Here is a 125,719-nt window from a genome sequence, read left to right on the forward strand (position 1 = left end):
CTAAAACAAACCACCACCAAACGTAGGAAAAAGAGTTAAGTCTTGTGGTTACCAGAGGCAGGAGATGGAGGGAAGAGGAATTGGAGGAAGGTCATCGAAAAGCACGAAGTTACAATTAGGAGATAATAAGCACTAGCGATGTAACGTACAATATGATGACTGTAGCTACTAGCACTGCTGTGAGGTAGGAGAGTTGTTAAGAAAGTTATTCCTAAGAGTTCCTATCACAAGGAGAAATTTTTCCCCCTTTCTCCTTTTCTCTTCTTTTTCTTTTTATTGTATCTGTGTGAGAAAATGGATGTTATCCTAAACCTGTGGTAATCATCTCACAATATGTATAAATCAAGCCATTACACTGTATACCTGAAACTTATATAATGATGTATGTAAATTGTTTCTCAATAAAACTGGGAGAAAAAAACCCTCCATTCCAGCAATGCGCATGGACTGCATCTCTTAAGGTGCTAACAGTTTGGACACAGAACATTTAATTGTTTTTCTTCCTTTGATATTAATGATTACATATGTTTCTTGACCCACTATCTGCTTAGCCCACGATACTAGTGTATTTCTTGCTCTCTGCCGAAAGATAGTCCTATTCCCCTCCAGCTTCTCTCAGTGTCATTGTAAAATTAGCAGAGATCATTGTTTTCTCCAGCAGGCACCTGCCTCATGTTAACCAACTTCTTGACTACTCCCTCCCTAGCGTCTTCTCCTCTCTTCTCCGACCTTCCACCAATGCCTCATGATGTCAAAGCATCACAGTGGTGCCTGGGTGACTCAGTGGGTTAAGTGTTTGATTTGATTTTGGTTCAGGCCACCATCTCATGTTTCCTGAGATCAAGCCCCAGGCTGGGCTCTGCACTGCTCGGAATTTTCTCTCTCTCTCTCAGGCTCTCTGCCCCCCACCCCGATAAATGAACTTTTAAAAAAAGCATCACAAAGCCAATTGTATTAACCACGTCTTTTATTGTCTGTATTCTGATGCTTTGATATCTGTTTCACCTTGAAGTGATTGTCCCTTCCAAAGGTTAGCCAATTTTTAGAGATGAACAACTTACCCCTTAAGCATACCTTTCAAATGCAAATCAGCCCCACCCCGCCCCACCTCCTTTATCAGGCTTTCACCTTCTCCACAATTATCTGCCTACCCTAATCACTTCAGAACCAGGAGCCAGACAACTAGGGAGATAGCAGATAGTCCCTGTGTCCTTGGGCCTGTTGAAATTATTCAGTCCAGCCAATCCTAAACCTGCTTACCCTATTTCACCCATTTCTTCTCACAGAAACCACCACAAAGGGTTTAACCAGTTTTCTCCTCCCTCTCTGCCTCCTGAGCAACCTCATGGCTTCTCTGTGTGGCCCCCTTTGGTGTGGCATGCCATAATTACATGTGATTGTAATAAGCTTCCTTTTAAATATCCGTTTTCTCCCGATCTGTTAGCCTTACCCAACCTGAATAATAATAAAGCCTGGATTTTAAAACAATCCCATGTTTACCTTCACCTTTGTCCTTACTACATGGGATGTCTGGAAAGGGAACGGATTTTACTCGATAGCCCCAGCTAAGACAGGGATTGTATCTGGAGCCAAATTTCGAGTACATGGCAGGCATGTAACATTTCATTATTGAATTCAATTCAATTTTATTTACCATTGTTCCATCCTCTTAATTATCTAGAATTGTTTTCCCCCCTCTGACATCCATTTTGTAAAATTTTGAGTATAGTTGATGCACAATGTTACACTAGTTTCATGTGTGCAACATAGTGATTTAACAGCTTTATCCATTATGTTATATTCACCACTAAGGTAGCTACCATCTGTCTACATAGGTTGCTATTGCAATACCATTGACTATATTCTCTATGTTGTAACTTTTATTCCTATGACTTCTTCATTTCATAACTGGAAGCCTGTATCTCCCACTCTCCTTCACCCATTTTGCCCAACCCCCTATGCTCTCCCCTCTGGCAGCCATCTGTTCTCTGTCTATAGATCTAATTTTGGTTTTCGTTTGTTTTTTTTTAATTTGTTTTTTTGGTTTTTTAAAGAGTCTACTTACGAGCGAAATCATGGAATTTGTCTTTCTCAGTATTTCTTTTTTCTTTTTAAAAATTCCAGTGTAATTAACATACAGTGTTAGTTTTAGGTGTACAATATAGTGATTCATCAATTCTATACATTGCTCAGTGCTCATCAGTATGATTGGATTGGATTTCACTTAGCATAATACCCTCTAGGTCCATCCATATTGTCTCAAATATCACTATCTCAGCCTTTTTAAAGGCTGTGTATGTGTATGTGTGTATAGCTCACATCTTCCTTATCCATTTGTCTGACACCCATTTTTAATCTACAAAGGGCCAGAACTCCCTCCCTTTGCCATTCTAAGCCTGGACTTACCATGAGGCAGTGTGTGGGAAAAGGAGCACAGGAGTGGAATTAATTGGTTGAATTTTCAATCTTGGTTCTGCTGCAAGCTTGCTATTTTGCTTAGCTGGATTATTTTATAAAACTTCTAGGACTTAGTTACTCATCTATAAAATAAGTCCTGTGGCCTAAGTATTCTCTGACACAGTGCTGCAATAGAACTTCCATGATAACAGAAATGTTCTGTGTCTGCACTGTCCAGCATGGCAGCCATTAGCCCCCTGTGGCCGCTGAGACCTTGAAATGTGGTTGCTGTGACTGTTGGGAGCTCATCTCCAAGGCCCCTTCAGCTTTAAAATAGCACATTCTTTAAGTTTCTGCACATTTTTTTCTGCTAGTCTGGTTTTCAAAGTCTAATGTATGAAAATAGAAAACTCAAAGGTCTTTTTGATTTTTGTTTGTTTGGACAAATTGTCAACATGTTTATGACATAATTAATGATAAAGGAAAGTTTTTAGATAATTATTTTGGAGAACTGAGGAAAAGCCAGAAGGATGCCCTAGCTGCAGAGATTAGGGAGGTGAGTTATGAGTCCTGGGAAGACCTGGGCAGTGCTGTGAGCAGGTAAGACTTGCCTGTAACCCCAGCTCCTCCAGTGTGCATACAGGCAGCCCCTATTATGCCTCTACTGCCTGGGGTTGGGAATGAGGGTGTCCATGCAGCTGGAGCCTGCTGTATCTGTCCAACTAGTGGGTAACGCCAATTTGGAACGCACACACAGACCTACTGCCACCTGTGGACCTGTGTCCTCAGTGTTTGTAAAGGGGGCCAATTTGTGCACAGAAACTCTACCATAGGAGTGGTACTCAAAAGGTTCTCAAATGTCTCCCAGGGGAATTTGGCAATGGCTGGAGACAGTTTTGGTTGTCACAAATTGGGAATATGGGGTGCTATTGGTATCTAGTAGGTAGAGGCCAGGGATCATTCTAAACATCTTACAATGCACAGAAGCTCCCACTCCCAGCCCCAACAACAAAGAATTATCCAGCTGTTCCAAATCTCAACAGTGCTGGGATTGAAAAACCCTAATTTATAGCAATGTTCTATCATTGTATACTCCTGGATTTCTGAATTTTCAGTTAGGTTGATCAACCCAAATACTTAGTCTTAAGTGAAGGAGATATTTTTTCACCTTGTTCTTTATTAACTTTGGCTTTCTTTTTCTTTTGGTGTATATATGCATATATTTGTATATATTTATATATAATTTGTAATTCTAAGTTGGCTGTAAAAATGTAATTTTATGTTTATAAATATAGTTAAGTAATACTTTCCAGATGATTTTATCAATTATTTATTATTTGTGTTAAAAAATTTTACACATTAATTAACCATGAAAAGTCTTGAAAGATGGTATTGTTTTCAGTGGATAGTGATGGAAACCAAGATGAAATAAGGAGTAAATCTTTCCTCAAGGCTATAAGAAGGATCACGTCTCAAACATTCAAATATTTCTATTCCTTGGAACTTTGTATACAACATAACTTACCAAATAATTACTTTTTTACTTTAAATAACTAAAATTTTTATTTACTTTGTTTTTAAAAACTAAGTTTTATTGAAGTATACTTTACATATATTAAAATTTTAAGTGTGATGTGTAAGATTTAATAGATGGAGGCAGAGATGAGAGGAAAGAAAGAGACCAAGTTATGGAGCCAAGAAGGCCTTTATTGGGATCAGCAATTCCCGGACGAGGTTCTGTGACTCCGGGAGTGGGGAGTCAGGAAAGTCGCATCTGGTATGGGAGGGGCAAGGTATTTTATGGGTGAAAGACTTTTGGTCCAGTCCTGGGAGGGCAGACCACCAAATAAGGGCACTTTAGGGACATGGCGGGATGGGATAAGTTGCCTCTTCTGTCAGGGTGATGGGAAGCTGGGGCTTCGTGATTGGCTGTTTTCAAACTGGCGCGGGATATTCCAGGTCTGCAGGTGGGGGTGGGGGACCATCGGTGCACATGCTTTTCTCCAACCTACAGCAAAATGACTGTTCGGTCACCATCTTAAGGTAACTCTTACATGATGAGTTATGACTCCTATTATTTCTAAGCTTATTATTTATAGAAGAATTTGTTAAATGAGCAATGTAAATAGATTTAAGATTTATTGCACAGATTGACTATATAGTATCGTAGTAAATGGGAAGGTTAACAGTTGTTTTTTTAATTTTAATTTTTTTTTTTGAGAGACAGAGAGAGACAGTGCGAACAGGGGAGGGTCAGAGAGAGAGAGAGACACAGAATCTGAAACAGGCTCCAGGCTCTGAGCTAGCCACCAGCACAGAGCCCAACACGGGGCTCAAACCCACTAACTGTGAGATCATGACCTGAGGCGAAGCTGAATGCTTAACCGACTGAGCCACCCGGGCACTCCAACAATTGTTTTGATACATCAACAAAGTCTCACTAAATCACACTGGGAAAACGTCCAGTGTGACTGAACAGAAACAGTTTTGAATTTTAGAATATTTGTTACAAAAAGTGTTTTATTACTCCTTAGGCATCTGGCATCCTGCTATAAAATCACAGTGTGACCTCAAGCAATTCACTTCACATCTTTGAATCTCGATTTCTTCATCAGGAGAGATAAGGGGATTAGATTAAAAGAGCTCTTGGGTCCCTTCTGTGTCAAAAGTTCTATGACTTTCTGTTTATGTCTTCAGAACACTAACTGTGCTCACTTCCTGCTGGGAATGCTCCTCCCCCCTTCCATCATCCCAGGCCCTCCTGGTTCCCCTCCTCCTCCTCCTGCTCTCTCTTGATCTCCTTTCCAGCCTCTTCTGTGCTGGAACTCCTCAGGCTTCATCTTTGGGGAATTACCCACTTTTTGTGGCTGTTGCAGCCACCGGCCTGCTCATAACTTCCAAGTCATTATGTCTCTCCCCCAGCTCCCCTGCTCCTGGCCTCCTGGGAATAAATCAATTAGCGACTGGGTGGTCACAGGCACGTCCAACTTAGGTGTCCAGCGGGACTCCTCTCTTTCTCTCCCAACCCCACAAGCTGCTGCATTCCCTATTTCCCTCATTTAAGTGAAAAGCCCCAGCCTTTAAATCTCAAAATCACTCTGAGGTGTTAGTTTCCCATTATGTAGACTCCGTACACTGGAGAAGAAAACACTGACGCTTAGAGAGGTAAGGAGAATACCCACGACTGCTCAGGCATTTCTGACTTGGAAACCGGAGCTCTCACCCACGACCCTGCACTGCTCGTCAGTCCAAACCAGGAACCTGGGGGTCGTCCCCAATCCCGCCCTCACCACTCAGGCCCAGGCCAGCACTGGCACCTGGACTCGGATGGCTGTCAGGGCAGCTCTCAAACCTCTGCTCTGGCTGAGTCCATTCACCCTCCCTCACACCCGGATATGGCCATCCCCACCTGTCTCCAGTCTAACTGCCTTCAAATAACATGTTACGTTTAGAAAAAGCAGAGATCATGTCACTCTCTTGTTTAAAATCCCTTGGAGGCAACGTGCAGCGTTCGCACAAGAGCAATCCTTGCGCTTACAGCAGGCTTCTATCCGCTTCCCTAGCACTGCAGTCCATCTTCATTATTTACAGAATCTGTGTTTGCCAGTTTGCCTGCTCTCTATGATGTATTTGTAATTCGAAAATCAATACTTTTGGCACATTTGCCGTTATTCCCAGACATGCAGAGAGTGGCAAAAACTTCGAGTTGTCTGATATGCATGCTGCCAGATGAGGGTGAACAGGGTGACACTCTGCCATCTGTTTTAGTTCTCACGCTGTGAAGCAAATGTCTTTTCCATAGTCCATTCAGTATCATGTTTTTCACATTTTTGTCCATTTTGTTGGTGACTCCCTATTTATTTTATTTTATTTTTATAATAGTTTGTTGTCAGATTGGTTTCCATATAACACCTAGTGCTCTTCCCCACAAGTGCCCCCCTCAATGACCATCACCACCTTCCCCTGTCCCCCTGCCCCTCAGCCCTCAGTTCATTTTCAGTATTCAATAGTCTCTCATGATTTGTGTCCCTCTCTCTCCCCAACTCTCTTTCCCCCTTACCCTCCCTATGGTCCTCTGTTAGGTTTCTCCTGTTAGACCTATGAGTGCAAACATATGGTATCTGTCCTTCTCCGCCTGGCTTATTTCGCTTAGCATGACACCCTTGAGGTTTACCCACGTTGCTACAAATGGCCAGATTTCATTCTTTCTCATTGCCATGTAGTACTCCATTGTATATATATACCACATCTTCTTGATCCACTCATCAGGTGATGGACATTTAGGCTCTTTCCATGATTAGGCTATTGTTGACATTGCTGCTATGAACATTGGGGTACATGTGCTCCTATGCATCAGCATTTCTGTATCCCTTGGGTAGATCCCAGCAGTGGTATTGCTGGGTCATAGGGGAGTTCCACTGATAGTTTTTTGAGGAACCTCCATACTGTTTTCCAGAGCGACTGCACTAGTTTACATTCCCACCAATAGTGTAGGAGGGTGCCCATTTCTCCACACCCTCGCCAGCATCTATAGTCTCTTGATTTATTCATTTTAGTTACTCTGACCAGTGTGAGGTGGTATCTCAGTGAGGTTTTGATTTGTATTTCCTTGATGATGAGTAACGCTGAGCATCGTTTTGTGTGTCTGTTGGTCATCTGGATGTCCTCTTTGGAGAAGTGTCTGTTCACGTCTTCTGCCCATTTCTTCACTGGATTATTCGTTTTATGGGTATGGAGTTTGGTGAGTTCCTTGTAGAGTTTGGATACTAGCCCTTTATCTGATATGCCATTTGCCACTATCTTTTCCCATTCTGTCGGTTGCCTATTAGTTTTTTTTTTATTGTTTCCTTTGCAGTGCAGAAGCTTTTTATCTTGATGAGGTCCCAATAGTTCATTTTTGCTCTTGATTCCCTTGCTTTTGGGGATGTGTCAAGTAGAAAATTGCTGCGATTGAGGTCAAGGAGGCTATTTCCTGCTTTTTCCTCAAGGGTTTTGATGGTTTCCTGTCTCACATTCAGTTCCTTTATCCATTTTGAGTGTATTTTTGTGAATGGTGTAAGAAAGCAGTCTAATTTTATTCTTCTACATGTTGCTGTCCAGCTCTCCCAACACCACCTGTTGAAGAGGCTGTCTTTTTTCCATTGGATACTCTTCCTTGTTTTGTCAAAGATTAATTGGCCATACACTTGTGGGTCCAGTTCTGGGCTCTCTATTCTATTCCATTGGTCCATGAGTCTGTTTTTGTGACAACACCATAGTCTCTTGATGATGACAGCTTTGCAGTAGAGTCTTAAATCTGGGATTCTGATGCCTCCGGTTTGGTTTTCTTCTTCAATATAACTTTGGCTAAACGGGGTTTTTTGTGGTTCCATACGAATTTTAAAGCAGGTTGTTCCAGCTTTGTGAAGAATGCTGGTGCAACTTTGATGGGGATTGCACTGAATGTGTAGATTGCTTTGGGTAATAATGACATTTTAACAATGTTTATTCTTCTGATCCATGAGCACAGAATGTTTTACCATTTCTTTGTGTCTTCTTCAATTTCCTTCATAAGTCTTCTATAATTTTCAGCATACAGGTCTTTTACATATTTGGTTAGGTTTATTCCTAGGTATTTTATGATTTTTTGTGCAATTGTGAATGGGATCCGTTTCTTGATTTCTCTTTCTGGTGTATAAGAACGAAACTGATTTCTGTACATTGATTTTGTACTCTGAAACTTTACTGAATTCATTGATCAGTTCTAGAAGGCTTCTGGTGAAGTCGATCAGGTTTTCCATGTAGAGTATCATGTCATCTGCAAAAAGTGAAAGTTTGACTTCTTTTTTGCCAATTCTGATGCCTTTTATTTCCTTTTGTTGTCTGATTGCTGATGCTAGGGCTTCCAGCACTATGTTAAACACCAGTGGTGAGAGTGGACATCCCTGCCGTGTCCCTGATTTCAGGGGGAAAGCTCTCAGTTTTTCCCCCATTGTGGATAACATTAGCTGTGGGCTTTTCATAAATGGCTTTTATGATGTTTAAGTAAGTTCCTTCTATCCTGACTTTCTCGAGGGTTTTTATTAAGAAGGAATGTTGTACTTTGTCAAATGCTTTTTCTGCATCTGTCGACAGGATCATAGGGGTTTTTCTTTTATTTCATTACTGTGATGTATCACATTGATGGATTTGCAAACATTGAACCAGCCCTGTAACCCAGGTATGAATCCTACTTGATCCTAATGGAGAATTCTTTTTAAATGCTGTTGAATTCAATTTGCTAGTATCTTGTTGAGTATTTTTGCATCTGTATTCATTAAGGAGATTGGCCTGTAGTTCTCTTTTTTTGTTGGGTCTTTGTCTGACTTAGGAATCAAAGTGATATGTGCTTTGTAGAATGAGTCTGGAAATCTTCCTTCCATTTCTATTTTTTGGAATAACTTGAGAAGGATAAGTGTTAACTCTGCTTTAAACGTCTGGTAGAATTCCCCTCTGGAATTCATCTGGCCCTGGGCTTTTATTGTTGGGAAATTTTTGATAACTGATTCGATTTCTTCACTGGTTATGGGTCTGTTCAGATTTTCTATCTCTTTCCGTTTGAATTTTGGTAGTGCATGTGCATTTAGGAATTTTCCATTTCTTCTAATTGTCCAGTTTGTTGGCATATGATTTTTCATAGTAATCTCTGATGATTGCTTGAATTTCTGAGGGATCTGTTGTAATAGATCCATTTTCCTTCATGATTTTGTCTATTTGAGTCTTCTCTCTTTTCTTTCTGAGGAGCCTAGCTAGAGGTTTATCAATTTTGTTTATGTTTTCAAAAAAACCAACTCTTGGTTTCATTGTTCTGTTCAATTGTTTTTGTGGATTCTATCTTGTTTAATTCTGCCTTGATCTTTATTATTTCTCTTTTACTGGGTTTGGGGTGCTCTTGCTGCTCCCTTTCTAGTTTCCTTAGGTGCTCTGTTAGGTTTTGAGTTTGTTTTTTCTAGTTTGTTGAAATAGGCCTGGATTGCAATAAACTGTCCTCTTAGGACTGCCGTTGCTGTGTCCCAGAGAGTTTGGATTGTTGTATTTTCATTTTCATTTGTTTCCATATATTATAAAATTTCCTCTCTAATTGCCTGGTTCACCCAATCATTCTTCACCAGGATAGTTTTTAACCTCCACATTTTTGGAGGTTTTCCAGACTTCTTCCTGTGGTTGATTTCAAGTTTCATAGCATTGTGATCTGAAAGTGTGCATGGTCTGATCTCAATTATTTTGTGTTTATTGAGGGCTGTTTTATGACCCCGTATGTGATCAGTCTTGGAGAATGTTCCATGTGCCCTCAAGAAAAAAGTGAATTCCCTAGCTTCAGGATGTAGAGTTCTAAATATATCTATTAATTCCATCTGTTCCAGTGTGCCATTCTGGTCCATTATTTTTTTAGTGATTTTTTTGTCTGGTTGACCTATCCATTGTTGTAAGTGGAGTATTAAAGTCCCCTGCAATTAGCACATTCTTATCCATAAGATTGCTTCTGTTTGTGATTAGTTGTTTTATGTATTTGAATGCTCCCGAATTTGGCGCATGAATGTTTATAATTGTCAGCTCTTCCTGATGGAGAGACACTGTAATTATTATATAATGTCCTTCTTCATCTTTTGTTACTGCCTTTATTTTAAAGTCCAGTTTGTCTGATATAAGTATGGCTATTCCGGCTTTCTTTTGGCCTCTAGTCACATGGTAGATATTTCTTCATCCCCTTACTTTCAATCTAAAGTTGTCTTCAGCTCTAAGGTGAGTCTCTTGTAGACAGCAAATAGATGGATTTTGGTTTTTTATCCATTCTGCTACCCTGTGTCATTTGACTGGAGCATTCAGTCCATATACATTCAGTGTTATTAATAAAAAATATGGGTTTAGATTCATTGTGTTCTCCGTAGGGTTCATGTTTGTATTGATGTCTCTGGTGTCTTATATTCCTTCTTACCTTCATAGAGTCCCTCTTTGGATTTCTTGTAAGGCTGGTTTGGTGGTGATGAATTCTCTCAATTTTTTTTTTTTTTTTAATTTGGTAAAACCTTTTATCTCTCCTATTTTGAATGACAGGCTTGCTGGATAATCAATTCTTGGTTGCATATTATTCTTGCTCATCACATTGAAGATTTCCTGCCATTCCTTTCTGACCTGCCAAGTTTAGTAGATAGGTCTATAACCACTCTGATAGGTTTCCCTTTGTATGTTAGAGCCCTTTTATCCCTAGCTGCTTTCAGAATTCTCTCTTTATCTTTATATTTTGCCAGTTTCACTATGATGTTGATTCAAATTACGTCTTAAGGGGATTTTTTTGTGCCTCTTGAATTTGAATGTCTATTTATTTCCCCAGATTTGGGGAATTCTCAGTTATAATTTCATCTAGTACCCCTTCAGGACCTCTCTCTCTCTTTCTTCCTCTTCAGGAATTCTTATGATAGGGTAGTTGTTCCGTTTGATTGTATCACTCAGGTCTGGAATTCTCCTCTTCTGCTCCTGGATCAATTTCTCTTTTTTTTTTTTCCAGCTTCCTCTTTTGCTATAACTGTGTCTTCTATTTCACCTATTCTTCTCTCTGCCTCTTCAATCCATGAGGTGGCCACCTCCAATTTGTTATTCACCTCATTTATAGCCTTTTTAAACTTGTCACAGCTATTTTGAAAGTCCCTAGTCATTGTATCAGTAGCTTCTCTGATGCTTTTTTCAAGACCAGAGATTAATTTTATGACAGTTTTTTAAAATTCTTATTCAGTTATCTTGTTTAGGTCTGTTTTGAGCAGTTCTGTGGCTGTGACTTCTTCCTAGAGTTTCTTTAGTGGAGAGTGCTTCCATTTTGTCATTTTGGCTAGTTTTCTGTCTCTGGTCAGTTTTAAAAGCTCATTGTATATGGTGCACCTGTTAGTACTGCTCTGTTAAAGGAGGCCTATTGACTGTCTAGGGCCTGTCGTTTCAGGAAATGTTTTTTTAATGGTGTCTCTCAGTTTCTCTTGTTGTGCCTTTGATTATTTTTGTTCCCTATTCAGCGATATTTGGGACTTTCCACTATGTGTGCTTTGGGTTGTCTCTTGAGGTAGCCCTGAAAAGGAAAACACACAGAGAACACAAGTACATAAATGCACTGACAGAACAAGTAAAGAAGCAAACCAAAAGGGGAAAGAAAAAAAGGAACAGGAAAGAAAAGAGAGGGGAAAGAAAAGCAGGTGGGGAGTTGGGGGGACAGTGACAGCCAGAGATAAAGGACAGTCTGAGAGCATAAATCCTGTGGAGGGGGAGCTAAGGATTAGATAAAGGAAAAACTACCTGGATGGTAAGAGTTTATCTAAGCACAGCAGTGCCTAAATATTGGTCTTTCCCAGATTCCAGGGGGGAAGGGGGGAAAAGAAGGAAATAGGAAAATAGAAAAGAGAAAGCAGGGGGAAAATTAAAAAGTAAAAGTATTAAGAAAAAATAAAAAAAACAATTAAAAATAATAAGCAAAAGCAAAGCAGCTCTCCAGCGTGGATGGGCGTGGCTTGGTGTAGGTAGGTCGGGACTCAGGGGCTGCTCTTTGAGGCTCTGCCTTAGTGGATGTGGGGAGAAGAATGGCGGCGCCCCAAGCCCCCCTCAGACCGTGAGTTGCCAGACACTCTTGAGTCCCACCTCCATGTGCCTTGGGTGGGTCTAATTGTTTCTGTTTTTTATATTCCGCCAGGTTTCTAAGTCCTTGCGCAAGCACTTGATGTTGCCACCACAGTTAAAATCTCTGGCAGGCAGGTGGCTTTTGGGCAGGATTGAGTAGGGGGATTGTGAAGCCAGTTTTTTTCCTTCTGGCTCCACCTGAAATTGGTGAGCTGCCGGTCCCAAGGGAGAACAAGCCTGCTAAGGGGGATGGATTTCTTTCTCTGCACCCAGCGGTTCTCAGTCCTGGGCAAGGTCTCCCCTCTCCAGAGATTATGCTATGAGTGATTCAGTCTCTATTTCTCTTCCCCTGGTCTCTCCACCGCCCTGCACTGCAGTCCTGCGTGGCTCTCTGCAGATCTGTGCACCTCTGGATACAAAGGCATCTGGCGCATGCACAGCTCTCCATGGATCTGTGTGCCTGTGGACCCACAGCTCTCTGCGGGCCCAGCGCCAAGCCTCTCGGTGCTTTGTCTGCTGGCTCCCCTTTGGGCTGGTGTTCCCTCCCCCAAAGTCTCTGGTCCCAGTTTGCACTCACTCAGGCATCCATGAGGCTGCTTTCAATAAGGGGTCTGTGCGCACACCTCTGTTCTTGGAGATCAAAAAGCTGTGGCTTTTAATTCTTCTCAGTTTGATAACTGCGGGCAGAGGTAATGGGGCTCCTTACTTCTCTGCCATCTTGCCCCTCCTCTGAATCCTGACTCCCTGTTTAGAATAACCCCAAGCACAGTACTGAAGTGCTCTCATGCCTTATGGAGAAAGTACATGTGTCAGACTTGCTTTGGTGGAGCATGAGCTCCAGTACTGTCAGCCATGTTAATGTTCAATGTTAAGTTAACATACATCACATAAGGTGTCTTAAACAGAAATACACATAAAACAAGGTGATGTTTTTGATTGGTTAATAATAATGTGAGCACAGGCTCACTGGAACTTAACCTTGTATCTCCCCTAGTTCAGCATTTTGCTGATTAAGTGTTCATGGCAACTGTAAGAACATAACTACTGCATAGGAGAATCAATTATACTTCTCCTCAGTCTGTGGCTTGTCTGCTCATTTTTCTAACATTGTCTTTTGAAGAACAGAAGCTTTCAATTTTGACACAGTCCACTTAAATTTTTAAAAAAGTTTACGCTTTGTAAATCAATGGGTTGAATGTAATTCTTGTCAAAATACCAACAGCATTCTTCACAGAACTAGAAGAAACAATCCTAAAATTTGCATAGAACCACAAAAGACCCTGAATAGCCAAAGCGACTTTGAGAAAGAAAAGCATAGCTGGAGGCATCACAATTCCGGACTTCAAGTTATATTACAAGGCTGTTGTAATCGAAACGGTATGGTACTGGCACAAAAACAGACACATAGGTCAATAAAACAGAACAGAAAACCTAGAAATAACCCCCAAGTTATATGATCAATTAATCTTCCACAAAGTAGGAAAGAATATCCAATGGGAAAGATAGTCTTTTTAACAAATCGTGTTTGGAAAACTGGACAGCAACATGCAAAAGAATGAAACTGGACCACTATCTTATGTCACCCATAAAAATAAACTCAAAATAGATTAAGGAACTAAATGTGAGACTTGAAACCATAAAAATCCTAGAAGAGAGTATAGACAGTAACAACATTTTTAAAGATATGTCTTCTGAAGCAAGGGAAATAAAAGCAAAAATAAATGATTGGGACTACATCAAAACACAAAACTCCTGCACAGTAAAGGAAACAATCAACAAAGCTAAAAGGCAGCCTACTGAATGGGAGATGATTTTTGCAAGTGACATTCCCAATAAAAATTAGTATCCAAAATATGTAAACAACTTATAAAACTTAACGTCCAAAAAACAAATAACCAAATTAAAAATGAATAGATATTTCTCCAAAGAAGACATGCAGATGGCTAACAGACACATGAAAAGATGCTCAATATCACTGATCATCTGGGTAAGGCAAATCAAAATCACAATGAGATACCACCTTACACCTGTCAGGATGGCTAACATCAACAACATAAGAAACAACAGGTGTTGGTGAGGTTGTGGAGAAAGGGAAACCCCCTTGCACTGTTGGTGGGAATGCAAACAGGTGCAGCCATATGGAAAACAGTATGGAGGTTCCTCAAGAAGTTGAAAATAGAACTAGCCTGCAATCCAGTAATCACACTGTTTACCCCCAAAATACAAAATTCAAAGGGGTACATGCAGCCCTATGTTTATTGCAGCATTATATACAATAGCCAAATTATGGAAGTAGCCCAAGTGTTCATCAATAGATGAATAAAGAATAGGTGTCACATGTATATATGGAATACTCCTCGGTCATAAAAAAGAAATAAAATCGTGTCATTTGCAATAACATGGATGGAGGTAGAAAGTATAATGGGGCCCTGGGTGGCTCACTTGGTTAAGTGACTTCAGTTCAGGTCGTGATCTCATGACTTTGAGCCCCGCTTCAGGCTCTGTGCTGACAGGTCAGAGCCTGGAGCCTGCTTCAGATTCTGTGTCTCCCTCTCTCTCTGTGCCTCCCTCGCTCACTCTTGTCTCTCTGTCTCTCAAAAATAAATGAACATTTAAAAAAGAAAGTATAACGATAAGTAAAATAAGTCAGTCAGAGAAAGATAAATACCACATGATTTCACTCATATTGGAATTAAAAAATAAAATGAAGGAGCAAAGGAAAAAAGAAAGAAACCAAGAAATAGACTTTAACTATACAGAACAAACTGATGGTTACCAGAAGGGAGGGAGGGTATGGGGAAATAGATGATGGGGATTAAGGAGTGTACCTGTCATAATGAGAGCTGGGTAATGTACGGAACTGTTCAATCACTATATTGTGCATCTGAAACTAGTATAACACTAACTATACTGGAATTAAAATTAAAAACTGAATAAAATAGTAATAAAAATATACTTAAAAATTTTATGGCTTGGGCTTTTTGTATGCTATCAAAGAAATCTTTCCCTAATTCAATGTGACAAAGTTTTCTTCTAGATTCTCTTACAGACATTTTATAATTTTAGCTGTTACCTTTAGGTCTATTACCCATTTTGAGTTAATTTTTGTATATAGCATGAAGTAAGAGTCAATGTTTCTTTTTCTTTCTTTTTATTCTATTTTGGGGGGGGTACCATTTGTTGAAAAGCTTACCCTTACCTTATTGAATCACTTTGACAAAGTACTTTTGTTGAAAACAAATTGAATACATTGTGTGAGTCTATTTGTGGACTCTATTCTGTTTCATTGATCTATATTGCTATCCTTATGCCAATACCACATTGTTTTGTAGTCTTGAAATCAGATACTCTAAGTTCCTAACTTGCCCTTTTTCAAAATTGCTTTAGCTATTCTAGGTCCTTTGCATTTCCATATGAATTTTAGAATCAGCTTAGAAATTTCTATTTAAAAACCTGCTGGGATTTTGATTGGGATTTGACTGAATCTGTAGGTCACTTTGGAAGGAATTAAAATCTTAAGATTACATTGCAATTTAAACAGTATTTTTCTTTCATAATAGAGATTTTTATTAGTTTTTCAACATGAGTACTAGGTATTATGAACAATTATAATAAAATTACTGAAAATTGAAAATCTAAAAACCCTTGTCATTGCCCTTCTTTCTGAACAGTTATTCCAGTATTTTCATGGCCTAAATTTGAAGACAAATTGTCTTTATGAAGAAGACAACAAGTACCAAACCCTTCCTGACAATGATAATCTGTTAGGTCTTAGGTTCTACTAATTTATAACTTAACACCATACACATGATATGCTCTAAATGCCAATCTTTCACAGCACATTAACAAAATTAGGGAAAACTGGATTATCATGACCCAAGATGTATAGACATCACAGAATTCTGTCAGAGGTAGCAAAAATCAGGCCACAAATTTACAAACAACTTGGGAATAGAAGTTAAGGAATTTCGCACTTGAAGACATATTAAATCCATGGTTGTGACTCCAAATTGCCATTTCCTTCATCTTGTGTCATAGAATATAAAAACTCCCCTCTTACCAGCCTATGGAATGTTAATATCCAAGCAGTCAAAACCTCCTCTCTTTCAATATCCCACTATTTTTTGATCAGAAAAATAAATATCCAGTGCTTGATTTCACCTCTTAAAAAAAAAATAGACATTTCCATTTACTTATATATATTTTTAAAAATGATGAAGATTCCTTCTTTTTAAAAAATATGTTACTTATGTTCTAAAACTGGTATTTACAGAATAGCTGTTAGGCTATGTCTCTGTACTGTTTGAGAAGAAAGATTTGGGACCACTGATAAGACTTGGTTGTAAGCTGTTAATCAGATTTGGCTTCCTTCTCTCTTTCATTGGAGACTGGCCTCTCCTTGTTACTCATTTTCCAGTTTTTTATAGATAAGCCTTCTTCAGTTTTTTCGTTGGCCAGTTTGCTTTTTTGTTCACATTACCTTTTGTTTGCATTTATTTATTTATTTATCCTGAAGATTTCTCGGGTTTTGGTGGCCATTTGTGGCTTAATTTCCAGTTCTGTAGGAACAAGTTTGGCTGACAACCTTGTCTGTCTCTGCTTGGGCTCATCCTTTATTGCACCTGCTAGACTGACTATCCCTTGGGCATCTTGGGATGATTTCACCAGGGAGAGGGCTGCTTGGCTGCAGAGTAGGAGAGACTTTCCCGAGTGGAGCTGCCCCGCTACGGTGTCATCGCACCCACAGTGCTGGGACCTGATGCTGTTGTTTTTAAGTTTGGACTCCTAATCATTCAGTGCTCCGTATAGAAATGCAGTGGGGGTTTTTTTCCCCACAATATTTTATTGTCAAATTGTTTTCCATATAACACCCAGTGCTCTTCCCCATAAGTGCCCTCCACCATGAGTCAGGCAGAGCACAGTGAATGTGTAGGCAATCTAAATTCTCTTTATAATACCATAATGGTGGATACATGTCATCATGCATTTGTCTAAACCTATAGAAAGTACACCATGAGTGAATTTTAATGTCATCTGTGGACTTTGAGTGATGTTGTACCAATGTGGGTTCACTCATTGTAACAAATGTCCCACTCTGGTGGGGGGTATTGATGATGGGGGAGACTGTGCTTATGTGGGGATAGGGAGTATATGCAAACTGTATATGTATCTTCCTGTCAAGTTTGCTGTGAACCTAAAACTGCTCTAAAAAAATATAGTCTGCTTTTAAAAACCCACCTGCATCCTTGCCAACACTTTTTATATTGTGTTGTTGATTTTAGCCATTCTGACGAGAGTGAGGTGATATCTCATTGAGGTTTTGATTTATATTTCCCTGATAATCAGTTGAGCATATTTTCATGTGTCTGCTGACCATTTGGATATCTTCTTTGGAAAAATGTATATTCATGTCTTCTGTCCCTTTTTAAATTGGATTATTCCTTTTTTGGGGTGTTGAGTTTTATATGTTCTTTATATATTTGGATACTAACCCTTTATCAGATACGTCCTTCAATGTACAGGAGCTTTTTTATTTTGATAAAGTCCCAATAGTTTACTTTTACTTTTGTTTCCCTTGCCTCAGGAGACATATCTAGAAAAATGTTGTTGGGCTGGCATCAGAGAAATTACTGCTTGTGCTCTCTTCAATGATTTTTGTGGTTTCAGGTCTCATATTTAGGACTAAATCCATTTTGAATTTATTTTGTGTATGGTGTAAGAAAGTGGTCTAGTTTTATTCTTCCTCATGTTGCTGTCCAGTTTTGCCAACATCATTTCCTGAAGAGACAGTTTTTTTTTCCATTGCATATTCTTTCCTGCTTTGTCTAAGATTAACTGACCATACAATTATGGATACATTTCTGGTTTTCTATTCTGTTACATTGATCTATGTGTCTATTTTTGTGCCACTACCATACTGTTTGTATCCCTACAGCTTTGTAATATAACTTGAAGTCTGAAATTGGAATGCCTTCAGCTTTGCTTCTCTTTTACAAGGTTGTTTTGGCTACTCAAGGTCTTCTGTGATTCCATACAAACTTTAGGATTATTTGTTCTAGCTCTGTGAACAATGCTGGTGGTATTTTGACAGAGATTGCATTAACTCTGTAGATTTCTTTGAGTAGTATAGACATTTAAACAATATTTGTTCTTCCAATCTATAAGCATGGAATGTCTTTCCATTTCTTTTTGTTATCTTCAGTTCCTTTCATCAGTGTTTTGTAATTTTCAGAGTACAGGTCTTTTACCTCTTTGGTTAGATTTGTTCCTAGGTACCACTGTTTCTTGTGAAATTATAAATGGGATTGATTCCTTAATTTATGTCTGCTGCTTCATTATTGGTGTATTGAAGTGAACAGATTTCTGTATGTTGATTTTGCATCCTATGATCTTACTGAAATCATTTATCAGTTCTAGCAGGGTTTTTTTGTGGAATTTTTCAGGTTTCCTATATGTAGTATCTTCTCATCTGCTAATCATGAAAGTTTTATTTCTTTCTTGCTGATTTGGATACCTTTTATATCTTCTTGTTGTCTGATTGCTGTGGTTAGGACTTTCAGTACTATGGTAAATAACACTGGTGAGAATGGACATAATTCTTTGTATTTTTGTGGTGTTGGTTGTTATTTCTCCTCTCGTGATTTTATTTATTTATGTCCTTTCTCCTTTATTTTTAATAAGTCTAGCTAAAAGTTTGCCAACTTTATTAATTAAAAAAAACACTCTTGCAACCCAGGAATAAATCTCATGGTGAATTATATGGTTTCATTGATATGCTTTATTGTTTTTTAATTTCTATCTCATTTATTTCTGCTCTAATCTTTATTATTTCCTTACTTCTTCTGACTTTAAGCTTTATTGTTGTTCTTTTACTAGTTCCTTTAAGTGTAAGGTTAGGTTGTTTATTTGAGGTTTTTATTGCTTCTTGAGGTAGGCCTGTATTGTTATAAAATTCCCTCTGAAGACTGCTTTTACTGCATCCCAAAGATTTTGGATTGCTGTGTTTTCATTTTTACTTGTTCACATTTATTTTTTTCTTTCCTCTTTTATTTCCTGGTTAACCTATTTATTGTTTAGTAGCATGTTGCTTAACTTCCAGGTATTTTTGGTCTTTTCAAATTTTGCCTGTGGGTGACTTTTAATTTCATAGCATGTGGTCAGAAAAGATGTATGGTATGGCTTCAATCTTTTCATGTTTGTTGAGTCCTGTTTTATGACCTAATATGTGATCTATTCTAAAAAATGTTCCATGTGCTCTTGAAAAGAATGTGTATTCTGCTATTTTAGGATGGAATGCTCTGAAAATATCTGTTAAGTACATCTGACTCAGTGTGTCATTTTAAGCCATTGTTTACTTTTTGATTTTCTGTTTAGATGATTTGTCCCTTGATGTGAGTGAGGTAATAAAGTCCCCTACTCTTATTGTAAAATTATCAATTAGTTTCTTTCTGTTTGTTATTGGTTGTTTTATATATTTGAGTGATTTGATGTCAGGTGCATAAATACTTAAAATTGTTATGACATTTTGTGGGCGTGTTCCCTTTATTATGATACAGTGCCCTTCTTTGTTTCTTGTTACAGTCTTTGTTTTAAAGTCTGGTTTGTTCTATGTAAGTATTGCTACTGTGGCTTTCTTTTGAACTTCATTTGGATGATAAATGTTTCTCCACCCTCTCCCTTTCAATCTGCAGGCCTCTAGGCCTAAAATGAGTCTCTTATAGGAGGCATATAGATGGTCTCCTTTTTTTCATCCATTCCAACACCATATATGTTTTTTTTAATGGAGTGTTTAGTCCATTTACATTCAAAGTAATTATTGATAGATATATATTTAGTGCCATTTTATTACTTGTTTTGTCATTGTTTCTGGATATTTTCTCTGATTCTTTCTTTTCTTTGACACTTAGCTCTCTCCTTTGCACTCAAAGTGTGCTTTCTAACATTTCTTACAGGGCTGCTTTAGTGGTCACGAATTCCCTTAGTTTTTGTTTGACTGGGAAACTCTTAATCTCTCCTTTTATTCTGAATGGTAGCCTTGCTGGATAGAGTATTCTTGGCTGCAGATTTTTGCCATTCAGCACGTTGAATACATCATGCCGCTCTCCCTGCTGCCTTGCCAAGGTTCCGTGGGAAGACCTGCAGCCAGTCTTCTGAGTCTTCCTTTGTAATTTAGGACTTCCTTTGTTTTGCTACTTTTAAGATTATTTTCTCTATCAGTATATTTTGCAAATTTAATTACAATATGTCTTGGTGTTGGCCTGCTTTTGTTGATTTTAATGGGAGTTTTCTATGCCTTCTGGATTTGGATATCTATGTCCTTCCCCAGATTAGAGAAGTTTTCTGCTATTTCTTTTTTTTTAATTTTTTAAATTTTTTAAATTTATTTTTTGAGAGACAGAGAGAGACAGCACGAGCAGGGGAGGGGCAGAGAGAGAGAGAGGTACAGAATCTGAAGCAGGCTCCAGGCTCTGAGCTAGCTGTCAGCACAGAGCCTGACGTGGGGCTCGAACCCACAAACCGTGAGATCATGACCTGAGCTGAAGCCGGACGCTCAACTGACTGAGCCGCCCAGGCGCCCCTCTGCTATTTCTTAAAATAAATTTTCTAACTTCTTTTTCTCTCTCTTCTTCTGTGACTCCTATAATATGAATGAAATAGCTCATGGAGTCACTGTGTTCCCCAAGACTCTTCTCGTGTTGCATAATTCTTTCTCTTTTTTGTTCATCGTAATTTCTTTCTATTATTTTGTCATGTAGATCACCAATTTGTTCCTCCACGTCTTCCAGCTTTGTGTCGTTGTGTTAAGCCTGTTTTCAATCTCATTTATTGCCCTCTTCCTCTTTGATTAATTCTTCAACTTTTTTATCTCTGTGATAAGGATCTTACTGATGTCTTCTATTATTTTCTCAAGCCCAGTGAGTATCCTTATGATTATTACTTTAAATTCTCCATCAGTCCTGTTACTTATATTTGGTTTGCTTATATCTGGCTATGGCCTATCCTGTCCTTTCACTTGGGATAAATTCCTCCATCTTTGCATTTTGTCTAAGTCTCTCTCTTCCTTCTTCTTTCTGCATGCTAGAAATGCTGATTATGTTTTCTGCTCCTGAATGCAATGGCCTTCTAGAGAAGACGTCCTGTAGTGCCCAGGCCCTGGAGCTTCAGGGAGTATCTTGTGTGCTAGGCTGTTGTTTTCTGGCTACTCTGTCCTTCAGGCCAGTCATCAGCAGAGGCTCTCCTTGCCTGCAGTGGGCAGTATTTGGTCCCTAGCTTAAATGTAGGAATTTTAACCAGGTGTACTCTGGTCTGCTTGTGAAATGAGACCTGATACTACCTCCACAACTCTTTGGCTGGGAGATGTGGTGTAGGCAGGGGGTTGTGTTGGTTTTCTGGGGGAAAGGCCCACCATACTGGGACTGAGGCAAGCTTGACAAAGAAGGGCAGTCCTGCCAGAGCACAGGGATGTGGGGCTTACTGTAAGCAAGTTAGGCAGCCAGTGTTGGTGCTGCGCTCCTTACCACAGGTGGCTCTGCTTTTATGCCAAGGGGTAGGGAGAAAAATGGTTCCAACCACTCCTTTGTTCCTAGAAAGGCGTGTCTGTGAATGTTGCCTCAGGGATATGTTTTGAGAAGAGCTAAGAACCCCTGTGTGCCCCAGGCATTCTTCAGATCACTGTTTCCAAGCAGTTTGCCCCTGCCTCTCCAGGAGCAGCACGGTGCCTCCTGGGATCTATCCCAGCCAAGACTGCTGACCTTTAAAACTTTAGGCTTGGGGTGCCTGGGTGGCTCACAAAGTTAAGCAGCAGACTTCAGCTCAGGTCATGATCTCACGGTTTCTGGATTTGAGCCCCGCGTCAGGCTCTGTGCTGACAACTCAGAACCTGGAGCCTGTTTCTGATTCTGTGTCTCCCTTTCTCTCTCCCTTTCCCCAACTCATGCTCTGTCTCTCTCTGTCTCAAAAATAAATATTAAAAAAATTAAGAAAAAAACTTTAGGCTTTAAGACCTGCTTTTGCAAGAACTCATGCAATTCAGCCCCTCTTGTTTTCCAAGCCGATGGGTTTGGGGAAATCTTCTCTGTGTGCATTCCCCTGTATGCTCCTCTCTTTCTTGCCTTTCTCCCTGACCATGGCTTCTTCCCCTCTGCAGCATTCATGATCCATTTCTCCCCTAAACCATGTCTCAATACTTCCCACCTTTTTTTTTTTAACATTTATTTATTATTGAAAGACAGAGCATGAGCATAAGAGGGGCAGAGAGAGAGGGAGCACAGAATCTGAAGCAGACTCCAGGTTCTGAGCTGTCAGCACACAGCCCAAAGCAGGGCTTGAACTCACAAACCACAAGATCATAACCTGAGCCAAAGTTAGACACTTAACCAACTGAGCCACCCAGGTGCCCCCATACTTCCCACCTTCTTCAGTGTGGCATCTTCTTTCCCTTTAGTTGTGGAGTTTGTCCTGTCAGTCATTAGGTTTGTAATTTGATTGTAATTGCATTGGATCTACAGATCATGTTGAGAAGAACTGATATCTTGACAATTTTGAGTCTTTATATTCTTGAATATGGAATATCTCTGCATTTATTTAGTTCTTCTTTGATTTAATTCATCAGAATTTTATAGTTTTCATACAGATTTGAAGAGGTACATGTACCCATCTGTTTATAGCAGCATTATCAACAATAGCCAAAATATGGAGAGACTCCAAATATTCATCGACTGATGAATGGATAAAGATGTGTATATATGTGTGTGTGTGTGTGTGTGTGTGTGTGTGTATGATGGAATATTCATCAGCCATTAAAAAATGAGGAAATCTTGTCATTTGCACCATGGTTGGAGCTAGAGTATATTACGCTAAGGGAAATTAGTCAGTCAGAGAAAGACAAATACTACATGATTTTATTCATATGTGGAATCTAAGAAACAAAACATAATAATAAACTTTGAGAGACTCTTAAGATAGAGAACAAACTGAGGGTTGGTGGTGGGGGGAAGTGCTATATGGGTAATGGGTATTCAAGAAGGCACTTGTTATTATGAACACTGAGTATTGTATGTAATTGATGAATAATTGAATTCTATGCCTGAAACCAATATTGCACTGTATGTAAACTAACTATAAATTAAACAAAAATTTGAAAAAAAAGAGTTTTTTAGTTTTCTTCATATAGGTCTTATACATATTTTGTTGGATTTATAACTAAGCCTTTCAGTTTGGAAGGTGCTAATGTAAATGGCTTGCAATTTTAATTTCAAACACCACTTGCTCATTAGTAGTATATAGAAAAGCAAATGACTCTTGTATATATCAATGTTGTATCCTGAAGCCTTCCTATAATTGCTAAGTTCCAGCAGGGCTTTTTAGTCATTTCTCATAGATGATCTTCTACATAGATGATCATGTCATCTATGAAGAAAGATAGCTTTATGTCTTTCCTTCCCAACTGATGTATCTTTTCTTTCCTTATTGCATTAGCAAGGACTTCCAGTGCAATGTTGAAAAGGAGTGGTGAGAGGGGACATGCTTGCCTTGTACTGGATCTTAGTGGAAAAGCTTCAAGTTTCTTACCATTATGTATGATGTTACCTGAAGATTTTTTATAGTCTTTTTAAAGTTGAGAAAGTTTCCCTCTACTCCTACTTTACTGAGAAGGTTTTTTTTATTGCAAAAAATATTGGGTTTTATTAAAGGCTTTTTTTCTGAATCTCTTGATATGATCATGCGATTTTTTTTTCATTTTATTTGTGTGATAAATTATATTAATTGATTTTTGAGTGTTGAACCAGCCTTGCATACTTGAATAAATTCCATTTGGTCATGGTGTATATGTGAGATTCTATTTGCTAATATTTTGTTGGGGATTGTTGCATATATGTTCATGAGAGATATTGGTCTATAGGTTTCCTTTCCTCTAATGTCAGTTTGTTTTTGGTATTAGTGTACTGCTGAAATCATAAAATGAGTTAGGAAATATTCCCTCTGCTTGTAGCCTCTGAAAGAGATTGTGGAGAATTTATATCATTTATTCCTTAAATGTTTTGTAGAATTCACCAGTGAATTCATCTGGGTTTGTTGCTTTCTATGTGGGAATGCTGTTGATTCAATTTCTTTAATGGATATAGGCCTGCCCAGTTAGACTACTTCTCTTTGTGTGAAGTTTATCAGATTGTGTCTTTCAAGGAATTGGTCCCTTTTTTTAAATTATCAAATTTGTGGGCATAAAGTTGCTTATAGTATTTTCTTTATAATTTCCATGGGATCTATAATGATGCTCCTCTTTCTTTCTGATATTAGTAGTTTGTGTCCCCTTTTTATTTTTATTTATTTATTAGATAGTTATCCCTGCTAAAAGCTTATCAGTTTTATCAATCTTCTCAAAGAACCAGCTTTTGGTTTTGTTGAGTTTTCTCTATTTACAGTAGCCAAATTATGGAAGTAGTCCAAGGGTCCATCAACAGATGAATGGATAAAGAAGATGTATTATATATATGCAATAGCATATTATTCATCCATAAAAAAGAATGAAATCTTGCCATTTGCAATGACATGGATGGAGCTAGAGAGTAAAACACTAAGTGAAATAAGTCAGAGAAAGACAAATACCATATGATTTCACTCATGTGTTAATTTAAGAAATAAAACAAGTGAGCAAAGAAAAAGAGAGGGAGAATGGAGACAAGCCAAGAAACAGACTCTTACCTATAGAGAATAAACTGATGGTTACCAAAGGGGAGGTAGGTGGAGGGATGAGTTAAATAGACGATGGAGATCAAGGAGGGCACTTGTTGTGATGAGCACAAGGTGTTGTATGTAGGTGCTGAATCACTATATTGTATACCTGAAACTAATGGAACCTGTATGTTAACTGTACTGGAATTAAAATAAAGTTGAGGGGCGCCTGGGTGGCTCAGTCGGTTAAGCCTCCGGCTTCAGCTCAGGTCAGATCTCACGTTCGTGGGTTCGAGCCCCGCGTCAGGCTCTGTGCTGACTGCTAGCTCAGAGTCTGGAGCCTGTTTCAGATGCTGTGTCTCCCTCTCTCTCTGACCCTCCCCCTCTCATGCTCTGTCTCTCTCTGTATCAAAAATAAATAAAACATTAAAAAAAATAAAGTTGAAAAAAGAAAAAGAGAAAATTTCATTGATTTCTGGTCTAAGTCTTAATTTTTTCTTTTCTTCTGTTAATTTTGGATTTTATTTTCTCTCCTTTTTCTAGTTTCCTAAGCTAGAAACCTGTATTGTTGATTTTAGATCTTTCTTCTTTTCTAAAATATGCATTCAGTGCTATAAATTTTGCTCTAACTGCTGTTTTCACTGCATCCTACAAATTTTGATAATTTATGTTTTCACTTTGATTTAGTTCAAAATATTTTAAAATTTATCTTGAGATCTCTCCTTTGACCCATGTGGTATTTAGAAGTATGTTGCTTAACTTCCACATTTTTGAGGGTATTCCAGCTACCTTTCTGCTTTTGATTTCTAGTTTAGTTCCTGTGGTTGAGGAGCAGACATTGATGATTTCTAATCTTTTAAAAGTACTAAGGTGTGTTTTATGGCTCAGAATGTGGTCTGTCTTGGTGAATGTTCTATGTGAACTTAAGAAAAGTATGTGTTCTACTGTAGTTGGATGAAGTAGTTTGTAAATGTCAATGTATCTAGTTGACTGATGGTGTTGTAGAGTTCCACAAGGCCCTTTCTGATCTCCTGTCAGCTGCATCTGTCCATTTCTGAGAGACAGGGGTTAGAGTTTCCAACTACCATATTGGATTCACCGATTTCTCCTTGAGGTTCTACCAGTTTTTGCCTCACATAGTCTGTTAGGCATATACACAGTATTAATTATTATGCTTTTCTGGAAAATTGCACTCCTCATCACTATGTACTGCTTTTCTTTATTCCTGATAACTTTCCCTACTTTGAAGTCTGTTTTGTCTGGACTTAGGATAGCTCCTCCTGCTTGCTTTTGATTAGTGTTAGCATGGGATAGTTTTCTCTATTCATTTACTTTGAATTTACATACATCTTTATATTTAAAATAGGTTTCTTGCAGACAAAGTATAGTTGGATCATGTTTTTTTTGATCCACATTGGCAATCCCTGTATTTTGTTTGTTTGTTTGTTTGTTTACTTGGCAATCTCTTTTAACCGGTGCATTTAGATCATTGACATGGGCCTGTGATTTTGATGAAGACTTGGCAGGTCTCAGTAGCAAACAGTCCTTTTTGGATATATTTTCATGGTAAGTAAGATAATACAAATAATCCACTTAGTACAGTGTCTAGGACATAAGAAGTGCTCAATAAACATAAATAATCCACTTAGTACAGTGTCTAGGACATAAGAAGTGCTCAATAAACATTAGGCATCATTGTTAGGATTATGATTTTTACTTGTCAGCCTCAAAATTTACCCCTTGGATGTTCTTTGTGGGGCCTTAGTGTGACTGAAGAAATTGCTGTTTATTACCCCATCTTGTTCTATTCATATATTGCCACTTCCAACACTCTGTTTCAAATTACATCAAAGTAAGCATTCATTTAGCTGACAACCTATCACAGGGCATCTTTCCATGTAAAATGAACCAATTTATAGTCATTGCTGACAGCTGGTTTTTGAAGGAAAGGCCATTTTCCTTAGTTGATTGTGAAGAACAGTGATTAATTCAGCTCATCAGACTGCAGCAGCAAATACTAAAAAGGGCCTCATTGTGGGAAGCCCCCCACCCTCGGTCTCTTGAAACCTACATTTCCAAATTTATCAGAATTTCCTGAGTCTAGACTGGTCTTTGGAGGTCACTTAATCTACCCTCCCACCTCCTACACTATTTTTAAGGACTTCTAAATAAAACTAGAGCCTGTTTTTCCTTGGCAATGGACCATTAGGAGAGGCGAGTTTGGCAGTATCCATATTTTAGGATTCTGTGGACTTAAGAAAGGGGGCCCTGCCTCAAAAAGTGACTTGCCAGTTTCTGAAAGGGGACAAAGTCTGATGCTACAAGTATAAGAAGTGTTTAAGAAGAAATCTTATATGGTGAGGTTGCCCCCCCCCCCTTAGCATCCAGTAGGAGAGGAGGTACATGGTAAGATGGAGAGGAAACAGAAATTTGATCTATGATACCCAAAGGACTTTGGCTATAAGACTTATTGCTGTAGCAGGAAATATTGTAAGTTCCTTCTCCCAATGGTGTTCTATGAGGAGAAAATGTGAAGACCATATTCAAAATTACCTCCAGGACCTCACTGTAGATGCACCTCCTGGTGGAGACAGGACTCTCTCTCTCTCTCTCTCTTTTCTTTCCCTTCAGGAGAATTGTGTGGGTAAAAAAGACCAGGAGAATGTCAGAGAAAGCAAAAAGAGAGAGCAAGAGTAGCAAGAGAAGGGACTTGCAAACCCAAATCCTCGTGGAATGGATGTCAACTAGATGGGAGAAAAGAAATGGTGAACTGTGTTCTGGACCCTGTGACTGGCTGACCCTGGGGGCCTTTCTTTATAGCAGCAGGCAGACCTGCTCCCCGGACCAGACCTTGACATTGCTCACTAGACCTTCCCGCTGCAGATTCAACTTAGACTAAAGCCTCTGAACCAATCTGCAGAGCAGAGACCACCAGCAAGGGAGAGGTGGGTTATCTGAGGGGAACTTCACACCCTCCTTACGGGGCCCTCCATTCAGCCGTTGGTGATGAAAGTCCAGCTCCTGTTATACATGGACTCAGGCACCGGCTCCAGTGTTGAGAAAGTGCTTGCCTTCAAGCATATGTTGTCCTGGCCAGCAGGGAAAGCGAGAAAGTAGACAACTGAGTTCCTTCATTTTGGTCCAGGTAAGAATTTAGGAAGTGAGCTTGCTTCCAATCATTTACTTGCTTATAATGTCATTCATCGAAAGCGGGAAGAGCTGTACCATCTTGGGGAGACATATTCATGGATTAAACATGGATGTTCCAAACAGGTGCCATTTTTGCAAACCTGGTCAAAAAGTCAAATTTTATAGGTCTTGGCTCCCTGTGGTGGGAGAGCGAGATTTAGAGTATATCTATTCTCCTTCAGGAAGCGACAGCTTTGACGTGTTGTGTGCTGCACATCTGCACATCCGTGAGCATTGCAGAGGCTCAGATTTCCAGAACAGTTGGCAAGCACTTTGCTCCATATTTCCCAGAGAACACACACTGCTGTGAAAGGAAGAAATAGTTGGTTTTCCTCTAACCACCGCGTTGTGAGGCAAGAGGCCATCTCCAAGCAGCAGTCATCCTCACTGGAAACAGTAGGACCCTTCCTCAGGGCGAATGAGAAATTGACAAAGGCCCCTGCTGCACCTCACGGGGCCCCCCTGCCCCTGGTTGTTCTGGGGCTTCATTGCCTGAAAGGACCACGTGCTCCACACAAAAGATGGCATCACCAGAGCAGGGACGTTTTGGGCACTCAGGATTTGAGCCTATGAGCACAGACCCAGCTGGGCAGGGTCAAAGGGGACCACATCCTGCAACAGGGAGAGCAAAGCAACATTTTCCTATTACTGTTCGACCCAATGTGCTGGGAATGAGCAGTTTCACATCTTTTTATTGGTTTGTCAAGATACTACAAAATTTTTTTAAGTTTATTTATTTATTTTGAAAAAGACAGAGACAGCACAAGTGGGGAAGGGGCAGAGGGAGAGAGAGAAAACCCCAAGCAGGCTCCACACTGCCAGTGCAGAGCCCAAGTGGGGCTCCACCTCATGAACTGCGAGTTCGTAGCTGAAACCAAGAGTTGAAAGCTTAACTGACTGAACCACCCCAGTGCTCCTGTCAAGATTTTTAAAAATGCTAACGAGACTGGAAGCAATTTTCCAAAATTTTTGGATGAGGTAGACGTCAGTAACTCATTGTCATGTTGTTATTTACAGGACAGTTTGCTGCCTTGAGGGTAGTGGTGCTCAACGTGTAGCTCAAGGTGACTCGGGAGCCAGGCCCAATACTGCCTATAAAGCACCATCCTGAGGTTTATCCAGTGAGTGTGGGGGAGTTGAGCCTTGAATCGTTTGCTTGATAGTTTTTTTTTTTCTTTCCCTGGAAACAGGAAAAAGAATTTCTCCCTACGCCCCAGGCACTCGTGCAGGAAGTCCCTTTCCTTTCCTTGTGCAGAAAACAAAGATGCATACATGCTCTTGGAGCACTGCGAACACAGCTCTGCTTTGAGCAGCAGCTGAGGCCCCAGATCACCTTCCCCTCCCCTGGGCCCGGTCCACTGTAAATCATCACATCTTGGGGTCATTTCTTTTTTACACAGGCTGCTTTGTAAGTGGAAAACAAACTCCACAAAACCCTATGCTAGCTCTCGGCAGGAACCAGCTGGGTCAGTGTGCGTTTGCACGCAAAGCTGTCCGCAGCCCGCACTGACCCAGAAAGCCAGGGACCTGGCGATTCATAAAGACTCTTCCCGGTAAGGTCGTCAGTACCAGCACTGTAAGGCTTCAGTTCGTTCCCCCAACAGCCTGCAATGTCTTCCACCGGCTGGGAGACAGCACAGGGCCAGACATGGAGACCTTCCAGGGTAAGTCACAGCACTGCTGTCCCCTTCACCTTGTGGAGGCTGGGTGGGCTCCCTACAATGCCTTCTTCGGCCGCTGGTCCTGCCTAGGACCCGACTGATTGCCCAGCTGGCCAACCAGCGGAAGGTCCCCAGCTGCCGGGGAGGGCGGAGGCCTGGAGCACCTGCGCCCCATCGTCACCGATCACCGCATTTGTGAGCTGTTGCAACACCTTCTCTTCTTGCTTCTGAGGAGAGCTCAGAGGCCAGGAGAGAAGCCACCGGTCGTTTTTGGAAGGGGCCAGCCTCTTTTTCAGGTTTCCCCGTCGAGTTTTAGCTACAACAGCATCTTAGAAGTGTGTTAAGAACTGTCCTCCTACCTGCGGTTTGCCAGGAAAGCAAGGAAGCCGAGGTGGGAATCCCAATGGGTGTCCACCCCAGAGTCAGACCCCCCCAGCACCTCCTATTTTGTTTCTTTCTTTGTTTGTTTATTTAAACATTTGTTTTGAGAGAGAAAGAAGCAATGAGTGGAGGAGGGGCAGAGAGGGAGAGAAAGAATCCCAAGCAGGCTCTGTGCTCTCAGTGCAGAACCCTCGTGGGGCTCTGTTTCATGAACGGAGAGATCATTCAATGTGTGACTGAACCACACCGACTGCATTATTTAAACTGCCTCCTCTTTTTTATTTTCCCTATTCCCTTCCTCCCTTTTTGGGGCTTTTCCTCTTAGCTGTAATCTCCAAACATCTCACTTTTCAGGGTAATTTTGATTTTCTTTTGTTTTTAAGTAAACCTTTTAAAACTAACCATAACATTTATACAGAACACCGCAGGGCCCTGAGGGTTAGCTCGAAGAATGTCCACAAAATGAACAGATGAGTATAGTGAGCCCTCAGGTTAGGAAACAGTATCAGTAGCACCTCAGAAGCCCCCTTGGCGCCCCTCCCAGTCTCTGCACCCCACCAGCCTAACCCCTACATGACCTCTGTTACTGGAAACTGATTTTGCTTAGTTTTCAGTTTTACTTAAAGGGATTTGTGCAACAGTATCTCTGGGGTTTCATCCATGTTGTTGAGCGTGGAATTGCTGAAGAGTACTCAAATTTGTGCTTTTCTCTGGAAGAACACTCACAGAATAACAAGCGGAAGAATAACTAACAAGTGCAAAGGAGCTCTGAACGCAGACGGAGATCTTAGGGACTTGAGAGCCGAGCTGATCTTGAGGCGCCCGGCCCCTGCTCTGTCTGCTCTGAGATGCGGTCCCAGGACAGCCCCAACCTCTGCTCTCTTTTAATCCGTGATATGATGATTTATATTATGACAAATTAAATATTACTAGCTTGCTAAGTGAGTTTACATGTCAAGTTGTGTGTACCTCATTGGAAGACGGCTCACCTGATATCTGGAGTCAGCGTCACATGGATCGATCAATCAATCCTAATTCCAAGAGATGCGGGATCAGAACCAGTCAACCAATGAATTCATCAACAGGCATTTGTAAGAGCCTCTTGTACTTTCCTTCACTCACCTCTGTCCACAGGTGGATAGTTTTATTTTATTTATTTATTTGAAAAAAATTTTTAAACATTTATTATTTATTTTTGAGTGACAGAGAGAGACAGATCATGAGCAGGGGAGGGGCAGAGAGAGAGGGACACACAGAATTGGAAGCAGGCTCCAGGCTCTGAGCTGCCAGCACAGAGCTCGACGCAGGGCTCAAAACCACAAACTATGAGATTATGACCTGAGCCAAAGTCGACGCTTAACCGACTGAGCCACCCACGTGCCCCATCCTTCAGTTTTTAAATATGCAAATGAGATCACTGCATCATAAAGACAAGGTGTAAACAATCATTTTATATAGCATTGTTTTCTATACAACTAAGAAATTAAAAAACACCCAAGATAGACTACTGGAGAACTCCACACAAAATTGAGACACCAAAGTCCTACTCTGTGTAAAAGTAAAGAGAAATAACTCTGCCATGCAGAAAGGTCAGTGAGAAAGGTACCCTGCCTCCATCTGGGTACATGCGGGAGAGAGAAAAATACAACTTCCATGAGGATTTGAACCACAAACTGGGATTCTGATCAGTTAGTGGACTGAATTTGCACTAGCAAACATAGAATTCATTTTAAAGTAGCATCTGTTTAGTAATGCCCCAGGTTCTGACAGGAGCAAACATGGGTGTTCTCTGGAAGAAATGAGACCTCCATTGTGGTGACTGCAGTGGTAAGATGCCCTCCATTGTTCAGATGCCTCAAGTTTCAGCGATTTCTTAGAATGTGAATCCATGACATATGGTAATAGCAGTACTTCCTGATTTGTGGTAGAGATCAAAGTGGAAACAGACAGACATAATGAGTATGGTACATAATAAGTTCAGTAAACTGTAGTCACTACTGAACAAAGTTTTCAGTCTTTCTGTATTCCTGTATCCAGGTCTGTAACATGGAGGTCACCATTGACTCTGGCCGGGAAGCAGAGAGTAAAAGTAGCAGCGAAGGACCCCTGGGTGGCTCAGTCGGTGGAGTGTCTGACTCTTGATTTTGACTCAGGTCATGACCCCACAATTATGGGATTGAGCTCTGTGTTGCATCAGGCTCTGCTCTGGGTATGGAGCCTGCTTAATACACTCTCTCTCTCTCTCTCTCTCTCTCTCTCTCTCTTCCTCTGACTCTCTACCTCCCTCTGCCCCTCTCCTCCACTCATGCTCTCTTGCTCTCTCTAAAATAAAGGGGAAAAAAGTAGCAGCAGAGAGGTCTGAAATGGCCAGGGAAGGCTTCGTGGACAAGAAGGGTCTTGAGACTGGTTGTGGAAAGTTGAACAAGGAAAGGGAAGAGAATATTCCAGGCTGGGAGACAGTAGCAGCAGAGGTTTGAAGGTGGATATGAATGTGACCTACAAAGGAGAAGGAAGGAGCTAAGCTGCAGGAGAGGAGTCCAATGGGGTACAGGTATGAGAAGGAATGCACTAGGGATCCTGAGCTGGGCTGCCATCTGGTAAGTGCGCCTGGAGGACCTGTGTGGACAGGGTGTCTAGGAGACTACTGCAATGATCCACCCGAGTGGACAAAGGCAGCCCCTTGGCCAACAAGGGGACTGTGGGATGGGGAGGAGAGAGGGTGCCTAAGAATGACAGGAGAATGAATGGGCAAGATTTCAGTCTACTGATTTGATAGATGCAAGAGATGAACAAGAGGGAGGAATTAACAATGAAGAGCCTTCTCCTTCTCCCAGCATGAAGCCTGAGCACAAGACTGAGGAAGGGTCCTGTGGATCAAACTGAAACCCCTGGGGAGTGTCTCGGATCTGTTTTTCCTGTCTCCTGGCCTACCTGAGTCCCTTTCTGCCCATGGTCCTTCTCTCTACCTCCCCCAGTCTCCGAATGAACTAATTTATAACCTTCTTCATTTTCTCAACTTCCCAAAGTCAGCTTGAACCTCACTCACTCAGATCATACTTTGGTTGAGTCTCTGATAAAAATGACACAAGAGCCCCCAGCAGAAGACTGATTCCCTTCATTCTTCCTTTCTAGGATCACTGCTGAGTTCAGCCTCTCCAATGCTTCTCTCCATTCTGGGATGGCTGGTACCAGTGGGAATTGGCAGGGACACCCCCCACCCAGACAAAAACAGCTGAGAGCACAGGTGCAGCAGCAAAGTAACCACCACCACAAAGAACAGAACATGTTTTGAATGCTCCTAGAAGCTCCCAAACTCATCCTCAGTATCCATACAAATAGTCAACCCTGAGACAAATGATCCAATGGAAAGTAACATGAAGCTAAATGAAAGAAAGCTGACAGTCACTAATAATAATGAAAAGATGCAACCTCATCATAATTGAAAAAATAAATGTCTGATGTTACCAAGTGTTGGAAAGAATAAGGCAGACGGAGCTTGTAAAAACGGGAGTGCACGTTATACAAAACTTTGGGGACAAGTCTGTCACTTTCTAGTAAAGGCAAAGATGGATTTGCTAGAGGATCCAGTAATTCATCTACAAGCAAGGAGTCACAGCAAGCCCTCTGCTCCAAATGTTTGCAGCGGCAACAGTGACAACAAGCTGACCCCTCTCAGCAGCGGAATGAGTCAGCTGGACTCTTCAGTCGATACAGCTATGGAGATGAGGGAGTAGGTCTGGGTCAGCTTCAACAGTGACATGTGGAAAGGAAAAATAAAGAGCCAAAGGATACTGTAGGTTATCATTTGTGTACATTGCAAAAACATGCAGCAGATGTTTATGGATAACATATAATATGCAGGTTATCATTTATGTACATTGCAAAAAAAGCAGCAGATGTTTATGGATACATATAATATGCAGTAAAAAGTACAAAGTCAGACCTCCCACCACCGCACGCAGCCTTCAGCACAATGTGGTCTCAGCATGTGGGTGTGTGGGGGCTGCTCTGATCCAAGGTGGGAGCTCCTGCTACATCCATCATGATTTATTTATTCATTTAAGAAGAGAGATCTGCAATTATATAGCAAAATGTTCACATATTTTAAAAACTTCAGTGGGCAGTATATGGATGTCTATAATGTCACTTTCTGTGTTTGAAAGGTTTCCAAAATTTGAAAAACATGAAACAATGAAGAGTTGCTAAGAAATATATCAAAGTGTCCCTAGAAAGAAATTGCGCTGCTTACAGCTACTCGTGCCAGCATGAGAGGAGTTGTGGGATTCTTTTCCCTCTTTGGTTTTCCAAGTTTTGTGGCTGTAGCATTTTTATAATAAAAGACTACAGAGGGTTTTTTCTATTTCTTTAAAAAGTAATAATCTGGCAAAGAAAAATGAGTGGCCAACTACGGCACAGTTCTTGAGGCTTGCATCCGTCTCTTAGCAAATAGGGGCCCCTTTGTAGGTACGATTAATACAGTCCACCGGGGAGGGCTAGCGGGTTCTCTAGCAGAGGGCACATGGCACACAAAGAGCACAGTGTTGCTAATTCTGACACCAGTATTTCCGCAGGACTGAATTGATGGAATCTTTCTGAATGTGGTGTTTATGGCACCAAATGAGAAAGATCTCGTTCATCGGCTAGACCCTCCCCCGGAAAGGCGCAGGCAGATTTGTATTCAGGTTCTCAAGGTCCAGTTTAACACCAGCGTCTTCACGTGGTAACCACGATTAGTTCTGCTGAGGTGGATGCGGGGCCTGCAGAGAAGGCCCGTCAAGCCACAGCTGCGCAGACGGGCCCATCTAGCTTCTGGGGGTCACTAACCCATTTGAGATGCATTTTTCTTTTCTTTCTTTGTTCATGTTTTATTTATTTTTTGAGAAGGGGAGCACGAGCAGGGGAGAGGACAGAGCATCCCAAGAGGTACAGCAGTGCTGACAGGGTGCAGTGCGCCTGATGTGGGGCTCCAACTCACGGACAGCAAGATCATGACCTGATCAGTCAGATGCTCAAGCAACTGAGTCACCCATTCGAGATGTAAACAAAGTTCCTCAAACCCTATTTCACAAATGCTGGGCCAACCAGCATCCTTCCCATATTGGCAGGGAAGCGTCAGGGGGTGTTTTAAGATTCCCCCAGTCACAGCCACCTCCTGGAATCATCTCCCCAAATTACTGGTCACCTCACTGTGCTGTCCCTCCTGATCTTGCAGTGTCCCCGCCAGGGGATACGTCTCCTCTCAGGGTTTGAGGACACGGGCTGCACTACTGCGCCACAAAACCTCCCCCAAATGACCAGACAGCGTCTCTGATAATATGTCATCAAGTGAGCATATGTCATGACTAATCATTAAAATGCTTGTTATTACAAGTCCTTCGGCTCTCTTGGCCACCAGTAACTTCTCACTGGCTCTTCTTTCTGGCAGAACTGTGCATACCTCTTTGTTTCTTTACTCCTCTCTATGTTTTTAGAACTGTTTTCCTGGTCTAGGGTCTCCTGGTCTTTCACTCTTGGGCTACCCTGAAGAAATTTGTTAAATGGAACACTTTTGTTCGTGTCCTCTCAATGTTATCCTTCTTGGCTTGCCCCAAGCGCTATTTTTTTTCTCTTGACAAAATGATACCCCAAAGGGTATTATCCAAAAAAAAAATTCTCCATGCTAAGTGCAATTCTGCGACAGAAGTTAAACCCCACCCCACGGGGCTGCCGCTGACTTCATCCCTTGATAATACCATTTGGGAACCACAGAATACCCCAAACCATACTGCGCTAAGTGTGAAATAAGTGATCAAAGCAGTAAATTTTGTAGGCATTGGTGCAGCATGGGGGAGGAAACAAAAGCACTATAGGATCTAGTAAGAGATTATTAAAATTAAAATTACAAATTAAAATGATGGAAACAGCAGCTGAATTTTCAATAACAACACTCTGACACTGGGGTTTTGTATCCTCAGGCTGACTTTACAGGCTGGGGGCAGTTTCCCCTGGTCTGGACGAAGGAGGGAGGCCAGAGGAATCAGCTGCTTCTTGAGGGGCCGGATGGCTGGGTCCCAACTCCACTCCAGTCTGACTGCCAGGGATGGAGCGTTGCTGTTTCCTGCCCGAAGATGGGAGTAAAGTACATTCTAGCAGGTAAAACCCAGGAGTCCTAGTCCAGCTGAACAGGGAGCTGATATCTGAAGGTGGAGCTGTAACAAGAGCCACCCGTGCCAGAAATGGCCCCCTATAAAAAAAAAAAAGTTGAAAACCCATAACTGAAAGAAGCAGAGGCCTCTGTCAGTGCTGATGCGGCCTCCAGTGTGTATTTTGGAAGTGAACCAGCCGTGAGCAAGCATCGCCCAGCACAGTGCTCTGCCCGCAGCAATTACTTACTCTGTTCAGTGGGAAAAGGATAACTAAACTCGGGAATCTAAGGAATCAATGGTGATATAATTGATTACAGCTCTGAGCTCAAGATTTCCTTGGGCTTCACCCACGGCTGAGACCACACTTGTCTCCCACGCAAACCTGGGGGCATCACGTGGGCTGCCTCCCAGGCTCCCTGCTGCCTCCCACAGCCTTGACCTGAGCTGAGACCGTTCCCAGGGAGTCAGGATGATGGGGGCCGCAGCTTTGGCTGAAGCCCAGCAAAGTCCTTCAGCCTGTAGAAAAAAAGGGACACTGAGGGTGGAAGGATGGAGCCTCCCTGTTCTGGTTTTCTCTCCTGCCTTTGTCTTATTATGACAAGGAACTAGTCTTTCTTTCTTTCTTTTTAATGTTTATTTATTTTTGAAAGAGAGACAGAGGCAGACAGACAGAACGTGAGTGAGGGAGGGGCAGGGAGAGGGAGACACAGAATCCGAAGCAGGTTCCAGGTTCTTAACCAAGAGATCATGACCTGAGCTGAAGCCCGATGCTTAGGTGACTCAGTCACCAGAACTGAGCCCCAGAGCGAGTTTCTCTCAGTCTCCCTTCCTCTCAAAGGCTCTGGACAACCGTGGGGTGGCCATAGCCAGGGCCTGGTGGGGGACTATGGACCACTTCTGGGAATGCAGGGCTTCTAGTCTTTGAAATACTCTCTTGACATTAGTTAAAGTACCCTGACCCTTGGAAGGGGAGTCCTAAGAAAGGAAACAAATGAGGGTGGGGGAGAAAGTATGAGCAAGTCCTCAGATTTTGGTCCTACCAATGATCCCAAGACCCAGTCCAGAGGTGGATCCCTGCACAAGTCTTCCCTCCAAAGTGGCAGCCTTGGGGGTCTGACGCTTCCCATTTGGGTTAAATGCCACTCCAAGCACTAATTACCCAGTATAGAGAAGTGCAGTGAGTGCTTAAGGAGAGAAAAGTTATTCAGGACGCAGAATTTCTATTTAATTTTACTGTTGAGGACTCTCAATGGTGTGTTTCCACGCCTGCTTTTCTCCTGTGGCTGCAACTTTAGCTCTTATTCATACATCCTCTTTCCTATAAAAACAAGGTGATGCCGATGTGGGTCTTGAAAGAATTAATCATTTGGCATTGGACACACCATTTTACAGCAAAGACTCCATGCCCAGCGGGCCTGATGCTGGTACAATTGTAATTGGGAAAAGTGCCTCTCACTGTTCACTGACACTTTCTCGTGAGTTGTCTGCATCCATTTCATGTCTGCTGAACCCTGAAGGAGACCCAGAGAGCAAGAGAAGAACTACTGATGCACACCATGGGAATAAGATGTGTATTCCAACATCCTAGCTGAACTAATAATTTGCTAGTCAGTCAGCAATGAAATTTAACCTAAAACAAGCCTGCTATCAGAATTAACTGATGGGAAGTATGACAAGGATGATGGCCCATTTGATCTTGAGCTTCTCGTGACCTGCTTATGAGGGTAAGGGTGTGTGTCATCCCTAAGTTGCAGAAATGCCCCCAGAGTGGTATTGCTTAAAACCACTAGCTAACATTATGTGAGTGAATATCACCACTTAACATGTACGCATACATGTGGTCTCTTGCCTACAAACTGGATGCTAAGACACTTGTGATCAAACATCACTTCTGACACATCTTTCATCCTTTGCAGAGTGTTGAATCAAAATTTGCTTATCTTGTGGATGCTTACTACATCTACTCCTTCAGGGGCCATTGAATCACTGACTCAGGACTGAGAAACAGAAATCAAACTAGTCTTACCGTCATCCCTGGTACAAGTTTGCACTAAATAATAAAATGTTTGCTGAGTGGAATATATACACTAATTATCCTAGAGTTAAATCATTTTAGGAGATAAACTTTATTGTGGAAAGCTTCATAAAATTTTCATGAATATTGAGAAGAAAAGCAGTATAGTATAAGAGACCCTCATGTGTCCAACAGCCCGCTTAATGATTATCAACTCATGTGCAATACTTTTTCATTTAGACACTTCCTTTGAAATATTTTGAAACAAATTTCAGATGTCACATTATTTTGTCTATAAATATTTCAGTATGGTTCTCTAAAATAGTAAAACTCTTTAAAGTTTATTTTTTAAGTTTATTTTTATTTTTATTTTTTGAAAGAGAGAGCACACAAGTGGGAGAGGGGCAGACACAGAGAAGGAGACATAGAATCTGAAGCCGGCTCCAGGCTCTGAGCTGTCTGTGCAGAGCCTGTCACAGGCTTGAACGCACAAGCCATGAGATCATGACCTGAGCCGAAGTCAGACACTTAACCAACTGAGCCATCCAGCCCCCACTAAAATAGTAAAACTCTTAAAAAAAAACCCATAATATCAATATCATACCTTAAAAAAATAATAATCAATATCATCAAACACACATTGATTTTTAAATTCTGCTGTCTTATACATTTTTTTAAATACTTCGTTCAAATCAGGATCCAAAGAAGTTCAAATCATTTCAATTAGTTGATGTTCCTTTTACATCTCTTCTAATATGTAATTGCTCCTTTTCTTTCCTGGCCCTTTTGGAATATATGTATTGAAGAAATCAAATTATTTGTCCAGTAGGACCTGGATTTTGCTAATTGCATACATGTGGTGTCTTCTAGCATGTCTCTCTGTCCTCTGGCTTTCTGATAGTTACATCTTGGGTTCTTTTGGTTTGGGTTTTGGTGTTTTGGTCAAGAATACTTCACAGATGGTGTTGTGCACCTCAACTAAGAACCACAGAACGCCTGGTCATTCAGGCCTATCTTATGTCATTAAGAATTGCAAGATGGTGATTCTTCTAATTTTAAAACCATGTTTTCCTTCATTTTGTTTGCTGGAATGCTTCTACAAAAGAAACTTCCTCATGAACGACTTGATTCCCTTAGGTGTAGTTCATATAGGAAAGGCCAGATAAATGCTTCATGCTTTCCTCTTACTGGTTTTCAAAATATTTTTTTTCAAAAAATTTTTAAATGTGTTTTTTATTTTTGATACAGAGAGAGACAGAGCATGAGAGGGGGAGGGGCAGAGAGAGAAGGAGACACAGAACCGGAAGCAGGCGCCAGGCTCTGAGCTAACTGTCATGGCTCGAACCCATGAATGTGAGATCATGACCTGAGCTGAAGTTGGAGGCTTAACCAACTGAGCCACCCAGGCACCCCTGGTTTTCAAAATATTAAGTTGGTTTCCTAGCATCTTCCAACCAGTACATGGGTGTAGTTGTTGTTGCTGTTTCTGAAGGTCAGAAAGAACAGAGATTTGAACATAGAGATGTGTTACAGTTCATTATTGTTTTTGTTCTCACTGATACCCACATGGTCACATCATCAGCAGCCTCAGAGATAGAGCATTAGTGATGCCTTCCATTTGTAGAGCAATGGAAGTTATGTGTGGTTGTGTAGACATTATCCATATTTGGGGGATGTAGCTGTGGTTCATTAATTCTCACTACTGTATAATGTTTTATTATATGAATATATCATGATGTATGTAACCAACTAACATTTGAATGGTTTCTACTTCTTTGCTTCTATACATAATGCTTCTGTGAACATCTTTTCTCCTAAAGCACATGGTCAGGAGCCTCCCAAGCTGGGCTACGTAGGCTTTTCTCATCTCAACACGTGCAGGATGTCTGTGTCACACCTTTGCGTCAACTGAGGTGATACGAGGGTGCCTATAGGAGCTTGGTGAAAAACATTAATTACAGTTTTCATGTATTTTCTGATTACGATGCATAATTCTCTCTCCTTATTCTGAAATTTTCCTTTTTCTTTTTCTTCTTTCCCTGTCTTCACCACCACCACTTCGGATCACAGGTGGGGCGTGAGGTACGAAGCATTCTAAGCCAGTGTGTCTTAAAATGTGGACTGGGAGCCTCAAGGAACACTACACTACGCAGTCTCTGGCTAATGGGAAAGGGACAGAGGTGGACCTCATTCATGCCAGCCTCAAGCTAAGTGGCATCGGTTTCGAGGATGAACAGACTCCACGGGGCGCGAGCGGAGAACAGCGGAGACGAGCAGTCACTGCACGACACGTACTTCGATAGCAGTTGCTGCGGCAGCTTATTCGCGTGGGGAGTACATATCGGCTTCAGTAAAACAAAGCCAGTTGGGGGCGCCTGGGTGGCTCAGTCGGTTAAGTGTCAGGTCATGATCTCACTCTCCGTGAGTTGGAGCCCCATGTAGGGCTCTGGGATGACATCTTGGACCCTGGAACCTGCTTTGGATTCTGTGTCTCCCACTCTCTCTGCCCCTCCCCCACCCACACTCTGTCACTCTCTCTCAAAAAAATAAACATTAAAAAAGTCATTTGCCTGTCACCTTAAATTAATTTTCATCATTAACTTCATTGATTTTGTATGTTTGTACTGAATATACAAATTCATTTTAGTTTCATAGCTATAAGACTATACAAAGAACATTATAATAAAAATATCAAAGTCCATATCCAATTAGAATCCTCTTTTTTTTAATTTAGAAATTGATCATTACTCAAGTTGGAGAGAAAGTGACCATAGTAGTCTACCCAAAAGCCATTAGCTCTCTCTGCTTCCTAACAGAAACTTAAGCTTGCTTAGGTATTTCCCCGCTCCCATGCAGCCAGGCTGGCACCTTCATCACCCCAAGGTCCTGATGGGTCTGAGACAATCAGAGCGACCTCATGTACCTTGGCCAGTGACCAGATTCAACAAGAACATGCAATGAGTAAATATGTCCAGTAAGACCTGTGAGGTAATTTGGTGGGGGGCTTTCAAGAATGATTTTTTCACTCTCAACAAGAGATAAGAGAAAGAGAAAATTTCTTTCCTCTTTCTGGGAAAAAGTCGTGACCAGAAGTGTCACTTGAGAGTGTTGCTGGCATCTTGTGAGCACAGGGGCAGGGGCATGGTCAGCCCCAGGACCACCGCACTGCGGCGGAAGGGCAGAAAGATGGAAATGGCCCAAGTCTTGGTGACCTGCTTCCACTTTTGTCTCCTGGCTTCTTGTGTGTGTGTGTTTTTTTATGTTAATTTATTTATTTTGGGGGGGGGATAGAGAGCAAGCTGCAGGGGGTGCAAAAATAGAGGAAGAAAGAGAATACTAGGTGGGCTCTGCACTCTCAGTGAAGAGCCTGATGTGGGGCTTGAACCCATGAACCGTGGGGTCATGACCTGAGCTGAAACCAAGAGTCAGATGCTTAACCACCTGAGCCACCCAGGCGCCCCTCCTGACTTCTTGTTTAAAGAGTCCTTTGCTTGAGAGTGCTTCCTATTACCTGCACCAGGACAGGGACCCCTGGGATCACAGGAGCAGGGGCGCATGGGCCTTGGCACTGCTTGCTGTGGTCAGTGGCTTTGCTGGCCCTCCATCCTCCCCAGGCTGTAAGCATGGGCAGGCCTGTTATCAAAGCACCGGGCATAGTCCTGGAAACCAGTGGGTGCTCAATAAATAGCTGCGTGATGAGGGAGTGAGGAGTGGTCACAGGAGAAGGGATCTAACTGTGGGCCACCCAGGATGCAGACACATGAGCTGCCACCATGCGCTCTCCAGCAGCCCAGCAGACGCTGAGCTGTCTTGCGCTGTGCCGGTCGGAAGGGGCCACATCGAGACGTAAGTTACTAACCACTGGAAACCAGCTGAGGAGAGGCCCAGCGCTGAATGGCAAGTAGTTGGCACAATGGAGGGCAAATTAGAACGATTAATAAGAATGCAATCAGGAACTCTGCAGGAATAATGGGGAATAATAGATCATAAATGAAGTATGGGATTGGCTCTTTGGGTGTATTTCCAGCCCAGCAGGCGGCATGCTATATTCACGCTTCACATCAATAATAGTCGGAGAAAATAGATGTGATTTCACAAAACAATGGACCTAACTAAGCAGGCATATTTAGTTCTCTGCGAAGAGGAAGGAGGAAGCCACAGCTGACTAAAATAATTTGACACACTCCATTTCCAGCTGAAGATTGTAGAATGAGGCAGAAACAAATTTTTATCATTTTCATGTTAACTTGGTAAGATCGGCTTTTATTCCCTCAGTTGGGCGAGAACTGTAATAGAAGGTATTGCTGGAGGTGTGCAGTTAGACGTTGTAAGAACGGCCTAATCAGGTTCATAAGGTGATTATAATTTTCTTTTTAGATACAATGTGCAGAGAGGATGTGTGAGAGTCATATTTATAGGCCTACAGCCTTTGCAACTACACCGAAAACTTTAGTAGGGTCCAGAGAGAAAAATAATCAAACACAGAGTCTTGGCCTTCATGTGGGCTACGGAACAAAGTGTGCCAAGAAGAAAAATCGAGCACTTCCTCTTCAAAATAACTAAGTTTTTAATTTAAAAATAAGAGACGTAAGCAAGTTTGTACAAGAAACATTTCGAGCTGTGCAGACAAGAGTTTGGCCGGATACCTGGATGGCGACATGCCCTGGAGCCTGTCAGAGATCGTTTGTCCCATGCCCTGGAAGGAGGCAGGGTCCCCCAGGGCTGAGTGAGTGTAACCGGCTGAGGATGTGAGGAAGGACACTGCAGGTTCTACCGTTAGTTAGCGCTCGGGGCCCTGGAATCTTGATGTTCAAAAATTGTACCCAGAGAATGTGCTCATTTGAGAGTTGCCTGGGGTTGGAAAAAATTACTTGACTCTGGTTAACCGAAAGAATGGTGGTTAAGAGTCCCGGGCCTGGGGGTGCCTGGGTGGTTCAGCCAGTTAAGCATCTCAGTTTCTGCTCAGGTCATGATACCAGAGTTTCATGAGTTCAAGCCCCGTGTGAGGCTCTGTGCTGACCCCATGGAGCCTGCTTGGGATGCTCTCTCCTTCTCTCTCTGTCTCTCTCTCTGCCCATAAACTTAAAAAAAAGTAAAAAAAAAGAGCTCTCAGGTCTGGAGCTGCGAGCCTGAGACTAAACTGCCCTCGACCAATGACCCGCTGTGTGACTTTAGACCAGTCACTAAGCTCTCTATGCTTTGGTATCCCCTGGCCATGAGCTCATCCAAGAGCAGAGTTTAGAAGGCAGGTTCTGGAAGGTACCGCAGATCTCAGCAGGCCCAGAATCCAATCTGCCTCGGCCTTGCCTCGCACTTCTGGACACAGCTGTGGGGGGAAGGAGCCACAGGGGCTTGTGTGCTAAGAAGCGGTTCTCCCCAGGCCAGTCTATACTAAAGCTTAGGTGCCTGCCCCGTTGGTAAAAAGCACTTTCTCTCAGCAAGCTGTTTCTTTCTTTCTTTCTTTCTTTCTTTCTTTTTTGCTTATGTTTTTTCCTTTAGTTGCCTAGTAAACATTTCTACTGGAAAATTCCAACCTTGCCTTGGATGAACTAAGAGGAAAAGCAACATGTCCACACCCAGGGCAGCCTAGCCAGGGAGGGCAGAAGTCCCCGGAGGACGGGCTTTCTCGACGTGGTCAATGCTGCAGTTCCAGCCGGAAGTCTGAGGGGTCTGGAGAGGGGCATCGAGTGAGGGGGACACTGGGGCACTGACAGCAGCCACGGTCTCTTTTCTTCTTTCACCAGATCTTTTGTTTTTTGTGCACAATCATAGCACTTATCGCATAAATGTGTTTGCCCGACTCCTTGAAATATAGGGTCTTAAAGCCAAAAGTTATCCCTATTCATCTGAGTATCGCCAGGGCCTATGTTGTATTTAGTATACAACACGTGCATGAAACAAAATGGTGTGACCTTGAAGTGGGGGAGGGGTTGCATGAGCAAAAAGACTGTCACTCTCCTCCTCCCGACTTGGAACCCCACAAACTGAGGAGAAAGGCATCTGAGGGAACACAGAGGCATCGCGGAGCAACCTTCTTGGAGAGTGGTTAGGCCCACAGCATCTGGTAGACCTCAGCAGGGGCACTGGAGTTGTTAGCTTTTAAATCATTGTCATTTTGAAAAAGTTGAAAGGATGTTGGCAAATACACGTCCCCAATATCTCTGAGGCAGAAGATGGTGAAGATTGGGTGAGTTTGGCGTGTGGTTCCATTGGGAAGAGACGGTAGGGGTGGGCATCAGACCAGGAGTGCCTGCGGGTTTCTCCACAAGATGGCGCTCATCTCTTTTCTTAGTTCCTACCAATGAGAAACGTGTCATTTTTAAATTGCTGCAGAACAATTAGGATGACAGCTAATGCTTCCTATATTTGGCTTCATACACCATCTTATCACCTGCTCTATCACTTTTTCGTCATTTGCGTGTTTTATTTCCAGGTAACCTGGTCCACAGGTAGCCACATGTGATTCTGAAGTCTGGTGTGCCTTCGGAGGGCACAAGGCTGTTCCACCACATGCAGAGCCTGGACCCTCAGGTGGCGTAAGCACAGGTGTTTGTGGGTGATGACAAGGGTGACTGGTTAGAGTCACTAGCTTTATTGGATACTGTGGCCTCAGCTGGTGGGACCACTCCCATTACCCTTCGGTGCTGCCAGGATGACCCCTCACACTGACCTGGCCACTGGAAACATGCCTGTTTCTTCCGCTCAAGAGTGTCAATTTACAAGAGAAAGATCCTTTCTCTTCATCTAAAAATGCAACGTCATGCATTTTTAAAAACGCAGACTGAGGGGAGCCTGGATGGTTCAGTTGGTTGAGCGTCGGGTTCAGCTCAGGTCAATATCTCATGGTTCAGGGTTTGCACCCTGCGTTGGGCTCTGTGCTGACAGCTGAGGGCCTGGAGCTACTTCAGATTCTGTGTGTGTGTCTCTCTCTGCCCCTGCCCCGCCTGTGCGCGCGCACACACACTCTCTCGAAAATGAATAAACATTAAAAAAATTTTTTTTTAATGCAGGCTGAACAACGCAACATAAACAATGAAGAGAATCTTTTTACTATCTCTTAGACTGTTACGCCATCCCTTTGGGGATAAGGGGTACACTTAGAATTGTTTTATTATCAGAGATAGTATACTTGGTCAAGCTTCTTCCTTTCACACAATTTTCAACTTTCCCCCCTTCTTTTGCCAAGAGAACGCTGTCCAGGCATTTCATAGAACAATGGGACAAATTTCAACGATGCTACGCTGACCTTGGCAGAGCTCTAGCAACCTTGGGTGAAGCCCGGTTCTCACCAGTCTTGAGAAGATTTGCACCGTCCTTCCTCCGTCCTGCCGCGGGGCTCGCTCTGCGGTGCGGAGGTGGACGTCAGGCTGGAGAGAGCAACCTTACTCCGTGTGAATGCGCAGGGAGAGTAATTCCCAATCTGAAAACATTCAAAACAGTGAACACGTGGGCAATTTTTCCAAATGTCACCGACTAATGATAACAGTCTGTCATGTTTCTGCGCTGTCTTACAGTAAATGTGCCCTTACACCTCAGTTAATCCCCTAGCGACCCCAGGAAGCCGCCAGCAGATGGATTGCCATGCCCACTGCGGGCCGGAGGAAACGAAGATTCAGGAGTGCCAAGTGATCTGGGCACGGCCACAACCCAGGGAATCTCAGAACTGGAATAAAAACCTACACTGCCTTCAGGCCCCCTCTGCCCTTTACATTCCCTGTTATCTAGGTGTCAGGAATGGTTCTAGATTTTAGGAGCACAGCAGCAGACACGATGGACAAAAATCTCTGGTTTTGTGTACATTCTAGCGGGGGAACCTGAGTAAAGAGATGAGTGATAGCAGTAGATGTTCTATAAAATGTGATCAGGGCTTTGGAGACAAAGAAAGCAGGGAGTGGGGAAGGCAGGGCTGGAGGGGGGGTATGATTCTAAGCAGGGGGCTCAGGGGGCGCCTCAGTGGCGCAGGCAGTTAAGTGTCTGACTCTTGGGTTTAACTCAGGTCACGATCCCACAGTTAGTGACTTCGAGTCCCACATTGGGCTCTGTGCTGACAGCTCGGAGCCTGGAGCCTGCTTTGGATTCTGTCTCTGTCTCTGTCTTTCTCTCTCTCTCTGCCCCTCCTTCCATTCACGCTCTCTCTCAAAAATAAAATGAATATTAAAAAAATAAAAATAAACATGAAACTCAGGTGATGTGTGAACAGGGGCCTGAAAGTGGAAGGGAGTGGGTCACGCAAAACTCTTGTGTGCTTGTCATTAGTAGCTGAAATGACTTTTTTTTTCAGTGGAAGAAAATGTGATCCTTGCCAAATGCTCCATAAGAAATACTCTTATAATATTGGTGAATATTTTAAATGTTTAACACAACGGCAGTAACACAATGGCATTTGTACATGTTATTCAATCTGAAAATCTTTTTTTTAATAATGAATCTAGTAACATTTAATAACTTTTTAAAAGGGACCTTTGGCTAATCCTTGGTTCTATTAACAAAAACCAAATAACATCTAAAACAGCATTTGTGTTCACTTTATTTCCTTAATTTTCTTTTTTTTTTAAGTTTTAATGTTTTATTTATTTTTGATACAGAGAGCATGAGAGGGGTAGGGGCAGAGAGAGAAGGAGACACAGAACTGGAAGCAGGCTCCAGGCTCTGAGCTAGCTGTCAGCACAGAGCCTGACTCAGGGCTCGAACCCACAAACGTGAGATCTGACCCAAGCCGAAGTCGGAGGCTTAACCGACTGAGCCATCCAGGAGCCCCTATTTCTTTAATTTTCTAATTGACAAACAAATCTTTCCAAACACTTAAGTAATTATTCTTAGATAAACAAAATCTGGACACAGGATGAGTTTTACATTCTCTTAAAATGTCAACTTAAAATCATAATCTAAGTCAACTAGATTTTGTTTTATTTTTTTTAAGTTGGGCTATTTTATTAGATTTTCAAGTTAGTTAACATACAGTGTAGTCTTGGCTTCAGGAGTAGAACCCAGTGATTCATCTCTTACGTATGACACCACGTGCTCATCCTGAAAAATGCCCTTTTTAATGCCTATCACCCATTCAGCCCATCCCCCCCACAAACCTCCCCTCCAGCAACCCTCAGTTTGTTCTCTGTATTTAAGAGTCTCTTACAGTTTGCCTCCCTTTCTGTTTTTATATTATTTTTCCTTCCCTTCCCCTATGTTCATCTGTTGTTTCTCAAATTCTACATATGAGTGAAATCATGTGGTATCTGTCTTTCTCTGACTGACTTTGACTTTGACCGCACATTTAAAATCAGAATTACAAGTCTGACCTGGCACTCCAGCATGCAGGATGTTCTTAAACTTAACATATAAGAAAAATACCAAATATCCACGGATGATTTCTTAACTTCAATAAATCAAAAATAAGTTTGATTTACCTTTCTCTCGTTTACACTTATTTCTGTATCTTTTCAGTATAATAAGTCACATGTCCCCTAAGGAAACAATTATGTCATTCCCAATAAACTTGGATTGAATTCTAGGGGACTCCTTCCAGCTGGCTGAGGTTTATCCATGTGCAGGGATATTAGGTAGGAAGTGTGAGCTGGAGGTCAAGATGTCCAGGATGTTTTGTCTAATGCCAACCTGAGCCTGGATCCACACTTGCTAAGTCAGTGCCTTGCCGATGGCTGGTACGCAGTCTGGTCCCTCCGCTCAGTGACATGTTACCAGGTTTCTGTGCCACCTGACTGGATTTCACACTACTATTTCTGGCTTAATTCTATTTTATTTCATTTATTCTTTTATACAGTTTATTTATTTATTTTGGGAGAGAATATGAGTGAGGGAGGGGCAGAGGGAGAGACAGAGAGAGAGACAGAGACAGAGAGACAGAGAATCCCAAGCAGAGCTTGGGAGCTGTTAGTGCAGAACCTGACACAAGACTCGGTCTCACAAATCGTGAGATCACGACCTGAGCCAAAACCAAGAGTCTGACACTTAATCGACAGAGCTACCCAGGTGCTCCTGGCTTAATTTTATTTTATATTTTCATATTCTACAAATTTGCTGCTGCTATAACATGGCTATTTAAATGATGTTGGATCAGATTCCCCGTCTTCTGCAAGGCTTTGTCTGGTCCAGATTACAGTGTTGAAATCAGGCTCGTGGAGAGACCGGCTTGCCTGGAAGACAAAGGAGGAAGTGAATCAGAACGACCTGGAGAGATGTGGAGTGGAAGGTTTGGAGACTCTTTGGAAAAGCGGGGGGAGGGGGAGGACATAGCTAAGCGGAGCCTTCAGCTCAGAGACAAATCTGTCTGCCACGTTCAGGACCAGTGATGCAGAGAGCTCAGGGTCAAGGGCTGCCGACAGGGTTCTTCAATCAAGTGTGAAGAGAGAAGCCAGTTGAGGGTAGGAGAGGGTGAGCCTCCCTGAGACCAAGCTCCTTGGCACTTCTGAGAGAAGGAGAGAGGTCAAAGCTGGGAGCCTCAGAAATACACAGTGAGAGGAAACGCAAGCAGGAGGGTAAGAAGGAGCCTGGGCACTTCTGCATGTCACAGCGAGGAGGCTGGGACTCTGTTTCAAACAGGGTGTAGGGAGCCAAGAGGAGGCTCCGGGACAAACATGACGCTAAAGCTAGACAGGGTAAGAACTGCACAAATAATGGTGTGTGTGTGTGTGTGTGTGTGTGTGTGTGTGTGTAAGGAGAGCTCTGGGTCAGACAGCTTGCTGCATGTTGCCATGGGTTGTTCGTCTTGTATGCCTTTGGGATACACAAGAGGAAACTGTACAACAGAACATGTACATATTTGAAGAGCTGCATCCTCAGACAACCAGTGACATCATGGAACTGGAATTTCTTTCCTTCTGGAGGAGGTGGAAATAGCTGCAAAGGAATCTTTAGGGGCTGGTAGTTGTAATTTTCTACTTTATGGAGTATTCTTGCCCCTTAAAGTACATAAAAAAATAGTGATGTGGCAAGGCAAATGAACCCCTTTTTTTTTTTTAAAGCAAGAAGTCTCTTGAATGTGTGTTTGCTTTGCTATCCAAAGCCAAGTCCCTGAGGGAAACCAATGCAAACACAGGTTCTGCGATACTCAACACATTTCTGTGGTCGCTCAGCAGAGGCAGCATGGCTTCCCAGTGACGGTTCCCACGGAGGGTGCGGGCACTGCACTTGACTTCTCTCCCCAGGTCTGCAACGGAAACACGCTGTTGGGGTGGCTCCCAGAGCACATGCAACTTCGCTGGGTTGCATACTCACTTGCAGGACTTCCCACATGGATGGGCCACTGAATGCTCTATCACTGCATCCGGACACAGGAATATTTCAAAAGCAGAAGCCATTGGGATAATCACTCTCTGTTTGTAGAAGACAGTTGCCATCCACACAGAAAATTATAGTTTCTAGCCATGTGGGTTTGGAATTTGGACAACAAGTTATTTTGTTCTGGAAACATTTGATCATAGCTTAGAATTATGACCTCTTGTGTAGTTCTGATTTCTCTCTGCCACGTTACCAGGATGCACAGAAGGCGCAGTGAGAGGAAAGCTCTGAGTCTGCTGCTTGCAAAACTCAAAAGCCACATTAGGAGCGAGGCAGTCATCTGAGCCAGCATCTTGTCTGGAAATAATTATGCCTTGTGAACGAGGCCGTGGAAATCTACAGTGTACAAAATATAACCTCTGAACCTAAATGAAGGGAGCAAAATTCCCCTACAGTTTTGGACACAGGTGTGCCTAAGACTCGTGGGATATTAAAAGCAGGTTTTTACCCATGATCCACTGCTTCAATTAGAAACCTTAGACTCAAGGTCATGTTTGTTACCTTATTAGATATTGACAGATTTATGAGTAGGGGAGCTTCAGAAAAAAAAAAAACCTGAAGAATTCTCTTTTATTGTGCAGTTTGAGACCATAATTCTCATCGTACAAAAACCATTTGAGATTATTCTAGTATGTTACCTCTGTCTATACGGGGAGGCTGTGACTAAAAAGAAGTTGACTTTGCAGACCCCATCAGTTATTTGGGAAATTGAGACACAAACAAAGCCTGGAGTTCCTCATTTGGTCTGGACTCAGTTCATTTTCCAAATGGAAGGAAATGCACCATATTGCTGACTTGGTGAGAAGTTTTGATTTTAGCGCACGCCATGTTTGAGGTTGTGGGAAATTCAAGATCTACTATCGAGCTCCTCCCTTCCTTTCCATTCCGCCCAGCAAAGTGACCAGAGTTTACAGCCCAGCCCAGTGGTGACAGCGGTTCTATTTTCAAAGAACAAGCCCAGAAGCTTCTTTAATTTAAGTTATACAAGTAACTCAAGATAAAATTGAAAGCCTTAGAAGTGAGATAGGCAACTTTTTAGTCTTTCCTGATTTTGCTCCAGCCATCACTGCATTTGAGAATGCAAATGCATAAGAAGCTGGGGGTGGTGGTTGTGGTGGTGGGTGCCAGGGCTGGGGCGAGAAAAGAATGGGGAGTTGGTGTTTAACGTGTAGTTTCTGTTTTGCAAGATGAGAAGCGTTCTGAAGGTGGATGTGGGGATGGTAGTACAACATATGAATGTACTTAATGCCCTGAGACTATCTGCACACTTAAAAATGATGAAAAGATGTATTTCATGTGTATTTTACTGCAGTTAAAAATAAATTTAGAGGTACCTGGGTAACCCAGTTGATTGAGCATCCAACTTCAGCTCAGGTCATGATCTTGTTATGCCCAAGTTTTTTAAATTGCCCCAAATCACCCCAAAACAAACACCAGAGGCTGCTAGGGAGACCGAGTCATGCCTGCAAAAGCAAAGGGCCTTTATTACAAGCTTAAGCTCAGGCTCACAGTCTCCACCCGACCCGCTGGCCACGTGGAGAGAGCCCTGAACAAAGGCAGGGCAGGGCCTTTTATGCCTTTGGGAGGGGGCGTTACAGGAAATTATGACAGGTGTACAGTGATCCAATCCCTGCCCCCCCATCAACACTGGCAGTTGTGGGAGCCAGTCACACCATCTGGAGCACTGACCAATCAGAGTGGGCCCAGGACGCCCCACGTGGGGCTGACTGGGCCGCCACTAGAAAGGTCAAAGGTAATGGCCGGCCTTCCCCATTCGGCTGCAGGAGTTGTCCCTCCTTAATGTGCGCCCTTTCAGGAGAAGCCGGCGCCTTCCCCTTTAAGTAAAGGGGAAGGCTGGATCGGACCTGCGGCCATTGGGGGACCGCCCCCTGCCCCACGGCTGCCGGGCGCAGGGTGCATCTCCACCGTGGAGGTGCGCCGCGACTGGCTCCGGGAAGGCTGGGACAGCCCGGTGGTGAGGGCCGGATCGGACCTGCATCCTTACAATCTCGAGGTTCATGAGTTCCAGCCCTGAGTTGGGCTGTGTGCTGACAGCTCAGAGCCTGGAGCTGCTTCAGATTCGTGTCTCCCTCTCTCTCTGCACCGGCTCCCACTCCAGCTTATGCTTTCTCTCTCTCTCGCTCTCAAAAATAAATAAATGTAAAATTTTTTAATAAATAAAAATAAATTTATTTTAAAAAGCCAGGCAGAAAGTCTGCTCAGGTGGTCTGAATTCTAAGATGGCCCACAGCTCCTTCCCCCATGCACGAGTGTTCTGTACAATCTCTTACTGAGTGTGAGCAGGACTCATGAATATGGTGGCATTCTACTCCTGTCATTAAGTTGTTTATATGGTAAAGATAAAGAGATTTTTCAGACATGATTAAAGTCCCTAAACAGTTGACTTTGAGTTCATTGAAAGGAGAGTTGTCCTGGGCGTGCCTGACCTCACCACAGGAGCCTTTAAAAGAGGACACCTTGAAAATAGAGATTTGAAGCAGCAGCCCTCTTTTTGGCCTGGGAGGCAGCCACATGGCAGGGATCAGGGGGTGGCCTCTGAGGTCTCAGCCATATACTCACAAGGATCTGAATTCTACCAAAGAGCTTGGCAGGGGACCCTGGGTCTCAAAGAGATCGAAGCCCCTGGCCAACACCTGAATTTCAACTTGGGGAGACCCTGCTGCCTTGAACTCAGTCTCCTGGCCCACAGGAACCACTAGTTGACACGTTTGTGCTGTTGCGAGTGGCTAGGTTTGTGGTAATCTGGCAGCTGCAGAAGATGAATACAACCTGGTGGTCACTGGAATGTCTCCATCAGGGGTCTGCTGTGGTGCACCCCCCACATATGGTCTCAGTGGAACCCACGTGTTTTGGTAGCTTCTCTGCTGGCTGCTGGAATCAGGGAAAGGGCCAAAGTTGAGAGGGAAGCACTGTGTTGAAGACAAGGTGCAGATGACCTTGTTTTATTTTGATTAAATAGATATAAAACTGAGGGGTCCAGAGGAAAAGCCTCAGGGAAACCAGAGCTTGTGTTCTAGAAAACACCCTCACCTCCCAAGTGAGACAAAGACATGGGTTTTTCAATTAGTTTACTTTAATAAATAAATTACATTAAATTAACTCTTCCAAGGGTGGATCCCCAGGGATAGATCTTCTCTTGCGTGGCCAGACATGCAATTTTAATTTTGTGTATATATAAAGAGGATGCCAAGAACAAGGGAGAACGCTGATCTGTGAGTGCTTCGGGCTGGGAAACATTGAAATGGAAGGTGGAAAACAGTAGCAAGAGGATATGGGCGATGCCTATGACCCTGAGCCTGGGCAAGTCCCTTGGTTTCTAGTTTCTGCACGTATAATATGAGAAGATTGAACTAGAACATGCACTGCACTGAGGTAGTCATGGGCCTCTCATCAGAGGCTGCGCTGGCACCTTCCATCACAGGGACTTGTCACACATCCAGACCTGGAGGTACTCACAGCTGCTTATGACTAACCAGGCAGGAGCCAGGAGAAACGTGCTGGACAGAGGGTCCTGTGAAGTCAAGTCCCCTGTGTCACCCAACAGTGTCTCATACAGAACAGGAGCTGCATGAATGAATGAGCTCGCAAACACACACTATTGATTTAATCAGGCATCCTAGTTTCCAGAGCTGGAAGTCAGCCTGGAGCAGGGGTAGCTGGACGCTTACTGCACACCTGGTGTGCTACCCTCCTGCCTGCCGTCTGCTTCCATTCCTGTTCTCCCACGGGGCATCCTTCGCACAACAGCCCACAGGGTGCTTGGATAAATAAACCAAGCCACATTACACTCCTACTTAAAATCCTCCAGTGTCTTCCCATCTCACCTATCATGACCCTCAAGCTCTTTACCTGGTCTGCGTTGCAGCCACATTGGCCTCTCTTCAGTCCCTGAACACTGAGAGTGCCTTTCCTGAGGCATTGACCTTGCTAATCCCATGTCTTGGAGCCCTCTTTTACCATTTCTCGTCATCCCGGCTCACCTCGTCGGGGAGGCCTTCTCAGATCAACTGATCTAAAGTGGTCTCCTTACTTCCCCAGAATTTTTTTTGTCATGTATAGCTGAGGGGACTTTACCAACAAGGAAAGGAGGAAGGCTAGAAAGAACCTTGAAATTAGAAATATAGAGTATACAATCATGTGCGTGTATGTGAACGTATAGACACAAAGTTAGATATAGAAGCTTTTAAGAATGTATGCGTATGAGTGTAAATTATGCATATTTTATGTGCATACATATATTTCCAACCTCCCTCAGTTGAAAGGGTCTAGAAGTAATGACACCTTGGTAGGAACAGGCACAACTAGCACTCCGAGCTTGGTTGGATAAATGGAGCTGGCTGGGGTAGGAAAAGTACAAGATAAGCCTGGAATATTTTTTGTATCAGAAAGTTAGGAAACACCCAAGAATGACAGTAACATGTCACAAAGACAAAGAAGCAGCTTGAAGGGACTCCAACTGGCCAATTTTAAAGCAATTTAAAGATCAAAATTGGATTACAATCCATTGTATGAGAGAAACATTGAAGCAAGAGGAATCAATGAGTTCATACTGAAAAAATAAGTAAATGAATAAATAAACAAATGGGGATAAGGGAAACCTCTTCCTTATAGTAGAATGACAATTAATGTAAGAGGAGTAATGGAAATAAGTAATGACTATTAGACAACAATAATAGTAGTTGATACACAGTGATGAGTGGAGGGTTAATGAGAAATAGGATATTGGCAAAACACTGGACTATCTCTCCACAAAATATCAAATGCAAGGGTGAAAGTGGCAGATAGCTTGACTGGATGATCAAGGTAACACTACCACAGGTGCGGCAAGTAGGCATCATGAGCCTTCTGAAGTGACATGCATGGCATCATGCTGGTGGCATTCCTGCTTGTAGAGGGTTGGCCCATTGAATGAAAGGCCTGTACTCTTAAAGACAGTCAAGGACACTATAGGCAGGCAGGGACAGAGGCTGTTCCAGATGGAAGGAGACGAATGGGATGGACAGTTTGGTACAATGCATGCTCTGTGGGGGAGTGTCCATGGCAAAGGAAAAGAGACACTGTTGAGACAGTTGGTGAAACTTGAACAAGACCTGTGGATTGGATGGCTGTTCTGTGTCAGTATGGATTTCCTGACTTGGAGAGTCGGTGGTATAGGAGAGTGGTCTTGTTTCAGGAGGTACATGGTGGAGTATTTAGGGGTGATAGGGCATGATGTCAGAAAGACTACTTACCTATCATCTATCTATCTATCTATCTATCTATCTATCTATCTATCTATTGATAAATAGATCAATCTATGTATCCAGTCTGATACATAATTAAACCTATGTGGATATGTAATTAAGTATATTTCTCTCCATGATAGACTGTGATCACTTGCTTAAAACAGAGATTGAATTATCTGCCACTTTAAAAGATTAAACCTGAGAAATAAGCATGCATTTTCCATTATAAATACACACTACAAGGGACATTTAAAAGGACCTAGGATGACATACAGCATTGCTCTGCACAAAACTAGTACTTGGGTTGTGTGCTGTCACAGAAACTGCCACTGTCTGTCTCTGAGTAGTGCTCTACAAAGACTATTTTCCATCAGGTAGAATCCTCTCATTGTACAACAATCTGAGTGAATTTTCAAGGTTGGTGCAAAGTCACTACAGGACCAGTGAAGGAAGTAAGAAAAATGAAGAAACACTTGTTCATATCAGAGCCAAATCAATGTGAAGAGTTTTCCAGTTTGTTGCTCCAAGTGCTAAAACATTGCAGGGAGATGGAATTTGACCCATTGCTTAACTGGGAACAGTGTGGGCAGGGATGAGGCTCTGGTTTGTATAAAAGACAACTTCAGCCCCTTAGGACTAAGATACAGCTTGAACATTTAAGAGAGTGTGTCTGATCCAAGGTATAAATAGCATTATGTAGCTTTTAAATTTTTTTCCCTACAGAAATATTCACTTTTCCCCCCTATTTTTCTTCAAGTTACCTTCATAAACTTCCACCATCCCATAAGTAGAAATTCACCCCTGGGATTCCTATTTTTCCTCCAATCACTTTCCATCCTGCCTTTCACTCCAAAACTTGTTGCTTCAATATAGCAATATGGATTTATAATAACCTTAGGGAGAAACTGAGAAAGGATTTATCAGTACAAGGGGTATTAGGTCTGGAGAACATACTAAAACACGCATATTTCAAGAATAAATAGACTCATCGATTCAGGTAGAGAAACCCCTGGAACATGAAAATTCCAACATATTGATGAGTAATGGGACTAAAATATCCTTATCTGTGTATTTGGTTCCATTTTGTTTTTATGCTTATGTGGCCCTTTGCTTCTCAACTACATCTAATTCTTGTCATCCTGTTGGACTTCATATGTCCCTCTAGTTCGCCTTAAATTCTATTTGTACATGTAATGCCCGTATCACCAACCAATTTGTAAGCAATCTTTAGTCACATTTTATTGACTTCAGTCATCAGTAGATATACTGTAATATCAAAATCACTTACACAAGCCATCTGTGGACCATATTCTAGATCTTCTCGGAAATCCTATCTTGTTAAAAGTCTGATTCATACCAACCAGATGGCCAACACTAAGGAAATGGCCTAGTAAATTATGGTACATCAAGATCATGGAATATTATGCCACCACATACACTGTACTTTATGTAGCCTATTTTGAAACACAGAACAGTGTAATATCTTGTGGAAAAAATAATATGTAAAAGGTACATATACTCTGATCATAGCTATGCTAAATATTTATGTATTGGAGATAAAGATAATATGAAAAATGGTGGGTATATGCATTGAATATTCTTAAAATTATTTGATTTTGATAATTATATTTATATTAAAAAAAGAAACAAGATTTGTGAAATTTCTGCAGGAAAATGTAACTTATAAGTTTGACCCTGAGATTTTACTGCTTAGGCATGAAATGGCATCTAGTCATAATGCTGCACAAGAAAGCTAGGGAGTTTTCTTTCTTCCTGTCTGTAATAGTTTGAGTCTGCAAATAGATTAAGTATGTCTGATATGCCCAGAACTGTGTAATGTCACTGGATAAAGTAGCAAGAGAAACACTAGGCAAAGTTTTTTCATGAAATTCATTCATACAAGGAATATTAATCAGGATATTCATCATGTCCCAGACTCTGTGCAATACCGTGAGAGGGACAGTCCCACCCCTCATGGAGTGTACATTCTAATCAGGAAGACACACTAACCCCACATAGGTTTGTCATGTTCACATAGCAGGTTTGTTTGTTTGTTTTCCAAGAGAAGACATTTCATCTTCAAGAACTTGTTGGGCCTTTGACGTGCTTTACTGTCCAGCATCCAGGACCCCAAAACTCTCTCACTTGATGAAGTCTTGGTGGAAGGTGAATTCACAGGCCTCCCGATATAGAAACTATCCTTCATGCTGAGATGCATCTGTATGTGTGAGCATGAGCCCTAATCTTGGCCATACATGTTTATCTGGGACTTCGACTCTTGAGGGAAGGCTGGGGGAAAGGGGGTGGGTAATTCTCAGAAAGGCCTGGCTATCTGCCTCTACAGGGAGACTATTGCTGTGTCTTAGGATTTCAGAGATGCCTTGTTTCTACTGGTTCCCACGTTTGGTCCTTCACTCTCCTATTGATTCTATGAGCCACACTCATATTTTCCTTTCCTTCCTACCACCCCCCTTTTCCAACCAGTAAATTCCTCTTTGCTTGTCAGAACTTTTTTCCACTGTGTGCAGTCAAGAACTCTGACACCAAGAGAAATGTCATCTGTTTGGTTTAGTATGGTGGTTAGGAATAAGGCAAGTCCTGCTTTGACCACTTGAAACTCAGGACAAGTTGCTAAAGCTCTGAATGCCTCAGTTTCCTCATCTGGTCTTAGGGAGGATGGTACCTACCTCCTTTATGAAGGCTAAATGAGAAAATGCAGAGCCTGGCAGAGTATCTGACTCATTTCAAAATCTAAACAGGTTTTCTTATTCTTTCCTTCCTGTCAGCCCTTTTCCTCAAGTAAGTACTTGATCTGTTGGCTGGTAGACTTTTAAAACCAAATCAAGGAAAGAAAAATCTGTAGTTCTTTGCTCCCTAATTTCCAGTTTTCTCTCCTGTAATAAATGTCTAGGATAATCACTGGCATGACATTTATATTTCTAGAACTGGATAATTAGATTCAGTAAACTAAAATCAGCAGACAGTTTGCTAATGGAATAATAAATGTATTTGTTGACCATAGTAAAAAGCGGAGTAACATATTTTTGTTAACAATATTAAAAACCAAAACTGAGTAGCCCTCTTAAGTTCATGGCAGCTAAAAAAGGGGAGATACAGGGAATGTAATCCAGTATCAAAAATGAGAATAGTATGGGAAGCATATAACTAAAACAAAAATGAGCCAAAATCTCAGGGCAAACACACTGGCCCCATCATAACACCAGAGCCATAGGACCAGCAAGAGCAGGGGCCTCAGATTCATTGTTCCCAGGACTTACAAATTTGATTTCTCACCTCAGTAAGTGCCTCACTGCAGGAGCAGTGCATGCAACCTGTTTAGGAAAGACATTTAGATTTGGTTTTTTAGGTAGCAAATGATATTCATGTTCTCTTTAAGCCTGTGGAGGCAGGTTAGAGCCATATAGAATCGGTCTGAGTTAGCATAATTCGCCACGGTGCAATTACTCTTTAGTTCATTTCACGACATAGGACTGAGCAAGGAACTGAGACCCTCTGAGATGCATTATTAGTTCTTCTGTAGACCTAGTCAGGCAAAGGTGGGGGAGCGTTCCCAAAAATTATAAAGTCATTGTTTTGGAGACAGGAACTTAGTTCACAAAAATTCAGACATGATGGCTAAGACTTACTTTGGAGCCAACATCTCATTCCACCCCACACCTTACAGCCAGTGTTTGTCACATTTTCTATCCACTAACTGAAATTTTATGAATAATTCAAGTTCACAGGATAATTTTATGTAGTAAGCAAAAAACCATGTTGATCTTTATTTTTTCGCTTTTTTACCTAGACCAGGGAAATGTTCTCAAGATAGAAAAAGGACTTTAGAGTAGTGCAGATCTACTTTAAATGTAGTCAGTATTCAAACATCAAGGATAACTGCTAAACAAAAAAATTAAGCAAGTCACCCCCAAACATAGTGCTCTTTAAAACATAGTCATTATTATCTCTCCTGGTTTCCATGGGTTAAGGATTTGAGAGTGGTCATTCTGGGAGGTTCTGGCTCTCATGAACCTTGCCATCTGTTTTGTCTAGGTCCACAGCCAACTTGATCCACTCTCGAGGTGGCTTGTGCACAGTGATGGCCACTTGATACCAGCTATTAACTGGGGGGCCTCAGTTCTTCTCCACGGCATGGTGGTCACACACGTGTCACAACACTTGGTGGCTGGTTTGCCCCAGAGTCAGCAGGTCAAGAGTCTAGGTCAATGGTTCTCAAGTGGGGGCAGTATTGCCCCCTCTCCTTGAGAACAGTCAGCAATGTCTGGAGACATTTTTTATTTTTACAGCTGAGCATGAGGTGCTACTGGAATCTAATGGGTAGAGACCAGAGATTCTACTAAACATCTTACAATGCACAGAACAGTCACCCACGATAAGGAATTCTCTGGCCCAAAATGTTAAGAGTGCTACTATTGAAAAATGCTGGCTACAGGTGGAAACTGAAATGTCCTTTACAATCTAGCCTCAGAAGTAATACTTTTGCCATAGTCTGTTGGTGCTCAGGGCCAGTCCTGATTCCATGTGGGAAGGGACAATGTAAGGGCATGAATACTGGTAGGCAAGGTTTATTTGGGGGGGATCTTGGAGTTTAGTTAATACAACACCAAAGTCTTAAGAGTGGTAATCTTTGTGTGACTATGAGTGACTCCCCCTTTCTGCTTGTCTCCATTTTCTGCAATAAGAATGTACATTTTATAATGATAGATACACATAATTTTTACATAATGCAAAATAAATGTCAAGAACAATGCCTTAAATCCCTTTAACACTGCCAGTGCTTTGTGAGATATTGTCCACTGAGAATCACTGGGTTGCTGGCCTCAAATAAGTTACAGTTTATTATTGCAGGATTTTTTGTTTTGTTGGTTTGTTTATTTTTGAGAGATAGAGACAGAGAGTGAGCAGGGGAGGGACAGAGGGAGAGGGAGACACAGAATCCAAAGCAGGCTCCAGGCTCTGACCTGTCAGCCACAAAGCCCGGTATGGAGCTCAAATCCACAAACTGTGAGATCATGACCTAAGCCAAAGTTGGATGCTTAAACAATTGAGCCACCCAGGCACCCCGCAAGATGTTTTTAATAAGAGGATCAGACAGTAGCCATGAGAAGTTAGGATCCCAAATCTCCCCTTTTTTATGAGAAGATAGAGCCATTTCTTCTGAACACCTAGGGACTACTGCTTGTTAGAAGTGAGTACCTTTTGGGGTTCAACAACTAGAGCTTTCCTTGCAGTTTTTCCCTTTAAGTCCTATTTCCTTATTTCAACACTTCAAGTAAGTTCAAACCACCAAGCAACACTGTTATATAAAAATGTTGGGTGTCCATCCATTTTCTCTTATCTCAGAAGGTTATTATTTAGATTGGAATACTGGTGATGCACTGGTTCTTAAATCTTCCTGCCTCTTCTGGGGCCAAGAATCCAGTCATCTTCCACTTTCCTGTTATCTTCAACTTCTCTCTCACTTTTGGTCCTTTCATTTCGACATATAAATACACTTAAATCTTTCCATTCTTTAAAATAAAGAAAAGGTATGTGATATCTTCCTTCTTCCCTCCTGCTACCATTAACTCTGTCAGATTCTTCCTTTCCCTTTCTTTAAAATTCACTTGCCTTCACTTATGGCCTTCACTTCTTCACCTCCAACCTTCTGGTGCTCCCCAGGGTCCACAGGATATTAAAGTCAGAGGTGCTTTGTTTGATTTGCACAATGTTTCTCAAAGACTGGGCCCCACTCATTTGCTTTAGAATCTCCTGGAGGTATGCTGAGCTGAATCTCTTGGGGGTGGGGATTGGGCAGGACTTTATAGTTTTGTTTTATTTTTTACATTTATGTATTTATTTTGAGAGGGGAAGAGGTTGGGGGAGGGAGAGAGAAAATTCCAAGCAGTGCAGAGCCCAACATGGGGCTTGATCCCATGAACTACGAGATCATGGCTTGAAGGAAATCAAGAGTTGGACACTCAACCGACTAAGCCAACCAGGTGCCCCAGGACTTTATAGTTTTAAGGAGCTCTGTTCACCACAGTTCAAAGAGCCACAGCTCATCCTTCAACACTGGTCTTGTAGATGAGATACCCTTTCTTCCCACAACTGTATTTTGGTGCCTCTTTCAAAGGCAGAGCTGGCTCTGACTTGTAACAGAAATTCTTGTGATGTGAAATCATATACAATGAGACAGGAAAAAGAGAAAATACAAACACACACATTTTTTTTTTGTCCTAGAGAAAAATGTTAAAGTTTGATCTCATTTCCTTTTCCTTTTCCTTTTTTTTTTTTTTTTTTGCTAGCTACTTACAATGGAGATTGAGATTCATCTTGGCTTTTTAAGACTTCCAGTATGAAGGAAGAGGTGGATATTTGAATCTCTACATATCAGAGACACATATCAGAACAACCCATCTAATATTTGGAACAAGGGAGGGTAGCGCAGGAAAGAAATAATCGTGCAAAGATGGAAGGAATGGAAGATCAAAACATCACTTCATATCTTACAGCATCAGATTTTTATCAGTGACATTAAATGGTTGATATGGTTAGAAATGCGCTGTCTTGAAAACCATGACTTCCTTGAAGAGACTAAACTAAACTATGTGTCAAACCAAACCAATGCCCTTGTATTCTGATTAAATATTTGCATTTCTTAAATCTGTAGGTTGTAGATTGGTGGCTAGTAAAACCCAGGGATGCAGTTGTGGTGGAGACTTAGAGGAGGTGGCGAAGGCTGACTGGCCTGGGGTCCTCATCAGGAGGAAAACACAGACTCCTGGGGTCATTATTCTCCAGGAAGGAATGCTTGGAACTCGGGCAGGACTGGCTGCCATGACTTCATCATGTGACCCTGAGTGGGCCAGGTCCCATGTGCAGAATGCTGGTGGATCTGTGCTGCTTCTCCTCCCTGAAAACGGTCTTATCCAGCATGTCTCCCTGTCACTCAGGCCCCGGCACTGTTCCCACAGCCCGGTCTCTGGTGACTGGAGGGTGAGGAAAACTTCCCCTCTTGCAGTTACAAATCTTATCTGATTGGGATCAGATAAGAACATCTTGTTTGGAGGAGGGTGTTGCTTTGTGCTGGCTTTCAGAAGTAGTCCTGGGCCCTTGGGTCCTGGGCATCCATAGAAACATGGAAGGAATTTATCTTGTGTCACCTTACTCGGCCCAGGTGAAAACCTGAAGCTGCCCACATGCTGCCTCGTTGAACACATTCAAAGCCACATCAAGGCTCTGTTTGAATGGCATTTATTCCTCCCTGTCAGCCTTCTGATAGGTGCCATAAAATAGCCCAGAGGACTTTGTGTCTTTATTTTCTTTTGTTTGAAGTCTGCTTCATGTTGGAGAGACTGGAGTAAAGCTGCCTTTACACTAGAGGTGGCTGGAAAAGGCGACTGGATTGATAGGGAGAATGTAGAGGTGCTATAAATGAGAAATTTGCAGTTGATCATGCCGTTAGCAGAAAGGAATGAAGTGATGCCATTTCTGAGCAGGGAGGTGCTCTGGCCTCTGCAGGTGGATGGGATGAAGTCCTGGCCCCACACTTGGCTTCTAATGGGCTCTTGGGAAAAGCAAAGGAGGTATGGGGGCAGTGGGCTTGAATCCTCTAAAAACATCAGAACAATATTGGAAGTGCACAAAGGGAGCTGGGTGGGGACAAGGAAACAGTTTCCCCTCTCCTGCCTTCTATGCCCCAATTGTATTAAATATTTTCCCCTAATAAAATCTGTTGAATTCAGACGCATTCCCATTTCACAGTTATTATGGAGGGTTCTAGAGCCCTCTGTCTGCAAATTTGAAAAGGCTATGTCCCAGGATTAGGGAGCTACAAATGGTGTTTTAAGGTCCTAGAGAAAAGTTTAACCCCACAATTACTTGATTTGAAAAGAGACTTTGTTACTTTCCCTCCTCAAAAACCTTCAGTGTTTAGAATACTTTTTAAAAAGTAGGATTTTGATCCTTCTAAAAAGGGTTCTGGGTCTCTTTCCCAGGATATACAAATTCACATCTATCTTACCACAAATGAATGCAGTGGAGGTATGGCCACCATATAGAGAAAGCCTAATTCGAAGCAATTGCAGAAAAATAAAAGAGGCCTCAATTTTCTTTACTTTGGCCTGTCATTACTGAGGATGCTAATTTTTAAAATCTAGACCACTAAAACATGGCATGTTCCAAATCTGTATATCTCTGAAGATATCTATGGAGTACACATATATATATTTTTGTAAGAATGAAAAAGAAATTGAGATAAAATATTTCATAGGATGTTTTTGAAGACAACATAGGAAAATGCTTCAACATAATGGTAAATTTAAAAAACAGATTACAAAATTGCATATATAGTTTCATGATTAGAATGTATCTCAAGCGTATACATGGCTGGGATAAAATGAGTAAAAGGAAAAAATATAAAAACAGTAACAGTGGTCTTCTTTGAGCAGTACAACCATGAGTGATTTGTTTCCTCTTTTATATTTTAAAAATTCTCTGTAATATGCATGTTACATTTATAATATAAAAAATAAAACCCAATAAATGTCATTTAGATATCACAAACAAGCAAGAAGGCAAATGAATCCACATTAAACAGTATTCCAGAAGAGTGAGGTTAGGATTTTCTTTTTTGTCCTTAATACCTATTGCTTCCTTAATTTCCCTTGCTCAATGAACTGACCTAATTCACACTCCAGCAGTGCCCGCTGCTTCTCTCTGTCCTGCATGGGGCAGCAGGTCCCTGGCAGACTTGAGGTTATTCAAGCTCCATAAACCCACAAATGAGCATGTCCCATTTGTAACTGCACAGATGTTAGACACGGCCCATTAGAAGAAGTGAGATACTGCCAGAGCAATTTAACCAAGGGAGGAATAAAGGAAGCGTAAAAAGCCATGTGCTTCTCTAGAATAACAAAGAACATCTGTCTTTAAACTCACAGGGCTGGGTATGACATCTCTAAGAACAAAGCCCTTTGCTATCCTTTTTGGGACATACTTCTTTCTTCTAGCTAGAATTCCTTTTCCAGTGTTGGGCTAGGACCCCCTTTCTGGCTATGTCCACGGCTCTGGAAAAGAGCTCTGTAGTGGTCAATATGCCAGCTGTTGGTGTCAGGTGGTGAGGTCACCCAGACCCTGTGAAGTCAGCCTTCTCAGAACTAGTAGGAAGGTTCAGGGCAGAGGTGTGACTGGTGGTGGGGGACAAAAGGACTCAAGTACAAACTTGAGGGCGGGTATGGGGTTAAGAGGTTCCCAGGAGACCAGTTCAGGTTTCTGAAACAAGTGACTGACTGAAAAATGTGTTTATTAGCTGCGTGAGGGAGAACTGTCTGTAAGGGATTAAGTCTTTCCGATGCCATCACCTGTTCTCATTCTTCTTTATAGTTAGACAGTTGACACTCACTGAGCTCTGCTCTGCATGTTAGTATCTTTACCTGATGACCCAGGAGGATCCTTTGCAAAGGGTGTCTTCATTTCTGTCTTCTCTACAAAGTCTCAGAGAAGAGATGTAGTAATTCTTAGCTATTGAGAGCACAATGTCTTTCAAACTATGGCTTGAGACACATTAGTGGGTCAAGAAATTCATTTCATGGGTTGGAGCCAGCATTTGAAACAAAAAGAAGGAGAAACTGAATGGAGTAGGAATGAATTGAACTGAATTGAAAATATCAGAGTATATTGCATACAGTGAGGGTGAATATGATTTCCTAGAAATTGTATGAAACTTTGGTTTCAGTGTGTATATATATGTTTGCATACTTGGTTAAGATGTATTTAAGGATCACAGCCAAGCAAGTCTGGAAGTCACTGGTTTAGGTAGATGTTGTTTATACAGGATTGTGGTATACGAAAAATATATATATATTTGGTCTTTGTTCTTGGAGCACAGAGCTCCTAAGACCCTTGGAGTTTCCTGAGTGATAAGAGTGTATGTTATTCAAAATGAGCCCCTTAGACTATGCCTGAGTTTGTATAATGAGGTGGTCCCCTACATAGCTTTAGGATGGAGGCTGGCAGCCAGAGGAATCAACCATCTGATTAGAGGGTTGAAACTTTCTTCTCTACTCTCTTCCCTTTGGGGAGAAAAGAAAGGCTGAAGATTTTCAATCACCAATGGCCAATGAATTAGTCAATCATGCCCATGTAATGAGATGTCTATAAAACTCCCTAAACAATGGGGTTTGGAGAACTTCCAGGTTGGTGAACACATTGAGCCAAACTTCGTATCTTAAAAGAATAATATTTAATGGCTATTTTACCAACTCTTATGATTCTGCAGATCTACTGGGCTTACCTGGGTGGATCTTCTGTACATATTGTACATACTGAAGTCATTTGGGGCCTCATCTAGCCTGGAACATCTAAGATGAGTCACTCAGATGGCTGGCAAATGGTGCTGATTGTAGATTGGATATTCAGTTTGGAGTGCCAAGTTAAGTGCCTCCACCTGGCCTCTGCATGTAGATTGGCTTCTCAAAGCACTGTAGCTATGTCTTAGAAGAGTATGTGTTGGGAGCAAGTATTTTGAGAGGGAGGAATAGAAGGTGTCTGGCTAGTTGAAAGCTCCATCCACAGGAACAACATTGCTTCCCCTATATTGCACTAGTCAAAGCAGACAAAGGGCTCGCCCAAGGAGATAGGGAAATAAATCTTACCTTTTGATGGAGAAGGTACAAGATCACACTGCAGAAGAGCGTATAAGGTGAGAGATATTATTGTGACTCTCTTTGAAATGGAAACAGACATTTATATGTAACTAAAGAGACCTTCCCAACAGTCAGGTCAAAGCTAATCGCTAAAGGCAGCTCCCATCTCCTCCAGCTTCCTGAAGAAGCTATCACAGGCAGATTTGGCAGCTGGTGAATATTGAGCAAATCCCATCTCCCTCCCCAAACCCCTAGCCTCACATCTGGGCCGTAGAAAATCTTATTGGGCCGTGGTGGCAGTTAGCTGATGGCACCAGTTCCTACCTTCCCTACACAGCTCCTGCTTCATAAGGAGGATCCAGATGCTGCAATGGATGAAGAGTTCCCCATCTCCTCCCCTCCCTGACTCCTCATCCAAAGCACAGAGAAAAGTTGGAGCAAGCTGACATTGCTAAGGGGCTCTACTTTCACTAGATCAGACCATGGAGCAATTTATGTCCTGAGTCATCAGTGAAAACAATGAAGCAATTAACCAGCAATTAGTGAGGCCTAATAATTGTGTATGATGCATACAGAGGCAGACTAGCCAGAAGCTTAATGAGGAGACCAAGGAAAGGGACAGTTAGGTCTGTCAGACAGTCAGCTAAATCTGCATTCATCCCTGGTGATCAGGAACTGTGTGTGTATGTCCAAAGCCGAGTCCTCCAAAGAGTAAATGGAGACAGAAATACTGAGCTGCTAGTCCCTGGCTGAAAGTGGGGCAACCGATAAACTCCCTGAACAGTGAAGGCAGTCTCCAAAACACATCCAGATCCAATGGTAACAAGTGAAAATAATTAGTTTAGGGGCTTAACTACAACCTCTGACCAAGAGGTGACTGGGAGGAAAGTAGGCTTAAAGGTCACATTGAGGGGAAAAGTTTGAGCAGAGATGTCAGCAGCTGCACAGTGCAGGGAAAACAGATGCCACAGAACTAGTCAAGCCAACTCATTAAATAAACAATAACAGCAACAATCCTCAGGGGGGAGAAAATCAGTATCCTTAGCTGCTGCAATATATTATCTAAAACGTCCAGTTTTCAACAGAAAATAGGAAGACATGCAAAGAAACAGGAAAGTGAGACCCATGCAGAAGAAGAAAGGCAGGCAAAAGAAATTCCTTTCAAGGGGTCTAGATGTTGGACATAGAGGCAAAACTTCAAAGCAGCTACCATAAACATATTCAAAGAACTAAAGGAATCCATGTTTAAAGAACTAAAGGAAGATGTGATAATGATGTCTCATCAGATAGAAAATATTAAAAAATATATAAATTACAAAATGGAACCAAATGTAAATTCTAGAGTTGAAAATATAATGACTGAAATGAAAATTTCACTGGAGGGACTTAACCACAGATTTGAGCTGGCAGAAGAAAGAATAAGAAAACTGGAAGATAGATGGAGATTATACAGTAGGAAGAACAAAAGGGAAAAAATGAAAAATAAAATAAATTGAACCTCAGAGAAATGTAGGACACCTTTAAGCACATCAACATACTCATACTGGGTATATCAGAAGGAGAGAGAAAGGGACTGAAAAAAGTATTAAAAGAAATAAATAATGGCTGGAAGGGTGCCTGGGTGGCTCAGTTGGTTAAGCATCTGACTTCAGCTCAGGTCATGATCTCACAGCTCATGGGTTCAAGTTCCATGTTGGGCTCTTGCTGACAGCTTGGAGCCTGGAGCCTGCTTCAGATTCTGTGTCTCCCTCTCTCTCTGCGCCTCCCCCACTCACACTCTGTCTCTCAAAAACAAATAAATATTCAAAAAGCTTTTTAAAAAGAAATAACGGCTGAAAATGTCCCAAATTTGCTGAAAAGAATTATTCTACACATCCAAAAAGTTCAATTAATTCTCAGTAGGATTAAAACACAAAGCCACACGGAGACACATCATAGTCAAAATGTTGAAATCCAACAATAAAAATACAATCTTTAAAGCTATAAGAGAAAAATTACTCATCATATGCAAGGGAACCCTAATAACACTGAGTGAAGTTTTTGAAGAAGTAAAAAAACTGACTTCTTATAATGACCAAAGGGCCAGATTCAATATAATGGAAAAATAAACCAACCAACTTGTGAATCAAGAAGCTTATGTTCAGCAAAACTATCTTTAAAAAATAAAAGATATTCCTAGATAAACTAAAAACTGAAAAAGTCCATTGCTTTGAAAAGAAGAAAAAGTTGGAGGACACATACTTCCCCGTTTCAAGAAGCAACAGTAGTCACGACAGGGTAGTACTGGCATAATGATAGACACATAGATGAAGGGGATGGCACTGAGCGTCCAGATACAAGCCCATGTATCTACGGCCAACTGATTGTGTCATTTGGGTGCCAAGACTATCCAACAGGGGACAGAACAGCTTTTTCAACAAATGGAGCTGGGACTAGATAAGCACGTGCAAAATTATAAATTTGGGCTTTTACTTCACATCACATGTAAAAATTAACTTAAAATGAATCAAAACACATAAATGAAAGAGGCAAAACTATAACATTATTAAAGGAAAACAGGGGTAAATTTTTATAAGCCTGGGTTAGGCAATAGTTTCTTAGATATGATACCAAAAGAACCAGTATCAAAATTAAAAAAGTAGATAAATTGAACTACATTAAAACTAAAAACTTTTATGCTCAAGTAATACTATCAAGAAAATACAAATAACCCATGGAACAGAAAATATACTTGCAAATCATATACCTGACACAGCATTTGTATTATTATATGTAAAGAACTCTTCAGACTCAATAATAAAAGTAAGCTCATTAAAAATGGGCGAAGGATCTGAATAGAAAATTTTCCAAGGAAAATGTGCAAGTGGCTAATAAGCATAAGAAAAGATGTTCAACATCAAAAGCCACAGGGAAAGTCAAATCATAACCACAGCAATGAGAAAACCACTTCACACCTAAAAGGATGGCTTTAATAAAAACAATGGATAATAGTAAATGTTAGTGAGCATGTGGAGCATTTAAAACCCTCACACGTTACTGATGGGAACATAAAGCTGGTACAGCTACTTTGGAAAACAGACTGGAAGATCCTCAGCGGTTTACACAGAGTTACCATAAGACCCAGTAATTCTGCTCCTAGGTATAACCCAAGAGAAATGACATGTCCACACCAAATATTGTACACAAATATTCACAGTAACATTATTCATAAAATCCAAAAATGAAAACAATACAAATACAACTATATGAAAACAATTACAACTAATAAATCAATAAAGGAAATATATTGAAATGTTGGCCATAAAAGGGAATGAAGTACTGGGTAAATCTTGAAAATATTAGGCTAAGTGACAGAAGTCAGACACTAAAGTCCACATAGTATATAATTCCATTGATATGACATGTCCAGAATAGGCAGATCTATAGAAACAGAAGATAATTAGCAAATGCTTAGGGCTGGGGAAGAGGGAGATTAGTCCAGGGTTTGCTTTGGAAATGATGAAAATGTTCCAAAATTGTATTATGGTAACATTTGTACACCTCTGTGAATACACAAAAAGTCACTGAATTATGTACTTTAAACGCGTGTACTTTATGGTATGGTATGTAAAATATGTCTCGATGAATATACAGCCATATTAGTTACGTGTGCCTCAGGATCTCCCATGGGATCAGTCACATGGTTGGCCTGGGCTCCAGTCATCTGAAGGTTTGACTGGGGCTGGGAGGTCTGACTCCAAGCTGGATGCTCTGCTTTTGTGGGCTGCTGGCAGAAGGCCTTGGTTCTTTATTTCCTGCCAAGTGGACCTGTCTCTACGGCTGCCTCAGTGTCACAAAGCGATAATAGGTTCCCCCCAGAGTAAGTGCTTCAAAAAAGCAAGGTGGAGAAAAGGTACAATGCCTTTTATACCTAGTCTTAAGTGTCATGTTGAATATCATTTTAAAACATGCTGTCATTTTATCAAAATCCTATCGGTTACACAAGGGCCCCTTCTACCCTCCAAGCTGGGACTGAGATAAAGTGAGTAAGGCATTTACCTTGGGCATTACTGTAAATGTTTGGGGTGGGGAGTGGAAACACCCAAAAACTCAGTAATGAAGATAAATATTTTAATGCAATATTAAAAAAAAATTTTTTGAGAGACAGAGAGACAGTGAGACAGTGCGAGCAGGGGAGGGTGAGAGAGAGAGGGAGATACAGAATCTGAAGCAGGCTACAGGCTCTGAGCTAGCTGTCAGTACAGAGCCTGACGTGGGGCTCAAACCCACGAACTGCGAGATCATGACCTGAGCCGAAGCTGACGCTTAGCCGACTGACCCACCCAAGCACCCCTTAATGCAATATTTTAAATAATATTAACACAAGGAAATCCACAATGGATCAAATATCAAAAATTTAAGGCAAATGAAGACAGGATCTTTAACGGCACTGTGTGAAGCCATATTGGAAACAAGAACAAAACAAAAACAGAAATTCTGATCTCTAGGCCATACTAACCAATTCCTAACCCCTGGGGCTAAACAACCTAGCCAAGGATCCCTCAAAAAGGGGCTGCTCTCCCAGTTTGTGAGCCACTGACCCCACCCCCAGCTCCCCTGATCTTGGCAAAAGTTGTGGGCAGGTCAACCTTTATTTGTCCTCACATGGTTCTGAAATGGGTCATAGTAGTTCTTTAAATAAATTAACCAACACGTAAGAAGAATAATAGCAGACATTTTTTTGAGTTCTAAGTTCTAAACATTTTACAAATATTTACTCATTTACTCTCCACACTGATCTTATGACATAAAAGCTGCTGTTATCCCTACTTATAGGACGGGAAACTGAGGCACAGAGGTTCAATTAATTTGTCCCAAATTATACAAGTAAAGAAGCTAAGTTGGGAATCAAACCCAGACAGTTTGGCTCCAAAGTCCATGCCCATGACTACTTGCTTAAATACTGTGACCCAGGTCAAAAATGTGCCCCTTATTCTCACTTGTGTCCCATGGTGTGCCCAGTCATGGTTCCAGTAGAGCCATATCATGAATTCACACAGTAATATTAAAAATTCCCGCCCCCTCAAAACAACCAAACACCCAAAAGTAACCATCAGTAACAGGACGACCACACTTGAACCACAAGAACCCTTGGTTCTTTATTAAATTTCAGGAAAGAAATGAAGGTCACCAATTTAAGTTGGAAGTTCAAGGACCCAGAAATCCGTTTTCTCTGCTGGCTGTCACTGCCCCAGCGTTGGCAGGTGGCCACCAGGGAGCCAAGGCTAGGGCAGGGCAAGGTGGGGGTGAGGGACGACAGGGAGCCTCAGGGGAGCTGGAAGGAGGTCATCGGATAGTGTACTTATCCCACTTCTTCTCGGGGTCGTAGGGCTCCCAGCGGCTGGCGGGGAAGATGTGCTTGTTCTTCTCGTACCAGCTTCGAAGCACCACCTTGCCCGCATGCGACTCATCCTTCTCCATGGTGGCATCGCTCAGCAGCCGCACGTCGTCGTGCACGTCGAAGTTGAAGAGCGGCCCGCTCTTGCCGCGGGCCTTGGTGACAATGAAGTCGTAGAAGGTGTGGTAGTGGGGCAGGATCAGGTCCTCCTTGACGTACATGAGCTGCTCCACGCCGGCCGACCGCAGCTCGCGGAAGTCCTTGCGCAGCCCCTGCAGCGCCTTTTTCAGGAACTGCTGCACGGTGGCGCCCTTGTGGATGCGCACGGTGCGCCGGTGCCCGGAGCCGTCCCAGTAGCTGAACGTGACCTCCATCTCCTCGCATTTCACCTTCTCGCGCTTGGCCTCCCACTCCTGCCGCAGCTGCTCCCGTAGCCGGTTCTCCTCCTCCTCGCGGTCGCGGTCAGGCAGGAAGCTCGTGTCCACGTCTGGGTTCTTCCCCAGGTTCTTCTTCCTCTTGCACACCCCCGCCGACGTGGGCTGCTCCCCAGCTGCTGCCGCCACCGCGTCCGCGTCCGAGTCGCCCTCGTCGAGGCTGAAGGACAGACTGCAGATCTTGCGCTTCTGCTCCTGCTTGCGCTCCTTCTCCCGCAGCGCCTCCAGCTGCAGGCGCCGCGCCTCGAGTTGCTCCTTCTGGGCCAGCTGCATCTCCCGCTCCTTGAGCAGGGCCTCCTGCTTGGCCTTCATGTCGTTCAGGGTCACCAGGCCCACCGTGCTCGACTTCAGCTCGGCCTCCACGGCGTCGTAATAAGCCGAGAACTTCTTATCCACGTTTGACTTAATGATGGTCTCCTTGGCGATCCGCTGCCTCAGCACCTCCATCTGCTCCTTCTGCTTTACCCGCTTCTTGATCAGGTGCATGGCCCGGCCGGCCTCCCGCATGGTGCCCTTGTACTGCGCCATTGTTAGCTCGACACGCCCACTCCCGCTTCCAGTTCCGGTCCGACGCTGGAGAGTTTCCGGGCTAGCTCATGGGGTCTGCAGAGATGAAGAACGCGTGAGTTGGAAAGGGGCCAATGGTTTGATTAATGTTTCAGAGTGGTGCATTCTACTGGAACTTTATGAATTAATGGAAGTGTTCTGTAGCTGTGCTGACCCCATGTGTAGCCATATGAGGCCACTGAGCCCTTGAAATGTGGCTAGTGCCATCAAGGCACTGCCTTTTATTTTATTTTAATTAGTTTTAATTTAAAGAGCCATATACGTGACATAGCTCCCATGTTGGACATTGCAAAGCTGGGTTTTGAGAGCTGCGCCTGGAGAGGGGTTGGTTTACAGAGCAAATTTTCACCTGTCCAGGTACTCTTATCTGTCTAGGTACCCCCTCAAGCAAGAGTTAGGGAACCAAGGAAGCAGGCTTGCAGTGGACCTGGGACTGGATTTGGGTGTGTTGACCACAGGAAAGCAGAGTCTGAGGGGAAAATGCCCAGGTTGGCCTTGGAGGAGAAGGTACCTGTCCCCTCAGACACACAGCTCTTCCTGGGGAGGTAAGTGAGTGAGGGGAGAACAGTCAGACGGAAGCATTTTTAGTTACTTTCCTAGAGGGTAGTAATGTGAGCTAAGATCCTATTAATATGTGAAGAGTGATGCAGGACCAAATTAGTTGCTGTCCCTTGAGAATGATTTCTGCGTTGAGTATTTGTTGAGTCCACCTTATGCCCACACTAAAGTGTGCAGAAGCAGTGTAGATATGTCCCTGCTTGCTGTGGAAAACAAGGCATGTAGGGATGCTTCTTGGTGTTTCAGCCAAAGCAGAATGAAGCCTTTCCTTAATTTTATTTGACTCAACTTGAGCCAACCATCTTCTCTCAGAACCAGTCCATTCTGCCTCCTGCCCTCACTACCACTCCATCATTCTCTGAAGCTTCACCCCCACAAACTCTAGACAAGGTCTCATCCAATCATCCTCACCCCCCCAAACTCTTCCATTCTTCCCTCTGGAAGGCAGCACCTCAGCAGCAAACTCTCCTAAATCCTCAGCCACCTCTGGGAACCTTCCCTTTACCTTCTTGTCTCACGCTGGAAGCCTGCTGTTCTCTGAGGAGATCATTTCTCCTGGAGGACATCCACATCCATGTCTTCTGACATCCACATCATCTCAAACTCTAAAAGTGGGATGTCTTTGCAGTTTAAAAAACATTTCTTCTATATTTTTAGAACTCCCAGCTCCCTTGAAGCTCATGCAACCCAGTAATACTACCCCAGCGGTTGCTGTCATCTCTGGAATTCCCTTTCCTCCAGAATCCTTGAGGATCAGCACCTGGCTCAACTGCCATTCTCCTCCATCCTCCATTCATCGTAGTCCTGGATGTCATCTGCAGAACCTTCCAGACACCTAGACCTTCTCGCTTCTGATGTCCTCTTCCTTTGCCATGCCCTAGCTCTTGTCACTATGAGCAAGTGCCCCATTTCCCAAATCTGAACTCTAGCACCTTCTTTCCTTTCAGTTTACTTACTCTGGCACCCCAACACCAACTGTCCGCTGATAGCTCGAGACCTCCGATCCAAAGACCCCAGCACCTCTCCATTTATACCCCCTCTGCTTGCTTCTTCATCACCCACCAGACATTGCATGGATCTCAATCTCTCATGCTCCTTTCCTTCCTGTTATTCTTGCCTGGAAAAGCTCTAATCCTGGTTAAATGTAGCCTTTGTCTTTGCAACTCCTAAACTCCAGGACTGAGGAAAACAGCACTGCTGTTGTTGGCTAGCCTCACTTGAAGTTCATGACCTCAAACCTCCAAAGGGGATTCAAAACTGCCTGGTAATTCTATCATGCTGCCTCAGGGAGTCTGCTGTCTTGCTCTCCAAGACAGCTATTTCATGCTTCCTCCAGTATCTCTCACATCTCCACTCTCTCCTACCTCCCCCATCTTCCCTAGTTTGGCCAGTAAATGTTTAGCAGCACACTACTGGATACAGTTCTGTCTTCTGATTCAAACAGTTATTCATGGATAATTGAATCCTACCCAAATTTCATAACACAAATACTGCATTTGGTCTACTTAGATCCCCCCAAATATGTGTTCTGTGAAAAAAGAGTTCTAAACTCAAGTAACTATGGGAAATTTAGAGTCAAAGAAAGTTTAAGAGTCTTTTTACTGTGAATCTCTGATATGTTTCCACTGTGACTCTCCAAGAGGAGTGTAGAATTTCATGTTTCCCAAAAGTTTTTTTTTTTGGATTATTCAATGTTTCTTCCTTTACAGAGTATCTGTTCACTTTTCTCAAAACCAGTGCTTCATGGGAGCATGTTTAGAAAAACTGGCTGGGAAATATAAGCCAGCCTTTTATCTCACCCTTCTAAAAGCACAACCTCAAGAAGAAACCTCTTATTATATGATAGTAAAATATGGCACTTGTGTGCCAAGGAGAAAATATTGTGGTATTATCACTCATCAACTTGACCAAACAAGAAATCTAAGTATATTCCTGGAATACTGTCCTTCACACATAACCAATTAAGAAAACCCTTTCATATGTTTTCCTTTTCTCTCTTTTCCTACCACTGGCCTTAATCAAGAATTGTGCTTTTTTTTTTTTCCCACCTGAAGCCTCTTCATCAGTGCCCTATCATCAGTATATTATCATTCTGTTTTTAAACATTTTTTTGATGTTTACTTATTTTTGAGAAAGAGAGAGACAGGATTAGCAGGGGAGAGGCAGAGAGAGAGAGAGAGAGAGAGAGAGAGAGAGAGGGAGGGAGGGAGAGAAACACAGAATCTGAAGCAGGCTCCAGGCTCTGAGCTGTAGGCACAGAGCCTAGCACGGAGCTGGAACTCATGAACCATGAGATCATGACCAGAGCTGAAGTCGGAGGCTTACCCAACTGAGCCACCCAGGTTCCCCAGTGTATGCTCATTCTTGTCTGTCTTCTATACGTAATCCAGTGGTCCTCATAAGAAATACACCTGATGATGTCACTCCCTTTCTTGAAAAATCTCCTCCAACTCTCTCTTTTGAGATAAAACTGGAAAGTTAAATTTTTCCCTACTAGGTCACTAATCACCAGACCCACCCACCCATTTCCCAACACTCCACCATACAGTGGCCACCTGGGACATTTTACTGTTCTTGAGTACAAGATACCCTTTCATAACTGGTTCCTTTGGACATACCCTTCCTAGAACCCTGCTCTCCACTATGTCAGCCCTCAAGATCATCTTCAGGGTCATCCCTTCAGTGGCCTACCACCACCAGTGGCCAGTGCTACCACCACCCCCAAATATACAAAGTTACCAATACACTCTTCTCTCCAGGCTCCCTGTATGATTGTCTTTATTAGATATAATATAAATCAGATTGCTTGGCCACCTCCTTTTTCAATTAGATAATCCAACCAGCCACACTTTAATCCAATCAAATGTAATATGGCCACATCAGCTATAATTGCCCTTTTCCAATCTAATCAGAACCTAAATGTCAATAGAGTCCCCAAACCTCATCTTTCCTCTTCCTATTATCTAGCATCCATCCTCTTAACTCAATCACAGTCTTCAAATACCATAGCCAACCAGCCTCCAGAATCAAGAGTTAGTCCAAAATTTTTCCAAAAGGTTAACAAGTAAAACAAATAACAGAAGGAAGCAAATTTATCCTTAGAGTCTGAAGTTCTGATTTTAAGAACTTCTCCCACCCTTCAGGTCCCAAGATGACCATTGTTTGTGACCTCGATCCTCAATGAAAAGTAACCCAGCAAGCTAAAGTCTACTGTTTTCAACTATTCCACTGTATCAACAATGACAATAACACCGGTAGATGGAAGGGAGCAACAGTTGACTCCAAGGAATCTGAAATGTTAATTAAATATGCAAATTTTAATTTAGAGAAAATGTCACCTCCTTCCAGCTTAGCGACAAGGTAAAGCACATATGGAAACCAACAGTGGCAACTTTTAAAATCCCACTAAACTCAAAATCTATTGCTTTAATTGTTTTAACAAGAAAAGAAAAAAGAGACTCCATGTCCATCGCAAACAGAAAAGAACAAATAAAAAAGGAATACTTTTTGTCATGATTGGTTTTCAATTTACCTCTCATTAGTCTGAATTCTGATTTAAAATGACAATCCAACAAGCAGCAGATATAAGCTCTTCTCCAGAGTCAGCCTTGCCGTGAACTGGATGGGGGACCAACGTCATGAAGGGCCACTCTTCCCAGTCATCCCAGATTAGGTCCAGGGCGTGCCTCCTAACGGCGCAAGGACCCCTCCAGTAGCCATCAGTGTCTGCTGAATTAGTTGTCCAAGCGAAGCCACACCTTCTCTCACTCAACCAGATGCCAAAAAACCCCCAGCCATCCAGTACTTGACCTCTACAGAATTCTGTCACCAGACCAGAAGTCCTTCATAGGATATTTTAAATGAATATAAAAATGATTTTATTGCAGGCTTTCTAATAGGGGATGGGGGTTAAAAATGTCTTCCAACATTTGCTTGGGAGAAATCTGATCTTTGGGGATGTTACAAGGTGGAAAGAAGAAGTTTCACATGTTCAGAGACAGGGAAATGCAAAATGTACTGGTTGGAAAGAGCCTACAAACAAGCCACAACTTCAATATATGCTCACTAGAGAAAAGAAAGAAGGGGTCACAGATCTCAAAACAGATTCTGCACCATAAATGCCTCTGAGCTTTGGGAAACCTAAATCTGTTCCTTAGTTTTTATCTAAGTAATACATATTCATGGTTTTTAAAAAAAATTTTAATGTTTATTTATTTTTGAGAGAGAGACATAGAGTGTGAGTGGGGGAGGGGCAGAGAGAGAGACACACACACAGAATCCGAGGCAGACTCCAGGCTCTGAGCTGTCAGCACAGAGCCTGACATGGGACTCGAACCCACGAACCTCGAGATCATGACCTGAGCCGAAGCTGGACACTTAACCGACTTAACCACCCAAATGGCCCCATGTTCATGGTTTTAAAAGAAAAGTATTGTTAAAAGGATTGTTACTTTTTTTTTTAATATTCATTCATTTTTGAGAGAGGGAGAGAGAGAGAGCAAGCAGGGGTGGGGCAGAGGAAGAGCGGGACAGCGGGTCTGAAGCAGCTCTGTGCGGACAGCAGAGGGTCCAATGCGGGGCTCCAGCTCACAAACCATAGGATGGTGACATGAGCTGAAGTCAAATGGTTAACCAGCTGATCCTCCCAGGCACTTCTACAAGGATTATTTCTTTTATTTAAAAAAAATTTTAATGTTTATTTTTGAGAGAGAGAAAGAGAGAGAGGGAGCACAAGTAGGGGAGGGGCAGAGAGAGAGGGAGACAGGATCTGAAGCAGGCTCCCAGCTCGGAGCTGTCAGCACAGAGCCCGACACTGGGCTCAAACTCACAAGCCCATGAGATCATGGCCTGAGCCGAAGTCAGGTGCTTAACTAACTGACCCATCCAGGCTTCCCTAAAAGGATTATTTTAACAAACAAAAGGAAATAAAACAAAAGCAAATCAAGCAGTTCCCAGGTTTATTGCTCTTTTCTCTAGAAGCAGTTCCTTTCAATCCCATCAGATGCTGCTTCTCATATTTCTTTTCTTATTATTCTTCAGTAATTCTGACATTGCTATTTTGTGGCTAATCAGTTTTACTTTATCTATTGACTTCTTCATATGGTGGGTGAAGATTTAATTTTTTCCTATAATAAATTGAAGTATCTGGCCAACTCTTGTGAGAAAGAAGGTATTATTATGGAAGTTGTTAATATTTAAACCAGATTTTTAAAATGCAAGGAATTAAATTATATGGTAATCTTAAATCTCAAACAAAATATTAACAAATTGAATCCAGCCGCTTAATGAACACGTGCATATGAAAGTAGGCCTTATTCAAAGATTGACACTAAAATATCTGTGTAATTAACCACACTGATAACATCTCAGATACCTGCAGTGAAAACTAAACAAAAATTAGCTAACTAGACCTGGAAGGGAATTTCCTGCACTTGATAAAGGTATTTTTGAGAAACCTATGGCAAATATCACATGTAATAATATGCTTTTATGTTTTTTACAGTTTTTTTGAAGATTTATTTTGTGGTAATCTTCGCACCCAACGTGGGGCTCAAACTCAGAACCCCAAGATGGAGAGTCCCAGGCTCCACCAACTGAGCCTGCCAGGCGCCCCTATTTTCCTCACAGTTTAATCTGCAATGGAATTGGGGTGGGTTTTGGCCGGTACCTCCATGGCTGTAGGCTGGGTGGAGGCCAACTGGGGTGAGGGGCAAATAGGAGAGGACGTTCTTACTCTCTTTATCTTTCAAAAGGTGCTGGGGCTTCTGGGTGGCTTTGTCGGTTGAGCATCCGGTTTCAGCTCAGGTCATGATCTCACAGTTCATGGGTTCAAGCCCCGCATCAGGCTCTGTGCTGGCAGCTCAGAGCATGGAGCCTGCTTCCGATTCTGTGTGTCCCTCTTTCTCTGCCCCTCCCCTACTCATGATCTGTCTCTCAAAATAAATAAATGTTAAAAAAATTTTTTTTAAAAGGTACACATCTTTTGTTTAAGATTGCAAAGCATCACTTGAAACACAGCTTTTAGAAGTATCTGCGGAGAAGTGAAGGGACGTGACAGGTAACGGGTGAGGGAGGCGAGGCAAGGAGCTCATATCTATAGAAAAAGGTCAGTGAAAAATAAAGTCAGTTGTCTACCCAGAAGGGAAAATACTCTTAACTAGTCAGGATTGTCTCTCCTCCCGCTGAACACTTAGAGGAAAAGTAGTAAAGGAAAGTGTATTTTATGTAGAAACATGTAGAAGCCATTACACTACCACACTGTCACTCACAGTGTTTCCAAGGATGCTTTTTTTTTTTTTTTTTTTAAAGTGAAGTGAATGTGGCATCTACATTGACCAGAGAAGTCTCTAAGTCAGAGGTGGGTCTAGTCCCATCATCAGCCACGTGGGGGTGAGAACCAACTCTGGCCCTTTGTCAGTGTTTCCGCTTGTTTTTGATAACGTTGTCAATGAGGATTATTGGTATCTAAACACCACGCCACTCTTCTTGCTTTGCCAAAAGTGGCTGGTTCAGATTATAGCAAAGAGATAACCGTGAGATTGGTTAATTCTCTCAAAACCTTTATTTTGCGGTGTCTGCATGGCTCAGTTGGTTAAGTGTCCGACTTCAGCTCAGGTCATGATCTCACAGTTGGTGAATTTGAACCCGCCCCAGGCCCTCTTCTGTCTGTGGCACAGAGCCTGCTTGGGATCCTCTGTCCTCTTCTCTTGCTGCCCCTCCCTGACTCGTCCTTTCTCTCTCTCTCAAAAATAATCATTAAAAATTTTTTAAAATGAAAAACATGTTTTTTTCCTCCCAACTGGGAGTGATCATGGATGAGATGAAGAATTCATCAGTCAGGGCAGCACCTGTCACTTTGAGGGACCTTTGGCTGGGGGTCAATGACAGCCATAACTGACACTGTTTCGAGCCAACACTGAGCCCCCAGTAGTGCCATGGGGTCCAACATGTTGGGGGACACTGTGTTTACAAAGGTTTAAACCTGTTCCTGGGGTTGCTTCTAAGGTGCTTTAGAGGATTCATAGAACAACGAAGCCAGTTGAGGGGAGATCACCCTGAGATGCCTACTTCTTGGCACTGGAAGTGAATGGGGAATGATGGCCCAATAAATTCAGAAAATGAAATTCTGAGGTCAGAAAATATCGGAATACCTGACTTTGGGCGAAAAGGAAAGGACCACACACCCTTGAGGAACCCTGAAGTAAAAGCAAACCAGAAACCAAGAGATCTCACTTATGGTGTTAATATATTCATTGGATTATTTACCGTGTCCCTGACAACATCGTTACACCCAACAGAATGTACTGCTTGACTCTGTGTGAACTTGTTTTCATTCTCAGTCATTTTCCAGAGAACCCCCTCACAGCAGCCAGAGCTCCGGAACACCCACTCTGCTGCCTAGGGAACCACCTACCCGCAGTGCCCTGGAGCTTTCTGTAAATTGCACTCACACTTCAAACCTGCTAACCACTCGGTGAGTTTAGATCTCATGGAAAGCTGGACTGGTAACTAATTTTCCTAAGGCCTTTATGATCCTCCAGGGTTCCAGCACCCCAGAGGAGGTTTGGTATCACCTGTGCTCACCATCATGTATGTTGCTCGGTCCATCACTGTTAGGATTTAGTCCCTAAATAGATTATAGACGTGGAAGATACTACCCAATTAACAGGATGGTTGTGAAATACAGAAGCGGAACTATTAACACTCCGGCTCCCAACAGGTCAGACTTTCCCTGCCCTCTACTTCTGACCTCTCTGCTGACTTGTATTTTCTGTTTCTGGGAGTAAAACTAAACCACAAAAGAAGAAACAACCCACGGAATACATTCTTACCACCCATCATTTTAATTTGAGCTCAAATAAAGAAAAAGACATGAACTAATTGCTTAAATTTTGTTTTTTGTTACACTTTTTTCTTTTTTTTCCAATATAGCTTTGGAAAATAGTTTGAAATCAGGGAGTGCAATGCTTGCAGCTTTGTTCTTCTTTCACAAGGTTGCCGTGGCTATGTATTTGGTTTTTTGTTTATTTGCTTTTGAGAGAGAACGAGCATGAGTGGGTAGGAGGGTCAGAGCGGGAGGAAGACACAGAATCAGAAGCAGGCTTCGAGCTCTGTGATGACAGTTCAGAGCCTGACCTGGGGCTCAAACGCACAAACCGTGAGATCATGACCTGAGCCGAAGTCTGACGCTTAACTGACTGAGCCCCCCAGGTGCCTCCAAGACTGCTTTGGCTATTTGGGGTCTTTTACAGCGCCACTCAAACTTGGGATTGTTTTATTTTTGTGAAAAATGCTATTGGAAGTTTGATAGGGATTGCATTGAATTTGTTCCCAAATTTGCTTTGGGAAGCATGGATATTTTAACAATATTAATTCTTCCAATTATGAGCACAGTATATTTTTTCCTTTGTGTCTTCTTCAATTTTTTCATCAGTGTCTTATAGTTTTCAGTATACAGATCTTTCACTTCCTTGGTGAAATTTACTTTTAGGTATTTTATTATTTTTGATGGAATTGTAAATGGAATTGTTTTCTTAGTATCTTTTTTCTGGCTAGTTTGATATTAATGTCTGGAAACACAACAGATTATTTAAAATTTGATTGTGTATCTTGAAACTCTACTGAATTTGTTTATTGTAATATTGTTAGTGGATTTTTTTAGGATTTTCTACATAAATTTTATGTCATCTGCAAATAGTGACAGTTTTACTTCTTTCTTTTTGTTTTGGGTATCTTTTATTTCTTTTTCTTGCCTAATTGCTCTGTCTCATTTTTAAATTGAGTTGTTTTCTTACTATTAAGTATTAGAGTTTTCATTGGTTCTGAATAGAAATCTTTTTCACTTTTGTGATTTGCAATAGTTTCTACCAGTATAGATTCTTTTTTCATTTTTAAGTGGCTTTTGCAAAGCAAAAGCTTTTTATTTTGATGAAGTCCAAATTGTCAGTTGTTCATTTATGAATCATGCCTTTGATGTCTTATTTAGGAGTTCTTTTTCTAATCTAAGGTCACAAAGATTTTCTCCTGAGCTTTTTCTCAAACTTTTATAGTTTTACATTTTCCATTTAGATCTATGGTCAATTTTTTAATTTTCATTTTTTTACAAGAAACTCACTTTAATAGTTTTTTTACCTGATTGTGAAACCCATTTTATATATTTTTTTCTTCCAAGTTTTTGTTTAAATCCCCATTAGTTAACAGTTTCAGGTGTACAATTTAGTGATTCAACCCTTATGTGTAACACCTGGTTTGTACATAACCGGAAGTGCACTGTTTAATCACAATCACCTGTTTCACCCATCCTCCTCCTCCTCCCCTCTGGTAACTGTCAGTTTGTTCTCTATAGTAAGAGTCTGTGTCTTGGTTTTAAAGCAGCATTATCAACAATAGCCAAATTACGGAAAGGACCCATATGACCTTTTTTAAGTAAATTTTTTTTAGTTAATTTTTTGGTTTAAGATACAAAGTTTAGGGACACCTGGGTGGCTCAGTTGGTTGAGTGTCCAGCTTTGGCTCAGTTCATGATCTCGCAGTTCATGGATTCGAGCCCTGTGTCGGGCTCTGTGCTGACAGCTCCATCCTGGAGCCTGTCTTTGGATTCTGTGTCTCCCTCTCTCTCTGACCCTCCCCTGCTCACAGTGTTTACCTCTCTCTCTCTCTCAAAAATAAATGAAACATTAAAAAATTAAAAAAAATACAAAGTTTAGGTCAAAGTTAATTTGTATGCATATCAGTGTCTAATTGTTCCACCATTTGTTAAAAGACTATTCTTTTGAATATTTTTTGTACCTTTTTCAAAAATCAATTAATGATATTGTGTGGGTCTATATGGACTCTTTCGTTCCGTTGAACTATGTGTATTCCTTTGTTAATATCACACTATTTTATTTGTTTCAAAAAATTTTATAATGTTTTAGTTTATTTTTGAGAGAGAGAAAGAGCAAGACTGAGTGCAAGCAGGGGAGGGGCAGAGAGAGAGGGAGACACAGTATCTGAAGCAGGCTTCAGGCTCCAAGCTGTCAGTACAGAGCCTGATGTGGGGCTTGAACTCACGAACCATGAGATCATGACCTGAGTTGAAGTCGGATGCTTAACTGACTGAGCCACCCAGGCCCCCCAATATCACACTATTTTAGAATACTGCAGCTTTATAGGAAGTCTTAAAATTGGTTAATCTTTTTTTCAAGAACTTCCTGGTATTCTAGTCCTTTTGCCTTCCCGTATAAGTTGTAGAATCACTTAGTCTATATACACAGTCCTTGAATTTTTATTGGAATTGCTTTAAATTTATAGATCAATTTGGGGGAGATTTGTCATCTTAACTGTATTGTTGAGATGAATGTTGTATGGCTACAAACATTGACTTTTTATTTATTTAGGTCTCCTTTCATTTCTTTCATTGGCACTTTGTAGCTTTTAGCACATAGATTCTGCATGTTAGTTTTACACTCAACTATTTATCTTTTTTTAGAGCTATTGTAAATTTTTAAAAACTGATTTCGGGGGTGCCTGGGTGGCTCAGTGAGTTAAGTTTCTGACTTCAGCTCAAGTCACCATCTTGTGGTTCGTGAGTTTGAGCCCCGCATCAGGCTCTGTGCTGATGACTTAGAGCCTAGAGCCTGTTCCAGATTCTGTGTCTCCTTCTCTCTGTCCCTCCCCTGCTCGCACTCTGTCTTTCTCTCTCAAAGATAAATAAACATTAAAAAAATAAATAAATAACTGATTTCAAATTATTCATTGCCAATATATAGAAATAAAATGGATTTTTTTCTGTTGCCCTTATATCTTTCCATCTTGCTAAACTCATGTATTAATTCTACAAGTTTTTTTTTTTTAATAGATTCCTTGGAATTTCCATATAGACATCGTTTCCTGAAAAAACAACTATTGTTTGAGAACAGAGACAATTTAATGTCTTCCTTTTCGATCTGTATGTCATTTGTTTCTGTTTCTTGCCTTGTCACATTGACTAGAATTTCCTGTATGATGGTGATTGTGCAGAATTGGGTGTTTTTCTTAAACATTGGGTAAGATTTGTTAATATAACTGTATGGGCCTGGATTTTTCTTTTTTTAGCAGGTTTTAAACTGCAATCTATTTAACACAGATAGATAGAACTATTAAGGTATGCCTATTTTTTCTCAGGTGAGTCTTGATAGTTTGTGGCCTTTGAGGCCTTCATCCATTTCATCCAAGTAGTCAAAATTATGTACATAGTTTTGTATTTTTCATGATCTTTTTGTTCATAGAGTTTATAGTGATTTACTTTTTTTATTCTTTATATTGTATTTTCTGTGTTTGTCTAGAAGTTTACAGAATTTTATTGATCTATTTAAGAAACGAATTTTTTCTTTTATTTTCTCTACTGCTACTCTTTTTAGGTTGACTGGTTTCTGCTCTTATCATTATTTTTTCTTTCCCTCTATTTGCTTTGGGCTATTCTGCCCTTTTTCTTAAGGTAGAAGCCTAGATTACTTATTCGAAATCTTTCTTCTTTCTCATATAAGTATCTAAACCTATAAATTTCTCTCAAAGCACTATGTTAAATGGATTCCTCAAAGTTTGATATGTTGTGTTTTCATTTTCATTCAATTCAAAACATTTTGTAGGGGCCCAGGTGGCTCAGTTTGTTAGGCATCCGACTCTTGCTTTCAGCTCAGGTCATGATCTCATGGTCTTGAGGTGGAGCCCTATGTTGGGCTCTCTCTCCCTCTCCTTCTGCCCCTCCCCTACTTACTTATATGTGCAGGTGTGCATGAGCGCTCTCTAAAAAAACAACACTAAAACTATTTTCTAATTTCTTTTGAGGTTCTTTGTGACCCATGGATTATTTATTTAGAAGAGTGTGTGTATGTGTGTGTGTTTTAATTTACAAATATTTGAAAATATTCTTGTCATCTTTTTGTTATTGATCTCTTGTTCAATTCTGTTGTGAACAGAAAACATACTTTGTGTGATTTTTATTTTCTTGAAGTTATGAGGATTTTTCTCATAACCCAGAATATGGTCTATGTTAGTGAATGTTTCATGTACACTTGAAATGAATGTATGTTCTTCTGTTGTTCCTTGGAGGTGTTCTAAAAATGTCAGTAGATCAGTTGGTTCAGTTCTATATCTTGTTGATTTTCCATATACTTGTTTTATCAACTCCTGAAAGAGAAGTATTGAAGACTCCAATTATAATTGTGGGTTTTTTTACTTTTCCTTTCTGTTTTACCTATTTTTAAGTAATGTATTTTAAAGTCCTGTTCTTAGGTACATATACATTTAGGACTTGTTGGTAGTAATACCCATTTATCAAATGTCCCTTCTTATCCCAGTGATTTTCCTTTCTTTAAAGTCTACTATGTCTGATATTAACATAGTAATTACAGTTTTCTTTTTATTAGTGTTTTCAAGTAATATCTTTGTTCCATCTTTTCCTTTTAACTTATGTCAATGCATTTAAAATGAGTTTCTCATAGCCAGCATATAGTTGAGTGTTTTTCTTTAACTATTCTGGCAATCCTTGTCTTTTTACTGGTATTTTAGGAGCCATTTATATTTATTACTGAAATGTTAAAATTTAGGTCTACCATTTTGTTATTTTTTTTCACCTGTTTTCATTTCTCTGTTTTTCCTTTAGTTCTACTTTTATTATTTTATTACTTTTTAGTATTCAATTTCAACTTATCTATTGAGGCTTTTAACATACCTTTTTTTGTGAGGCTTTTACTTTATCTTTTTATAGATTTGTAATGATTATACTGGGGGTTACAACATATATTCTCTATTTTTCAATTTATTTGAGTTAATACTTTGTTACTTTAAGAGTAATGTAAAAAATTCACCACCATATACGTCTCTTTCCTCTTTCCTATATATTGTAGTTATTGTATACATTGCATCTACATGCATTGAAAACCCATTAGATGTTACAATTATTGCCTTCAACCATAGTTTACAGTTTACAGAACTCAAGGAGTCAGTTAATTATGTTTACCCAAATAATTTGCCATTTCTGTTTCTCTTCCTTCATTCCTAAAGTTAAAAGTGTCCCTCTGATGTCATTTCCCTTTTATTTAAAGAACTTTCTTCATTCCTGGTTATAAGTGACCAAATTGTCACCTAGATTTAAAAAAAAATATCGGTCTGGGGGCACCTGGGTAGCTCAGTTGATTAAGCATCTGACCTTGCCTCTGGTCATGATCTCCTCAGTCTTCATGGGTTTCAGGCCTCCATTGGGTTCTGTGCTGAGAGCTCAGAGCCTGGAGCCTGTTTCAGATTCTCTGTCTCCCTCTCTCTCTACCCCTCCTCTGCTCACACTCTGTCTCTCAAATTAAACAAAAATAAATAAAAAATGAGTCTGTAACTTTTCCCTATAATGCGAATCTGTGGTGGAGACAGATTTTTGCCTTTAGCATGTTGAAGGTGGTCTCAGGGACTACAGGTAACAAAGGAGAGAGCTTTCCACAGGGTGCTTCCTGCTGTTGTTGATTTCAATGCACATTTTCTTTCAGTAGACATGGACTCTGGCAAATGTTGAGACACTTGCAACACAACTGGCTATCAGTGATGTCAGTGGCCAGCCTGCCTTGGTGCTTCCCCACACGTTTCAGGAAGTATACAGGTAGCCATTCTGATACAAGGAAAGCCCATTCTCAGACAACTGTTCATCACATATGGTAGTTTATGAGTTTACTAACATATAACCATGTTTTTGTAACCAAAATTTACTAGCTGGAATCTGCTGATTCACTGCAATTGTCTATAATCATTCCACGGGTTAGGACTAGGTATTGTTTTAATTGATGATGCCACTGGCAGGACTTCCTGTGAATGCTGTAAAGGATGCAGAAATCCAAGTGGTAGATGAAATGTAAGAAGTAAACACTTCTTTATGTCCTGACTTTCAGAGATTTCCATCAGCCCACCATCTACAGGGGCTGCTTCTAAGAGCTTATTGCAAGTGAATGTTGCCAGAGGGTCTGCAGGAAAGAGAGTCTTCTGCACTGATGTAGTAATTCTTTGTACAAGGGTGGCCAAGACCAGTGCAATGGTCAGGGGTCTATGGGCTGGACCAGACTGACTGGATAAGGATGTATGGCTTAAAACCACTGCCAGGTGATATGGTTCCTTGATACTGCTGTGTGCTTTTATTTTTCCTGCTCCAGGGCCTGGCAGGTTGTATATGCTGAATAAATGTGTGATAAATGGGTGAATAAACAAAAGTTACATTGTTTGACTCTATTATACTTAAGTACTCTTGTCATTAACAATCCTAGGCATTACAGTAAAAGTGTTCAGTGCCATAGCTTCATTTCCAATTCTCTATTTTGAGTGAAGATGTAAAAGGTCACTCTTTATAAATCCTTGAAACTCTGAAACTCTGCCACTGGAGACATGCCGGCCAAAGATGTGGCATGGCAATGTGGAAACCACGCTACGTGAGGAGGACTGGATTCTCACGTCAGCTCCAAAGTTTGTCATGGCCTTGGAGGAATTTGGGTAAATTATTTAAGTTTTCAGTTTTCTCGTCTGAAACATTACACACTGAAACTGCCTGATCCTTTTGAGTTATATAGCCTACGATTCAACCAAAGAACTTTCTCGTAACTCATCTAAGTCAATGACAAGGCATGGATGACGGAGCGGAAAGCCTATTTGTTTGTGTAATTCCTCCCTGTGCTTGTTATCTAGAACTCCAAACTCTAGGTTCTCAGGGTGGGGGTGTGGTAGGGTCCCCTCCCTAGGGAATGTAAAGGAAAAAAAAACACCTCAAGGCAATCTGGGTATATGCGTAAGTGACATCCCTCACGACCCTGTAACCTGAGACCACTTAATCAGATCACATGTTTGTGTGTTACCATATATGGGAGACAAAAAAAGTTGAAAATATATTTAAAAAACTATGCCATGTGGCCTTCAGGGCTTAGTTCTTTGGGTATAAACCCAACTCATATATAATGACCCATATATAGTTTCTAGGAAGCACCAAATAAAATTACTTCCTAGAAAGAAATGCCTCTGTGTCATGACTCTGTATGAGAATCCTCCTACAAGGACAGGGAGATGTCAACTCAGCCAAAGGCCTTACCTCATAGGATCATATCAGGCTTTGGCTGTTCATAGCAGTGTGACATGTTATCAAAATTAGTCCAAAGGCAACTCCAAAGAACCAGGAAGAGATGAGATCAGGTACAAGAAATTCCCGGTTTGGTGGCAAAGGAAATGGGGAAGCCTCTGGGCTTCACAGCCAGAACATGGAAAATGACTACTTCTCATAGTTTTCAAGGAGCCAATTAGGATCACTATAGGCGGGCATTTAGGAGAGTGATCATAAAAAACTAAGTCCCAGACTTCACCTGGAGCTGATTGTGAAATTTCTCCATTTCTAGTTTCTTGGTTGGGGAAGCTCTGTTTTCTTCTCTCATACGTCCCTGGGAAGCCTTTCCCTATGGCCTCTCCACCCTCCAGTGCTGCTGTATGCACAGCTTTGAAACACTAGAGTGTGGTTGTCAATGCTGTCCCTCCTCTTGCCTTCCACTCTTCACGATAGTCACTATCATCTGCCAGATGCTTCATCAGCATTTAGAGGCTAAAGACAAAAGGAATGCACTTAACCGTCAAGGTGGCCACGTATTTCCCAATCCAGATATCTTTCTGATTCACACTCATTTAATTATTTAAGATAAAAATATTTTTATACTACATACATTTTATAAAAACTACATAAAATGGTCTCTAGGTTATTTTATACCTGAGAGATAACCATTAACTTTTGTTTTGTTTTGTTTTAAAGTTTATTTTTGAAAGACAGAAAGTGTGTGTGAGCTGGGGAAGGGCAGAGAGAGAGGGAAACACAGAATCTGAAGCAGACTTTAGGTTTCACACTGTCAGCACAGATCCCGTCTTGGAGTTTGAACCCATGAGCCGTGAGATCATGACCTGAGCCCAAGTCAGAGCTTAACTTACTGAACTGTCCCTGAGAGATAACTATTATTAATAGTTGGCATTTACTTCTAGACCATAAATGTATATGTAAATATGTCTTTTAATATAATGGGATCATTCTGTACATTGTTTGATGAACTCAACAATGTATTATGCTTCTTTCCATGTTAACACTTAAAGGCTTATTGGATCCCTTTTAATGGTGCCAGTGTATTTCAGTATAGGAATATATCATAATGTATTTACCAATTTTCTGTTGCTTGACATTTAAGTTGTTTTCATTTGTTTTAACTCTATCATGATTATTCTTATACCTACATCTCTGTGAGAGAATTCTTATAGAGCCTGGTACTGAATATGTGTTAATTATCACAATTATTAGTAATCTCTTTTAATGATAACCCTTGACTTTCTTTGATCTTATGTTTAGCATCTTTTCTTACGGTCTTTAAATTTTGTGATGAAATCGTTTACCTATTTTCTATTGAGGAGGTTTCCTCTTATTGATTTATACGAACTCTTTATATATTGTGAGTTTATCTACCATATAATCCCCCCAGGTTGTCTTTGCATTTTAACTTTGTTTATGGTAATTTTTCCCCTGAATTATAGTAGTTTTTGTATTTTTATTTTTATGTGGCCAATTCTGACAGTTTAATCTTTTATGACTTGTGAGTTCAATATACATTTTAAAATTCAGTCAGTTTTATAGTTGTTTTTTTTTTTGTTTTTTGTTTTTTTTTTTTACATTTGCTTCTTTCTCTCTATATAGTTAATCTAGCTGGGACCTATTTCTGAAATTGCTGTAAGGCAGTGATTTAAATTTCTTCCCAAAAGTTTGTACTGGATTAAAATGAAAACAGGAGAGGAATTTTTCTCAACTTGCTGCATGGACTGTTGCTAACCAGTAATAATAAAAACAGTACAAACTAACGTTTTTATAGTGATTTGCAAGTTATAAAGCATTTTTTACATACTTTATCAGCTGGGAATTCTTCTATTCCTGGTAAGAGAAAACCTGACTCAAACTGCCTTAATAAAATATTTGACTCACTTATTTATTTATGTAATGTTTTATTTGTTTTTGTGAGAGATAGAGAGGGAGAGAGAGAGAGAGAGAGACAGCTCAAGCAGGGGAGAGTCAGAGAGAGAGGGAGACACAGAATACAAAACAGGCTCCAGGCTCTGAGCTGTCAGCACAGAGCCCAACGCAGGGCTCGAACCCACAGACCATGAGATCATGAGCTGAGCCAAAGTCAGATGCTTAAGTGACTGAGCCCCCCAGGCGCCCCTTGACTCCCTTATTTAAATAAAAAATGACTCACTTATCTGAAATGACCAGAGGTCATGTAAGCTTTGGATGTGGCTTTGTTCAGAAGTTCAGTAATCTCACCACAGTTCCTTTCTGTTTCATCTTTAGGCTGGCCCTCCTTAAGGCCACTAGATGATGTCTACAGATTTCTAGGAGTTACATGCTGTTTCATTCATATTCAGGGCAAAGAGAGATTTTTTTTTTTTTTTGATTACTCTCTCAGAGGACTGCGGGAGTTTCTCTCCCAGATCTCTTTTTTGCTTTTTCCCAATCAGCATTTCCAGGAAAATGACAATGGTCTCTTCATATTTAGTCAATCAGAGCCTACCCTAGTGCTGGGCAGAGAGGTGGGAGACAGTGTGAAACATGGGATGTGTTAGAAAACTGTGGATATTCATCCAAACAAAATTGAGATCGCATAACTAAGAGGAAGGGAGAATGTAAGTTGAGCACCCCAATTAGCAAAAGTGTACCACACATACATTGTTCCTGTTTGGTACTTATAGGAACCTTAAGAAAGTAAGTAGTTACTAACTTTCCTATTTTATAGGTGGAGATACTGAAAACTAGAAGAGTTAGATAATTTTCCTTGCTCCCTCACCTAGTAAGTAGCAATGCTCAAATCCAGATCTCTTAACTCGAAATTCTCTGCTTTTCCCAGAACTCCAAATTACTCTCTACATGCTTAAAACCACTGCGTAGGGGGTGCCTGGGTGGCTCAGTGGGTCAAGCGTCCAACTCTTGATTTCAGCTCAAGTCATGATCCCAGAGCCATGGAATCAAACCCCATATCAGGCTCCAAGCTTAGCATGGAGCTTACTTAAGATTCTCTCTCTCTGTCTCTCTCTGCCCCTCCCCTGCTCATGCTCTCTCTCAAAAACAAAAACAAAACCAACAAAGAAAACAACCTCTGCTTAGTACATGGGACTGCATCAGCTCTATAGCCTCATTCTTTTAATTTAAAAGGTGAAAAGGAGATATTAGCTAGTGGCCATATTGATGTTTCTAATGGGAGCAGAACATGATGTGAGATCCCACCATGGTGGCCTCAAAAGAACTCGAAGTGAAGATCCTGTTCTAGCTCAGCCTCGGCTTCCCCAGAGAAGAGCATGAAACAAAGGCTTGTGCATGGGTGATTTATTTGGGGGGATATTCACAGGGAGCAGGAGGGGAGTGTCAGGATCAGGTGAAGAGTGAGAAGGAAAGCCAATATAATCCAAGTGGCCATCGATGTGGTGACTATTCGACCCCACAGGAACTTTGGGAAGCTCCATGAAATCACTGTGGGGTGGGGAGAAAAGGGAAAGCGTTTACCCTACAGCACACATCCCCAGTAGTGGATGGTTGCTCCAGAGGATGTTAATAACCCTGCATTCCTCAGTTGTACATAAGAGAGTGCCCAGTGGGCTGGCTGGATGCTCCAGCTCGCCACTGCATCAGAGAAACTAGGGATGGGAAGGGAGAAGACACACTCAGAAGGCACTTCAGCATAAAGCCGGTTGAACAGAACTGCCCCCTGCATCAACATTAGTGCCTGGAAAGAGGTGAGACCAGAGGATTTTAAGTGGGGCATTTTTAAGTAGAGGTCTTCAATACATAGTCCATTTTCAGCCAATCATACAAAACCAAAGTTAAAGAAGTGATACACAAACAAGCCCAAATTACTAGTTCCCTCATTAACATCTGATAAGTTCATGCTTGAATTATTACAACTATCTCCTAAAAAGATTTCCTTAGTTTCCCCCTCATTCTACTACTGCTGTAATCTTCCTAAAACACACAGAAAATCTCCATTTTACTTTACAGAATGATTCATTACCCTCCACTGGTTGCAGAATTATGTACAAATTCCTTTGCTTGACATTCAATATTCTTCACAATTGGTTTTACTGTAATTAAACAGCTGTCCTCCCATAACTGTCCCAGCTGGACTCAAGCTGGTCTAATTTCCTTACCGTTTGATAAACAGGCCAAGATTATTCCTTCTCTGTGTCTTTGTTAATATTGTCCCTTCTAACTGACAGGGATAATGTGCAAAACATTTACCAACTGCTGTGGCAGGCACTGACCAATCAGAGTGGAGACTGAGCCAATCAGAACTGATGTCAGGTGTAACTGGCAATATGGGTTGACCAGTAGACTCAGCTCTGCCCTCGGCCTCCATTTTTCTTCTACCTATTGAAATCCTATCCGTCCCTCATTTTCCCTTAAATTATCCTGGACTACACTTTCTTGTGTTGGTCTTTCCTTCTTTAGGATTAATTACCACTTTGTGTCCTGAATATTCTTTAAGATGTGCATATGATGCTGTAACAGTCTAAACACCTGCACTTTTGGGGCAGCACATTCTTTATTGTCTCTTGATAGGGTAATAATTTCATGATATTTTTGATTTAGACAATAGAAAGACATAATACATTCTTTCCTATAACAGTTTATCAAAAGCATTTTTATCATTAATACTTTAGAAAAATTTCTTATAGCTTCAAAAATTCATGACCAGTACACAGATTTTTAGGATTTCTGAAATATGAAGATAAACCATACTGTATTTCCTTTATTTTTGAGCTAAAATTTCAAAGAGATATCAAGTTTCCTTGCAATGCTCTTTCAATTGCCAGTAGATATATTCTTGGGAGACATTGCAACACCAGAGTGGCTAACAATATTTTCACCTGAGTGGTAGTTTTAAAGGGTTTTGTGTTTTTTTAATGTTTATTTATTTTTGAGAGAGAGAGAGCAGGGGAAAGGTAGAGAGAGAGGGAGATAGAGAAGGCAAAGTAGGTTCTGACTTGCGGATCGAAATCATGACCTGAGGTGGACACTTAACTAACTAAGCCATCCAGGTGCCCCAACCTAAGTGATAGTTTTAAAACACAGCCCCCAGATTCTTTGATACTCATCCCACTGAGAGATGAAGTTTATGTCTCCTCCCCTTGAATCTGGATGGGCTTGTGACTTGGTTGTAACCAACAGAATACTACTTCTATATCTATCACTTTGTCCTCATGGATTTTTGCCTTTTTTAAAAATTTTTTTAAATATTTATTTTGAGAGAGAGAGATTGAGAGAGAGAGCAGGGGAGGGACAGAGAGAGAGAGGGAGAGAAAGAATCTGAAACAGGCTCCAGGCTCTGAGCTGCCAGCACAGAGCCCAATGTGAGCCTCAAACCTGGGAATGGAGAGATCATCCTGAGCTGAAGTCAGACACTTCCCTGACTGAGCCATGCTGGCACATCAGGGATTCTTGCCTTTTGAGCCCTGATTCACCATATAAGACGTTCACTTCCATTGTGGCCACCATCCTTTGAGGAAACCTGGGCCACATTAAGTGCTGTAGCCCGTAGCACAGCTGAGATCCTAGCTGACTGCCAGAGCCAACCACCAGACCCGATTCCAGAGTCACCTCTACCGTGGAGTGTCCTCAGATGAGGTTCCAGACATTGTGGAGCAGAGACAAGCTGTGCCCTGTCTAAATTTCTGTCCCTCAGAATCCATGAGCATAATAAGGTGGTTGTTTTATGCCACTAAGTTTTTAGAGCAACAGTTTCACAACAGTGATGACACAAACAACTATGGGTAAGAGTTGCTGGAACCCGGGAACAGTCTTAATATTGTGCGGTCCTGGGCTTGAGCACAAATGGAGGTCTAAATATTTAAAGGTTTTATATGTTAAATATTAGAAATCACATGAATAAGCTATTGAATAAATATGTTTTTTTCTCCTTCTTTGAAAAATATACCTTCATAGTGACCGGGAAAACTAGATTTGGATTTGAGATTCCCATTGAAGGCTGGCCCCTCCCTTTCTTTACCCCCCCAGACTCCATCCAACACGTTTCAGGGCCTCACATGTATGCAGGCTCACGTTCCATTCATGCTCCCTGGAAACAGCCACCTCATAGTCCGTCTTGAGCCCAGGGGAGCACACCTAGTGGTGGTTTATCATCCATAAGAGGGTAGATTCAGATGGGAGGCCAGAGAAAACCCCAGGTGTTAGCAGGAAATTGCAGGATCCCAGGAGTGGTATAGACTCTGAGGCTTGGGCCCAGGGGAGGGTCTAACAACTTGGTCCTGCCGACTTCTCACCCTATGGCCAGTCAGAGGTCAGAATGGGGAAGTCTGGCTGTGGCCCATGGACATTACTTGTCCTAACCACACAAATACATCCCTCTCGACTCAAACTAAATGTGTCTTCAGCTCAGCCTCCCTTAGCAGTTTCCCAAGAATCTCCTTGGCCAGTTCACTGCCACCTGAGATAAGGGGAAATGTGACAGGGGAAGTCAGACTGGAAAGAGAGAGCAGTTCTTGTGGTGGAAACTTCTTACTTTGGAAAACACCAACTACATAGCCCCAGAGAAGGGGCCTAGGCAAGTACAAGGCTGAGAAGTAGAGCTCCATTAGCTTCTTGGAAACCCAGCTCTATTTTCACTTCTTGGTTCATTCATCCCTTCTTGATAGACACCCTGGGAAAACAAGGTGTGGCCTTTGTGATCCAGGAAAGCATTTCAGCTGAAGGAGAGTTCAAAGTTAGTGACCCACGAGCTGCATTTGACCTGCAAATGTGTTTTCATTTGGCCTGTGCGATCTGTTACTTTTTTTTTCTGAAAAAGTTGTTAGCATTTTAAAACTGGAAGATTCCATGTTTAAAATCCAGATTTCTTGCCATTCCTGGGAGTTAGGACAATTTGGAAAATTGGGTCTGCGTTCCCACAGAGTAACAAGTGGCTACCCCTCTGATAAGACACGGGCTCTCTAAGCCTCCATGGCCTCTCCAGCTCATGGAGCCATCTTCATCCTGCTCTAATTTCTGGGGCCATTTGCATATGCAATCTGGGGGTTAGAGCAATAATGCACAGACACAGGTCCCCCAGATGAAGACAGGCAATGCTGACTAATGGTGCCCACAACAGATGGCAAAGGGCCTAGCATTTGTTGAGTGAGTAAATGGGAAAATGAAAGGTCATAGACTGTCTTAGTAAGCGGTGCCATGGGGATAGAAAGCAAGCAATAATCCACTGCTTAGAATGTTCTTTAAGGAGTAAGTCTAGTAGAGCTTCTATTATTTTATAATTCTGAATATATTATATGGTATGCATAGATAATACTGGGTATGCATTATATGACCATATCATCTACATTAGACAATCTGGTCATAGAATAATAGACCCTAATTTAATTGGATCTTAAAGAGAAAGAAGCTTATAAAATATCTCACAGAAGTGGATAAATGAGTAAGAAAAAACAAAACTGAGGCTCTATCAGTGAATTACTTCAGATTTGAAGTAATTAATGAAACTGAGCTTTATTGTGATTTTTTAAAAAATCTGACCATAGGAATGTGAGAAGTCACGTATCCATCTTCTGTAGCCCTTTAGAAAATAAACACAACAGGTTCCTCAAAAAAATTAGACATAAAATGACTGTATGATCCAGAAATTCCACTTCTGAGTATACACTCAGAAGAATTAAAAACAGAGTCTTGAAGAGATATTTGTACATCTGTGCTCACAGCTGCATTATTCGTAATAACTAAAATGTGAAAGCAACCCAAGCGTCCATCAAGAGAGAAATGGATACACAAAATGTGACATATGCGTGCAGTCACACACTGCCCAGCCTTAAAAGGAAGGGGATCTGACATGCCAAGACATGGATGAACCTGAAGACGTTATGCTCCATGAAACAGGCCAGTCACAAAAGGACAAATACCGGATGATCTCACTTACATGTGGTCCCTAGAGCAGTCAAATTCGAAGAGCCATAAAGTAGAGTGGGGGTTGTCAGGGGCTGGGCGGAGGGAGGGCAGGTGTTCATGCTTAATAGGGACAGAGTTTCAGTTTGGGAAGATGTAAAAGATCTGAAGTCGTGGTGATTGCTTGCACAGCAATGTGAATATACATAATGCACAGAACTGTATATTTAAAAGTGATGAAGAGGGTACACTTAATGTTATATGTTCAAATAAACACAAAAAATAAATGCAAAACATATGCTTATGATCTGCAGCCTCTCATTTAAAGTCAAAATTAAATTCAGCCTACTTCCCCTTGGAAAATGAGGCATAGATGTCAGAGATGGGGGGAGGTAGGGAGCTGAAAGGCAGGGTTCACTGGGCTAATTGGTCACTTGAAGGGGACTCACAGTATCTTAATTAAAGTAAGCTACTGTCTGACTTCCACAGGCCGCCTGGCCAACAAATCCCTCTTCCTCTTAGACAGGTGCAGGGAGAATCCGAATTCAATTGTCACAAGCTTTCTCAAAATAGCTATGCTCCAAAGAAGATTCGAGAAAGCCAATTAAATGGGTGCAAGCCTGGCCTCACCAACATTTGCAGAAAATAGTCAGTATTATTTGGTCAAAGTCACATCGCAGCCCAGGAGCACCAGCGTGTGGAGTCATAACTAGAAATAAAAGATCTCACTCCCTTTTCACATGCAACTCCTGAATTTGTTGAGGGGTCCATTGTGGAACCAGCCAAGGATGCAGGCCCCAGCCTAGGACACAGGGGCTCCTGGAGTGCTAAACAGTAATATTATTTGCATAAGGCATATTTACATTGTCTGTGTACTAAGTTGTGTATATTCAGGCCACATCAGCATGGCTCCAGTAAACATAAATGGCAATTCTCATTACACATCATTATTGTATTAAAATATACATGGAGTTTCTGAACTATGTACATGAATTTTAAAAACTGATATTCTTATTATAATCTTGTATCATATGGCACGCACTCACCCACGTATGTTCAGGATCCTCCCATTAAGACAGACTTGGGCACTCACTAACCACATGAGCTTCGTCAAGTTCTCCCTCAGTTCCTTAGTCTCCTCCTTTGCAATGTGACAACTACATACAGGTGACTCCACCTCGCAGGGTTATGAAGTAAGACTCTGAGAGCTGGGGCTCACACAACACTTGCTGAATAAATTTAGCACTATATGATAAATGATCTGTAAGCAGGTTAGCACCTTTCAGCGAGCTGAGTAGCTGAGTAACTCCTGCTTCGGACCCTCCCTAGACCGTCCTTGGTGAGTCAGTTTCAAAATCATAGATAGACTGCCTCTCTCCTACCAAAACTTTTATCTGAGGACAGGATGTGGAGGCACCATGGTGCAGACACAGAGGAGAAATGTTAAGGGGGAGAAGGGCAAACCAGGATCACAGATTGCGTCTGCATTTGTAAAGGTCTTAGAACACTCCCGGATTTACTTTTGCGCCAAGTGCCAATGCTGGGCACACACAAAGGCCCCGCCGCCACCACCTTGCCCGGGACCTTGCCCGCCTCTGGCACAGCGAGGGCACAGTGAGCAGCCAGGTTTGCAGATGAGATCACCACCGTCTGACCCAGGGAGCGGAGTGCTCGACTGGAAAACTCCAAATGCAGCCAAATGCTATGCTTCCTTTCAAGACCAGAGAACATGTGTTCCAGTTTTGCAAAGAAAAAGCGACTTGGGACTTCATGTTTTGATTACACTTGGCTCCCACCTCCTCGAACTCCAGCGTTTGTAGAACAGGGAAATGAGCTCGGAGTCAAATGATAAAGCCGATATGATTCATGAGTCTGTCAGGAGGAAAGAAACAGGAAACGGAGGGGCTGGCTGCTGGGGCTATGACATCATCACTTTGGTATCCTGTCCTGGTCCTGGAAAAATGCAGCTTGCACCGCCTTGAGGATTTTGAGACACAGGAGACAGAAGCTATTTGGTTGCTTGGCCAACTCCCAAGGGCAATGAAGTCTTATCCATGAGAGCGAGTAAAGGGTGAAAAGTCGGTATGTGGGCTCCATCGCCAAGAACCACTATGAGAAATGAAGGAAGCAACAAAACCCTTCAGTTAAAACACCAGTGGAAAAACACTTCTTCAAAGCAAACATTGAAGAGCACAATGTGCTTTTATTGTGCCTGGGATTTTTTTTCAAACGGGTTTTGGAAAAATAGTCTCTTGATGTTTATAAAGTTCCTCCTGAATAAAGGGCTACTCCAGGGCAAATGGTAATTTGGCCTTGCAGCCTAAGAACTAGCATCTTCTGGACACATTTTTTTAAAATGTTTTTATTTATTTATTTGAGAGAGACGGGGGGAGGGAGAGAGAGAGCATGAGCAGGGGAGGGGCAAAGAGAGAGGGAGAGATAGAATCCAAGCAGGCTTTGCAGTGTCAGCAGAGAGTCAGACGCGGGGCTCTATCCCACAAACCATGAGATCATGACCTGAGCCAAAATCAAAAGTCTGATGCTTAACCGGCTGAGCCACCCAGGCACCCCTGGACATACTTCCTAGGGAGGAGGGAAGGCAGGTGTGTGGGCTGCTGGCAAAGGAAGGAAGGAAATCTGACGTGAGCCTTTGCTGTCTGACCAGGAGCAGATTCACAGAGAAGGACAAGGTTCACAGGGTTCGTGCTTTGCCTAAAGTTAGACGGCTGGTGAAAGTTGATGTCAGAATTGAAGCCCAGTCAGAAGGGGGCTCTTGAGATACACGCCGTGCACATAAATCCGGCCGATACATGGAGGAAGTGCTGTTTTCTTCGTTCACAAGCCTGTGCTGCCCTAGAGCATTTGTGTCAGCAAATCAACAGGCCTGGAGCAGGGGACAGTGAAGCCACTTGGTAAGTCTGGGTCAGGGGCCACAGTGGGAGCGTGAGGTCACAGCCCGTTGGGCCCCTGCCTCAGTAAACATTGTTCCACCAGAACACAGCCACATCTATTCGGTGACCTGCTTTCATGTTACGAAGGCAGAGTTGAGTGGTTGCTACAGAGACCACAGGGCTCACAGTGGTAAAAATACTTTCTATCTGGCCCTTTACAGAAAAAGTTTACCAAGCCCTGGTCCAAAACAAGAGAGCGCCAGGAGATCGAAGTCCCCTCTGGAGTCAGTGCCCACCCGTTACAGACCCGAAGAGCTTTCTACTCTCTCCCAGTGTGGCCACCCTGCTGGCTCTTCTCCTTGGTGGAACCTGACACCTGACTGACGGCAGCGGGAAGGGCGGTCTGGCTAAATAATGCATCGCCTGGGCTGCGTTTCCAGCTTTCTGCCAGCCTTTGCTGGGCACTGCAGCTGGGCTGGGTTTTCACGGAGTCCTACATACCACGCTGTTCTGTAGCTCTTGCTTCCCGAGTCTCTGAGCTCGGTGAGGGCCGGGCGAGGCTAACTCATTTTGCATTCCTAGAACCTACTGTAAAGTAAGTGCTCAAAAGATTGATTTTAATTAATAAAGGAGTGCAAAATGGGTTAACATTTTTTAATTAATGAATGAAGGAGGACCTAATGCCATCTGATGAGATGCTTATCCCACAAAGACAGATCTCATTCCCACAGTACTGGACCCAGGGATGAGAGTTTCTGGGCAGTTACAAATGTAACCCTCCTTCAAGCCAATATTTTTCTTTTTCTTTTTCTTTTTTTTTAAGTTTATTTACTTAGTTTGGGAGAAGGAGAGAGTGAGCAGGGGAGGGGCAGCAAAAGAGGGAGAGAAAATTCCAAACAGACTGTTGGCCATCAGCACATAGCCCAACGTGGAGCTCCATCCCGTGAACCGAGAGATCATGACCTGAGCCGAAATCAAGAGTTGGACGCTGAACCAACTGAGCCACCCAGGCACCTCGAGGCCGATATTCTTTTAATGTTTATTCTGTATTTATTTAGTGGGAAGAAACAGACTTTTTTTTAATTAAAAAAATTTTTTAATGTTTATTTATTTTTGAGAGACAGTTGTGTGGGGGGTGGGGAGGGGCAGAGAGAGAGGAAGACAGAATCTGAAAGAGGCTCCAGGCTCTGAGCTGTCAGCACACATGCGGCACACGTGCGGGTCTCAAATCCACAAATCGTGAGATCATACCTGAGCCGAAGCTTAATGACTGAGCTGCTCAAGTACCCCAATTTTCCTTTGGTAGGAATTGTACATATCTTTCTTCCCATCAAGGGGTTTGTTAGATGCTTTGCATATAACATAGCATCTAAACTTACTGTGCACGGAATTGTCTTTCACTTTTTCTGTCACTTGTGACTGAATTACAATTAGTCATTCACACACACACACAAAGAATTGAAATAACACAGTCTCATTCAAAAAAGCTTTAAAAATTATTTTTCCTGGCTTTCACTACCCCAAAAACATTCTTCATTTTTCTGGAGTCCTGATTATCTCTTGGGTTTTCTTTTGAAAATTTCTGGACACAACTTCTTGAATACATACTAAACAGTCTAAAATTTATGCAGTAAAACAAACCATTCAGTCCCAGGAACTATCCCCATAGTGTGCATTGTTTGGTTTTGGTCGACCAGGTGGACAATTCAGCTGGCTGGTTTTGAGTTTGGCTATGGGAGACCAATTGACCAATTGACCAAAGCCAAGTCAATGGGAGACTTGGCCAAGAAAGATGAGGATATTTAAGGGGTGTTGTCTCACCTTCCACTTAAAGGATTTGGCCACTTTGGTGGGTATAGGACTAACTTATTTCTATAAATCCATTTAGATTAAGGGTCATACCTGTAAATCTGAATTATTTGTGATTTGTTCCAATAAGGTTTAGACACACATAGAGCCTAGTGTCTAGAGAAATCGCCTGGATATCTTGCCTACACATCCAACTCATCATTTACTTCCATCACCAAAAAAAATTAATTTACAGCATTATTGCGGTAGATGGCCATGAAATAATAATGATATAAGGATAGCCACCACCAGAATATGAATTCCATCAAGGCACACATGTCTGTCAGTTCTGTTCACTCTGCCTCTGTGCCAGCTCCCACGGCTGCATCTAACACTGCTCATGGCCAAGGAAAGAAGGTCTGGCTAAACAATGCATCGGGGAGCAATAAACAGGCATATAGTAAATACTTACTGAATGAATGAATTTGTGGAAAGATTACTGTGGGCCAAGTTCTCTCTGTGTCATTTGATTAAACCCTCATGACATTATTGTGAGTGAAGCATTGTTATGTCCATTTAACAGATGAGAAAATTGAGACTCAGATATTAATTGACTTGCTCAAACATACCATTGATGAAAGGGAGCATCGAGTTGAACTCAGTCCTGTTTGACATTGCGGTGTTTGTTCTTTCCACAGTCCTCAGGGGGCGACGGAGTTTGTTCTATCAGAGAGCCAGTCATGATACTCTGACCAGCAAGTCACAGAGCACATTATTGGTGTATTTACTCACCACAAAATATTCTTGACCACAAGGGAAAGGTTAAAGGCTATTTGTAGGGCAGCCGAAAGCCCCGTCCATTGCCAGCTGTGGTTAAGACCAGCCAGCAAGTCTAGCATGTCACCGGCAACGGGTGTGATTTTATTCGACTCTGTGTGGGTTTTGCAGGTTTTGCAAGGTAGGGAAGACACTAAGACTACAGAAAGAAGTCTACAAGCATGTTCTAAACCTCCCCTTAATATGTCTAGTAAAATGCTGGTTTTATGACAGATGGGGGCCCTGGCTCATGGCTGTGTGGGCTGGCAGGGAAAAGTATATACCATATGTAGTGTAGTCCTGTGTCTGTGTGTCTGTGTGTTGTGTGTGTATTTTCCATGCCATGCGGCATGTGTACATTTCTGCAAGCTTCTGTGTGAAAGGCGCACACCACGTTCCTGATAGCAGGCGGTACTAGTTAGCTCAAAGCATCTAATCTTAATGCAGAATTCAATGACCACTAGCATCAGAATCACTGGGGTGGTCTGGGGCTTGCTCTAAGTGAAGAATCTCAGCCTTGCTCCAGATCTGGTTAATCTGGCCCTCAGGGGTGGGTGCTTTTTAACCTGGGTTTTTGACTGAGGTGGTCCTTATACATACTAAAACATGAGGACCATTGTTCAAGGAGCTGGGTAAGATGAGAACGTTCACCTTCTACTTTGAGACATACACCATATTGGATACTTTTGTAATTTAAAACATAGTGTGATGAGGGAAGACAGGAATGGAGGAGGAGCAGGAAAAAGTATGAGGAGGAAGCAGGGCTTAGGTACAGGAGCCCATCTCCCAGATTCTGCACAGTCCTGTTTAAAATCTTCTCCTTGTCTTCTTTAGTTTAGTTTTCCTTGCCATATTCTCTCTCTCCACCCCCTTCAGTATAGTCACCACCAGCAAGCAAACATTAGCATGATATACCCCCTGAAAAACCAAAAACACCCCCAGACTAGTGTCTGGAAGGTCCCAGGTTCTGGGATTGTTTGTCTTCATCAAGTGACAGACTATAATATTTTGTGAGCAGCAGAGCGAAGCCAACCTCACAAGAACTGTTTACAAAGTTGCCTTTTAACATGAACAAATAAATCCGCCATCTCTGAGCTTCCTGTTGATGTGTTTATTCCACATTCTCCCTTATATAATGAAGGTTGTTTTGTTTTTAAAAATGAATTTCTTTCACACCAAAACACAGAAAAAGTACATTGCAAAGAGGACCTTCAACTCTGAAATGGTTCATTTTTTTTCACATTTGGAGTCTTTCACAGGAAGTCCTTCAGGTCCTGGGCTCCCTGGCAGGGCAGAGCTAATACGCCCAACCGATCACAGATAAGGGAAGGGCCGGGCATTTACCAGGAGGGATCTCTTCCAGTCTGGCTATTTCCTATTGGCAGACACTGACCCCAGATATCGCTCCCTCTCAGTTCCTCTGTCCCTGGCTGGTTTGGCTTCTTGCTTCTGCATTTATGAATAGGAGCTCCCATTTACCCAGTCTGGCAGAGAGCCAAGTGCTTGACATACGTTGTCTCTCACCAGCTTACTGAATCCAAAAGACTCTCTTCACAGGTGAAGAGGTGAGACAGAGAGGCTCAGGGCTGGGACTAAGGTCACACAGCTGGGCACCTCTGTGCTCTAAGTCCCAAGTTCCCCTTCAGTCGGGGCACATGGTTTGGCCCTGCTGCTTCTGGCAGCCTTCTGGATGGTTCCAACTAAGGTGAAGGGGTGAATGAAGCTCCTTTGGAGGGGAGGGGTCAGGCAGTCATCACAGAAGGGGCAGTGGCTGGCTGTATGGGTGGCACCCCGTTCCCAAGGTGCCAGGACCAGTCCATCCTCAACCTAGGCTGCACACTGCAGTGACCAAGGAATATTCAAAAACCCCATCCTGGTCTACACGTCGGGCCAATGAGGTCAGAAATTCTGAGGAAGGAGCAAGGCATCCAGATTTTGTGAAGTTCTACAGGCAATTCTAATAAATGGTGGGGCGGAGACTGCTGGTCATGGGCTGCGGCCCGACAGCACTGAGATCACCTGGGGCCAGTGAGAAAGGCAGACTCTCGGTAGGAATCTGCATGTAACCGAGGTCACTGGGTGACTCACTTGGACAGTAAAGTTCCAGAAGCACGGCTTTGGATGGCTACTTCTAGTATGCCTCAATGTTTGAGACTCTCAGCATGCCCACACTTCCAGACCTGGAGAAGGATCATGCCTTAAGCCCCCTAAGCAACACCTTGGGAAGCTGAGGTACCAGAATGAAGGTGAAGATGCCCTCCAAGGCTCCCAGGTGTTCCCAGAATCCACAGGGATAGGAACGGGGCCTAAGTGAACTCCTACAAGTGCTGACCGCAGTGCCACAGTTCTTTGGATTTAATGAAAACAGATTACCATTGTACCATTGTGACAACAGGGGTTATTTTCTTGTGTCTTCATGATCTTTTGTCATGTAACAAAGCATTCCCTCATTTAGTAGCTTCTGATAATAATCATTAATTCGGTTGAATAACAACTACTTATTGCTCAAATAAATCACTACAATTTACTTGCTCAAATTCCACTATTTGTCCAAACCATTGTGGTTCAGCCATTTGGGCTGGGATCCGCTGGGAGGTTCTTCTGACGGTCTTGCCTGGATCAGGTGGGCGTTGGTTGGTTTACAATGGCCTCAGGTCTGGCAGTCAGCCGCCATGTTGGCTGGGGAGCCTGAGTTCCGCCGCCTGTGGCCAGGTGAGCCTGGTTTTCTATGTGGGGGCAGGAGCTGCAGATTCCATGGGAGCAGGAATGTAGGGTGTTAGGTCTCTTACAGCCACTCCTAGAAGTTGTCCAGTGTCATTTCCAGCACTTTCTACTAATTAAAGCAGGTCTCAAGGCCAGGCCAGAGTCAAGGGGAGGGGGGACACAAACTCCATCTCTTGACGGGAAGAGCTGCAAAGAATTTCTGTATATTTTTAATTCACCCCATTCGACTCTGACCACAATTATTTACATTGTCCCCATACCCGAAAAGCACTCCCTTAGCCTAAGAGTCCCTAAAGGCTCACCCCACAGGGCACTGGGCTTAAAATCTGTCATCTCGTGCTCTGGAGCAGGTCCAGATACACATGAGGCTCCCTGGAGGCAGCTTGTCAGGGGCAGTTTCTCTTGATCTGGAGACTTATAAGCTAAAAACCAAATGGCCTGCCTCTCATTACCCAACATGTAACAGGGAAACAGGGCCCTCATGTTAAAAGGAGGAGGGTTGGGGCACATGACAGTCAGGTGCACACAGAAGTTCTGAAGTCCAGAACACAGAAGTCTGGGCATGGGGGTTGGGCATGTTCGGTGTTTAGGGCCTAGTTCCACTCCTTGGGAGTGGATCTCAGGGCCACTGTTCTCTGGGCTCTGGGCTCTGCCCTCTGGACTCATTATAACTCATTGAGAAGTCTTTCCGTTTCCATAGAAAGGGTGTGTGATGGTAGCTTAGCCCCTCTCTCATTCTGCTTCCTGCCCATAGAATGCTGGGGAGCTAGAGATCTCTCAGATTTGATTTGTCTCAGCCACTGTCAGTTTGGTGCTTTTGCCAATACAACTCTTGTAGAGACTTTGTGGGCTTCCTATGAATCTGATATTCCTTAAATTTTTTTTTTAATGTTTATTCATTTTTGGGAGACAGAGAGAGATAGAACACGAGTGGGGTAAGGGCAGAGAGAGAGGGAGACACAGAATCCAAAGCAGGCCCCAGGCTTTGAGCTGTCAGCACAGAGCCCAACACGGGACTTGAATCCACAAACCATGAGATCATGACCTGAGCCAAAGTCAGACACTTAACTGACTGAGCCACCCAGGCGCCCCTCCATGAATCCAGTATTCTTGAGCCATACCTGTCCAGGTTTCCAGAGACAGATCTACTACTGGGTCAGACTGCTCTGGGACAATGAATGCCCTTTTGTTGGGCTGAGTTTGATTTTCCAACCTTGTAAGTCCTGGACCCTCTATATTCACTGTGAATTCTGCTTGCAAACTCACAACTTCTTTCAGCTTACCTCACTTTTGCAGTATCTTTTTCTATTCAGCAAAAACATTCACTGACCTTCAGCATTCTATGTAGAGATGTTCTTCCCCAGAGCTACAAGTTTATCAAATTCATTTTCTATATTTTAAGTTGCTACACAAGACATTTTCCCCTGTTGTTCCACCACTGCAGAACACGTGTCACCTAGTTTTTTTTCCAGACTCAGCCTGTCTGGTCCCAGAGATGACACCGCATACTCACAGTGTTTATTACGCTGGTACCTCACTTCCAGTAACAATCTATCTGTTATCTATTATGGCAGCATACATGCCTTCCCAAAATTTAGTACCATAAAGCAACAGTTGTATATTTGCTCAAGGCTTTGCCATTTGATCTGGGCTCAGCTGGGCTGTACTTCCACCAGGCTTGTCTGGGATCATTCATGTGGCTGTGGCCGTCTGGAGGGTCTACTCAGGCAGGTCAAAGATGGCCTCACTCCAACATCTGCTGGTGAGCCGGGCTATTCATAGGCTCTCCAGAAGGAGAGCCTGGGCTTCTTATAAGGACAGCAATATTCCAAGACAGAGGAAGCGGAGGCTTCAAGGCTGTTTGAGGTCTTATCTAGAAATCTCACAAGTTCTCTTTCACTCTATCCTAGTGGTCAAATCAACTCTCCCATCCAAGGGATGGAAAAGGAATTTGGGGGCCACTTTTTCTCCATGACATGTTGGAAAAGAAATTATTTCTTAATAAATATAATCTGTCACACAAAAACTTTCAAATCATGGAGTCCATGAAAGTAATAATTCTAAGCAAGTGCTTGGTAATAAATATTACGAACTACAGAGACTAAGGTAGTGGGGCCATGAGACTACTCCGGAGAGGGAGGGGTGGGGTATGAGGGAGGACAAGGTGTCAATTTGGGAAGTTCTGAGATATTAAAACCCAGACTTTGAAATATTAAAAACCAATTCTATTGTGACTTTATAAAATCAAACGTCTGATTTGTTCAGAATTTTGGAATGCAGAGGTGTGTATAGTATTGTATATATCCAGGCATTCATTCACCCAATAGGCATGCATTAAATATAGGATAAAGCATTAGTTCAAGACTCAAAACCGGGACTCTCTCTCGTACAATTTGCTTGCTCATTCGTCACAAAACCCTCCAGATTTTTGCATGTGTGTGACCAAAATAGTGAAATATGAAATAGCAGCATGTATCCTGACCCAAGCAAAATCACACCATCTCCCTGGAACTCCTCACCGCGCAGCTCTGAGGTTCTGTGATTCTGGAGAATGACCTTCAGTGTTCAGTTTCAGCTGTAGTGATGTCTGCCAGCTCCCCATTTCCACCAGTGGGGCGGCTGTGAGTCTGTCCCGAAGACAATTTGACAGTAACTACCCCTCTTCTAGGAGCTGCCCCGCTGGATGAGCCCTTAGGATACCTTGGCTGTTTCCTTGTTTGCCTTCATCGTGAGCATAGCTTTCCCTGCCTGCACACGGGAATGGAAAGGCCAAGCCCTGGCACGCAGCCGTGGGCGGCTTCAGCTGCCTTCAAGAGCTGAATGCTCAGGAAAGTTCCTGAGGGCAGGGCTGGGGGTGAATACAAGGTCACAACGTTGTCCTGTTGAGTCTCTCTCTTTTGTTTTCTTCTGCCCATTCCTCACCCTCTTCTCCGCATGCCAGCTTGACGCTATCAGCCATCCATCTATTTCTCTATCAATATCTGTCTGTCATAGCTCCCTCCCTCCTCTGTTTATCTCTTTATTTCCTGCCTGAGACAATTTACCATAAAAGTACATAATAAAACAATGGCAAAAAGTAAATGCATCATAAACTGTAAGAGAGGAAACTGAAACTAACAAAAGTAGAAAATCAGAGACTCTGTTTTCAGTGCTATGCAGGGAGGTTTCCATCTGGACTGAAATATGAGGCTCCGCCCCTGGGGGGCAGGGCCTTGTCAAATTCTCTCCAAACTCTAGAGTGCACCCTGGGGAGAGAGCGCTCCTGGGCCAGCAGCACCTGATGACGCTGGTCTGCGCACTCCTGCTGGCTCGGGAGAGGCTGAGTCCTTCAGCTGGTCCGCGGTACCCCGAGCTCTGCGTTACTTAATGCACACACGTCAGATGCAATGCTCTGCATCTTCTCCAGTTCCTGTTAGGGTTTCTATTGAGTTTCTTTTTTTTTTTTAAGTTTATTTATTTATTTTTTAGAGAAACAGAGGCAGCGTGAGCACAGGAGGAGCAGAGAGAGAGAATCGAAGCAGGCTCCCCACTGTTAGCACAGAGCCCAAATGCAGGGCTTGAGCTCACAAAACTTTGAGATCATGACCAGACAGAAACCAAGAGTCCAAGAGTCCGATACTTACCAACTCAGCCACCCAGGCGCCCCAGAGTCCCTATTTAAATTGGTTGAGTACAGGGGAGCCTGGGTGGCTCAATCAGTTAAGTGTCTGACTTCGGCTCAGGTCACGATCTCACAATTCCTGTGTTGGAGCCCTTCGTCAGGCTGTGTGCGGACAGCTCAGAGCCTGGAACCCGCTTCGGATTCTGTGTCTCCTTCTCTCTCTGCTCCTTCCTTGCTGCACTCTGTCTCTCTTAAAATAAATAAACATTAACATTTTTTTTTCAAAAAATAAATAGATAACCCGAGTGAGTGTACATGAAGACTCAGGACGGTCTGTGCAATCACGCGGTTCCCAGCTCAATGTCCCCACCCTGGCCACAACCCTCTCTGTATCTGGGATGGGACACCAGAGTTTGAGAGGATGCCAGGCTGGCTTGGAGTCAGTTATAAGTAAAAGAGGGGGGACTCTGGTTCTGTCTCATGGTTCTGTGCGCACCAATTGGACATTGTAGTCCTGGCATTCCTAGGCAAAAACTGCCCCTATTTTATACTATTTGGGGCATGTATGCCTTCCCACCAGACTAAAGCTCCTTAGTGACAGAAACTATGTCTTTTCCTCTCTGTGTCCACAGTATCCAGCATGTTTGACATATGGCAAGAAACCAATTATTTTAGCAAGAAAGATGCATGTTTTCGGTGAGGGAACCGCCAGGGAAGCCTGTGGGTGTGTTGGAGCCGGCCCGAGCGCTCCAGCCCAGAGCTGGACAGTCTGGGCGAAGGGGTGTAGGCCACAAGCACTGACAAAATGAGGCAGACTTCAGCACCCACAGTCACCGTCCACCGTGAACTTTCATAAAGATACTCAGTGACTTCAAATTTACACAAAGCTCAAAAAAAGACATCAGAAAATTCTTTTTTTAACTTTCTTTTTTAATGTTTTCATTTTATTTTTGAGATAGAGAGAGTGCGAGCGGAGGAGGGGCAGAGAGAGAGGGAGACATAGAATCTGAAGGCAGGCTCTAGGCTCTGAGCTGTCAACACAGAGCCTGACAAGGGGCTCAAACTCACGAACTGTGAGATCAGGGCCTGAGCTGAAGTTGGATGCTTAACTGACTGAGCCAACTAGGCGCCCCAAGAATATCAAAAAAATTCTAATAACAGTGTATGTTACCTATTAGAGAAAAATTGTGGCAGTTGACTTCAACCTTCATCAGTGCCTCGGGCGCTCGACACAGAAGATGAAGTGGACCAAAGAGGCAATCTGGCCTGGTGTGAAGATGACCTAAAAGGCAGTCTCGCCTGTGAGATGATGATCTAAGGTGACGTCAAGAGTCCGATGCTTAACCAGCTGAGCCAGCCAGGCTCCCCTATAGCACATCTTCTTTATCCATTCATCTATCAATGGACACTAGGGCTGCTTTCATAATCTGGCTATAGTAAATAATGATGCAATAAAATAGAGCTGCATATATCTCTTTGAATTGGTGCTTTCCTATTCTTTGAGTAAATATCCAATACTGCAAATACTGGATCATAGAGTAGTCCTATTTTTAAGTTTTTGAGGAAACTTCATACTCTTTTCCACAGTGGCTACACTCGTTTGCATTCCCATCAATGATGCACAAGGATTCCATCTTCTCTCCATCTTCAGCACCACCTGCTGTTTCTTGTGTTGTTGATTTTAGCCAGTCTGACAGGTGTGAGGTGGTACCTTATTGTGGTTTTGATTTGCATTTCCCTGATGATGAGTGACAGTGATGTTGAGCATCTTTTCAGGTATCTGCTGGCCATCTGGATATCTTCTTTGGAGAAGAGTCTTGCTCATATGTTTCGCCCATTTTTAAATTGGATTATTTGGTTATTTGGTGTTGAGGTGTAGAAGTTCTTTACATATTTTGGATACTAACTTTTTATCCTGTATTTCATTTACAAATATCTTCTCCCATTCAGTAGATTGCCTTTTAGTTTTGTTGGTTATTTCCCTTGCTGTGCAGAAGATTTTTATTTTGGTAAATAGTTAATTTTTGTTTTTGTTTCCCTTGCCTCAGAAGATACATCTAGAAAAATGTTATGGCCAGTGTCAGAGACATTACTGGCTGTACTCTCCTCTGGGATTTTTATGGTTTTAGGTTTCACATTTAAGTCCTTAATTCATTTTGAGTTTATTTTTGTGTATGGTGTAAGAAAGCAGCCCAGTTTAGTTCTTTTGCATATTGCTGTCCAGTTTGCTCAACACCATTTGTTAAAGAGGCTGTTTACATATTATATATTCTTTCCTGCTTTATCAACTATTAATTGACCATATAATTGTGGGTTTACTTATGAGGTTTCTGTTTTGTCTTATTGATCTATGTGTCTATTTTTGTGCCATACCATACTGTTTTGAATGAAATGGATTTGTAGTGTAACTTCAAGTTTGGAATTGTGATTCTTTGAGTTTTGTTTTTCTTTTTCATGATTGCTTTGGCTACAAGGGGTTTTTGTGGTTCTCAACAAATTTTAGGATTGTTCTAGTTCTGTGAACAATGCTGTTGACATTTTGATAGGGATTGCATTAAATATGTACATTGCTTTGAGTGGTATGACATTTTATCAATGTTTGTTTCTCCAATCCATGGGTATGGAATATCTTTCTACTACTTTGTCACCTTCAGTTTATTTAATCAAAGCTTTACAGTTTTCAGACAAGTCTTTCACCTCCTTGGTTAAATTTATTCCTATGTATTTTATTATTTTTGGTGCAATTGTGAATGAGATTGTCTTCTTAATTTCTCTTTCTCTTGCTTCGCTATTAGTGCATAGAAATGAAACATTGATTTTGTATCCTGAGACTGTACTGAATTCATTTATCAGTTCTAGTAGTTTTTTGGGGGGAGTTTTTAGAGTTTCCTATATATAGTATAATGTTATCTGCAAATAGTGGAAGTTTTGCTTCTTTCTTACTAATTTGGATGCCTTTTATTCCCTTTTCTTGTCTGATTTCTGTGGTTAGGACATCCAGTACTATGTTGAATAAAAGTGGTGAGAGTGGACATCCTTGTCTTGTTTCTAATTTTAGGGGGAAATCTCCCAGTTTTTTTTTTTTTACCATTGAATATGGTGTTTGCTGTGGGTTTTTCATATGTGGTCTTTATTATGTTGAAGTATATTCCCTCTCAGCCTGCTTTGTGGAGGGTTTTTATCATGAATAAATGTTGTACTTTATCAAATGCTTTTTCTGTATTTATTTAAATGGTCAGATCTTTTCTATTATTTCTCTTATTGATGTGATATATCATGCTGATTGATTTGCAAATATTGAACGACACTTGCATCCCAGGAATAAATCTTACTTGATTAGGGTGAATTATTTTTTAATGTATTGTTGGATTCAGTTTGCTAGTATTTTGTTGAGGATTTTTTATCTATGTTCCTCAGAGATATTGGCTGGTGGTTCGCTCTCTCTCTTTTTTTTTTTTTTTATAGCGTCTTTATATGGTTTTTGTATTGGGATGATACTAGCCTCATAGAATGAATTTGGAAGTTTTTTTGGAATAGTTTCAGAAAAGTAGGTATTAACTCTTCTTCTATCTTTGGTAGAGTTCACCTGTGAAGCCATGTAGTACTGGACTTTTGTTTGTTGGGAGTGTTGTTAAATTACTGCTTCAATTTCATTTCTGGTAATTAGTCTCTTCACATTTTCTTTCTTTCTTTCTTTCTTTCTTTCTTTCTTTCTTTCTTTCTTTCTTTTTTACTCATTTTGGGGGGGGGGCTATATGTTTGTAGGAATTTATCCATTTTTTCTAGGTTGTCCAACTTATTGGCATAGAGTTTTTTGTAATTTTTTTTTTTTTTACAATTCCTTGTATTTCTGTGGGGTTGGCTGTTATTTCTCCTCTTTCATTTCTAATTTTATTTATTTGAGTTCTCTCTCTCTCCTCTCTCTCTCTCTCTCTCTCTCTCTCTCTCTCTCTCACTCTCTATATCTCACATTTTATGAGTCTGGCTAAAAGTTTATCAATTTTGTTGATGTTTTCAAAGAACCAGCTCCTGGTTTCATTGATCTATTCTACTGATTTTTTTTTTGTTGTTGTTTCTATGCCATTTATCTCTGCTTCAATCTTTATTACTTCTATCCTTCAGGAGTTTTGTTTGTTTGTTTGTTTGTTTGTTTGTTTGTTTCTAGCTCCTTTAGGTATAAGGTTTGTTTATTTGAGATTTTTACTGCTTCTTGAGGTAGGTCTGTATTGCTGTAAACTTCCGTTTTAGAACCTGTCTTGATGCATCCCAAAAGTTTTGGACCATTGTATTTTCATTTTCATTTATCTCCCTGTATTTTTTTTATTTCCTCTTTGATTTCTTGGTTGACCCATTCATTGCTTAGTAACATGTTATTGAACCTCCATATATTTGTGGTCTTTCCAGATTTTTTCTTGTGGTTGACTTCATTTTATAGCATTGTGTTCAGAAAGTGTTTTGTGTTTTGTGGCCTCATAACTGATCTATTCTGGAGAACGTTCCGTGTGCACTTGAAAGCAATGGGCATTTCTGCTGTTTTAGGATGGAATGTTTCAAATATGTCTGTTAAATCCATCTGGTCCAATATGTCATTCAAAGCCACTGTTTCCTTATTGATTTTTCTGTTTGGATGATCTGCCCACTGATGTAAGTAAGATGTTAAAGTCCTCTACTATTACTGTATTACTATAGATTTTGTTTGTTATTAACTGTTTCATGTATGTGGGTGCTTTCATGTTAGCTGCATAAAACTTACAATTGCTATAGTTTTAAAGCAGTCACATTTGACTGTAGGCAGGGCTCCTTGGGGCCATGCGACTTGGCGGATGTCAGGAAAGCTCCTCCAAAGCAAGCCAACCATGTAGGGGCACCTGGGTGGCTCAGTTGGCTGAGTGTCTGACTTCAGCTAAGGTAATGATATCACAGTTCATCAATTCAAGCTCCACATCAGGCTCTGCTATTTGGTGGGGGAGCCCAGCCAGACTTGCAGTCCCTGGGTCCTCAGTTCACTTCCACTTGACTACTTCAAATGCTTCATCAGGTGTGCTGTGTTCCAAGGATTCCAAGTATACACAAGTGGAAATTGCAAATGTGTTGAGGTCCAGGCTCAGAAATTACAGTATCATATCCACTTTATTACACTGGCTACTGTGAATAATGGGGCTGTTCCAGATTCAAGGGGAGGAAAAAAATGGTAAGAAATTTGCAGCTACTATTAATCTACCACAATTACCATTCCCAGTAACCCAGTGGAGTAGGTTATTTATTCATTTGTGTATTAACTACCTATCTATTGAGTCTCTCCTGGGTGCCCATCACTATGCTGGCAGTGGAAAATTCAATGATTAGCAAGGAGCTCATAGTCCAGGGGAGGAAGAGGACTGTGGTCAACAAATCCACATGAAATTATAATCTGAGATGGTACCCTAAAGGGAAGAGACATTTTGGGAAAATTTGTAATAGATGATTCTGGTCCAGCTTAGGGTGGAACGAAAGAAGGTGGATGGTCAGAAAGGAAATGATGCTTGAGCATCATTTGATCAGTGAAGAGTTTAGTATATGTGCTGCCGAAGCGAGCACTCGGTGAAGAGTTTAAACTGAAAGAAGTTAAAAAAATAATAAAAAAAATAATAAACGCAGAGAGGTTAAGTAACTTAATCAAAGTTTCCCAGCCTGTGAGTGGTAAATTGACATCCCTTGAATTAAAGCCAGGTTTATCTGCCTCCAGAGCCCCTGCACCTCTACCACACTGTGTGATGGGGTGATGGCGAAGGCGAGGAGAGAGCTGAGCCAGCAGGAAAGCAGGGTCCAGAGAAGTAGAGTTCTTGAACTGGGGCCCACAGGCTTATACAAGGGGAATGCAAGTTCTATGAAAAAAATGTTCTGCTGTTTTAAATATTTTTATTTATTTTAATTGTATAAAGACTGTGAATATACTCTTATTGTAAAAAATTAAAATATTACAGATAAAGCCAAAATCTCTTCTAATCATTGGTTCATCCCATTCTGCTCCCACAAGATTTCCACCGTTGTAAACTTGTGTGCATTGTCCTAGGTCTTTTCTTTATAATACACACACACATACACACACACACACAGACACAAACAGACACACACACTCACACACAACCTTCCTGTATATTCCCATAGATATACACAGATGAGTTTATGAGTTTTTATAAACATAAATGGAACATGCTATATTTTTCTGTATTGACTTTCTCTCTTTAAAAATACCTTGGGAAATTTTCTGTGTTTGTTTAGAAATCTATATCATTCTTCTTTGAGAATTTTTAATTTTGTGCTTTCATTTCAGTGATAATAAAAAATATTTTACCAGTTTTAAAAAGAGAATTTCTCCCTTGGAATAATAATTAGCCGTTGAAAGACATTTTTATAGAGTAAGACTTTAGAATGGGCTAAAAGTTTATAAGCTATAAAGAATAGAGAATAAAGCACATTCTTGAGACTGTAAGTGTGGAGTTTTGTTTTGTTTTATTTTTCCTTTTAAAAGGGGTCCATTTTTATTCAGGTTCACGGCATGCTGACTCAATAGGAAAAGTGCCCCCTCAGCAGAGAGGCGGGATTTGAAATCTGTGGGGAAGCATCTGTCTCAAGGGGCTTCCTTTCCCCCATCCATAAGCTGAGAAGGAGATGCCAGCACCATAGGCATCATCATCATCAGTTTCAGGCTCTACCCAGACCTACTGAATCCAAATCTGCATTGTAACAGGATCCCTAGGGGATTCAAGTGCACTTGGAGACTGAGAAGCCCTGATCTCAATCACTTCTCAGGCATTTTCCAATGGAAATTTTTAGGGTGTCCAGCTGGGAGAAAGCTGAAAATGCATTTTGGGACCTCTATCTATGAGGCACCAACAGAGGATGCTTCCCCTGACAGCCAGGGTTTCCCTGGTGCTTCTCCATTCCAGGAGCTGCTCTTCCAGGTGCTCTCCCTTCTGCTGTGTCACCGGGGTGGAGATGTCTGCATCATGTGGGGTGTCACAGGCCAGCAGAGGACAGGTGACTCCTGGAGAAGTGGGAAAGACAGACAAACAGCACTGGCCTTGCCTGCTCCACCCAAGAGTTGGGGAGCTGTCATGCAACCCCGTGGTTGGATCTGCTCAACGGGTCTTCTCATTCCTATACATCTGGATTCTGGAAGTTGTCACGTGATGTAAGATGGAATTCGATTTATCCGTTCATCTGGACACTGTGTGTGCCATTCTAAACCTTTACTTGCTGACCTGAGGTGTCTACTGAAGATCGCTCTAGTCAGTACACATGAAATAAAAAGTTTACTCCTTTTTACAGCCGCATGCTATCCACTGTGTTTGTTCAGCCAGTTTAACTTGCTTCTTTAACTAGTCCCCTACTGATGGATACTGTGTCACTTCCAATAAAGCTAGATTTTAATGTTTAAGATTCACTTACAGGGGGCGCTTGGGTGGCTTAGTCGGTTAAGCAACTGACTCTTGATTTCGGCTCAGGTCATGATATCATGGTTTGTGAAACTGAGTACCACATTGGTCTTTATGCTGACAGCTCCAAGCCTGCTTGGGATTCTCTCTCTCTCTCTCTCTCTCTGTGTCCCTCCCCCACTCACATGTGCATGCACACTCTTTCTCTCTTTTTCAAAATAAATAAGTAAACTAAAAAAAATATTCACTTGCTGGTGGATAGGACAAGGGAATGAAAATTTGAATGTTTGCTATAAGCCAGGGTCTCAGACTTCACAACGGCCTTGTGGGGGAGACACTGATTATGGACTGAATGTTGGTACACCTCAAAATTCATATGTTGAAGCCCTAAGCCCCCTATGTGATGGTATTTGGAGACCAGGGCTTTGGGAGGTACAGTAGTCCTCCCTTATCTGCAGGGGATCCATTACAAGACCCCCAGTGGATGCCTGAAACTGCAGATAGGACCCTATAATATACTGTATTTTTTCCTATAAGTACACACTTACGATAAAGTTTAATTTACAAATTAGGCACAGTAAGATGAACAATAACTAATAAAAAATAGAGCAATTATATATACTGTATATAATTCCAATAATATATACTGTAATAAATACTGTGTGTTGTATAACATATACAGCCATAAACATACTGTACTATATATTGTATATATACTGTAATAAAAGTTATGTGCTATATAACTATAGTAATACATTGTATTAAATATATTATAATAAAAGTGATGTGAAGTTGTCTCTCTCTGGTCTCTCTCAAACTATCTTACCATACTTGCCCCTCTTCCTGTTGTGATGGGAGATGATAAAATATCTGTGTGAGGAGACACAGTGAGGTGAGTGACACAGTTGTTGTGATGGAGGCTACTTACCTTCAGACGACAAGTCAGAGGAAGGATTGCCTGCTTCCAGTCCGTGGTTGGTGGTGGTAAGCGATGCCATGGAAAACCAAAGTCCTGATAAGTGAGGAGACCCCCGTAACAAGGAGAGGTAAGGTCATGAGGGTGGGACCCTCATGATGAGCTTTGTGTCAATACAAGAAGAGGAAGATTTTCCTCTTTCTCTCTCTCCACACAGGTACATTGAAGAAAGGCATGCGAGGACACGGTGAGAAGGTAGTCATCTGCAAGCCAAGAAGAGACCTCATACCAGAACCCAACCATGCTCACATCTTGACCTCAAACTTCTAGCTTTCAGAATTGTGAGGCAATAAATTTCTGTCACTTAACCACCCAGGCTGAGAGGACTAATACAACATCAATTTCTCCATTCCACAGATGGGGAAATGGAGGCTCCTGGTGACTAAGTAGCTTGACTTAGGTCATATAACTGGGAAAGTTAAAGCCTGCTTCTCAGTCAAGGTCTGTCTCCTAACACCCAAACTCTGCACCACACCAGAGATGTTATGGTCACTACAGGGAAGCTGCTTTGTGGCCACCTTGAATTCTGGACCATTCCTTTGTGATCCCATATAAAAACGTATTAGGAAAGTAAGGACACAGATCAAGAAGTAATGGAAGGGAGAATCTTGCATGCCCTCTACTTTGATGCTCTTATTGAATCCCTGTATCTCCTGGGGTAGGAAACATCTCAGGATTCTCCAACCCTGCAGGCAGTGGCCACAGAGAAGGGCAAGGCACACCTCGTGGTCTTTTTGTGCTCCCTCTCTCCCTTTGGCTCTTCTGAAATTCCTTCCCTGGAATCCTTTCTCACTTTCTGCCTAAGTTTTCCTAGTTAAGAGACAGAAAGAACTGGTATTTGAAGTCCAACCTATGAAAACAGAACTGAAGCTCTTCTGCTTCAATAACCACTCAGCAGATGTCTTCAAAGGGAGGAATTTGCTGGTCAAGGAAGAAAAGCGAAAAACAAAAGCAACCTGGAAACAACTAACAAGGATTTCCATTGAGAGCTTGAGGCCCAAAAGGCTGGCAACACTGCTCAAAAGTGAACTGCTCCTGCTCTATTCAGTAATGACCTGAAACCACGCTATGGAAAGTCTCACTTAATACATGTATCCAGCAGGGGAAGTATTTCTGAAATATATGAATTGCATTTTGTTCTGCAGATAACACGGTCTCCATAGTGGGAACTGCTGGGTGTGGGCAGGTGTTGAGGGGCCCAGAGTGGGTTTCGGGCTGGGAAAGCAAGGGAAAAACATGAAAGAACATGTCACTATTCATGTTCTCTGGCCAAAATAGGATATGGTGGCCAAAGTCTTGAAAATTAAGCTTTGTTGAGACAAAGCATTTTCATGAAGGTTTTTTTTGGAGAGGAGGGGCTTATCACATTGATGTGTTGGTACCAATATTACTCTAAATTATTAACAAGTATTAACACATTTAATCCTCATTATGAACCTATGAAGTAAGTACTGTTCTCATCCTTATTTTGAGGATAAAGAAAGCAAGCAAACAAGCTGAAGGAGTAGTTAAGCAGAGGGCTGGCCCATGCTGCCCGTGTGTAGCAGAAGGATCATGGCCCCAGGAAGCCTGACTGCAGAGTCTGTGCTCTCAGCTGAGACTAGTCTGTCTGTCGTGAGCACATTGTTACATGAGGCAGAGCCCAGCCTGTGCCTGTGGGGATGACAGGAGCAGAAACAGGTGAGTAGGCAGATCTCTAGTTAGTGGGGCAGATGGGTGGTTGCGGGTGGGACTGGGCAGAGAGACTTTGGCTCAGCTACTGTCTCCAGCCTGAGATCCAGAGGAGCCTGACTTCCAGAAGGCCCATGTCATAGTGGGTCACACTGGGTGTGCCTCTATGACGGAGTGTCTATGACATAGTGTCATGTCATAGTGAGTCATGCTGGGCAGATCAGTTTGGCAGGAGAACCAGAGGTTAGTGGCCCACATGTCCCCTGCAGCTCCTGTGTCAGGTGCAGGATATCCTCAGGGCCCTGCATGGCCTACAGGGAAACCCAAGAAGGAGTTGAGTTGAGGACCAGCACACATGGCCGGGAAGGTGTGGCAGACCAGCAAGACCAGTGACAAGTCTGCCCCACCCCCTTGCCAGAGCATGGCAGAAGCCAAAAGGGCAGATGATGCATTGAGCTGGGGCAGGATTCACAAGAACACCCAGAGACAGGGAGTGGGCAGTGTCCATGCCAGACTAGGAGGGACCAGGGGAGTAGATAGAAGGACCAGGGGTGACAAATGACACAGGAAACTTGGGCAGTGGCAAAGCTGGTCCTAGGAAGCAAGATAAGAGCAGGGGGTCTCAGGTGGGATCTTGAGTAGGGGCAAACTTCACTGGAGCTCAGTTAACCTGACTGGGAACTTTGGTGTAAGAAACAAGGGGACATTGGGCACTAAGATCGGGGCCCAGGTTCTGAATAGAACCAGAAGCAGGGCATCCCTGGGCCTGAGTCCCTGAGCTCCTGGCTCATGACTTCTAAAATCCTTAGCCTGAGGTCAGGAGCTCAGGCTCAGAACCTGTAGGGCTGAGCAGCTGTGAGTTTGGGGGCCTGAGTGACATGAGGAGGGTGCATAACAAGGCAAAGGAGGTCTTGCTTTCCCCACTTCTCTGTAGCCACATGCAGGTGGAATGCTCAGCCTCTGAGATGATTTCTGTGGCCTTGTCTACATGGCCTGGTACAGTGCTCTGGAATCCATTGTGGGCACGGTATATAGCAATGCACAGAAACTGGCTAGATGGTCTGGGTGATGGTGACACATTGGCCATACTGTGCGGTTTGGAAAGCCTGAAGGAGGTCTCCTGTGATGCCACAGAACATACCTCCCACTCTCAGCCCTCCCCCACCCCCCACCAGAATTTCCCCACTGAACACACCTGAAGGGGAATCACTTTTCTAGAGACTGAGAACAGGCTTGCATTACAAGCAGAGAATCCAACTCTTTCTATCCACATCTGCCGGAAGAGGCACGCCCAGCTGGACACATTCTTCCCTGCTTAGTCACCAGTGGCTGGACGCTAGCATGGCGCATCTGGAGCCCCCAGGACCCAGACGTGGAAAGTCATCTGCAGACCACTCTGTCTCCTCAGGCAGCTGACCCAGGAGCTTGTTTGGGAAAAACAAACAAACACTATAGTGAACAACTATGGACGAGCACGTGCACAGGCACACACACACGTATGCAGACACACGTGCATGCACACCCCAAACATTTCACAAATCAGTTCTGGCCAGTATGACAGCATCCTGCTGTTCCTTCCAGAGCTGCCTGGACAGGCATCCTTAGTGCACCACCAGTCCTAAAAAGGGTTCTGCTTCTTTCTCGTGACTCTACTAAATCATTTCTCCTTGGGAATTGTGCTCTGACTGTGCAGCCCTCACAGTACTTTCTTGAAACAAGATTAAATGCATTAAACAAGTGGCTCAATGCTGATGTTTGTGCACACTGACAAGTTCCTCTGACTCACAGAATCTAGGACGGAAAAGCTCCAAGCGTGCGCACAATTGTCCTTTTACCCTGAAGAAAACTGGGTCCCCGAGTGAGAAGCACCATTTGATTGATTCCATTAAAATAATGGATCAGACTTTCTTAAACAGAAAGACAACCTTAATAAAGCCTGACTGAGCTGAGGATGCCATGCTACACTCACTCCCGTGAAACTCCCTCACCATTTCAGGAATTCTTACACTCAGACACCCTGCTCTCAGCCCATCTTGCTACTGGGCATGTCTTGCAGCCAGATTTCTTCCATCTCTGACCTCCCTGTCCACCTAGGATTCTGCCTGCTGTCCTCTTACTAATGATGACCTAGCAGGTGCTACTGTTTCCAGACCCCTTTTATTGTACAACAATTGAGTGACTCCTACATCATCAAAATTTTGGTAAACTAGGGATATTATTTATGGCAATGTCTTCCTTTAAGAAAAATCTGCTCCCACAAAAAGTTATCTGAGTGAGAAGACATTAAAATATTTTCTTTCTTATGACAGTGTGTCCTGGCATGAGTGGGGGTGGTGGCGAGGGAGGAAGCAGTGCCTGGGTGGTGGGACATGAGGGGCAAGGAGGAAAGTAGGACCCCACCAAGGTCCTACAGAGCCTGAAACCTCACTAGTAAAATGTTGAAAGGATGGAGAGCCTGTGTGGCTCAGTCGGTTAAATGTCAGACTTTCAGCTCAGGTTATGAACTCACAGTGCATGAGATCGAGCCCTGTATCAGGCTCTGTGCTGACAGCTCAGAACCTGGAGCTTACTTCTGATTCTGTGTCTCTCTCTCTCTGCCCCTCCCCTGCTCATGCGCTATCTCTCTCTGTCTCTCAAAAATAAATAAACATTAAAGATTAAAAAAATTAAATGTTGATAGGAAGTCTTGAGGTTGATTGTGTTTAAAGTTTTGTTAGGAAGTAATTGTTCATAAATGAGAAAGCATTTCTCTATAGAAACAGTATTATTAGTGAAGGATTAACCTTTCAAACAGATGCACAAAAATGCATTTAATCTAGCTGTACTTATTAACTGTGTTGCATAGGGCATTAGTTGATCTCTGTCTCAATTTTGTCACCTGTAAAATGAGAGGTGCATGTCTCTTAAGGTTACTGGGAAGATTACATGGATTTATGCAAGTAAAATACTCAGAGCAGTGACTAGCACATAATTAGAGTTACATTTATTATTATTAGTATTGTAGCAAAACAACATCCCTCAGCCCTTCTGTCCCTGTAGCTCTATTGAGTTTAAGGAGGGTCTCAGAAGCCCCAGTGCACTGGCAGCGGGGAAGGGGGGAAATCCTTCAGGGGGTGAGGGCTGAGGGCTGGGATTCCTGCCCTGGGGGGCCTAATGGGGTAGCTACGAGGAGGCTGCAGCAGATATGGGATTGAAGCAGCTGCCCCACCAACAGCCATTGGTCAGCCTCATTCCCCAGGGCAGAATCCACCTGCACTTCAAGGGGAGGTCAGCTTTGGGTTAAATCTTGAATCCAATCTGCATTGGCACATTCAATAGAACACACACCTCAGAACTATCCCAGGGATGAAAAGAGGGAGCTGGGGTATTGATACACCCGCTCCTGTCTGTTAGTGGTTGAAGGCTTCCTGAGAATGTGAATTCCCAGCCCCCTCCTGCCTGCCCCTCCAGAGGGTGGAGCCAGCTCCCATGGCCAGAAAACCCCTGCAGACAAAGCACAATCAGTGCTGGCCATCAGGTGGGGCTGGTTTGCACAGAAACGCTTAGAGCCAAGAGATACAAGAGGCTGTATGGCAGAAGGGGACCGGGCAATGAGAGAGCTGCTGTTTGCCGGGTGTAAGCATGGGGTGCCTCTGGAAGCAAGTGAAGGCATGTGGGGGCACCTGAAATTGGATGTGATAGGCAAGGACTTTCTCCTGCAGACCTTGCCAAGGGGAATCCTAGCCCTGCTTTATAAAACCCCACTATTAAGGTGTTGATTTTAGGTTAAAGCCCTTGTCCAGCACATCAGTGGGAAAATTCTTTATATGGGGTGGACTTTGTTGCAGACAGATTTCCCCAAGGCCACTTCAGAATTAATGGAAACAAAGGCAAATGCGTTGGGATTCTCTAAGTCTTGTATTGCCCTTACCTTCTCCTTGAGGTGCCTTTTGAGTTAAAGAGGTTAAGGAGACAGACAAAGAGAGAAGGTGCCAGCTGGCTTCCTTGGGGCTGGTGAAGGGCCTTCTGTCCAGGCAGCCCAGGCACCAGCAGCTCCCCTCCAGCAGCGGGACTGGTCTCCTGGACAGAGGGGACAGTGGGTGGAGAGGGACCCCACACCAGCTTAGAAGACAGAAGGCATTGGCCAGGAGCATGAGCCCAGCTTCCACAGTTTAGTCCCATTTTGTAGTCAGCTGGGCAGGACCCATTTCTGCACTAGTGGGACCCCCTAAACCACCTTCTCTGCACCCCAGGACCTGACTTCATGATTGTTCTTTCTTACTTCACAATTCTCCTCTGGGCTCCACCTTAGCCTCAGCTTAGGCTTCACATCTCTTCACTACTATCTTAGGGGGTTTATAAAGTTGAGTGTTATATGATTATTTATGTATATTTATATGAGTTCTAATACTTTATACTTTTCACACACACACACTTCTACTCTATAATCTGTACACATAGCAATTCACACAAATACAATTTTGAGGACATTCAGGAAACGGAATTGGAGTTATTTCAAAATGTTTTCAGTCATAAAAGGTGAGGAAAGAATTTTCCTCAAAACTCCTCCCTGAGACACTGTATGTCACCAAACATGTATTTACTAAACACCTACTGTGTACCAGCCACCATTCTGCATGCTGGCAATACTGTGGTGAAGACAGATGTTGTCCCTAATTTCATAAAACACAACCTTATTCCAAATGAAGTGGCATTTCCTAGACTACATAACCTGGTATTATACCTTTTTCTTGTGTCTGCTCTTAGTACAGTTGGTTTTTGTTTAATGTCGGTATTGATTATTATCAGTGATTAATATTCACAACTTAAAATAGGTCTTTCTCATTTCCTGTCCATTTCCAGAGTAAGACCTGACTTGTGTTTGAGCACCCTTTCATCATCATGGTAATGACTCAGATGTCAGTATTGGGCTTGAGGCCAAAATGATATCATGTGAGAGATGTGATGGATTGAATCCTGTGTCCCTATAAGGAATGCTGAAGTCCTAACCAATAGGGGAGGGTTGGTTTAGATCAGGGCCTTCCAGCATTGGTACTACTGACATTCTGGACTACACGTGGTTGTTGGGGGCTGTCTTGTGTTTGGCAGCCCCCCAGCCTCCACCTGCTGGATGCCACGAACATCCCTCCCCAGTCGTGACAATGAAAAATATCTCCAGATATTGCTAATTGCCTCTGAAGGGAAAAATTGCCCCCAGTTGAGAAATGATGATTATCTAATCAATCAGGATTTACAGAATCAATCAGGAGGCGGATCCTTGATGTGCATTTATAAAACAATGTTACAGAAATTGTTAAAAGTTGGCTTAACTGGGACAAAGAAAGTAAAGTCGTCATGGGTTTAATTGTGTACCCCCAAAAGGTATGTTACAGTCCTAATCTGGTACCTGTGAGTGTGGACTTGTTTGCAAATAGGGCCTTGGCAGGGAAATTAAGATGAGTTCATTCTGAAGTAGGGTAAGTCTCTAATCCAATAAGTGGTGTCCTTACAAACTAATACGTGCATCTGGAAGGAGACAGCTAAGCTTACCTGAGGGCTGACACTCACCTGTGTGAAACTCCCATGTGACTCATCCCACAGTGATGGCACAGAGCCCGGGAGGCCTAACGATTCGTGCCCAAGATGAGAAGCTCCTGCAGGCATGGGTTTCATGCCCTGGCACTGAGTTGTAATGAGAGCATGGTAGTGAATCTAGAAAATTCTGTACCTCCTTCCTCAACAAGTCATTGTAGTAGTTATGTAAATAAGTATCCCATATGCATGGAAAGAAATCAGCCTTATACAACATAGAGAGACACACGTAGCCAAGATACAAGTATGAAGCTATAATACTGATATATTAGCAAAGGAGCAAATGTATGGAATTTCTCTATTTTCTTGAGAACTGTTATTTTTTTAAATGTTTATCTACTTTGGGAGAGAGAGAGAGCACAGAGAGAGGGAGAGAGAGAATCCCAAGCAGGCTCCACACTGTTATCACAGAGCCCAACATGGGTTCGAGTCCATGAACTGTGAGATCATGACCTGAGTCAAAATCAAGAGCATGATGCTCAACTAACTGACCCAACCAGGAACCTCTACAACTTGTTCTTTAAAGGGGTTGCCTTTACACTTAGGCTGTTGATTGTTCTGAGCAACACTGGAGCCCCTTTCTTCTGGAACTGCTTTTAGAAGCAGTTCATGGAACTTTCAGGAAGTTTGGTCATAATACTCACATAGCATTCATTGCCTGTTTCTTCAGCTTGCCTGTTTCTTCATTCCTAAGACATGTCTCCTCATTCTCGAGATGTTGCTCCACATGAGTTTCAATTACCTAAAAATAAAATCTACCTTTCCAAGGTGATGGTTTGTTGTCCTTGAGGACAATAAAAAGAATATGCCACTCAGTACGTGTCAAGAGTGCTGAATCTGTTCATGCCCTTCCACCGGATAACCAATTAGGGAATATTATGGGTCTACATAAAGGACTGAGGTAGCAGAGGATTATTTACAATCTGAAAAGAATGGGCACTACAAATACCCTCAAAATGAAGGCTGTTGAGTGACTTCTGGTGCATCCATCTAATGAAATACTCCTAAGGCATCAAAATTTAAGTTTCAGAAAAAGACTATAAAACACTGACAGTAAAATCCCAATTTTATTGTAACAAATACTGAAAGGATGTGCCTCAACACTGTGAGTGACTGTAATGTTTTTCTTTGGGTGTTTTGTATTTCCCAAGTTTGCTACAGTGAATATATATTCTGTTGGTATTAAAATGAGGTTTACTGAGTCATGCACCAAAAAAATTAACTCATTTAAGTGCGCAGTTCTACGAGTTTTGACAGACATAGATGGTAGTGTAAGAACCTCCACTGTTAAGATATAGAACGTTCATTCACCCCAAAAGGTTCACTGAGCCTCTTTGTAGTCTGCTCCCTACCTCCATCCCAGACCCTGGCAACCACTGCTGTTTCCTTTTCCAGAATGCAACATAAATGGAATTACATAGAATGCAGTCTTTGAGGTGTCGATTTTTTTTTCTTAGCATGTTTTTGAGACTCATCCATTGGCTTCTGTACTTCATGTGAGATAACAAAACATCTTTAACCTTTAAGCTGCTGTCAGTTGGATTTTCTATTCCTTGCAATTGGCAGCCCTCTTAACTGATATAATCGTGGACATCACTTTTGAAATTCTACTCATTCTTCAAGATCCTCCTTAAAACAATTTCCTTTGCCTTTCAAGATATTCTGCCCCCCATTTATGAGTTTTTTGAATCCCTGTGGTATATTATGGCTCCAATAAGAAACTCAGATTCTTCTTTGCAATATAGTTCATTGCATCCTGGTCTAATCCATCCTAATACACCCAGTCAATTAAATATTATGCTTCATAAAGCCAAGTACTATCTTAGTCCCCTACACCTCACTATACATACACATCTTTATTTGCCGGTCTTATTTGTGCTTTCATTACTTTTCCAGAGTGTTTTTCTCTCTGGTCCAGCTATTCTAACCCCCTCCCTGGCCCATACATCTGCTCTACTCACTTCCACTCATGTCTTTACAGGGTAGAGTGGGTCACAGGGTTCCCAGGCCTCCCAAGGGGGTGTGTGGGTAGTAGGTAAGATGCTAGGTGTCTGAGCCCATGGATGGTCTGCTTGGCAGGACAGGCTGGCTCAAAGCCTACTTATCAGCAGGAACAGCTAAGAGCCCTTATGAATTCCACCCATGGCCTCTCCACACTTTGTTTTCGGTCTGGACCCCCTGAAGAAGACAAATAATTCAGCCCATGTCATATTCATCTATTATATGTGGAATTAGGTCTTATGTCACCCCCCAGGCCCCAAATGAATGTTATTTTGCTGCAGGATTTCTCAGAACCTTTGGAAAACCATGTGCTTTATAAAATCTCCACCAGAAGGACATAATGCTTTGCATTTTCCCAATGTATTTAACCACAGACCCTGCTCCATTTAAAAAACATTTATTTTGAAATGATTATAGTCTCTCAGGAGGTTGAAAAAATAGTACAAAAAGGTCCTGTGTTTGCTCCGTATTTTCATTTTGTATTGCAGCATTTTGTAGCACTCAGACTTAAAAGCTGCCTTCAAGAATTAGGCACTACGTTTTACTTAAGATCTGCTTCAACAAATGTAATCAGCTCATGTGAGAAGCCTGAGATGTCTTCACATTTAGTGAAGGGCTATGTCCATTTGAGAACGGCACACACAAACACTTTGCGAGTTTAGCCTCTATGCCAGACCCATGCTGTTTCTCTTTTTTTAATCTTCAGCTGCAGCCACAGGCAAATTAAATCCCAACCAAAATACCATATTTCAGAGTAGAGTGCATGTTAAATGGCTTATTTCTCCCAAACAACTTGTCATTGACACTGGTAATCACGCACAGGTAAGCGAGCGCTGATTACAGGGAGACCAAGAATTGGGAGGTCTGTAATGAGAGGAGGACCAGCCCAGGTGGCATTCCGCTCTCTAATGCTGGCCTACAGAGTGCCACTCGCTTGAGAGTAATTTCTACTTAAAGACAGGCTAAGAAGATGACACTCCTTACCCTGGAACTTAGGAACTCCTCACATTTGAGCATTCAAAGCTTGTCACAAATATTCTGACCCTACTCTGCCTTTTAGTTGTTTCTCTTTCTCTGCAGCCAACTCCTCCCCCCCCCCCCCCCCCCCCCCCCCCCCCCCCCCCCCCCCCCCCCCCCCCCCCC

At 42.2% G+C, this 125,719-nt stretch overlaps 1 protein-coding gene and 1 long non-coding RNA gene across 3 annotated transcripts; one reads left to right on the plus strand and one right to left on the minus strand.

Moving 5' to 3' along the window:
- Window positions 1–28,921: 28,921 nt before the first annotated feature.
- LOC115297153 lies at window positions 28,922–40,452 on the plus strand. The gene is made up of 4 exons (XR_003911310.1): window positions 28,922–28,994; window positions 29,274–29,537; window positions 35,870–36,047; window positions 40,125–40,452. It is a non-coding gene; the product is annotated as an uncharacterized LOC115297153 (long non-coding RNA).
- A 29,905-nt stretch (window positions 40,453–70,357) lies between these two features.
- On the minus strand, window positions 70,358–119,089 carry FAM50B (family with sequence similarity 50 member B). 2 transcript variants are annotated; one of them, XM_029945552.1, is made up of 4 exons: window positions 119,011–119,089; window positions 118,200–118,428; window positions 115,286–115,536; window positions 70,358–71,658 (listed from the first exon to the last, which is right to left on the minus strand). In XM_029945552.1, exon 4 carries the CDS (start codon window positions 71,581–71,583, stop codon window positions 70,570–70,572), a length of 1,014 nt encoding a protein of 337 aa, XP_029801412.1. In that variant the 5' UTR covers window positions 71,584–71,658; window positions 115,286–115,536; window positions 118,200–118,428; window positions 119,011–119,089; the 3' UTR covers window positions 70,358–70,569. The 2 variants fall into 2 exon arrangements, with proteins under 2 accessions (XP_029801412.1, XP_029801411.1); XM_029945551.1 differs by lacking the exons at window positions 115,286–115,536; window positions 118,200–118,428; window positions 119,011–119,089 and adding an exon at window positions 91,381–91,474.
- Window positions 119,090–125,719: the final 6,630 nt, after the last annotated feature.

This window comes from Suricata suricatta, chromosome 7 (assembly GCF_006229205.1).
Source record: "Suricata suricatta isolate VVHF042 chromosome 7, meerkat_22Aug2017_6uvM2_HiC, whole genome shotgun sequence".
Lineage (NCBI taxonomy): Eukaryota > Metazoa > Chordata > Mammalia > Carnivora > Herpestidae > Suricata > Suricata suricatta.

Coding starts and splice junctions, on each gene's coding strand:
- FAM50B (XM_029945552.1), bottom strand. CDS start 71,583: ATGGCGCAGTACAAGGGCACCATGCGGGAGGCCGGCCGGGCCATGCAC.